General features: G+C 41.4%; 2 protein-coding genes and 1 long non-coding RNA gene across 3 annotated transcripts; 1 reads left to right on the top strand and 2 right to left on the bottom strand.

Moving 5' to 3' along the window:
- Positions 1 to 11,422: 11,422 nt before the first annotated feature.
- On the top strand, positions 11,423 to 53,335 carry LOC124270287 (sodium-dependent dopamine transporter-like). Its single transcript, XM_046705328.1, has 16 exons — positions 11,423 to 11,698; positions 26,753 to 26,869; positions 30,368 to 30,499; positions 32,838 to 33,129; positions 36,380 to 36,512; positions 37,347 to 37,481; positions 38,376 to 38,479; positions 39,221 to 39,345; positions 46,587 to 46,699; positions 47,185 to 47,313; positions 48,156 to 48,255; positions 49,374 to 49,474; positions 49,808 to 49,978; positions 50,519 to 51,388; positions 51,797 to 52,923; positions 53,005 to 53,335. The coding sequence occupies exons 2-14, from the start codon at positions 26,755 to 26,757 to the stop codon at positions 50,621 to 50,623; spliced, it is 1,755 nt and encodes a 584-aa protein (XP_046561284.1). The 5' UTR covers positions 11,423 to 11,698; positions 26,753 to 26,754; the 3' UTR covers positions 50,624 to 51,388; positions 51,797 to 52,923; positions 53,005 to 53,335.
- Positions 53,336 to 54,980: 1,645 nt separating this feature from the next.
- On the bottom strand, positions 54,981 to 61,516 carry LOC124270284. Its single transcript, XR_006896715.1, has 3 exons — positions 61,487 to 61,516; positions 61,115 to 61,155; positions 54,981 to 55,409 (listed from the first exon to the last, which is right to left on the bottom strand). It is a non-coding gene; the product is annotated as an uncharacterized LOC124270284 (long non-coding RNA).
- Positions 61,517 to 62,543: 1,027 nt separating this feature from the next.
- LOC124270285 (solute carrier family 49 member 4-like) lies at positions 62,544 to 73,186 on the bottom strand. The gene is made up of 4 exons (XM_046705326.1): positions 73,104 to 73,186; positions 70,913 to 71,031; positions 68,694 to 68,876; positions 62,544 to 62,683 (listed from the first exon to the last, which is right to left on the bottom strand). Exons 1-4 carry the CDS (start codon positions 73,184 to 73,186, stop codon positions 62,544 to 62,546), a joined length of 525 nt encoding a protein of 174 aa, XP_046561282.1.
- Between the last annotated feature and the right edge of the window lie 42,984 nt (positions 73,187 to 116,170).

Here is a 116,170-nt window from a genome sequence, read left to right as displayed (position 1 = left end):
CCCGCGCGCCGTTAATATATATACGTCATACCGCCGTCATTACGCCCGCCGTTAAATAATGCGCGGGACCCGTAATACTTCGACATTGCCGCTGCGAACCCGTCGCATTGGTGCCAAGGCGACCCGGTATTTGAATCGTTGCTACGGAATTCGTAGCCATAGCTGGAATCGTTTCAATGGACAGCCATATCGAATGCGTATTGCTGTTTGACAGCCATACTGTGTCATAATGGATCAGTGAATACATGGATGCTTCGTACCGTACGGGCATGACTGTTACATGGAATTGCAGGCCATATGGTCGTTACGGACTTGTACATATGGAATTGTTACGACTCAGGCCACGGAATCGCTACGGGACTCGTACGGCGGACGGTTGCGATGGACTTCACGTTTACTTCGACGGTACAACGTGCCGCTGCATTGCGGCTGAAAGTGGGAACGCCATATGGACTCGTAGCCGATCGCGCCGCTATACCCGTACCGTTGTATCCCGTTAATTCAGGTTGGCATGACCGGTCATACGACTTTCGTCATACAAACGTCATACGACCGGCGACTCGGCATGGACTTCCAGTCGGCAATGGACCCAAACATACTCTTCTTGTATTACATTTAACTGAAGTATTTAATTCGAAATCATATTTTTAATCGCCGCATGACCGTACGCATACTTAATCGCCACGGACCTCGGTATTACATGGACTGTTACAGGGACTGTTAAATTGACATTGTATTTCATGACAGTTCACACATATACTTGTATTACGTGGACTTGTTTTACATTGACTGTTACATGGACTTGTATTACATGACTCTTACATTGACGTGCATTGCATGGACTGTTACATGGACTTGTATTACATGGACAGTTGCATGGACTTGCATTACAAGGACAGTTACATGAACTTGACAGTTACATGGACTTGTATTACATGGACAGTTACATGGACTTGTTTACATGGACTCGACAGTTACATGGACTTGTATTACATGGACAGTTACATATACTTGCATTACATGGACAGTTATATGGACTGTTACATTTACGTGTATTGCATGGACTGGTTATATGGACCTTTGTTACATGGACAGTTACATTCGCGTATATTACTTGGACTGTTACATGGACTTGTATTACATCAGAGACCATATAATAGATTATATCTAGTATATGGTCTCTGATTACATGGACTGTTACATGGACTGTTACATTGACGTGTATTGCATGGTCAGTTACATGGTCGTAGATTACGTGAATATAGGATGTATTAAAAATACTAATATATGTAAAATATATTTCATAGCAATGTCCATTTTAACATGACACAAAAATCTACAAGAATCTGACTCTTTGGACACTGCTCTGAACACTGTGGTTACACACAAGGTACGTGTATACTGTTAAGAATATTCAAATTTATCATACAATGGATAGTGTTCTCGGAAGGATAAAAGCCAACGGATATTTTGGTGGTATCCGTTGGGGTCATGTACGGATATCGATAGAAATTGGAGAGGTCATATGCAAATTTCAGTGACTACTTTCACAGTGGGGAAACAAACATGGCGTCAAGGGTCGGCGGTCGTGTCCGGATTGACGGCAGTGGTTACGGTACTGTCAGTGCTTTGATCCCAGAAAATTCATGCCTGGTTTTGATGGATGGAATAGATTACAAAGCGAAGATACCAATATCAGTTGCCCGACCGACTGTCAGTGTTAGCGAGAGCAGTTGCACAGTGTCACGCTAACATTAAAGCGTATTTGGTTGTTCAAAAGGTTATTTGAAGGTTTCTGAAGTTCCACGTGAGTTTGTTTTTTATTTTTCAAACGTAAGCTAAGATTTGTTGACAACAAAACGTGCTTTAGCATAAAAGCTTACTTCGGGGAACTAGATGAGCGCTGAGTGATCGGGAGAAACTTATGTCACCGGGCTTGTGACGTAACGTATTACTCCGCAATATATTTGTGACGTCATAGACATTCCACGAAGTTTAGTTTCATGATTTGTGGCATTTGAAATCGCATTTTTAAATTATAAAGCAAACATGACATTGTATGATAAATAGGTTATCACACTCGTTGTGATTTGATGGTTAATATCCTGCGTTAGGAATAAACACTATGTATTTAGATCGCCAAGCCCTCGCTAAATACAATGCTTATTCATAAAGCAGGATATTAACCATCCCAAAACACAAGAGTGGTGATAACCTATACGTGTACGAAAACATAAATATTATAGATTTTTCCTGGAGTTCCATCGCGGCACTGACTGGGCGCTGTGTTTACCACGTTATATACCGCCGTGCTACAGTCTATAGGCTAATCACCACGAATGGCGATGTATCACGGCACTGACTAGACGCTGTGTTTACCAAGTGTTATATACCGCCGTGCTACAGTCAAAACGCAATCACCACGAGTGACCATGTATCGCGGCACTCGATTCAGACGCTGTGGGTTTACTACGTGTTATATACCGCCGTGCTACAGTCTATACGCAATCACCACTGATTGACCATGTATCACGGCACCGACTAGACGCTGTGTTTACCACGTGTAATATACCGCCGTGCTACAGTCTATACGCAATCACCACGAGTGACCATGTATCAAGGCACTGACTAGACGCTGTGTTTTTACCACGTGTTATATACTGCCGTGCTACAGTCTATACGCAATCACCACGAAGTTGACCATGTATCACGGCACTGGCTAGACGCTGTCTTTACCACGTAAAGTTATATACTGCGCCGTGCTACAGTCTATAGGCAATCACCACGATAGATATCACGGCACTGACTAGACGCTTACCACGTGTTATATACTCGCCGTGCCATAGCAGTCTATAGGTAATCACCACGAATGGCGATGCATCACGGCACTGACTAGACGCTGTGTTTACCACGTGTTATATACCGCCGTGCTACAATCTATAGGTAATCACCACGAGTGACCATGTATCACGGCACTGATCAGACGCCGTGTTTACTTACGTAAGTTATATACCGACGTGCTACAGTCTATAGGCAATCACCACGATAGACCATGTATCACGGCACCGACTAGACGCTGTGTTTACCACGTTATATATCGTCGCGCTTACAGTCTTATAGGTAATCACCACGAGTGACCATGCATCAAGGCACTGACTAGACGCTGTGGGTTTACCACGTGTTATATACCGCCGTGCTATAGTCTATAGGCAATCACCACGAATGGCGATGTATCACTCACGGCACTGACTAGACGCTGTGGTTTACCAATGTGTTATATACTGCAGTGCTACAGTCTGGTGGTAATCACCACGAGTGACCGCGTATCAAGGCACCTGGACTAGACGCTGTGCTTTACTACGTGCTATAGCATACCGCCGTGGTATGTTCATAGGCAATCACCAATTGAATGGCGATGTATCATTCACGGCACTGACTCAGGACGCTGTGTTTACCACGTTTATATACTCGCCGTGCTACAGTCTATAGGTAATCACCACGAGTGACCATGTATCAAGGCACTGACTAGACGCTGTGTTTACCACGTGCTATATACCGCCGTGCTATATAGTTCATAGGCAATCACCACGAATGGCGATGTATCACCCACGGCACTGCGACTAGACGCTGTGTTTACCACGTATTATATGCTGCCGTGCTACAGCCTATAGGCAAATCACCATCGAATGGCGATGTATCACGGCACTTGACTAGACGCCGTACTACCACGTTAGTATAATCGCCGTGCTACAATCTATAGGTAATCAACACGAATGGCGATGTATCACCACGGCAATTGACTAGACGCTGTGTTTACCACGTATTATATGCTGCCGTGCTACAGTCTATAGGCAATCACCACGAATCGCGAAGCGATGTATCACGGCACCTGACTAGACGCTGTGTTTTTACTACTGCATTATATACTGCCGTGCTATAGCCTATAGGTAATCACCCTGAATGGCGATGTATCACTCACGGCACCGACTAGACGCTGTGTTTACCACGTACTCATATACCGCCGTGCTACAGTCCATAGGCAATCACCACGAATGGCGATGTATCACGGCACTGACTAGACGCTGTGTTTACCACGTGTTATATCCCGCCGTGCTACAATCTATAGGTAATCACCTACGAATGGCTATGTATCACCCACGGCACCGACTAGACGCTGTGTTTACTTAATGTATTATGTACTGCCGTGGCTACAGTCTATTGGTAATCACCCCGAATGGCGATGTATCACGGCACCGACTAGACGCTGTGGTTTACCTATGTGTTATATACTGCCGTGCTACAGTCTATACAGCAATCACCACGAGTGACCATGTATCACGGCACTGACTAGACGCGGTGTTTACCATGTGTTATATACCGCCGTGCTACAGCTCTATTGCAATCACCACGAATGGCGCGATGTATGATGTTAATCCCGCTACGTTGCAGCTCTAACGGTAGATATCGCTTCTGTATTTGAAACAAACGGTTCTCCAAAAGAGTTCATCATAACACATATATTTCTAACTGCAGCTGATTACGGCTGCCGTAGGCGACAGCTGATTGGCATAAGGGCGAGGTTAGGAGCCAGGAAAATATGACACACCAACAAACCGTGTGCCGCCTGTCAAACTGTTCAGGGCAAAGTGTACTCCGGGCGTACGTTTACTGGATATTTTGAATACGCAGGTGGGAACTTAAAGTCCCTACCAAATTCCCCAACATATGCCTCGCATTTGAAATAAATAAAACGTTTATGTCAATAACATTAACCGTGCCAGGTATCCAGATGAACTACATCATGTATACAGCGCACTGAGATAGCCCTCCTTGTTACAGATAGCAAAACAACAGCATGGAAGCAGTAACGCTTTACAGAAGGATGGGGTGGCACAGTGGTCGCTATTGCTGATCCGCTGATCATGGGGCTCGAATCTCCATGATGATATCAGGGTCCACAATTGTTTCGCATCTGTCGAGAAATTGGTAAACCTTTTGTCCATCCACTAACTGAACGTTCCTGACACTTCACAGCTTCCTCTTGAAATTTATGTACCAGTAAAACGTCATGTAATAACTGACTGAACAAAATTAATGCATGCTAATTACGCGTTGGTAGTTCAAAAATTCGGAAGGTGAATGTAATATGCAAATAGTATTTTAGGCTTCAATCGTGACCGTGGTTTCGTTACTGTTCTCTGGAGTCTCAACTCGTGTACACGCTGTTGAAGACTAACATGTGTATAACCCATTCCCTGCTCAAACATAACAATATTTCCATAAATAGTATACACGTGTACTTCCCATTAACGACCATTGTCAAACGTGCTGGGGTCTCCTTTGTAGGTCCCTTGCAGTATTTGTTGGCCATCAGAGGATGTCTGATTACATGGAGTATCTTCATGACTCCGCTTGATTTCATCCGGTCTAGACGGTGTGGATCCTTACATCAGCAATCAATCTGTCTGCTGCACACCTGATTATATACAACCCGCCTTCACACAGCTGGGGTTGTCCGAGTGGATAAGTTTTTCAAGGGCACAAATAAACTTCGATATCAAAATACTCCTCTTCATGTCCTTTTCTGCTCACGTACATGGTTGGTAAACGTAACACTGGTTACACTATGCATAAAACCGTATAGCTTTATGCGAAATTGAAGTTTTGAAATGCATTTAGAAGTTTGATGAACATGAATCCATGACACGTTTTATGGATAGCAACTTTTTTTATTCTTTACACGACGTTTCAGAGCCAATTTTTGCTCCAATCTAACCTACAGTACCACACATGTCGAGACGGGTGTTTGATGAGGCAACTGTTGCCCCGATACAATCTAACTCACAGTACCACACATGTCGAGACGGGTGTTTGATGAGGCAAGTGTTGCCCGATACAATCTTAACTCACAGTACCACACATGTCGAGACGGGTGTTTGATGAGGCAACTGTTGCCCGATACAATCTAACTCTACAGTACCACACATGTCGAGACGGGTGTTTGATGAGGCAACTGTTGCCCGATACAATCTAACCTACAGTACCACACATGTCGAGACGGGTGTTTGATGAGGCAAGTGTTGCCCGATACAATCTAACCTCACAGTACCACACATGTCGAGATTTGGTGTTTGATGAGGCAACTGTTGCCCGATACAATCTAACCTACAGTACCACACATGTCGAGGACGGGTGTTTGATGCAGCAAGTGTTGCCCGATACAATCTAACTCACAGTACCACACATGACGAGGACGGGTGTTTGATGAGGGCAACTGTTGCCCGATACAATCTAACCTACAGTACCACACATGTCGAGACGGGTGCTCTTGATGAGTTGAGTGTTGCCCGGATACAATCTAACCCCACAGTACCACACATTGACGAGACGCAGGTTTGATGAGGAGCAACTGTTGCCCGATATACAATCTTAACTCACAGTACCACACATGTCGAGACGGTGTTTCCGTTGATGAGGCAAGTGCTGCCGATACAATCTAACTCTACAGTACCACACACATGTCGAGATTTGGGTGTTTGATGAGGCAACTGCTGCCCGATACAATCTATTAACTCTACAGTACCAATACATGTATGAGACGGGTGTTTGATGAGGCAAGCGTTGCCCGATAATCTAACTCACAGTACCACACATGTCGAGACGGGTGTTTGATGAGGCAAAGTGTTGCCTGATACAATCTAACCACCCAGTACCAATAATACGACGAGACGGGTAGTTTGGATGAGGCAACTGCTGCCCGATACAATCTTAACTCACAGTACCACATGTCGAGACGGGTGTTTGATGAGGCAAGTGTTGCCCGATACAATCTAACCTACAGTACCACATGTCGAGACGGGTGTTTGATGAGGCAACTGTTGCCCGATACAATCTAACTCACAGTACCATTACATGTCGAGACGGGTGTTTGATGAGGCAAAGCGTTGCCCGATACAATCTAACTCACAGTACCGCCACATGACGAGACGGGTGTTTGATGAGGCAACTGTTGCCCGATACATACTTAACCTTACAGTACCACACAAGGCGACCTTCTACACACAGCTGGTCTTGGTGGATGTGAGATGGCCCCAGCAAGTGTGTGCCCCTTCGTAATAGTTAGAATATATGTACACTGTACAAATCTTAGTGACCATTACGATTTCTCTACTTAGATTCTAACTGACTTAGAACTCCGCCTACTTTTGATCGACAGTTCTCATAATGACGTCACAAGCACGGTCATTTCTGGTACGTCATTTCTGTACGTCACAAATTCACAATGTGCGCGCCGAAGTGGAGAGCCATGGACAAGCAGTCGGACCGCGTAATATCGTATTTGTTGTTCGGACGAACTTTTCAGCAATATTGACTTTTAAATCTGTTGAATGTATACCAGCTCCACGTCTCAACCCTAGAAGCTGTCTAATCTCAAGATTTTGTAAAATATGAGGAAAGTGACGGTCGTTTCGCCCCACTTCTTTCTGTCATCCTATGATATCAAACAAGAACAAAGGGAAGCGATACTGAGGAAAACAAAGGAGGAACCAGTGGTCACTAAAGGTTTTAACAGTCTGGGTATTGGAACGGTATACTTAAACATGGGATTTATCCGTTAATCTAGATAAAACTAATATTGTTATATTTAGAAAAGGTGGCCGGATATCTTCTAAAGAAAGGTGGTCCTTTAATGACCAACCTGTAATTGTCTCTGAACAATAAAATTATCTTGGTATTAAGTTTACGTCTGCTATGAACTGTAAAGCATCTGTTACTGAATTTTCATTGAAAGCTAAGAAAGCATTGATAAGTCTTTTATCTGCCTTGTGTAAAATTCGCGTGTTGACGCCTGCATTTACTTTAAACTATTTGATTGTCAAATTCAGCCTATTCTTTGTATGGATCCGAGATTTAGGGATTCCAGTGAGAGATATGAATATAGAAAAAAAAATACATCTGATGGCCTGTAAGAAATTTTAAATGGAGGACCCCTACACCTGAATTGTATGGCGTACGGTGAATGTGGAGGTATCCCCTTTATATATATATGCTCATATTCGATGTATAAAATTCTGGTTTAAGATATTGTGTATGCAAGAACATAGATTACCCAGAAAAGGCTTATAACATGCTTGTTCATTTGGACAACATTGGTAAAGTGGCGTGGGCATCTTATGTAAGAAATCTTCTGTTTTCACATGGTTGTGGTTTTGTATGGTTAAGTCAGTCAGTTGGTGCATGCAAGTTTGTTTTTAACTCAGTTTCGAGAAAGACGTCTTAATATGTTTTAATCAAGAATATAATGGTATTCAGTAATACATAATAATTCACGGTACGACTCTTATAGAATATACAAATCACTACTCCAGCCGGAGAAATATCTGTCGTTTTGAACATCAAAGAAATTAAGATATCCATTTATACGTTTTAGGTTAGGTTTGATCAACATAATGGTAAACGAAGGAAGACGTTTTGATATTGAACGATGCAAAATGAATGTGCCCACTGTGTAATATAGATGTGGAAAATGTAATCCATTTTTACTTGTGTATGTCCTTTGTATAAGATTTGCGTACGAAATATATAGTTGAATATTATCTATGTAAGCCACCTACATTAGCATTTAAACTACTTCTTTCATCAACTGACCAGCATGTAATAATAAAGCTGTCGTACTATATCAATTATGCTCTTATTAAACGTAAATAATCTGGATAACAAGTTTTGTAGGTCCATCATATTTCACTACTTGTACATAATTTGCTGCCTGTATCATGATTTGCTGTTTGATCACTAATTACTACTTCATTGTATCATATGTATAATGTATATGTATAACTCCAATGTATATGGGCCTGAGGCCTTTGGTACAATAATCATCTTTGACTTTGACATGGGTGCAGTTACCGAAATCAGCAAGCTTCAACTCTCTTTAAAATTTGGTGTAAGCCCGGAGGATGTTTCCGCGCTGAATAACCACGCAGCCTTGATTGCTGCGACTGACAAATCGCCGTATCCAACAGATTTCCAGTGCAAAGTGTTGTCCCGTCATCATTCGTTCATAATTACATTTCGTCATTATCCATTGTTTCCTTATTACATCGTGTCATTATCTATTGTTTCATCATAACATTGTGTCGTTGGCCATTTTTATTCTATATTGCATTTTGTTATTATCCATTGTTTCATAAACAAATTGCGCCATTCACCATCGTTTCATCATTACATTGTTCCACTATTACATTGAGCCATTAGTCATTGGGTCATACACTGTGTCATTATTACATAGCTATACTACATTTTCTAACATAACCAGTTTAACAAACACCGGTCGCCCCACATAACCACGGATCATGAACCTGAACTGGAGCAGCAGTGAGATGAAGTCAGTCAATACATCTGTACTGACCAGCGTTCGCAGATATTGTGCTGATATTGATTGAATACCTTTGTGCGTCTCTGGAACAAGTAACATCAATGTGCCATAGGTCATGGTAAGTCAGGAATCAAACGAAGTCGACATGGAAATATTTCTTTATTCTGTTGTATGTTCTTGCCTATGTCAACATGCCTGCATACATACTATACTGCTTTGTAATCACAAATGGGTTCCAGACAGTCAGTGAGTCATTCAAAACCTCAGTTGTATTTAATGCCCTTTGAGTGGTATTCCAGTTGCTTGGTTGGTGTTGGCCTTCCTTACCCCAGTTATGTGTACAGCTAGACACGTACATGGTTTGTTAAGAAAACAAACAGTTGACGTGTACAGCTAGACACGTACATGGTTTGTTAAGAAACAAAACAGTTGGAAGTGTACAGGGCTTGTTACGGAATAAAAAGTTGAACGGTCTAAGCACATGGGTCTTCGTTAAGGAATAAACAGTTGAACACTCCGCTATGGTTTGTAAAAAATAAACAGTTGGCACGTATTATGGCTTGTTAAGAAACAAACAGTTGGAAGTGTACAGCTAGACACGTACATGGCTTGTTAAGAAACAAACAGTTGGACGTGTACAGCTAGACACGTACATGATTTGTTAAGAAACAAACAGTTGGAAGTGTACAGCTAGACACGTACATGGCTTTGTTAAGAAACAAACAGTTGGAAGTGTACAGCTAGACACGTACATGGCTTGTTAAGAAACAACAAACAGTTACAGCTAGAATGGTTTGTTAAGAAACAAACAGTTGACGTAACAGCTAGATACTACATGGCTTGTTAAACAAACAGTTGGAAGTGTACAGGGGCTTGGGAATAAAAGTTGAATCGTACATGGCCTGTTAGGGAATAAACAGTTGGACACGCACATGGTTTGTAAAAATAAACAGTTGGACACGTACATGGCTTTGTTAAGGAATAAACAGTTGGACACGTACATGGCTTTGTTAGGGAATAACAAGTTGGACACGTAAAGGGCTTGTTGGGGAATAAAACAGCTGGACATGTACATGGCTTGTTAGGAAAACAGTTGGATGTGTACAGGGTTTATGTAAGAGATGGCTGCGATTGAACTTGTTCCTAATCCGATGTTTGTATATTCTTAGTTCGTTTCTGAATATAGGCCGGGTTGCGTTAGTACAGGCACACCCATAACTGGGTAATATCGGTACAATACGTTGGTTGATTCATACCTTGCAAATTCAAGATGAAAGTGAAAGTAAAAGGCATCTCGTATCTACCAGAAGACAGGCGGATGACAGGTTTAGAACTGTTACCCTCCACCGTCGATGTCACTATATCCGGGCTCTCCGTCATCCGTTTGTGTTTTCGAAAACAACGTGTCTTTGCTTATTGAACAGGCAACTTTCCGCGGGCATCACGTGTAATTATGTCTCATTTTGCAGTAATATATGATAAAACATTGGATGCAATCACTGTTGCTTTCGTCATGGTGATATGGTCATTCGTACGCAGATGTGAGTGCACGTGCGTTTGTGTGTGCGTACCTGCGTCCGTGTGGGTATACGTGTTTGTGTTTGCTTGTACTTCCAGTCCGGATTGATGGTGCCGATTGTTTAGTGCTAGCCCACTGCGCCACCTTTCCCAGTTTAATACGGACGGTCATTTCATCCATCAAATGCCGAAGTCCAGGGGAACAACAAGACACAATTTGTAACGACCTGGAAATCGAACCATCGACCTGGGGATCTTTGGGGAAATGTTCTGCCTACTGGACCAGCAGTGATGAGTGAGTGCGCAAACGAGATCGATATGTGTATGTCACATTCCCTCCCTATACTTATGCTGTGTTACACTGCCGCCACCACCACCCACAGACACTTCATCGAAATCCAGTAAATACTGAAGAAATATGACACGGCCTTTATCAGAGAAACACAGTAACGCGTTGTGAACGGAAATATATTCGGCTTCTAGTTTCAGAGAAAACCCGTATTCGCCGACATTGATGATGTCACTGAAAACCTCGTGCCTAAAAATATCCAATTCCGTCCGTCAACAGAATGGTTGGTCCCTGTCACATAGAGGTGAATGGCGCTAGCACGCCTCAACATGCCGGCATCAGGGCTTCAGGTGGAGTGAATCCACGTGGGTTGTGTAGACACGGTATTGAGGCCGAGGCTGAAAACTCCACACAGCCTCGTCTCGCAGGACTGAACAGGCAGTTCGTTTAGCTGCTGTTCACCACCAGGCCGCTTCTGACCAGACTGGAGTTACACCGTGTGTAAACAGCTAGAGGTAGGTGTGCGTGTGTTGCTCGGTGACTGTGTGGAAGGGGTACTCATTGTTCCAGGACGTCCATAGTTGCTGTTCCACGGAGCCACGCTTGTGTTGCTGGTGGAATGTTCACATTCCCCGAGACGTCGACACTGGGTGTCGGTGTGCTGGACTGGTTCACGGTACACTGTCATTAGTGCCATCAAACCATTGACTTGCATCATGGCCAGGAGTAAAGCTCAAGTCGCCATTGTCTAGCAAGTGAAACTGTAATGCACCACGTAGTGTTTCCAAAAATACTTTTATGTTAATAATACGTGACACATTGTAAACATACATTGATGTTGATGACGAACATGATTATCGCCAGCTATACCTGGCCTGAAGAGATGATGGGAATGTTTGGCAGTGGGCAGTGAGGCTGGTTATTTCCATCTGTTCGTTATATACTGACTACCGCTCCCAGTGGTAGGGGTTTCGTTATTGATCTGTGGTTCCCCGTGGGGCTGCACTATCTTGCTGATCTGTGACAGGAATAACACAAGGAATACCGTTATGGTTTCAAGTCTGTATCACGTCGTAGTCACATCTTGAAACCAGCAACTGACAACACCGTGGGCCAAGCTGGATATGTCAGGAGATGTTTGATCCGTACATCCACATGCAGCCACTTTTTCTTGTGTTTTGTATTCAGTAGCATACTGACTATTGTTTAATTATCATATCCCCATTGATTGCTTATCGCCATATTCCACGTCAATAAAACTGGTGAATCACGTGACCTATTTGCTCAGTGAACCCTACACAATGTACAGCACGCTGTCACGTGACATATCTGGGCACAGACAGGCCTAAAGAAAACCCCGGGATCCCAGCAATTAGTCATACATGATGTATTAGGACATCCGCTGTGTTTAAACACTCAAGTTACACTCATGGGGACGTCAGTGAAACCATCCATCCATTCTGGTCTTGCTGCCATAACCACGTGCACCCTCGGTTGATTCCCATGAACAATATCAAGTACATTGTTCCATGTTATTGAAATTGTTTAAGTTTTACACAAGCATGGCACACATACGCACGCGCGCACGCACGCACACACACACCATGCAGACATTAACCACAGAACTGAATGGGATTTGTTCTTAAACCGTACATACCTTCTAAAATGCAAATTGATATCTCTACAAGGTACATTCTAATGTGATTGTATTGGAAATAGAAATGAGTGTCAAATGTATATCCATATATAGCCTCCCTGTTATCAGTGTAACACCTTCCCATCAATACATCACATTCCTATCATCTATATAATACCTTCCTATTATCGATATATCATCTTACCATCATCTATATATCACCGCCCCACCATCTATATATCACCTTCCCATCATCTATATATCACCGCCCCACCATCTATATATCACCTTAACATCATCTATATATCACCGCCCCACCATCTATATATCACCTTCCCATCAACTATATATCACCCTCCCACCACCTGTATATCACATCCCATCATATATATGTCAACTTCCCATCATCTATATATCACCCTCCCATCATCTGTATATCACCTTCCCATCATCTATATATCACCTTCCCATCATCTATATATCACCTTCCCATCATCTATATATCACCTTCCCATCATCTATATATCACCTTCCTATCATCTATACATTACCTTCCCATCATCAATATACCACCTTCCCATCATCTATATATTACCTTCCCATCATCTATATATCACCTTCCCATCATCTATATATCACCTTCCCATCATCAATATACCACCTTCCCATCATATATATGTCACCTTCCCATCATCTACATATCACCTTCCCATCATTTATATATCACCTTCCCATCATCTATATATCACCTTCCCATCATCTACATATCACCTTCCTATCATGTATATATCACCTTCCCATCAACTATATATCACCTTCCCATCATCTATATATCACCTTCCCATCATCTATATATCACCTTCCCATCATCTATATATTACCTTCCCATCATCTATATATCTCCTTCCCATCATTTATATGTCACCTTCCCATCATCTACATATCACCTTCCCATCATCTATATATCACCTTCCCATCATCTATATATTACCTTCCCATCATCTATATATCACCTTCCCATCATCTATATATCACCTTCCCATCATCTATATATCACCTTCCTATCATCTATCATATCACCGTCCCATATCATCTATATATGACCTTCCCATCATCTATATATTACCTTCCCATCATCTATATATTACCTTCCCATCATCTATATATTACCTTCCCATCATCTATATATCACATTCTATCATCTATATATCACCTTCCTATCATCTATATATCACCTTCCCATCATCTATATATCACCTTCCTATCATCTATATATCACCTTCCCATCATCTATATATCACCTTATATTACCCCATTCCCCATTATCATCTATATATATACACCTTCCCATCATCTATATATTATACCACCTTCCCATCCTATCCCATCATCTATATATATCACCTTCCCATCATATATCACCTTCCCATATATCACCTTCCCATCATCTATATATATCACCTTCCCATCATCTATATATCACCTTCACTTCCTATCATCTATATATCACCTTCTGCATCATCTATATATCACCTTCCCATCATCTTATATTATCTTCCCATTATCTTACATCCACTTTCCCATCATCTATATCACCTTCCCATCATCTATACATTACCTTCCTATCATTTATATACCACCTTCCCATCATTTATATGTCATCACCTTCCCATCATCTATATACCACCTTCCCATCATCTATATATCACCTTCCTATCATCTATACATTACCTTCCCATCATCTATATATCACCTTCCCATCATCTATATATCATATCACCTTCCCTTCCCATCATCTATATATCACCTTCCCATCATCTACATATCACCTTCCCATCATCTATATATCACCTTCCCATCATCTATATATCACCTTCCCATCATCTATATATCACCTTCCCATCATCAATATATATATCACCTTCCCATCATATATGTCACACTTCCCATCATCTACATATCACCTCTTCCCATCATCTTCTATATCACCTTCCCATCATCTATATATCACCTTCCCATCATCTACATATCACCTTCCCATCATCTACATATCACCTTCCCATCATCTATATATCACCTTCCCTTCATCTACATATCACCTTCCCATCATCTACATATCACCTTCCCATCATCTATATATCACCTTCCCATCATCTACATATCACCTTCCCATCACCTATATATCACCTTCCCATCATCTATATATCACCTTCCCATCATCTATATATCACCTTCCCATCATCTATATATTACCTTCCCATCATATATATATCGTTTATGTGTTCGTTCGTTATGGTTTAGCGGAATAGTATGATAGATATGAATCATAACAGGTACTAATAAGTTAGCTTTAACTTAACGAGACGGCTTTCGGCGGAAGAATATGAGTGTTCCATTAGAAATACCTCTTATTGCGATTATGAAAACACGTGAACTCCTTAGTTCTATGCTTGCCACTGGCATAGCTATCTGACCGGGGTGAAATGTCAGGGGCAACCCGGCCTGGACCAGGTCAACACAAAGATAGGTTGTCCAGGTGGCGAGGAGCTGTCGGGAGAGCTGGTCGTCCACCATACGGCATATTCAATGCGAGGGCATGTGTAGGAATATATTAATAAGTTGATCATATAATCCAACATTACATTCCAAGTGGAACTTCCTTTCATTTGATCAAGTGCTCATGCTCTACTGAATGTGGAACATATCAATTACTTCTCCACTGTTTCGTTAGTGCCCTGGGTTTAATTAGGATGTTGTTTATTATTGATGAGGATAGCCAGATGGTCCCTGATCAATCTGCCGAGAAAGGGCATCGGCACTGACGAGTAACGTGTTCTGTTTGATTGTATACTCTTCGGAAAAAGTAGGGGATAGCCGGAAACAGTAATTGATATATACTACCCAGTTTCCATTCCTGTATGATATCAATACACGAATTAGGAGCACCTTACAGCCTGCAAGAGTTGTGGTGGGCTGTGATAGGTTTACATGGGCACTTTTAGGGAATGAAGTAGTAGCACCGCCGGGACTGGTCAAACATGCACTCACTCGGCAAGACATACTGGGTAGGAGTCCATTTGAAACAAGAGCAAAACATTATATATATTTAACAAGTGCATTGTAGTTAGCTAGTGGGTTTAGTTTTAAAGTCGCTTTTAGCAATATTCCAGCAATATCACGGCGGGGACACCAGAAATGGGCTTCACACAGTGTACCCATGTAGGGAATCGAACCCGGGTCTTCGGCGTGACGAGCGAACGCTTTAACCACTAGGCTACCCCACCGCCCCCTAGTGAATTGTAAAATTAACTAAGCTTACAAAATGATTACAAATCACATAAAGGAATTACAATGGAAGTACACAATTAAGAGTATAAAATTCAATGTCAATATAAAATACAGCGGTAATGGAACTAAAGGAATGGAGAAAGCCACCAAGCAGCAACACGGTTCAAGCATCCTGTTACTAGGCTGAGTATCCAGGGTGTACATGCAATCTTGGGACAACCGCTCATGTGTGAGAAGAAAGAGGCATGCGCCTTCCCACTGATATACTGGAATACCTTCCAGAAAGTTATATACCTCGCTTATTGGTCGACAGGTGTTCTTGAAGATTCGAGATTACACTAGACTACGAAAGTATCAGAATACAGCAGGTTCAATGCTACTGCATGGTATCCGCAGTTGTCAATACCAGTAGTATGTCAGTACTGTTGCAAGGTAACATAACGTCGTTTGTCTGGCCCTTGTTCCAGCTGCCTCGGTGATATAGTGACGAGACTGATGAATGGGCTTACATTTCTCGCGCATGTGACGTTAGATTTCACAGTAACGCCTAAATACAGCGATGTAACTCAGTGCGTCACTATGAATAAAACTTTCAGGTATATTAATAAATAAGTGGATGGATCAGTTAATCAACGGACTCCCCAGTGATGTCACAATGCTGAACACCTTCGAAGTGTTAGGACATAGGCGTATCACAATAGTTTCTAGTAGTTGTACACTTCCACTTAGCATAACAACAGAGCGGACAATGATGTTGTGACTATTTACTATTTTGGGACAGGCCACACTCAACACCTGATACCGTCACTATTTACTATTTTGGGACAGGCCACACTCAACACCTGATACCGTCACTATTTACTATTTTGGGACAGGCCACACTCAACACCTGATACCGTCACTATTTACTATTTTGGGACAGGCCACACTCAACACCTGATACCGTCACTATTTAATATTTTGGGACAGGCCACACTCAACACCTGATACCGTCACTATTTACTATTTTGGGACAGGCCACACTCAACACCTGATACCGTCACTATTTAATATTTTGGGACAGGCCACACTCAACACCTGATACCGTCACTATTTACTATTTTGGGACAGGCCACACTCAACACCTGATACCGTCACTATTTAATAGTATTCCATAAACACGTGCTCTTGGTATACTTTGAATGACATCGTCAAACCTTCTTTTGGCAGAGTTTTCTTATGACTATGAAAAAGTTTTGTTGCGTTTATTAACTGATGACAATGAAATGTTTCGGGATCTGGTGGTCCAATACACGTTTGTTTGTTTCTTGTTTAACGTAGCACGTAGCAGTATCTGACATATATGACAGTGGAGACCACAGGTAATGGAGTCGAGACCAGACAACCTTGCAGTGTATCACGTATTTGCCACAGCCATGGTACCCGTGTTCAGTGGTGTTCACAAACACCCGGTGTCGTAACTTTATGACTGTGATACGTTAAGATCGTATATAGTGCACTGCTTTCAAGATATATTTCATGCTATTGCGGAAAATGTTTTCCAGTGTATAATCTCAACAAGGTTACAAGAGACTTGACCCCACTAAAAGAAAGACCACCGCAATATAGCTGATACATGTACTATATGTTACAGTTACGACATCTACCGTAATACGATAGAGCTGATGCACTGCTGATGCACCCATCACTGTCTCATCAGTAGACACGTGAGACAGATCTAGTGACATTGACTTGAAAGAGACACCCATCACTGTCTCATCAGTAGACACGTGAGATAGATCTGATGCACTGCTGATGCACCCATCACTGTCTCATCAGTAGACACGTGAGACAGATCTAGTGACATTGACTTGAAAGAGACACCCATCACTGTCTCATCAGTAGACACGTGAGACAGATCTAGTGACATTGACTTGAAGGAAACACCCATTACTGTCTCATCAGTAGACACGTGAGATAGATCTAGTGACGTTGACTTGCAGGATCACTGTCTCATCAGTAGACGTGAGACTTGACATTGACTTGAGGAGACACCCATCACTGTCTCATCAGTAGACACGTGAGATAGATCTAGTGGCATTGACTTGAAGGAGACACCCATCACTGTCTCATCAGTAGACACGTGAGATAGATCTAGTGGCATTGACTTGAAGGAGACACCCATCACTGTCTCATCAGTAGACACCTGAGTTAGATCTAGTGACATTGACTTGAAGGAGACACCCATCACTGTCTCATCAGCAGTAGAGAGGGACTTATCTTACTCACGCTTGCTACATCAGACAGACCTTTCGGTGACTATAGAATACGCTAACCTCCAGGATACAGGTATATAGGTGCAACCGATTGAACATACCCGCAGTCAATGGTAAAGTCGCCCAATATGTAGACTTTGTATTCCCCACACACAGTGATCAAAGGCTTCCAGAACCCAATTCATCGCATGCCTAGGCAACGATTAAATCGGACGCCACCGTCAAACCGAGCTAGATAACGATCATTTCCAGCCATATACTTTCAGAAATGTCTGGGGCCGACATGTGTGAATTTATAGGCGCGGCAGAAAGAAATATATAGTCTTGGATATATTGCTGTCAACTTGCGACCTTGTGTTGTGGCACTTGTCATTGCAGTTGCTACTGTGGTGCTCTTCAGTTCAGGACTTTAGTTTTAGTTATCCAATACTGCCATATTTGTTCTTTCTTTCTCAACACGAACCTCATTTTCTCAAAGGTGAAATCAGTGAAAGCTGTTATATGCAGTCAGTTACATTACATCACACGACTACATTAAAGAAGTCACATAACAACTATACCTGCATGTCATTGCGCTTTATACTGTGCTACAGTATGACCAGAAATTATTGAGAATTTTAGGAACATGTTTAATTGGATTTCTAGTATAAACAACCTTGACCAGCTATCAAGTGCTTGGTTTCATTCAAGAGAGACAACTCCGTTAATCCTTTTTTCATTAGTTTGTGAAGAGTTACCCCCCTTTGTTTACTTGCTAGCAGACGACATTTTCTGTGATCCTCAGTATGGATGATTTAGAGAAGAGGAAGTTGATTTTAGAGTATTATAACAAGGACATCAGATCAGGTAAAATGATTTCAAGTAGAACAGGCATCCCTTTGTCAACTGTTTATCGTGTTTTGAAAAATATTGGTAATGGATATGGCATTGAGCACCAGGGAGGCGCAGGTAGGCCTAGAATATTGACTTTCGATGACAGGAGGCGGCTTGGTATTCTTGTTTCTAAAAACAAACGAAGGAGTTTAGAAAACGTAAGGCTGGATATGATTGATAGAGGAACTGTGGCTGTCTGTAAGGAGACAATTAGAACTGAGCTGCATGCAATGGGTTGGCAGAAAAGTCGAGGAATTCCATCACCGATCATGAAACCTGAACAAAAGGAGCGAAGGTTGAACTCGTGCTTACAGCATAGAAATTTTAACTGGGACAATGTGATTTTCTCAGATGAAAGTTCTGTGTGGCTGTTTCCTAATGCACTGAAATTCTGGACCAAACAAGCTGAAAAACCTTTGTATCAGCGCCCAAAGTACAGTCCGAAATTTAACGTGTGGGGTGGCATATATGTGTTAGTGGCAACGCCCCTCTGTGTATTTGAAGGGAATATGAACAGTGAGCGGTACATAGATATTCTCGAGGGACATTTACTTCCATCTGCTCACGTGTTCTTACGAAATTTTTGGATTTTCCAGCAGGACAACGCCCCAAAACATCGTTCAAAGCATTCACAGACCTGGTTTCGGACCCAAAATATGACATTATTAGATTGGCCAAGCTATAGCCCTGACCTAAATCCAATAGAAAATGTTTGGGGACTTCTGAAGGAAAGTGTCATTAAGAACAATCTGACAAATATTGCTGAAATGAAAGAAGAGGTGGTCCGATATTGGGACAGCATGGGCCACGACTTTCTAACTTCTTTGATCAGTAGTATGCCCCGCCGCATTGAAGCCTGCATTGCTGCCCATGGTGACTTGACAAAATACTAACTGTTCACCTGTCTTTGAATCTGGAGTTATGTTCTGCTAATATTCACATTTAATACGTGAGTAATGAGTGAAAATTTAAAAAAACATTATAGTCTTATATTCTCAATAATTTCTGGTTGTACTGTATATTACCCCTATGTCAAGGCTGTGCAAACTGTGTAATATCACTGCTATATCAAGGCGGTTTATCCTGAGCAACATTACTGCAATATCAGAGCTGTTTATAACGAGCACTACTGTTGTGTGACAACCGTACTGATAAATACTACTGATATGTCACGGCGGTGTGCAATCAGTTTTCACCGCGGTGTGCAATCAATAATACTACTGCTATGTCACGGTGGTGTGCAATCAGTTTTCACGGCGGTGTGCAATCAGTAATACTACTGCTATGTCACGGTGGTGTACAATAAGTAAAATTGCAGCTATTTCACTGCGGTGTGCAATCAGTAATATTACTGCTATGTCACGGCAGTGTGCAATCAGTAATATTACTGCTATGTCACGGCGGTGTGCAATCAGTAATATTACTGCTATGTCACGGTGGTGTACAATCAGTAAAATTACTGCTATTTCACGGCGGTGTGCAATCAGTAATATTACTGCTATGTCACGGTGGTGTACAATCAGTAAAATTGCTGCTATTTCACGGCGGTGTGCAATCAGTAATATTACTGCTATGTCACGGTGGTGTACAATCAGTAAAATTGCTGCTATATCACGGTGGTGTACAATCAGTAATATTACTGCTATGTCACGGTGGTGTACAATCAGTAAAGTTACTGCTATGTCACGGTGCTGTACAATCAGTAATATCACTGCTATGTCACGGCGGTGTGCAATCAGTAATATTACTGCTATGTCACGGTGGTGTGCAATCAGTAATATTGCTGCTATTTCACGGCGGTGTGCAATCAGTAATATTACTGCTATGTCACGGTGCTGTACAATCAGTAATATTACTGCTATGTCACGGTGGTGTACAATCAGTAATATTACTGCTATGTCACGGTGGTGTACAATCAGTAAAATTGCTGCTATTTCACCATGGTGTGCAATCAGTAATATTACTGCTATGTCACGGTGGTGTACAATCAGTAAAATTGCTGCTATTTCACGGCGGTGTGCAATCAGTAATATTACTGCTATGTCACGGTGGTGTACAATCAGTAAAATTGCTGCTATGTCACGGTGGTGTACAATCAGTAAAATTGCTGCTATTTCACGGCGGTGTGCAATCAGTAATATTACTGCTATGTCACGGTGGTGTACAATCAGTAATATTACTCTGCTATGTCACGGTGGTGTACAATCAGTAAAATTGCTGCTATTTCACCGCGGTGTGCAATCAGTAATATTACTGCTATGTCACGGTGGTGTACAATCAGTAAAATTGCTGCTATTTCACCGCGGTGTGCAATCAGTAATATTACTGCTATGTCACGGTGGTGTACAATCAGTAAAATTGCTGCTATTTCACCGCGGTGTGCAATCTGTAATATTGCTGCTATGTCAGGGTGGTGTACAATCAGTAAAAATGATAACATCTGTGTGTATGTACCATGACCAGGGTACATGATAACATCTGTGTGTATGTACCATGACCCGGGGTACATGATAACATGTGTGTGTATATGTACCATGACCTGGGGTACATGATAACATCTGTGTGTATGTACCATGACCCGGGGTACATGATAACATATATGTGTATGTACCATGACCCGGGGTACATGATAACATTTGTGTGTATGTATGTACCATGACCCGGGGTACATGATAACATATATGTGTATGTACCATGACCTGGGGTACATGATAACATATGTGTGTATGTACCATGACCTGGGGTACATGATAATATCTGTGTGTATGTACCATGACCTGGGGTACATGATAACATCTGTGTGTATGTACCATGACCTAGGGTACATGATAACATCTGTGTGTATGTACCATGACCCGGGGTACATGATAACATATATGTGTATGTACCATGACCAGGGGTACATGATAACATCTGTGTGTATGTACCATGACCAGTGGTATATGATAACATCTGTATGTACCATGATCCGAGGTACATGATAACATCTGTGTTTATGTACCATGACCTGGGGTACATGATAACATGTGTGTGTATGTACCATGACCTGGGTACATGATAACATCTGTGTATGTACCATGACCTACCATGACCTGGGGTACATGATAACATATGTGTGTGTATGTACCATGACCCGGGTTACATGATAACATATGTGTGTATGTGACCATGACCCATATATGTACATGATAACATATGTGTGTATGTACCATGACCTGGGGTACATGATAACATATGTGTGTATGTACCATGACCCGGGTACATGATAACATATGTGTGTATGTACCATGACCCAGGGTACATGATAACATATATGTGTATGTACCATGACCCGGGGTACATGATAACATCTGTGTGTATGTACCATGACCCGGGGTACATGATAACATCTGTGTGTATGTACCATGACCTGGGGTACATGATAACATCTGTGTGTATGTACCATGACCTGGGGTACATGATAACATATGTGTGTATGTACCATGACCTGGGGTACATGATAACATGTGTGTGTATGTACCATGACCTGGGGTACATGATAACATCTGTGTGTATGTACCATGACCCGCATTACATGATAATATCTGTTACATGATAACATATGTGTGTATGTACCATGACCCGGGGTACATGATAACATATGTGTGTATGTACCATGACCAGGGGTACATGATAACATCTGTGTGTATGTACCATGACCCAGGGTACATGATAACATCTGTGTGTATGTACCATGACCTGGGGTACATGATAACATCTGTGTGTATGTACCATGACCCGGGGTACATGATAACATATGTGTGTATGTACCATGACCCGGGGTACATGATAACATCATGTGTATGTACCATGTGTGTATGTACCATGACCTGGGGGTACATGATAACATATGTGTGTATGTACCATGACCCGGGGTACATGATAACATATGTGTGTATGTACCATGACCTGGGGTACATGATAACATATATGTGTGTAACATGTACCATGACCCGGGGTAGGTGTACATGATAATATCTGTGTGTATGTACCATGACCCGGGTACATGATAACATCTGTGTGTATGTACCATGACCTGGGGTACATGATAACATCTGTGTGTATGTACCATGACCCAGGGTACATGATAACATCTGTGTGTATGTACCATGACCCGGGGTACATGATAACATCTATGTGTGTATGTACCATGACCAGGGGTACATGATAACATCTGTGTGTATGTACCATGACCCGGGGTACATGATAACATATGTGTGTATGTACCATGACCTGGGGTACATGATAACATCTGTGTGTATGTACCATGACCTGGGGTACATGATAACATCTGTGTGTATGTACCATGACCTGGGGTACATGATAACATATGTGTGTATGTGTACCATGACCCGGAGTACATGATAACATATATGTGTATGTACCATGACCCGGGGTACATGATAACATTTGTGTGTATGTACCATGACCTGGGGTACATGATAACATATATGTGTATGTACCATGACCCGGGGTACATGATAACATCTGTGTGTATGTACCATGACCCGGGGTACATGATAACATATATGTGTGTATGTACCATGATGTACCCCGGGGTACATGATAACATCTGTGTGTATGTACCATGACCTGGGGTACATGATAACATGTGTGTGTATGTACCATGACCTGGGGTACATGATAACATCTGTGTGTATGTACCATGACCTGGGGTACATGATAACATCTGTGTGTATGTACCATGACCTGGGGTACATGATAACATGTGTGTGTATGTACCATGACCTGGGGTACATGATAACATGTGTGTGTATGTACCATGACCTGGGGTACATGATAACATATGTGTATATCATGTACCATGACCATGACCTGGGACATGATAACATCTGTGTGTATGTACCATGACCCGGGGTACATGATAACATCTGTGTGTATGTACCATGACCCGGGGTACATGATAACATGATACCATGACCCGGGTAGGGATAACATGATGTGTGTATGTACCATGACCCGGGGTACATGATAACATCTGGTGTATGTATGATAACATGATAACATCTGTGTGTATGTACCATGACCCGGGGTACATGATAACATGTGTGTGTATGTACCATGACCTGGGGTACATGATAACATCTGTGTGTATGTACCATGACCCGGGGTACATGATAACATGTGTGTGTATGTACCATGACCTGGGGTACATGATAACATATGTGTGTATGTACCATGACCCATGGTACGTGATAACATATGTGTGTATGTACCATGACCCAGAGTACATGATAACATCTGTGTGTATGTACCATGACCCAGACTACATGATAACATCTGTGTGTATGTACCATGACCCGGGGTACATGATAACATCTGTGTGTATGTACCATGACCCAGGGTACATGATAACATCTGTGTGTATGTATCATCACCCCGGGGTAAATGATAACATGTGTTTGTATTTACTGTGACCCAGGTTACGTGATAACATCTGTGTGTATGTACCATGACCCAGACTACATGATAACATCTGTGTGTATGTACCATGACCCGGGGTACGTAATACCATATGTGTGTATGCACCATAACCGGGGGTTCATGATAACATGTGTTTGTATGTACCATGACCCGGGGTACGTAATACCATCTGTGTGTATATACCATGACCTGAGGCGACATGTGGTACGAGCGGGATTCGGACTCGGAATCTGATAAAAAAATGCTCCAGATCTCCTGTCATCCGTGCTATCACATGGGATGTCGGATGCTTAATGAGGCCAATCACTCTTTGCTTACTATTTCTTCCCGCATTAAGTGCTAGCATTATTTTCTCACAACATAAGACATTAGCAAACCTTTTGTTGGATGATTTGCTGGAGTTGACAATATATTGTTCCCCTTTTGCTGACAACATTATCTCCTTCAGGAAAACCTTGACCTATCAGAAGATATGGGTAATTTGCCTGATAGCTAGCAATTTAGGTATTTTACCCCACAGGCCCTCGTGTCTTTGAGAGGACACCACAGCCTGCACCACAGTACACGACTAACCCACACAACAACATGATGTGAGACTAACTCCAGTCTGTATTTAGAAACATTCGGGCTAATTCGGATAATCCTATTAACTGGTTAGAATGACAATAAGGTTGTTATTGTGTGAAGGTATTGGTGATAACGGTGTTTATATGTGTGAAGGTCTGAACGAATTACATTAGCCGCTCAGCTTGCATGGCACCGTCTGTACACGTGATACATGTGACGTCATAAGAGTGGATAATAAGCATATGTGCAGATAGGTGTATTGCGCCGTCTACCTGTTAGTGTAAGTCTATCTGACCTGCACAATAAGAAATACTGGTGTATGTCCACGCTATGTGAGTCGTGGCAGGTTTAAGATAATGGAACGTAGTCCAGCTGCGTGTAAGGTGATAAATAAATAGTGGTGAAACTCAGGCATTTTCCCCATGTTGATAAAGGCAAGCTACTTTATGGATGACAACTTCAATATTCCATTACTTCGATATTCCATTACTTCGATATTCCATTATTCCATTACTTCGATATTCCATTACTTCGATATTCCATTACTTCGATATTCCATTACTTCGATATTCCACTTCGATATTCCATTTCTTCAATATTCCATTACTTCAATATTCCATTACTTCGATATTCCATTACTTCGATATTCGATATTCCATTACTTCGATATTCCATTACTTCGATATTCCATTACTTCGATATTCCAATATTCCATTACTTCGATATTTAATTACTTCTATATTCCATTACTTCGATATTCCATTACTTCAATATTCCATTACTTTGATATTCCATTACTTCGATATTCCATTACTTCGATATTCCATTACTTCGATACTCCAATATTCCATTACTTCGATATTCTATTACTTCGATATTCCATTACTTCGATATTCCATTACTTTGATATTCCATTACTTTGATATTCCAATATTCCATTACTTCGATATTCAATTACTTCTTTATTCCATTACTTCGATATTCCATTACTTCAATATTCCATTACTTCGATATTCCATTACTTCAATATTCCATTACTTCGATATTCCATTACTTCTTTATTCCATTACTTCGATATTCCAATATTCCATTACTTCGATATTCCATTACTTCGATATTCCATTACTTCGATATTCCATTACTTCGATATTCCATTAAGTTGTCATTCATAAACTATCTTACATGTATTGTTACTTAGCAGTTACTTTAACAGGAATCAAACAAATGAATGTCATCCAGTGTGCAAAACTCTTATTTTCTTAATATTTTGAAAATTAGAATCTATTTGAAAATATCTCATTTGAGTATATGAAATATGGTATAAATGGTAGGCCTCTAAGCTATTATTTATGGGAAGGAATAACATTATTACCGGCTATTGGACGCGAGAGGGATGCTGACATGTATTGTTCCCGGCGGTATATACTATATTCACATGTTCACATGAGTGTCTTCTGTATCTTCAGAGATGGTACACGAACGCTGGACCCACCACTTTGACTACCTGACTACACTCCTGGGCTACAGCATCGGCGCTGGCACCTTCCTCAAGTTCCCATACCTATCAATGCGAAATGGGGGAGGTAAATGTTTCATGAACACCTTAAACGCTTGTGACACATTCGTTGGAATATTTGTAGAAGTGGGTGAGTGAACAGAGCTGTGCCTGGTGTATCCAAGGTTATGGCTTGAATATTGCTTAAAGGCGATGCACCAGTCACCCAGCCACTAGCTGAAGATGAAAGGTGTTAGATATCAGACAAATAATGTTACGAAAACCAGCAAGTAAACAGCAGGCTGACAATGCTTCATGACACCCCTTGTGTGCAGTAGACGGTGACTCACTACTACATGGCACAGGCGCCCTCATCAACCTCAACAGGCAATTTACTTTGCGGAGTTGTGTCCCTTGGGCGTGCAAGAAACCAAGGCGCTATTCATTCGGCCTGATTATATTGTGTGTAAACATCACCTCAGTGGTTGTAGTGGGGTCCGACAGACCTGTCAGTTCCTCCCTGCCGCCGTCATATAACTGGAATAGAGTTCAGCACGGCGCTACTCACTCATACATATCAGTACATTATCTGCAATTCTATTACTTGATTTGTGTAAGTCTGTATACATACTGACATGTGTTGTGTGTTTGATTCATGGGGAAATGTGTTCTCCAGGTGCGTCCCAGATGTACCGTACGATTAACACATGCTTTCATTTCAGTGTTTGACTGTAAGATGATAAGGTTTGTAATTACATATACTGCTCGGACTGGCAGAGTCAAAACAAGGTAATTTGGCCAAGACATTAACTATATATTCAGGTATATCAATACGTACAATAACCATCAGATAGCCTGTTTCCTTCTTTTGATTTATCCATTTAAAATATAAAGGAGACCAGTGACACCACTTTGTCTATTTCATGTTTAGCATATACATACAGATTGTCAGTGTGACTTTGGGGATGACTTCAAAGTTCCAAAAGTCATGTATGTCTCGAGGTGGAGCTACAGCTCCTGCTTGATGTAACAACATGTGAGGTACATTCGAACATGAGTGCAAGGTGTTTTACTAAGATGTCAGCGAGCGTCATGATACTCTTACCCAGCAGTTGTTTGTTTGCTGCAACATTCAAGGCCCCAGTGAACGTTTTGAGGCTATGGTGAACATGTGAAGGACAGTACCCAGTTGCCACATCAGTGACAAGATGACCCTGGCATGTGAGGAATGATGCAGGGTACATTCCCCTTTCCGCATCATCACCTGGGTTTATGGTAATTCATAAACACCTGGTCATGGTGTAGTCGGGCATAACCTCTCTTAGAGAATATTTCCACCGGATATAGAAACGACAGTAATGCTCTTATAGAGTACAGACCATACTCCTTGCCTCGCCGTCATTAACCATGTTTATCCTGTAACCGATTGTCATCCACCAGTCTGGTAATTCTCCTGATCCCATTAACGTGCGCCATACATTGATGTCGTCTTGACATGTCTCCCTGCATTGTCCATGTATCTGTCGGCCAACATAGCTACAAGACATTTCTCTCTGGCTACGAAATAGGACAGATCGACGTTAGACAGAATATAATCGTTGTTTTAATACGTTGCTTCCATTAATACGTTGCTAAGATCGCTTTGTGCAAGTGGGCCCAGGTTTCACGACATCTGCTCATTGGAGAAAGAAAAGAGAAAGCAAAACTATGAACATCGCATGCCTGGGTATTATTTGGCACGGTAGTATATAGATGCATAGGACTCAATAGAATGTACACTAACCTCCCTAAGCTGGTGTTATTGTGCAGGTGAAACATGCAGGAAATGTTAAATACTCTGAATTCAGACCAGCGTTCAGCGTGACAAGTGACATAACAACATTTTATTTTACGTATGTGAACTGTACGACATGCAAACCCACTCTGCTAATGATTTGTGTATCGCTGAACATGTGTGTGAATTAGATGAACTGCATAGCCAGATGTAACCCTACCCGACCCGACGCTCTTATAAGCGTCTCCAGCTGCATGTGGTCCCATACAGCTCCATGTGGTCTTAAAGTGCTTCATGTGGTCTCTTCATGCTCCATATGGTCTCCTCGTGCATGCTGTGGTCTCCTCATGCACCATGTGGTCTTCTCTTGCTTCATGTGGTCTACACATCCTTCATGCAGTCTTCTCATGCTTCATGCAGTCTCCTCATGCTTCATGCAGTCTCCTCATGCTTCATGCAGTCTCCTCATGCATGCTGCGGTCTCCTCGTGCTCTGTGTGTTCTACTCATACTTAATGTGATCTCCTCGTGCTCTATGTGATCTCATTATCCTCCATGTAGTCTCCTCATGTGCCATGTGGTCTCCTCATGCTCCATGTGGTCTCCTCATGCTATCCTCCATGTAGTCTCCTACATGTCTCCTCATGCCATGTGGTCTCCCTCATGCTCCATGTGGTCTACACATGCTCCATGTGGTCTCCTCATGCTCCATGTGGTCTCCATGTGCTTCATACGGTCTCCCTCCTCATGCTCCATGCTCCATGCGGTCTCCCTCATGCTCCATGTGGTCTACACATGCTCAGGTGGCTCCTCATGCTCCATGTGGTCTACACATGCTCCATGTGGTCTCCTCCATGTGGTCTACATGTGGTCTCCGTGTGCTTCATGTGCTTCACGGTCACCGTGTGCTTCATACGGTCTCCTCATGCTCCATGTGGTCTACACATGCTCCAGGTGGCTCCTCATGCTCCATGTGGTCTACACATGCTCCAGGTGGCTCCTCATGCTCCATGTGGTCTACACAAGCTCCATGTGGCTCCTCATGCTCCATGTGGTCTCCGTGTGCTTCATGGTTCATGCTGCTGGTCTACGGTCTCCTCATGCTCCATGTGGTCTACACATGCATCATGTGGTCTTCACATGCTCCAGGTGGCTCCTCATGCTCCATGTGCTCTCCTCATGCTCCATGTGGTCTACACATGCTACACAGTTCTATAGTATGACATATGTCTCTTGCCATAAAATGCAATTCTTTGTGACATCAAATTGCGTAAAATGTGACCATCTACAGTAATACTTGACCTTTTATTGTTCGTGTTACCTATGCCCTTCTCTGTCATCCCCATCATAATGGGTGGACGGACCGTCCGATGTTCTTGAGGGACCGTGGTTTTTTGGTTGTTTAGTAATCTGTTTCCGGAAAAGAGCGAAAATGCCTTATTTCCCACCTGTTTACTATTCACAATCATTCCATATCGTTCACCAGATGTTAAATGGTGATAAAAAATTGACTTCTCAAGAAAACGTGGTTTTGGGCCCCTGAAAGGACAATATTATTTCTGGAAACAAACTGCCGCCCCTCAGGATATTAGATGGTCGGTCCTAAAGGAGAAACATATATATTAGCATATATGGATAGCGTGTGCATTGTCGTATCGTTCAGCGTTATTAAATTCAGCTTCTCACCTGATATATGGTGTATTTCTTAGTTCACAAAAATATGTTATCGGGACTCCTCAGGATGTTCTTCTATTCCGATTTGTCCAACAGGTATAATGCATGGAAAGCTAACATTATTTTTATTCTCAAATAGGAGCTTTCCTGATCCCATTTCTTCTATTCACCATCATCGGGGCCATCCCATGTGTATTCCTGGAGATGGTCATCGGCCAGTTCTCTCAGAGTGGCCCAGTACAAGTCTGGAATGTGTGTCCTCCTTTTAAAGGTAGGATACTGCATCCCCACCAGGTGATAAATATCTGTGGAGTGTACACCCTTTAAAGGTAGGATACTGCAGCCCCACCAGGTGATAAATATCTGTGGAGTGTACACCCTTTAAAGGTAGGATACTGCATCCCCACCAGGTGATAAATATCTGTGGAGTGTACACCCTTTAAAGGTAGGATACTGCATCCCCACCATGTGATAAATATCTGTGGAGTGTACACCCTTTAAAGGTGGGATACTGCATCCCCACCATGTGATAAATATCTGTGGAGTGTACACCCTTTAAAGGTAGGATACTGCATCCCCACCATGTAATACATATCTGTGGAATGTATGCCCTTTAAAGGTAGGATACTGCAGCCCCACCATGTAATGCATATCTGTGAAGTGTACACCCTTTAAAGGTAGGATACTGCATACCCACCAGGTGATAAATATCTGTGGAGCGTACACCCTTTAAAGGTAGGATACTGCATCCCCACTATGTTATACATATCTGTGGAGTGTACACCCTTTAAAGGTAGGATACTGCATCCCCACCATGTAATACATATCTGTGGAGTGTACACCCTTTAAAGGTAGGATACTGCATCCCCACCATGTTATACATATCTATGGGGTGTATGCCCTTTTAAGGTAGGATACTGCAGCCCCACCATGTTATACATATCTTTGGAGTGTACACCCTTTAAAGGTAGGATACTGCAGCCCCACCATGTAATACATATCTGTGGAGTGTACACCCTTTAAAGGTAGGATACTGCATCCCCACCATGTAATACATATCTGTGGGGTGTACACCCTTTAAAGGTAGGATACTGCATCCCCACCATGTAATACATATCTGTGGAGTGTACACCCTTTAAAGGTAGGATACTGCAGCCCCACCAGGAGATACATATCTGTGGAGCGTACACCCTTTAAAGGTAGGATACTGCATCTCCCATATCACCCCTTTAATACATGTAATACATATCTGTGGGGTGTATGCCCTTTAAAGGTAGGATACTGCAGCCCCCACCATGTAATACATATCTGTGGAGTGTATGCCCTTTAAAGGTAGGATACTGCATCCCCACCATGTAATACATATCTGTGGTTCACCCTTTAAGGTAGGATACTGTACACCCTTTAAAGGTAGGATACTGCATCCCCACCATGTAATACATATCTGTGGAGGTACACCTGTAAAGGTGGATACTGCAGCCCCACCATTAATACATATCTGTGGTGTAGGATTTAAAGGTAGGATACTGCATCCCCACCATGTAATACATATCTGTGGGGTGTATGCCCTTTAAAGGTAGGATACTGCATCCCCACCATGTAATACATATCTGTGGAGTGTACACCCTTTAAAGGTAGGATACTGCATCCCCACCATGTAATACATATCTGTGGAGTGTACACCCTTTAAAGGTAGGATACTGCATCCCCACCATGTAATACATATCTGTGGAGTGTACACCCTTTAAAGGTAGGATACTGCATCCCCACCATGTTATACATATCTATGGGGTGTATGCCCTTTTAAGGTAGGATACTGCAGCCCCACCATGTTATACATATCTGTGGAGTGTACACCCTTTAAAGGTAGGACACCCTTTAAAGGTAGGATACTGCAGCCCCACCATGTAATACATATCTGTGGAGTGTACACCCTTTAAAGGTAGGATACTGCATCCCCACCATGTAATACATATCTGTGGAGTGTACACCCTTTAAAGGTAGGATACTGCATCCCCACCATGTAATACATATCTGTGGGGTGTACACCCTTTAAAGGTAGGATACTGCATCCCCACCATGTAATACATATCTGTGGGTGTACACCCTTTAAAGGTAGGATACTGCATCCCCACCATGTAATACATATCTGTGGAGTGTACATCCTTTAAAGGTAGGATACTGCTGCCCCACCAGGTAATACATATCTGTGGGGTGTACACCCTTTAAAGGTAGGATGCTGCATCCCCACCATGTAATACATATCTGTGGAGTGTACATCCTTTAAAGGTAGGATACTGCATCCCCACCATGTGATAAATCTCTGTGGAGTGTACACCCTTTAAGAAGAAAGGGTATAATGTTCTAATATGATTACTGTTCACATTCAATATTTACTAATCTTGTATTTTTCTGATGCACACTAGCATGTATAATTTTATTTAAGCAACCAAACATCACTTTAAAGCTTAATTATTAACTATGGCGTTACTTTGTTACTTCATCTTGAAATAAAGGTTGTAATAGTCACTGTTTTATGATCAATGACTATCTTCGTCAGTTGTAAATGTTAGTTTGCTCAGCCATTCCTGTAATTTACGTCCCCCTAGGTATTGGTCTGGGGACGGTGTTCATTTCCTGGACGTATGCAACGTACAACGCTTCCATATTTGCGTGGTACCTGTACTACCTGGTGCACTCCTTCGCCGCTAACTTACCGTGGGCCCACTGCAACAACGACTGGAACACCGCCAGATGCATATCACCGGGCGACTTCGCCAATACAACGTCCAGCAACGACACTTGGTACGCCGAAAACGCCACTTCGGCTGTCTCGGCTGTAACTCTTCATTCTTTAAATGGCTCGGAGCCCGGAGTAACTGCTGCAGAGGAATTCTGGAGGTAGGATATTGATTTCTGTATTCAGCTACATCAAATTGATAACACAATGAAATATTTATGGCATTGACCTCCTTACGCGGCGGGTCGAACAACTGTTCATGCGTGCCAAGATCAAAAGTGAACAGTTCGAATATTTGTGGGTTCCTTTATTCAACAAATGTATTTTTTTTCATTTGTCCTTGGAGTCATGACACCAGGTGTTCAACACGAAGCAGGTGGCCATGACCTGAATTTGCTTCGGACCATGTGGTGTATTGCGTGCTGAGTGTATTCAGTAACTATATACCTGACATATACCTGAAGTTACACGCACCTTGCACCTAACCCGGTTGATACATGATGTTTGTCGGACCAAAATGTCGACTTATGTGTTCTATAAATTAATGATACGACCTCGGGTCAGTGACTGCTGAGCTGATGTTTAGTAATTAATGCTGTTAATTCTTCACACGTTGCGATCAAGGGGATCAAACATACCAATGAGTGCGTGAGTCGATTACCCATATTCCGTGTACATTCTCGCCTGAAGGTCACCAGCTGGTTCAAGCATGTATCAACAATGTTTTTGTTTTTTTCATATCTACGGGAAATATGCTGACGTGCTGAAGAAACCTTACCATTTTGAAATTAAAATTACCAAAAATTGAAAATCAGCTGCAATCACCATCCCATGAAAATACATCGCCCAACCGCAAAAATGAGTTTTCCACTTTGAAATCAGGCATGCAATACATGCTTTGTCACCATTTTGTCCAAATATGGTCTGTTTTTCACGCAAAGCGAAAAGATTTAATGCCAAACGGATATAAAACCAATGCAAACGGGTTGTCAGACATTCATTCTATTTAAGTACAACCAACGGAATGGATCGATTAACTTTGAAGTGAAGTGGTGGCAAATCACTATGTTTTCATTTCATGTTACCCAGGTGATTGTCTTAGGTTCAATATTGCTCACATGGCTGTATCAGGCCCCGAACGTCCACCCTCCGTTGAGGCTTGAATACACAGCGGCGAAAAACAACACCAGCACATTTGTTGTGATGTATTCCCCTTGTGTGTTGGTTTGACCGTGGTATTAATATGTTAGTTCCTACCTACTTGATACCAGAAGTATGCGGGTTTGTCTCTGGTATATGCGATCCACCACTACATCGATTTTTTTCGATCTGTCAAAGACGTATTAATATTTCTCTGAAATGGCAAAATATTGTTTCACCTTGATGGTGGTTAACAGTGTGAATATTCAATTGCACGAGTACGTCTAACTCTGTACGAATGTATAGACGCTGGTTGTGTTCCTCTGTTCCTGCTTCACCTAACATGACTGGCACTACACATCCTCGATGGGGGAGGGGAGCTAACATGACTGGCACTACACATCCTCGACGTGGGAGGGAGCTAACATGACTGGCACTACACATCCTCGACGGGGGAGGGAGCTAACATGACTGGCACTACACATCCTCGATGGGGGAGGGAAGCTAACATGACTGGCACTACACATCCTCGATGGGGAGGGAGCTAACATGACTGGCACTACACATCCTCGATGGGGAGGGAACTAACATGACTGGCACTACACATCCTCGATGGGGAGGGGAAGCTAACATGACTGGCACCACACATCCTCGATGGGGAGGGAAGCTAACATGACTGGCACCACACATCCTCGATGGGGAGGGAAGCTAACATGACTGGCACTACATCCTCGATGGGGAGGGAAGCTAACATGACTGGCACCACACATCCTCGATGGGGAGGGAAGCTAACATGACTGGCACTACACATCCTCGATGGGGAGGGAAGCTAACATGACTGGCACCACACATCCTCGATGGGGAGGGAAGCTAACATGACTGGCACCACACATCCTCGATGGGGGAGGGAGCTAACATGACTGGCACTACACATCCTCGATGGGGGAGGGGAGCTAACATGACTGACACTACACATCCTCGATGGGGAGGGAGCTAACATGACTGGCACTACACATCCTCGATGGGGAGGGAGCTAACATGACTGGCACCACACATCTTCGAGGGGGAGCTAACATGACTGGCACTACACATCCTCGACGTGGGAGGAGCTAACATGACTGGCACCACACATCTTCGAGGTGGGGGAGCTAACATGACTGGCACCTACATCCTCGATGGGGAGGAGCTAACATGACTGGCACTACACATCCTCGATGGGGAGGGGAGCTAACATGACTGGCACTACACATCCTCGATGGGGGAGGGAAGCTAACATAACTGGCACTACACATCCTCGATGGGGAGGGAGCTAACATGACTGGCACCACACATCCTCGATGGGGAGGGAGCTAACATGACTGGCACTACACATCCTCGATGGGGAGGGAAGCTAACATGACTGGCACTACACATCCTCGATGGGGAGGGAGCTAACATGACTGGCACTACCCATCCTCGATGGGGAGGGAGCTAACATGACTGGCACTACACATCCTCGATGGGGAGGGAGCTAACATGACTGGCACCACACATCCTCGATGGGGAGGGAAGCTAACATGACTGGCACCACACATCCTCGATGGGGAGGGAAGCTAACATGACTGGCACTACACATCCTCGATGGGGAGGGAAGCTAACATGACTGGCACCACACATCCTCGATGGGGAGGGAAGCTAACATGACTGGCACTACACATCCTCGATGGGGGAGGGAAGCTAACATGACTGGCACCACACATCCTCGATGGGGAGGGAAGCTAACATGACTGGCACCACACATCCTCGATGGGGAGGGAGCTAACATGACTGGCACTACACATCCTCGATGGGGAGGGGAGCTAACATGACTGACACTACACATCCTCGATGGGGGAGGAGCTAACATGACTGGCACTACACATCCTCGATGGGGGGAGGGGAGCTAACATGACTGGCACTACACATCCTCGATCTTCGAGGGGGAGCTAACATGACTGACTGGCACTACACACACATCCTCCTCGACATCCTCGACGTGGATGAGGGAGCTAACATGACTGGCACCACACATCTTCGAGGGGAGCTAACGACTGACTGGCACTACATCCTCGATGGGGAGGGAGCTAACATGACTGGCACTACACATCTTCGAGGGGGGGGGCAGCTAACATGACTGGCACTACACATCCTCGATGGGGGAGGGGCGATGGGTGATTGTTGACAGATCAGACAGCTAACGTTGAATGGTTACAATGCCTATTCCACCCTATTGGTTTGTTGTATGCTACACAGGTACAAGGTGCTTGAGATTACGAGCGGTTTGGACCAGATAGGCGGCATCAGATGGCCATTAGCAGGTTTCCTCGCAGTCGCCATCCTGGCAGCATTCCTCAGCGTCCTGTGGGGGATCAAAGTATCGGGGAAGGTGAGCGTCGTATTCACGTACCCTGTAGTTCCAGGGATGTGTCCACAACATTTCATCTCTATTCTCAACAGGCAGCTAGATTGGGAGCCAGCTGGGAATCTGTAGTCTTTAGGTTGTTCCTTGATTACAGTGGTTTATCTAGCTGAGGATTTAGACAACGGTAGACAATAGCGGATGATAAAAATGCTCAGTGGACGATCATCCAACATGTGCAAGTGTCGGTTCAGACCAGTACATACAGTCGTTGAGACTCTGACCGGTTCATGACAAAGGATCTAAGTGGGTCCTATTTGAAGCCAGGCCACGACACGGAGGTTTCAACCACACCTCGGCGTCCACGTAGCGTGGCAAATGAAGAAGCTGGTGTGCTATCAAAATAGGTTTAGGTTGAATCCTGATAGATGTGAGTGAAGACGTTTCATTGAATAGAACTTAGTGTCAGTGTCAGTGTCATTGCCACGTGTAGCATACCTATACCTGTGTCATCAATATATATAGTATACCTGTGTCATCAATATATATATAGTATACCTGTATCATCAGTATATATAGTATACCTGTGTCATCAATATATATAGTATACCTGTATCATCAATATATATAGTATACCGGTATCATCAGTATATATAGTATACCTGTGTCATCAATATTTATAGTATACCTGTATCATCAATATATATAGTATACCTGTATCATCACTACATGTGGTATACCTGTATCATCACTACGTATGGTATAAATTTATCATCACTGCGTGCAGTATACCTGTATATTTCGTACGTATAGGATACCTCTGACATCACTACATGTTGGATATCATCTCTTTTTCTGTAGATTGTGTACATCACCGTCAGCGTCCCGTACATCCTCAACACCGTCTTCCTCATCCGGGGCTGCCTACTTCCAGGATCCGCTGACGGGATCTATTATTATATATATCCCAACTTCGAGAAGCTGTTGTACCCAAGAGTAAAACTAGAATCCACATTTTGTATCGACTATCATAAGCTAAGAAAACAATACTAGTAAATAGCGGTTTGTGGCGGGGATGGCCGTTTGAGAAAACATCTTCAGGAATGTCTCATCTTCCATATAAATCAACATGTAAACAAATTCTAGGTGTAAAAAATGCGCTTAACAATGCGTTTTTAATTCTATCCTGCGAGAATTCGTGGTAGGACTAAAGGCTCCACTCAGGCTCAATCACCCGACTGCCCACATACAGCTGGCATATTGCGGTGTTCGGAGACAAAAAAATCAAATATCGATTGAGAGATAATCAAAACACAGTTGGGAACACACCAGGATATGGAGTCTATGTAATGTTATATACTCTTACAAAACTAGGGGATACTCAGAAATAGTTGAAGATTTCCAAAACCGTAAGAGTTTCTAATAAATGTTGTATGACAATAATGAACGAATTAGATACACACCGGTAGACAGAATGAGTACAACCGGTTTGAAGGGTCCTGGGAGTATGATGGGAAAGGATATCCGGGTGTTGTCCACTTGCACAATCTGGAACGGGATTCGCTCAGTCACGGTGATGACACCACACCCGACCCCCGCTAAGTCTGCCATGAGGTCTCAGGTTGACATCGACTTGGCATACTTCTCGACGTTGCAAGACACCACACCTTACGCACGCTATTACGTGCTGCACGTGTAAACTGTTCAGTTATAAATAGCTGCCACAGACATAAACATTCTCGAATAGGATGTTTACAGTTATTTGCTGTCATTCTTCTTTCTTCTGACCAGTGGTATTAGCATGTATTTGTCATGATCCCCTACTTTGTAAGAGTATGTGTTGTGCAGTATAATGTAATCACTGTTAATGTGTCTTTGTTGTTCCTATAGGTATGGTTGGAGGCCTGTGCCTATTCCCTGTTTTCAATGGGTATTGGCATGGGCTGTATCATAACGATGTCAGGCCACAACAAATTTAACAATAACTGCCTCAGGTACGGAAACACTTCACATATGTTGACACTTGTTTAAGCCGGACGATTCTTTGTCAGACAATGTGGCAATGGGAGATGCATGCACAATGTACATGATGACGTGTTGTGAGTGTGGAGTTGCTATGATACTTCATCACTGACAGACAGGCAACAGGTCAGCTGGTACTTAAACATGTGATTTCTAAAGATCTTGCTGACAACTCAGGGAGGGGATCGGTTGTGTTTCAATCTGACAATGTCCTTGGTGATGTGGCTGGAATATGGCTGAACGCAGCAGTGTAATCTTACCGAAGTATACATATCGTCAAAAGTATCGCAACACGAAATTTGAAGCGTAATTGAGTTCACTTTCAATATGGTGACCTGAATCCAATCGAACACCTAAGAGCCAGGGAAATCCAGTACATCTCAATCGTCTGATCCTGACATTGCATGGGGAGCAACAACACATCCTTCTGTTAGGGGTCGTCGGTGTGTGAGCAGATGTGAGTCGTGTACGGGGTGGTCTCGCCAGACATTGTCATGTCATTTAACTGTGTCATGGGTACAGCGTTACTAAGTCACGCACGTGGGCACCTGTTCATGTCATTCCGCACAGTTCACATGCTTACACTTCCTCCACCTGTCCTTGAAGTCGCCGGTGAATGAAGTTGCTGTGTATGCATGCATCTTGATCAGAACCTGTATAGAACCTGTATCGAACTTGTATCGAACTTTACAGAACTTTACCATGTGTTCTAGGGACTCAATAGTCATGTGCCTGGTGGACGCCATAAGCTGCATCTACGTCGGTTTCTCCGTGTTTGCTATTATCGGCCATGTGGCCCACCAGCGAGGCTTGACCGTGGAGGACTTCCAGTCATCAGGTACGCTATACCATGTGCTTTCTATGTGAATAAAAGAAAATAATGTGCTGTGCACACGCTCTCAAAGCATAAAGGTTATTATATAAGTAATTTCAGAATAAGGGTGAATAAAGAGTTGTAAGGACATCCAGGGGAAGGCAGGATGATCCGTGTGTCCAGCCAATATCCTCACTCCCTGTAGCCGTTGAACGTCCACACCGAGGGTAAAGGTAGGTACATCTAGCAAGGTAACATTACGTCAATACGCATCCCTAGTGTACATGTATACCCCGTGTCATAGTCATACTACATGTCGCATGCACATTTCCTACACACTAGTGTCTAGAGTCAATCTTTAAAGTATATCAATATTTACTGTGAAACCCCGTTAAACTGGACGGTGACGTACAAGATTAAATCAAAGTAAACTGCAGATTGCTGATTGCTATGAATCAGGTCTATGTGTTCATGTAAGCGTTGCCTGCACGGTCTGGATTAACGAGGGTTCAGTGTGTAACCAGAAGCATGACCACGTGTAGAAATACTGCCCATGTCACATGTGTTTCTCTTGACAGTCCTCCAGTGATTGTCGTAAAGGGTGATGACATATAGAGGATCCTCTGGCCAACATGGCTGCCAGAATGATTAGTATATTATGGTCGGTCTGAAAGTAACATCTACTCACCGCTGCCACCTCGATGAGTGTGTGTCGTTGCCCCCGTTATGACCGAGGTGTACAAGGGTTGGCTTAAAGGTAATGGGCCTAACTGTGTAGTGTATAGTACGTAATTAACAGTTTCCATGCGTCAAGTACAATTCTTCCCACGCTTGAGGTATGCGTTTAAAACATACACAATCAATCAGCACATTTCTGTAGGCATGAAAGTGCCTGGGAATGCTCTAGTGATATTTGGTGGCGTGGGTGGAGATGCGAGAACCACGTGACGTGGATGACAGGTCACATGGTAAGTACACATTTCTCATGAGAGAGGGACAAAACTTTACATTAAAACTTCATCAGATCTCGTGAGAAACAAACACAGCATATTTTGTTGCTAGATTTGTAACCATGGAGCACAGTGGTTCTCCACTATCCACCAGTGGTTCTCCACTATCAATCAGTGGTCCTCCACTATCAATCAGTGGTTCTCCACTATCCACCAGTGGTCCTCCACTATCCATCGGTGGTTCTCCACTATCCATCAGTGGTTCTCCACTATCCATCAGTGGTCTCAGTGGTTCTCCACTATCCACCAGTGGTTCTCCACTATCCCATCAGTGGTTCTCCACTATCCATCAGTGGTTCTCCACTATCCACCAGTGGTCCTCCACTATCCATCGGTGGTTCTCCACTATCCATCAGTGGTTCTCCACTATCCATCAGTGGTCCTCCACTATCCATCAGTGGTTCTCCACTATCCATCAGTGGTTCTCCACTATCCACCAGTGGTCCTCCACTATCCATCAGTGGTTCTCCACTATCCATCAGAGGTTCTCCACTATCCACCAGTGGTCCTCAACTATCCATCAGTGGTTCTCCACTATCCATCAGAGGTTCTCCACTATCCACCAGTGGTCCTCAACTATCCATCAGTGGTTTCCCGCTATCCACCAGTGGTGTTCTACTATCCACCAGTTGTTCTCAATTATCATCCACTAATATCCACCAATAATATCCACCAATGGTTCACTACTATCCATCAGAGGTTTTCCACTATCCACCAGTGGTTCTCCACTGTCCACCTGTGGTTCACCACTATCCATCAGTGGTTCTCCACTATTCACCAGTGGTTCACTACTATCCACCAGTGGTTCTCCACTGTCCACCAGTGGTTTTCCACTATCCGCCAGTGGTTCTCCACTATCCACCAGTGGTCCTCAACTTGATCCATCAGTGGTTCTCCACTATCAATCAGTGGTTCTCCACTATCCACCAGTGGTTTATGTGGACAAACCATTGATAGCCAAGATTATGCTGGCCTCCTACTATCCAGCTGTGTGACAGAAGTCCACCTGTGGTTCTCCACTGTCCACCAGTAAGTAACGACATGTGACAGAAGTTAGTGAGGACACGTGACAGCAGTAAGTGACGACAAGTGACAGCAGTAAGTGACGACATTTCACGGCAGTGAGTGATGACATGTGACAGAAGTTAGTGAGGACATGTGACAGCAGTAAGTGACGACAAGTGACAGCAGTAAGTGACGACATGTCACGGCAGTGAGTGACAGGAATAATGATGACAGTGTTAGTAAGTGAGGACATGTGACAGCAGTAAGTGACGACATGTCACGGCAGTGAGTGAGGACATGTGACAGCAGTAAGTGACGACATGTGACAGCAGTGAGTGACATGTGACAGCAGTGAGTGATGACATGTGACAGCAGTAAGTGATGACATGTGACAGCAGTAAGTGATGATATGGGACATCAGTGAGTGATGACATGTGACAGCAGTAAGTGACATGTGACAGCAGTGAGTGACGACATGGGACAGCAGTGAGTGATGACATGTGACAGCAGTAAGTGACGACATGTGACGGCAGAAAGTGACTACATGTGACAGCAGTGAGTGATGACATGTAACAGCAGTAAGTGACGACATGTGACGGCAGTGAGTTACGACATGTGACAGCAGTGAGTGATGACATGTGACAGCAGTGGGTGACATGTGACATCAGAGAGTGATGACATGTGACATCAGTGAGTGATGACAAGTGACAGCAGTGAGTGATGACATGTGATAGGAGTGAGTGATGACATGTGACAGCAGTGAATGACGACATGTGACGGCAGTGAGTGATGACATGTGAGAGCATGTGACAACATTAAGACTAATCTGTTGTCAGTCGCAATGCATAACTGTGGCGTTGAGGTCCGTATTTACATTCCCCGATTTTGGCTACGTTTGAAACGTAAAGAAATTTCTCAAAATTCATATCACCAGAAGGGAATTCTCGACCATTGTGTTTAGGTACACGAGTACCGATGGCAGAAGTGGGTGGACCTCGGTGGAACTGAGCTGAAATTTAATGAGCAACCAACTAACAACATAACGTGGTACACCATGGTTAGGTTCAGAGCTTTTCAGCCACCCTTCGTATGGCGTCATGCCGCAGTGTAACGTACACCGCGAGATGTCATGCCACAGTGATGTCATGCCGCAGTGTAACGCACCGCGAGATTCATGCCACAGTGATGTCATGCCACAGTGTAACGTGCGAGATGTCATGCCACAGTGATGTCATGTAACGTACACCGCGAGATGTCATGCCACAGTGATGTCATGCCACAGTGTAACGTACACCGCGAGATGTCATGCCACAGTGATGTCATGCCGCAGTGTAACGTACACCGCGAGATGTCATGCCACAGTGGCGTCATGCCCCGGGATGACGTAGCCAGATGTTTTAAGTGTAGCACTTATTAAGCAGTAAAATCTCATAGATTCTCACCAGCTCCTGCTCTTGTCAGTCCGTTCTTCATCATGTAAATGAGGCTGTTGGTGACGACAACAGCGGGTGATGACGGTAGTGGGTAGGTAATGAGAGCGTTGGGTGATGACAATAAATAGTGACGACAGCAGCAGGTGATGACAGTAGTTGGTGATGACAACAATAGGTGTTGACAGCAGTGGGTGATGACCGTAGTGGGTGGTGACAGCAGTAGGTGGTGACAGCAGTGGGTGGTGACAGCAGTAAGTGATGACATCAGTAGGTGATGACAGCAGTAGGTGATGACCGTAGTGGGTGGTGACAGCAGTGGGTGATGACAGCAGTAGGTGATGACAGCAGTAGGTGATGACAGCAGTAGGTGGTGACAGCAGTGAGTGATGACAGCAGTAAGTGATGACAGCAGTAGGTGATGACAGCAGTAGGTGACGACAGCAGTGGGTGATGACAGCAGTGGGTGACGACAGCAGTAGGTGATGACAGCAGTAGGTGACGACAGCAGTGGGTGTTGACAGCAGTGGATGGTGACAGCAGTGGGTGACGACAGCAGTAAGTGATGACAGCAGTAGGTGGTGACAGCAGTGGGTGATGACAGCATTAGGTGATGACAGCAGTGGGTGATGAGAGCAGTAGGTGACGACAACAGTGGGTGATGACAGCAGTAGGTGATGACAGCAGTAGGTGATGACAGCAGTTGGTGACGACAGCAGTGGGTGATGACAGCAGTGGGTGACGACAGCAGTAGGTGACGACAGCAGTAAGTGACGACAACAATGGGTGACGACAGCAGTGGGTGATGACAGCAGTGGGTGATGACAGCAGTGGGTGATGAGAGCAGTAGGGCCACAACAGGGGACGACAGCAGTGGGTGATGACAGCAGTAGGTGATGACAGCAGTAATGACAGCAGTGACGAAGTGACGGCAACAGTGGGTGACGACGGCAGTGGGTGATGACAGCAGTGGTTGATGACAGCAGTGGGTGATGAGAGCAGTAGGTTACGACAACAATGGGTGATTTCAGCATTAGACAGCAGTTGGTGATGACAGCAGTAGGTGACGACAAAAGTGGGTGATGACAGCAGTAGGTGATGACAGCAGTAAATGACGACAACAGTGGGTAACGACAGCAGTGGGTGATGACAGCAGTGGTTGATGACAGCAGTGGGTGATGAGAGCAGTAGGTGACGACAACAGTGTGTGACGACAGCAGTGACGACAGCAGTAAGTGACGACAGCAGTGGGTGATGAGAGCAGTAGGTGACGACAGTAGTGTGTGATGACAGCAGTGGGTGATGACAGCAGTGGGTGATGACAGCAGTTGGTGGTGACAGCAGTAAGTGACGACAGGTGTGGAGGGTGACAGTTATAAGTGACGACAGCAGTGGGTGATGACAGCAGTAAGTGATGTAACGTACACCGCGAGATGTCATGCCACAGTGATGTCGAGTCATGCCCCGGGATTACGTAGCCAGATGTTTGAAGTGTAACACATATTAAGCAGTAAAACCTCATGCATTAACCAGCTCCTGCTCTTGTCAGTCCATTCTTCATCATATAAATGAGGCTGTGGGTGACGACAACAGCGGGTAATGACGGTAGTGGGTAGGTAATGAGAGCGTTGGGTGATGACAATAAAAAATGACGACAGCAGCAGGTGATGACACTAGTTGGTGATGACAACAGTAGGTGGTGATAGCAGTGGGTGATGGCAGCAGTAAGTGATGACAGCAGTTGGTGATGACAGCAGTAAGTGATAACAGCAATAGGTGATGACAGCAGTGGGTGATGACAGTAGTGGGTGATGACAGTAGTGGGTGATGACAGCAGTGGGTGATGAGTGAGTGAGACAGCAGTGGTTGGTGGGTGATGACAGCAGTGGGTGATGACAGCAGTGGGTGATGACAGCAGTAAGTGATGACAGCAGTGGGTGATGACAGCAGTAGGTGATGACAGCAATGGGTGATGACAGCAGTGGGTGATGACAGTAGTGGGTGATGACAGTAGTGGGTGATGACAGCAGTGGGTGATGACAGCAGTAAGTGACAAAAACTGACAGAAGGTGATGACAGTTATAAGTGACGACTGCAGTGGGTGAGGACAGCAGTAAGTGATGACAGCAGTTGGGATGATGACAGTAGTGGGTGATGACAGTAGTGGGTGATGACAGCAGTGGGTGATGAGAGCAGTAAGTGACGACAGCAGTGAGTGATGACAGCAGTGGGTGATGACAGTAGTGGGTGATGACAGCAGTGGGTGGTTTGAGCAGTAAGTGACGACAGCAGTGAGTGATGACAGCAGTGGGTGATGACAGTAGTGGGTGATGACAGCAGTGGGTGATGACAGTAGTGGGTGATGACAGCAGTGAGTGATGACAGCAGTGAGTGATGACAGCAGTGGGTGATGACAGCAGTGGGTGACGACAGCAGTGAGTGATGACAGCAGTGGGTGATGACAGTAGTGGGTGATGACAGCAGTGGGTGGTTTGAGCAGTAAGTGACGACAGCAGTGAGTGATGACAGCAGTGGGTGGTTTGAGCAGTAAGTGACGACAGCAGTGAGTGATGACAGCAGTGGGTGATGACAGTAGTGGGTGATGACAGCAGTGGGTGGTTTGAGCAGTAATGGACGACAGCAGTGAGTGATGACAGCACTAAGTGACGACAGCAGTGAGTGATGACAGCAGTGGGTGATGACAGTAGTGAGTGATGACAGCAGTGAGTGATGGCAGCAGTGGGTGATGACAGCAGTGGGTGGTTTGAGCAGTAAGTGACGACAGCAGTGAGTGATGACAGCACTAAGTGACGACAACAGTGAGTGATGACAGCAGTGGGTGATGACAGCAGTGGTGATGACAGCAGTGAGTGATGACAGCAGTGAGTGATGACAGCAGTGTGTGTTGACAGTAGTGAGTGATGACAGCAGTGAGTGATGGCAGCAGTGGGTGATGACAGCAGTGAGTGATGACAGCAGTGGGTGATGACAGTAGTGGGTGGTGACAGCAGTGGATGTTTTGAGCAGTAAGTGCTTGCTTCGACCACACCTCCGTTATGTGGGGATATATCGTCAGCCATTTGTGTCAAGATCGTTTAGTTGAGAGTCAAAATCGGGTTTCAATAGACTTGCAGAAATAACAATTAAGAATTGGTAGGTGACATCAGTGGTGCTCGATAGGCCAATCATCCATGATTATGTTTCCATTAAGTTTTAATTGATTGCATGCGATTGTAGCGTAGCGATCGGCAAAGCAGTCGGGTGGGGTGCACTGAAGTGTCTGGCCTTGTCATAATGTATTATGCTGTGAAGCATTTCGAGTCGGGGATCATCTCAAACTTTTGTATATATTTTATAAAATCTTTAATCCTCGCAAAGACACGAGGGCCTGTGATATAGATATAATAGTTTTAACGTAGTTGCCCGCGGTGATGTAGCTGGGATAGTGCCGAAAGTATCGCAAAACCATCTCAGTCGGTCCCTGTTGTTGTCTATTGATGTAATCATGAGTACATTCAATATGTTTGCTCTAAATAGAGGCACACGTCAACTGAATAATTCACTTTCTAATTGAGTAGGACTGTAAAACACTCTCCTATATGTGATCTATCAGTGTAGTGATTTCCTCACAAATTAACGAGAAATCAAGTTATATAAATGCCAACAGTCAACACAATCTATATCCTTCCACTAACATGCACAGCAGGTTCTGCTGTTTTGCACCTCCGTAAAAACGTGACAACTATTACAGAATGTTCCGACTTTACACAGCACATTACTGCACAACAATGAGTCTAACTGGTGTTTTTCTTCTTTCCAGGGTTCAACCTGGCCTTCATAGTGTTCCCGGAGGTCGTGTCTGCTCTTCCCCTGCCACAGCTGTGGTCGGCCTTCACCTTCATCATGCTGGTTCTACTGCTGATCGATACCCTGGTAAAACATGCCCACTGCCATTGTCAGATTAGCGTCAGTTACATGGAACCTAGTCCAGTTGTGTTAGGCCGAGAGGTGTAAAACATGCCCACTGCCATTGTCAGATTAGCGTCAGTTACATGGAACCTAGTCAAGTTTTTTTGGGCCGAGAGGTGTAAAACATACCCACTGCCATTGTCAGATTAGCGTCTGTTACATGGAACCTAGTCCAGTTTTGTTAGGCCGAGAGGTGTAAAACATGCCCACTGCCATTGTCAGATTAGCGTCAGTTACATGGAACCTAGTCCAGTTTTGTTAGGCCGAGAGGTGTAAAACATGCCCACTGCCATTGTCAGATTAGCGTCAGTTACATGGAACCTAGTCCAGTTTTGTTGGGCCGAGAGGTGTAAAACTATGCCCATTATTCTATATTCACATGACTGGTACGAGAATACCATCAAGACATGTTTGACCGGTGTATATTATGCAATACTGTCTACTTCCAGATACCTACGTATGAGATGGTGGTGACCGCCCTGACAGACCAAGTACCCAGCCTTGCACGGAGACGTTGGCTGGCAACCGTGCTGGTTCTGTCAGCTTCCGGCCTCGTGTCTCTGGTGTATGTGTCCCAGGTACGAAGTTCCACTGTGTTGTGCCTGGTGTGTCGTATCTTGCTCCAAATACTTGATTCAGACATGCATATACATTTTCATCACGTGAGTGAAATGGACTTTTACGACTAAGAAACCCTCCCCACATACAATGCAAGAAATTATTAAGTCTATCCTTAGACATGTACACAATGTAAGGAATGATTAACCTAGACATGTAGATGCAAGAGTAAGTCTATCCTTAGACATGTACACAATGTAAGGACTGATTAAGCCTACACTTAGACATGTACACAATGTAAGGACGGATTAAGCCTACACTTAGACATTTACACAATGTAAGGAATAATTAAGCCTACCCTTAGACATGTACACAATGTGAGGAATAATTAAGGCTACCCTTAGACATGTACACAATGTAAGGACTGATTAAGCCTAAACTTAGACATGTACACAATGTGAGGAATAATTAAGCCTAAACTTAGACATGTACACAATGCAAGGAATTATTAAGCCTACAGACATATTATTAATAAAGAAGTTTTATATCCATAGAACTCTCCCCGTAGAGGAATCCAGCTGTTCATGAGGCGGAACCAAATATACACACAAGGGAATCTCTTTCAACCTGATACTTGAATCCACAAATCATTGGCTTCCATCACGTCTAAGGGGCCCAACTCTTAACATCTTAACTATTTAACGTCTATGGTCCTTATTTGGAGGGAGGAATCAGTAAACCACGCCAGAAATGGGCTTCACACATTGTACCCATGTGGGGACTCGAACCCGGGTCTATGGCGTGACGAGCGAAGTGGACCTTCACACAGCATGAACTTAACATGTCTTTTCCTTTCTTGTAGGGAGGGATCTATGTGATCACATTGGTGGACTGGTATGCAACATTCCCATCTTTAGCCCTGTTTGCCACAATGGAGTGCATAGCCATTAGCTGGTGTTACGGTATGTCTCGACCATAATCCACTCCGAATATTGCCATTATTATCCATTCTGGATATCACCGCCATAATCCTCTCCATACTCCAAGTATTACCGCCATAATCCTCTCCATACTCCAAGTATCACTGCCCTCTCCATACACCAGGTATTACCGCCATAATCCTCTCCAAGCAGTGTTTGCCCAAACTCTGAAAAGCTGCAGGCCCTAAGGACCCAGAACCATAAAACGTTGTGGGTCCTGATCAGAATGTGTAGGCCGTATATTTTACCTACAATATAAGTAATTCCCAGCAAACACAAAAGATGTGACAACTAACAAACTGAGTTAATGAGTTTTATTTAACTTTAGTGACTGGCTAGTCTTTACAATGCATTCGGATACCTTGTTCGAGGTTAAAAGATCATATCTCAGTAACCTAATTGCTTCCTCGAAAATGATAGTCGTTTCACTTACAGACAACAGCTGCTGATCGAGATAAAAGCTAGAAATTACTAAATGATTTTTTTTGAAAAATCTTTTTGGGGATGAAAAAGCTGTCGGCCATAAGGACCTGCAGAAAACAAAGCTTGTGGGTCCGAGTGGTTTTCAGTCGGTTTCGGGCCTAAGGACCGACGTTATTACCACCATAATCCAGTATTACCACCATAATCCATTCCGGATATTACCAACATAATCCTCTCCCAATATTGCCACCATAATCCATTCCGGGTATTTACCACCATGATTCACTCAGGATATTAACACCATGATCAATTCCGGATTTTACCACCATAATCCACAATAATGTTGGATATTACCTACATATTTATGAGATAAATATACTACGCGTTCGGTTTTATATCAAATTTAGAGCTATTATAATTTCGTGATATATACCTCTGATTTTCCAACACAGTATGTTTATATCCATTCTATCATACGATTAAAAAAATACATACTGAGTTGGAAAATCAGAGGTTTATAATGTGATTACATGTATACACATCTGAATGACTTTAATTAACCAATCACAATCCAGTATTTTCACTGAAGTCATGGTGGAATGTGTGTTGTCTGAGTGTACGGTACACATGTACTCTGGTGTGTACTGGATGGATGTACGAGACTGACTATATTGCAGGCACAAAGCGGCTGGAAGACGACATAGCCAATATGTGGGGTCGCGCCATTCCTCGACACATCAGCTTCTGCTTACGATACATTTCACCAACTCTCCTTCTGGTAAATATAGCTACACGAAATGGTTCTCGGTGTACATGGCACCTTCAACCTCACCAGTGAGGATGTCAATATGCTTATGTTTGTCTCTAGAGTCGACTCACACGGTGAACGGAGAGTTGCAGTGTCTCACAGAGAGGCAGATGCTTGTCATGGTAATATTTGTCACTAAAGGTCGAAACCTTCTCATATATTATTGTTCCCGTGAGCTTACCTTTAACTGAAATGTTTGAGTAGGTATGGATTCAATGGATTTTTACAGATAGTAGAAGAAAATATGTATACGGTTGTTTCTGAGAACCAGACTTACTGATGGATTATATGCTGTGTTTGCAGACTGTGTTTGGCTTCTCGCTGTATTCATATCGCCCCCCACGGTACGGTGACTACACATTCCCTGACTGGGCGACACTTGTGGGCTGGATGATCTCGGGGGCCTCCATACTGCCCTTCCCGGTCTTCTTCATATGGACGGTGTACCGAACACACGGCGACACGATAAAGGAGGTAATGTGTAGTAGGTGCTGCACAGGGCGGTGTACCGAACACACGGCGACACGATACAGGAGGTAATGTGTAGTAGGTGCTGCACAGGGCGGTGTACCGAACACACGGCGACACGATAAAGGAGGTAATGTGTAGTAGGTGCTGCACAGGGCGGTGTACCGAACACACGGCGACACGATACAGGAGGTAATGTGTAGTAGGTGCTGCACAGGGCGGTGTACCGAACACACGGCGACACGATACAGGAGGTAATGTGTAGTAGGTGCTGCACAGGGCGGTGTACCGAACACACGGCGACACGATACAGCAGGTAATGTTTAGTAGGTGCTGCGCAGGGCGGTGTACCGAACACACGACGACACGATACAAGAGGTACATGCTGTCGAGTTGAGGAGTCAGAGGACACGTACTATGCCAAGCATTATTTTCAAGTACAGTCAGCCTACTTATGCCTAATTTATGTATTTTAAGGATATGAAATGTTGTGACATATAGGTATAACGATGTAGTCTTCTAAGGAGAAATATTAACTTTTTCCAGAAATTCCAAAAGGCACTGAAACCGAGTCAGAAGTGGGGTTGTCAAGACGAGCTGGCCACTGATGGCCCGGAAGTCCTCCAAACTATGATGAACACCAAGATCTGATATGATGAACACCAAGATCTGATGGGGACTCCTCATTGTATCACACACCGTCGTATGCTGCTGGATAACTACCGTCAATTACAGTCTATGCACTTTCTCCTATCGGCGAACGATGTTTCAAGATCAAATCCTATGCCAACTTTATGTCTGTGTTCATAGTTGTGCATTTACATTTACATGCTTAGATGGGACATTACGTAACCAAAATTCAATCATTTAGCGTATGGATGGTTAAAGTTTCATGCTATTGATAGCGAAGGAGAACCCAGGACTATTTATATTTGACTGTCACTCGGCCAAGCTTTTAACGTTTTGAGATGAGATTGAAACTGTTATATACTAACCGTCATATAAGCACTGGTATGATCGATCTATGTGTTAGCACTACTACACTGCTTTAATGCATTCATTCTTCACGTCCAAGTTCTGGATTCGAGTACCTCGCACAGTTATATAAAGCCAATGTTTCGTGCTCCCGTCGTGATGTTGCTGGAATATTGTAAAGGCGACGTAAAGCCGTGCCCTCCCTGTATTGTCCTGTCTCCGTCTCTGTGCAGATCACTGGGTGAACCCAGGTTTCATCGAGGATATACATTTCTGTATAACAGAAACGCGCATAATAAGGTTGGAAGTTCTTTCATGATCTCACGTGGTTTGAGCTTTCTATGCAACTTAGTCTTGAGAATTGCACCACTCCCAGTCAACCGAGCGTTCGACTCTGACCGACATATTGTTGATTATTTAAGTAGATGTGAGCTATCCATAGTAATAATAATAATAATAATAATAATAATAATAATAGTTCATTTATAAAGCGCATATTTCCATGCACAATGCATGCTCAAAGCGCTGATGTCAGGACGAAAAGGCTTTTTGGAAAAGGTGGGTCTTTAGCGATGTTCGAAAGGTTGAAAGTTCTGTCATTTCTCTCAAATGTTGTGGGAGATGATTCCATTCTGAGGCTGCAGCATAAGAGAAAGTTCTTTGACCAAATTTAACTGTTCTGACTTTAGAAATACACAGAAGATTATGTTTCTCGGAGCGGAGGGATCTTGTTGGTTTGTATGGAGAAAGGAGGTCGGACAGATATTGAGGTGCACTTCCAGAGAGACATCTGAAGGCGAGAATGCAGAGTTTAAAAGTGATGCGCTGTGGAATGGGCAACCAGTGGAGGTCCTGTTTTGGTCACGTAGTTTCCTAACGAATCGAGCAACACCTCTCCTCCGTCAATCTTCCTCAAATTATAAAAACAATGCTTTCCATTGTCAGACATCTAACTCCGCTACGTTACCTCGTTGTATAAAGATGTGACGACAGTCTACAGAATATTCTGGATGGCATCGAATTACATGGATATGAAAGCGAAGCACGTACAGTGCCTTGTGCTCCCTAAATAGTGTGTACATAAGTTGGAACTGTATTGATTTAGGGTATGAGCATCGTGGACTTCCTGTGCCGTCGGAAGACCTTCGCTGTCAGACTGTGGGGAACCTGTTGTGGGGTTTGTATTTTTATATGGGTTGACCTGGGGAGAGAGGCGTCTATCTTAACAGCCATTGTTACTAACTGCCATGAAATAGGCAGCCATTGTTGATACGTCAGGTAACTGAGAAGTTGTCCTTCAATGGGATCATCTGTCATATATACACTGAAATGAAATTATCCGAAACCTCGTCAACACTTTTCTTGTCATTCTAGATTTCTTCAGTGTTAGCTTCGGTAAATAAAGAAGTACTCCAGGCTCTGTGACTGCGATATCACCCTCGATATATGGAAACATTCATGTGAAATACCACTCGCTAATTAATGTACGTGATCATGCTCAAATGGTGTGCTTCATTTTCCCCTACATGAGTTCCCTGACTCTAGCAGTGAGTCATACACATCGGCCTAGGACATATGCTACTCTATCGCTAAGGATCGCCGGGTAATCTTCCAGCATCTGTTGTAATAACCAGAGGCAATATTGTGTAAAGACATGTTTAATGAAGTCCGTTGTCAATGAAAATATACAACATCTAACCAATAATCGGATCATCCGTCAAAATTGTTTGATAATGATCCTTTGCAAACCTTGAGTGGTATGGGCGGAAACGTACCGTGCAGTCCTTATCGCTCCCCAGTCCTTATCTTATCGACAAGCATGTCAATAGAAACAATTGATAGTAAACCAATGCAGTTGCTCGCTGTTGAACCTAACGTTGGACACGTTCTGAGAACATCCGCTTTTCGTGTTTTTCGGGAAGTAATTGCTGAAACCAAATGTAACACTGCTTGGATCCATTCTACAACGTTACAAGGTGGACATGGCTTTCTCACGTTACAAGGTGGACATGGCTTTCTCACGTTACAAGGTGGACATGTCTTTCTCACGTTACAAGGTGGACATGGCTTTCTCACGGTTCTATTGTACACGAGTTTGACTCTTCTGCATATTGACCATTTTACAAGTGTGTGACCTTCAACTTATACTCGTGTGAGCCTTCTTTGATAAGACGTTTCGAGGTCAACTGAGCCCAACGGATCATTCTTTTTTCGTCCTCTTGTTTCAAAGCAGTTAACGTATTCTATATCTTGTATATCTGTACTGAGCTGACAAACACTGTAGGATTAACACGCAAGTCATTAACCGAGCAGCGTACAAGCTGCTTTACCTTGGATATGGTAACTTGGCACTTCCTGACATGAACAGCAATAAAGTCTGCGAATACATGCACCAACTTTGTTTTTATTACGCCCGAGTACAAGGTTTACATGGTGATGATGATGATAATAACGATGATCTTGAAGCTATAGGAGATACCGTTATATAACATGGCTTCCACGTATTGTGTGTTAACTTGTGTAATAACCTTGCAACGTCAATTTATTGTATCCTCGTAAACCGTACTAAACTTCTACAGTGAGGTGATGATGGTCATTATTATTATTGAGGAGATTTTACCTGCTATTTCCGACATAATGCGTATTTCGCACACGGGACAGTAAGATCCAGTGGGCGACTTTGATGGCCTACGGTTGCTGGCGTCATGAAGATGTGGGTTGTTTTTATCCGGAATTAAGTATTCTTCCACACTACAAAACCCTGTCCATGACGTTGTGTATCGTAATTAATCTTTTGAAGAAGATGAATTCAGTAAAACTTGTAGAAATTCTAGAAGTTCAATAGTGTAGTCACATGTAGATAAAGTGCTGTGCAACAGGAAACAATTGGATGTTCAGATATCCATTCCTGTGGTTGTCACAGTTGTTCCTTCCTGTACAGAACTTGTTTGTGAAGATAGTCAAGTCTGAGATTTCTTTGGCAATGACGTTCTATATCAATCCAAATTTTTAAAAAAAACGTCTGAAAGACAGTCTGAAAATTCAAAAGCTTGGATGGCAATGACGTTCTATATCAAACATTTGTTGTGTGTTTCCTTGTTCGTGACCATCAAAAATGGGAGCTCCCTTTGTGTTCATCTAACATGGGAGTTACCCCTTGTCACAACGGTCATACGAGTCACCTCTCTCCCTGGGTACCCCCCCCCTCCACCCACCTGGGTACGCTACGGTCACACGAGTTACCTCCTTCCCCCCTTTGGGTACGCTACGGTCACACGAGTTACCTCTTTCCCCCTCTGGGTACACCACGGTCAAATGAATGACCTCCCTCATCCCACTGGGTACACTACGGTCATACGAGTGACCTCCCTCCCCCCTCTGGGTACACTACGGTCATACGAGTTACCTCCCCCTCCAGCCCTGGGTACACTATGGTCATACGAGTTACCTCCCTCATCCCTCTGGGTACACTACGGTCATACGAGTTACCTCCCTCATCCCACTGGGTACACTACGGTCATACGAGTTACCTCCCTCCCCCTCAGTACACTACGGTCATACGAGTTACCTCCCTACCCAATCTCTGGGACATACTATGGTCATACGAGTTACCTCCCCTCCAGCCCTTCTGGGTACACTATGGTCATACAGTTACCTCCCCTCCAGCCCTGGGTACACTATGGTCATTAGTTACCTCCCTCCCCCATCTGGGTACACTACGGTCATACGAGTTACCTCCCTCCCCCTCTGGGTACTATGGGTACACTACGGTCATACGAGTTACCTCCCTCATCCCTCTGGGTACACTACGGTCATACGAGTTACCTCCCCCCCAATCTGGGTACACTATGGTCATACGAGTTACCTCCCCCACTCCCACTCTCATACGGTCATATGGTCATACGAGTTACCTCCCTCCCCACACTCTATGGTCATACGTACCTCCTCCCACTACGGTCATACGAGTTACCTCCCTCATCCCTCTGGGTACACTACGGTCATACGAGTTACCTCCCTCCCCACTCTGGGTACACTACGGTCATACGAGTTACCTCCCTCATCCCTCTGGGTACACTACGGTCATACGAGTTACCTCCCTCCCCACTCTGGGTACACTATGGTCATACGAGTTACCTCCCTCCCCACTCTCAGTACACTATGGTCATACGAGTTTCCTCCCTCCCCAATCTGGGTACACTACGGTCATACGAGTTACCTCCCTACCCAATCTGGGTACACTACGGTCATACGAGTTACCTCCCTCCCCACTCTCGGTACACCATGGTCATACGAGTTACCTCCCTCCCAACTCTCAGTACACTACAGTCATACCAGTTACCTCCCTACCCAATCTGGGTAGACTACGGTCATCCGAGTAACCTCCCTCATCCCACTGGGTACACTACGGTCATACGAGTTACCTCCCTACCCACTCTGGGTACACTACGGTCATACGAGTTACCTCCCTATCCAATCTGGGTACACTACGGTCATACGAGTTACCTCCCTCATCCCACTCTGGGTACACTACGGTCATACGAGATACCTCCCTACCCAATCTGGGTACACTACGGTCATACGAGTTACCTCACTCCCCACTCTGGGTACACTACGGTCATACGAGTTACCTCCCTCCCCACTCTGGGTACACTACGGTCATACGAGTTAACTCCCTCATCCCACTGGGTACACTACGGTCATACGAGTTACCTCTCTCCCCACTCTGGGTACACTACGGTCATACGAGTTACCTCCCTCCCCACTCTCAGTACACTACGGTCATACGAGTTACCTCCCTCCCCACTCTCAGTACACTATGGTCATACGAGTTACCTCCCTCCCCACTCTCAGTACACTACGGTCATACGAGTTACCTCCCTCCCCACTCTCAGTACACTATGGTCATACGAGTTTCCTCCCTCCCCAATCTGGGTACACTACGGTCATACGAGTTACCTCCCTACCCAATCTGGGTACACTACGGTCATACGAGTTACCTCCCTCCCCACTCTCGGTACACCATGGTCATACGAGTTACCTCCCTCCCAACTCTCAGTACACTACAGTCATACCAGTTACCTCCCTACCCAATCTGGGTAGACTACGGTCATCCGAGTAACCTCCCTCAATCCTCTGGGTACACTACGGTCATACGAGTTACCTCCCTCCCCACTCTGGGAACACTACGGTCATCCGAGTTACCTCCCTCATCCCACTGGGTACACTACGGTCATACGAGTTACCTCCCTCCCCACTCTGGGTACACTACGGTCATACGAGTTACCTCCCTCCCCACTCTCAGTACACTACGGTCATCCCCAGTTACACTCCGGTCATCCCACTGGGTACACTACTGGTCATACGAGTACCTCCTCATCTCCCACTCTGGGTACACTACTACGAGTACCTCCCTCCCCCACTGGGTACACTACGGTCATACGAGTTACCTCCCTCCCAATCAGCCCTGGGTACACTACGGTCATACGAGTTACCTCCCTCATCCCACTCTGGTACACTACGGTCATACGAGTTACCTCCCTCATCCCACTGGGTACACTATGGTCATACGAGTTACCTCCCCCCCCACCCTGGGTACACTACGGTCATACGAGTTACCTCCCTCCCCAATCTGGGTACACTACGGTCATACGAGTTACCTCCCTCATCCCACTGGGTACACTACGGTCATACGAGTTACCTCCCTCCCCACCCTGGGTACACTATGGTCATACGAGTTACCTCCCTCCCCACTCTGGGTACACTACGGTCATACGAGTTACCTCCCTCCCACTCTGGGTACACTACGGTCATACGAGTTACCTCCCTCATCCCACTGGGTACACTACGGTCATACGAGTTACCTCCCTCCCCACTCTGGGTACACTACGGTCATACGAGTTACCTCCCTCCCCACTCTGGGTACACTACGGTCATACGAGTTACCTCCCTCCCCACTCTGGGTACACTATGGTCATACGAGTTACCTCCCTCATCCCACTGGGTACACTATGGTCATACGAGTTACCTCCCTCCCCACTATGGTCATACGACTCTCTCCCATACACTACGGTCATACGAGCACCTCTCCTCCCCACCCTGGGTACACTACGGTCATACGAGTTACCTCCCTCCCCACTCTGGGTACACTACGGTCATACGAGTTACCTCCTTACCCAACTCTGGTCATACACTACGGTCATACGAGTTACCTCACCTCCCTCCCAAGCTTGTACACTACGGTCATACGAGTACACTACGGTCACTACGAGTTACCTTACCTCCTCCCACTCTCGGTACACTACGGTCATACGAGTTACCTCCCTCCCCACCTGGGTACACTACGGTCATACGAGTTACCTCCCTCCCCACTCTGGGTACACTACGGTCATACGAGTTACCTCCCTCCCCTGGGTACACTCCCCTACATATGGTCACGAGTTACCTCCCTCCCACTCTCAGTACACTACGGTCATACGAGTTACCTCTCCCTCCCCTCTGGTACACTACGGTCATACGAGTTACCTCCCTACCCACCTGGGTACACTATGGTCATACGAGTTACCTCCCTCATCCAACTGTGTACACTACGGTCATATGAGTTACTTCCCTCCCCACTCTCGGTACACTACGGTCGTACGAGTTACCTCCCTCATCCCTCTGGGTACACGACGGTCATACGAGTTACCTCCCTCCACACTCTCGGTACACTACGGTCATACGAGTTACCTCCTTACCCAAGCTGGGTACACTACGGTCATACGAGTTACCTCCCTCATCCCACTGGGTACACTACGGTCATACGAGTTACCTCCCTTCCCACTCTGGGTACACTATGATCATACGAGTTACCTCCCTCATCCCATTGGGTACACTATGGTCATACGAGTTACCTCCCCCTCCAGCCCTGGATACACTACGGTCATACGAGTTACCTTCCTCATCCCACTGGGTACACTACGGTCATACGAGTTACCTCACTCCCCACTCTGGGTACACTACGATCATACGAGTTACCTCCCCCACCAGCCCTGGATATACTATGGTCATACGAGTTACCTCCCTCCCCACTCTCGGTACACTACGGTCATACGAGTCACCTCCTTACCCAAGCTTGGTACACTACGGTCATACGAGTTACCTCCCTCATCCCACTGGGCACACTACGGTCATACGAGTTACCTCCCTCCCCACTCTGGGTACACTACGGTCATACAAGTTACCTCCCCCTCCAGCCCTGGATACACTATGGTCATACGAGTTACCTCCCTCCCCACTCTCGGTACACTACGGTCATACGAGTTACCTCCCTCCCCACTGTCGGTACACTACGGTCATACGAGTTACCTCCCTCCCCACTCTCAGTACACTACGGTCATACGAGTTACTCTCCCCCCCCCTGGGTACACTACGGTCATACGAGTTACCTCCCTCCCCACCTGGGTACACTACGGTCATACGAGTTACCTCCTCATCCCACTGGGTACACTCACGGTCATACGAGTTACCTCCCTCCCCATCCTCTGGGTACACTACGGTCATACGAGTTACCTCCCTCCCACTCTGGGTACACTACGGTCATACGAGTTACCTCCCTCATCCCACTGGGTACACTACGGTCATACGAGTTACCTCCCTCCCCACCCTGGGTACACTACGGTCATACGAGTTACCTCCCTCCCCACTCTGGGTACACTATGGTCATACGAGTTACCTCCCTCATCCCACTGGGTACACTACGGTCATACGAGTTACCTCCCTCATCCCACTGGGTACACTCACGGTCATACGAGTTACCTCCGCCCCACTCCCCTACTCTGGGTACACTACGGTCATACGAGTTACCTCCTCTCCCCACTGGTACACTACATCATACGAGTTACCTCCCCCAAGCTCTGGGTACACTATGGTCATACGAGCTACCTCCTTCCCCGCTCTGGGTACACTACGGTCATACGAGTTACCTCCCTCATCCCACTGGGTACACTACGGTCATACGAGCTACCTCCCTCATCCCACTGGGTACACTACGGTCATACGAGTTACCTCCCTCCCCACTCTTGGTACACTACGGTCATACGAGTTACCTCCTTCCCCACTCTGGGTACACTACGGTCATACGAGTTACCTCCATCCCCACCCACTGAGCATACCTCCTCCCCCCACTCTGGGTACACACTACGGTCATACGAGCTACCTCCCTCATACGACCCAATCTGGGTACACTATGGTCATACGAGTTACCTCCCTCATCCCACTGGGTACACTACGGTCATACGAGTTACCTCCTCTTCCTCTGGGTACACTACGGTCATACGAGTTACCTCCCTCCCCACTCTGGGTACACTACGGTCATACGAGTTACCTCCCTCCCCAATCTGGGTACACTACGGTCATACGAGTTACCTCCCTCCCCCTTGCTCTCTACGGTCATAATGTACACTATGGTCATATGAGTTACCTCCTCCCCCACTCTCGGTACACTACGGTCATACGAGAAGTTACCTCCTACCCAATCTGGGTACACTATGGTCATACGAGTTACCTCCCTCATCCCACTGGGTACACTACGGTCATACGAGTTACTTCCCTCCTCCCTCTGGGTACACTACGGTCATACGAGTTACCTCCCTCCCCACTCTGGATACACTACGGTCATACGAGTTACCTCCCTCCCCAATCTGGGTACACTACGGTCATACGAGTTACCTCCCTCCCCACTCTTGGTACACTACGGTCATACGAGTTACCTCCTCCCCCACTGGGTACACTACGGTCATACGAGTTACCTCCTCCCCACTCTGGGTACACTACGGTCATACGAGTTACCTCCTCCCCACCTGGGTACACTACGGTCATACGAGTTACCTCCTCCCCACTCTCGGTACACTACGGTCATACGAGTTACCTCCCTCTCCACCTCGGTACACCACGGTCATACGAGTTACCTCCTCCCCCGTCTGGGTACACTACGGTCATACGAGTTACCTCCCTCCCACCCACTGGGTACACTACGGTCATACGAGTTACCTCCTCCCCACTCTGGGTACACTATGTCATACGAGTTACCTACCCTCTGGGTACACGACTGTCATACCTACCTCCCCACTCTCGGTACACTACGGTCATACGAGTTACCTCCCTCCCTATCTTACCATACGAGCACACTACGGTCATACGAGCTACCTCCCTCATCCCACTGGGTACACTACGGTCATACGAGTTACCTCCCCACTCTCCACACTGGGTACACTACGGTCATATCGAGCTACCTCCTCACCCACCTGGGTACACTACGGTCATACGAGTTACCTCCTCCCCAAGTTGGTACACATGGGTACGACTTACCTCGCTCATACGAGCACTTCGAGTTACTCCCCTCATCTGGGTACACTATGGTCATACGAGTTACCTCCCTCCCCACTCTGGATACACTACGGTCATACGAGTTACCTCCCTCCCCAATCTGGGTACACTACGGTCATACGAGTAACCTCCCTCCCCACTCTTGGTACACTACGGTCATACGAGCTACCTCCCCCCCCTCTGGGTACACACTACGGTCATACGAAAGCTACCTCCTTACCCAATCTGGGTACACTATGGTCATACGAGTTACCTCCCTCATCCCACTGGGTACACTCACGGTCATACGAGTTACCTCCCTACTCCTCATCCCTCTGGGTACACTACGGTCATACGAGTTACCTCCTCCCACTCCACTGGGTACACTACGGTCATATTTAGCTACCCTCATCCAACTGGGTACACTATGGTCATACGAGTTACCTCCCTCCCTCCCACCTGGGTACACTATGGTCATACGAGTTACCTCCCAATTGGCACCCCACTCATACGTACACTCACGGTCATACGAGTTACCTCCCTCATCCCACTGGGTACACTACGGTCATACGAGTTACCTCCCTCCCCACTCTTGGTACACTACGGTCATACGAGTTACCTCCCCCCCCACTCTGGGAATACACTATGGTCATACGAGTTACCTCCCTCCCCCACTGGGTACACTACGGTCATACGAGTTACCTCCCTCCCCACTCTCGGTACACTACGGTCATACGAGTTACCTCCCTCCCCACTCTCGGTACACTACGGTCATACGAGTTACCTCCTTACCCAATCTGGGTACACTATGGTCATACGAGTTACCTCCCTCATCCCACTGGGTACACTACGGTCATACGAGTTACCTCCCTCCCCACTCTCGGTACACTACGGTCGTACGAGTTACCTCCCTCATCCCTCTGGGTACACGACGGTCATACGAGTTACCTCCCTCCCCACTCTCAGTACACTATGGTCATACGAGTTACCTCCTTACCCAAGCTGGGTACACTACGGTCATACGAGTTACCTCCCTCATCCCACTGGGTACACTACGGTCATACGAGTTACCTCCCTCCCCACCTCTCTGGGTACACTACGGGCATACGAGTTACCTCCCTTCCCACTCTGGGTACACTATGGTCATACGAGTTACCTCCCTCATCCCACTGAGTACACTATGGTCATACGAGTTACCTCCCCCTCCAGCCCTGGATACATTACGGGCATACGAGTTACCTCCCTCCCCACTCTGGGTACACTACGGTCATACGAGTTACCACCCTCATCCCACTGGGTACACTACGGTCATACGAGTTACCTCCCTCCCCAGCCCTGGATACACTACGGTCATACGAGTTACCTCCCTCCCCACTCTCGGTACACTACGGTCATACGAGTTACCTCCTTACCCATGCTGGGTACACTACGGTCATACGAGTTACCTCCCTCATCCCACTGGGTACACTACGGTCATACCAGTTACCTCCCTCCCAACTCTGGGTACACTACCTCTCCCCCTCCACACACACACACACACACACACACACACACACCTGATAGGCTACGGTCATACGACTTATGTTTAACTATTCCTCGAAACAGTATGATTGCACATGATTGTCAACACTCGGTGTGAGCACACTACTGCACAAGTGAAACTACTGCAGACCACAGTCCACTGCTAACAAGACCACAGATGTTAAAGAGACTGCAGGCTGTGGTAGCACATCTGATGTCACTCACGTCTCGCATCAGCACCGAGGAAGTTTGTTTGTTGTTTAACGCCGAATTCAGCAATATTCCAGCTACATGTCGATAAAATATGTACTATCTATAAATAATGGACCAGACAAACCTGTGATGAGCATGAGCATCGATCCACTCATCTGGGATACGATGACATGTGTCAACGCGACTGACCATATGATGCCCTTAATATAGTGAAGTAGACAGCCGTGTGCAGTGACTGACGTGCATTATGACTGACGGTGCATTATGACTGACGATGCATTATGACTGACGGTGCATGATGACTGACGGTACATTATGACTGACCGTATAACCATAGGCATATTTCTCTTCATGGCCTCGACCCTAGAACTGGACCGATCATATTGGTGTGAGGACGTATATACTACACCGGCGTCACTTGAAGAGATCATCTAACACAAAGGTGACATCAATTCACATGGGTGAAACACTGTTCGTTCATTCATCAACATCAGTTCTGTGTTTGGACATTCCATGGAAGTCAACACTTGTCCATGTCCTGCGTGTTGCTCTCTTCCTGTTGGTCAGTGTCCAGGCGGTTGTGTCCCTCGGGCAGGAACACCAGTAGGAATATGGACAGACAGAAGGTTGACACCAGGAACCAGTTCATCCAGGCAGTGCCTGAACAGAAAGTTGCCAGTTACTTCAGATTCAACATACTCTGCATGTGAGTTAAGATACACAATACCTACGCGCAAACATGCATCTAACACAACGTAACCATTTAAGGTAAACGCTTGAACATTTCACAATGTCTGCACTTTTCTCTACTGCAAGTTTAGCCACTCTGACATGAATGATACCGCGACATCGACTGACGGGTGTTATAAATACGGGGCGATGGGTCTGCTGACTACAAGACTGGATTCTAATCACTCTGTATCATTCTTATCAAGCTTTATATCATTCCACTTCATTCCATGATTCTACCTCTTTCTGTATCATTCAATCATTTGTCTATGCAATTCTATACACCATGCTCTGCCCTCTGCCTCATGATGTATAATTCTATTTCATTCTAGAAAATATGGGTTTATGCCATTCTATGCCTAGAATTTTCCCGACTCACTTCATTCTGTATCGAATATCGCCCATCCTTATTGATTTCATTCCATCCACTTACTGTTACACTTCTTCTACCTCCTACTTCAGCCTACAAACTGCTTTATGATTCTACCTGTCACATGTATGATTCAATGACATCCCATATAATCCCACTCGACCATACTCTGCCTCATTCTACCTCATTCTATATTATTCTACCTCATTCTGTATTATTCTACCTCCTTCTATATTATTCTACCTCATTTTATATTATTCTACCCCATTCTGTCTTATTCTACATCCTTCTATATTATTCTACCCCATACTGTATTATTCTACCTCATTCTGTATTATTCTACCCTATTCTATTTATTCTACCTCATTCTATATTATTCTACCTCATTATTCTATATTATTCTACCTCCTTCTATATTATTCTACCCCATTCTGTATTATTCTACCTCATTCTGTATTATTCTACCCCATTCTATTTATTCTACCTCAGTCTATACTATTCTACCTTCATTCTATATTATTGTACCTCATTCTATATTATTGTACCCTCATTCTGTATTATTCTACATCCTTCTATATTATTCTACCTCATTCTATATTATTCTACCCCATTCTGTATTATTCTACATCCTTCTATATTATTCTACCCCATACTGTATTATTCTACCTCATTCTGTATTATTCTACCCTATTCTATTTATTCTACCTCAGTCTATACTATTCTACCTTCATTCTATATTATTGTACCTCATTCTATATTATTGTATATTTCATTTTATTTTGACGGAGCCATTTTATTTCCGAAACGATTTTTATTTTTCGAGGAGCGGGAGCCGACGGAGAGCGGCTTTATTTCGAGTCGGAGCCGGGATTTATTTCGAGAGACGCGAGAGCCGAGACGCGAGATTTTGAGCCGAGCGGAGCCGCATTTTTGCCTGGAGATGAAGACGCGAGATTACCGAGATTTATTTACTTTATTTTGAGAGCCATTTTATTTTGAGTGAGCCACTTTTGTCGAGCATTTATTTCCGAGGAGATGAACTTTTATTTATGAGCCAGAGCCGGAGAGAGCCGAGACGAGAGCGCGTATTTTATATTAAGACGGGATGAGCCGAGAGCTTTACTTCCGGAGCCGGAGGAGCCATTTTGCCGAGATGATTATTTTAGGAGAATTTTATTTAGGAGAGGGCTTTGTTGAGAGCCGGATTTTTTACGAGCCGGGATGGAGGGAAGTGAGACGCGGAGGAGATGATTTAGAGCCGAGAGTATTATTCTACATGCTTCTGTATTATTCTACCTCATTCTATATTATTCTACCTCATTCTGTATTATTCTACATCCTTCTATATTATTCTACATCCTTCTTTATTATTCTACCTCATTCTATATTATTCTACCTCATTCTATATTATTCTACCTCATTCTGTATTATTCTACCTCATTCTGTATTTTTCCACCTGATTCTATATTATTTTACCTCCTTCTCTTTCAGTATGCATAACACTATATCACCCTACGCATGCTATTTTATTCTATATCTGTCATATATCTGTAGATATATGTATCATTTCATCTCAATCTTCAGCATTGTATATTATTTTCATCATTCTATAGTTGGTTGGATCCCATAGATAGATAGATAGATCGTCTTTATTTCCTCCAAAATTGAAGATACATATGCATGATTTAGCGGATATTACATTTTACAAGGTAAAAGTGTATGAAAGTTATACAATACAAAAACATTTAAAGATATGTATATATCGGGGGGATGTAAATCTAGTAACATGTGATGAAAAACCGTTTCCATTCATGAACAGCTTTACTCGTGATTTTCATACATTGAATCCATAGATCAGTATCAAGATCTCTAATGTTGTCATTTGGCACTCCTCCAAGTAGAAAACTAATCAGTGCATCATCATCATCATTCCAAACACTTACAAAGGTTGTAACATCCAATAGATCAATGAGGGAGCTAAGTAGTCGCTCTCTGTTACATTCCGTTTGTGGACAAAAGAGAAATACATGTTTTACAATGTCATAAGCATATGTGCCACATAAGCATTCTTTAGATTGTATAGCGAAAGTGCCGACACGGATAAGGTAGGATATGTCATAGAAATAATCTGAATCATTAAGAGCTATTAACCAAAGTTTGTTACTAGCAGCTGGATTGCGTAGGAGAGCATATCTGTGGAGATTGACTCTGTAGTTAAGCTCAGAGGTAACGACATTTGCTTCAAATTTTGAGACTTTATCTCTTACAAGATTTGACCATTGATTTTTGGTAACAAATACAGATGAGTTACGATAAATGTAAGATCATATTTACAGGTAAGATATAACATATGGTGTAAAGGAGAGGATATACACTTCAGCATGTTTTGCATACTATCCTTACAATCATGTTGAGCTAATCTATAGTGAAGAATTCGTTTGAAAATGAAACTAATATCAGTGTTAAGCAGTCTTCCCAGGAACAATAATGCTCTCTGATTAATATACGCACGTAGTGATACAAGTCCAAGACAGTCTCTGGCAATGACCGAGCACGTGCGTTTAGAGAACCCTTGTACTTTTTTACAGAAGTACTTTTGCACACATTCAAGCATATCGTATTCTTTAGTTGATAAGTTACACGACATATTACAGGCAAATAGACCACAGGGTAGTACAATACGTTCCCATATGCGTACAGCATGCATAGGGTGAAGACCACCAAAATACAATCCATGACTGTGGTTAACATTGACTAGCTTTCTAAGCTTTTCACATATTAAAACAGTACGATTAAGGGTAGATTTAGCGGTGTTTATGTACAGGCCCGCATATACGACATCGGTTTTGCGGTTAATAACATGATCACCCAAAAATAGCTCTGGGCATTCGTGTTTATGATAATCACCAAACAGAAGGAAGGCACTTTTACCAGCATTAAACCTAAGGTGCCATGTTTTTGCATAATCAGATATAACATTCAATAAACATTGAAGACCATCGGGTGTACAACTTAATAGGGTTGTATCATCTGCAAGTAGGATACCAGGGGTAGTGGCCCAGGGCAGGTTTAAGCCTCTTCCTGAATTATCAGCAGCATTTAACAGATCGTTAATGTACAGTGTAAACAACCAAGCCGATAGGACCCGTCCTTGCCCAACACCCTGACGTATTTCAAAGGTATCCGAAATATGTCCGCCAATGCTAATACGTGATTTCATTGATGAAGAAAGTATGTATAAAAGTCTCCACATTTTACCTTTAATTCCAAAGTTGTGCAGTTTTAGGAAAAGACCATTAAGCCAAACCCGGTCGAATGCTTTTCATTATCGACAAATGTACAGTATACTGGCGTTTCTCTTTCATTGTAGTAAGCAATAGTTTCTTGGAGCGTAAAAATGCGGTCTCTGCTCCAGCACCTTTTCTAAAACCAAACTGAAAAGGGTGAGGAAAATTCTTTACTTCTGTTGCCCAGCTTTCGATTCTATTCAAAAGCAATCTTTCAAAAAGTTTACCTAAAACTGGAGTAAGTGTGATGCCTCTGTAATTAGAAGGGTTATCCTTACTTTTACCATGGCCTTTGTGGATTGGAAGTATATTCCCCACACTAAACAACTTAGGAACATATTCATAAGAAACAATATCATTATAAAACGTAAGAAGGTGGTTGATGAGTGATCTTCCACTAAATTTAACATGCTCATTTACAATATGATCCGGGCCTGGTGATTTACCCGTCTTCAATGATTTTAGAGTTTTCAATAGTTCATCACCAGTAAATGGACATAAAAGATTCATACTGGTGTCATTACAGTCATCAACGTCTTGTCTTGTGACAAGATCTTCAATAAAACTATTAACAAAACAGGTAAAATCTTGATCAAAATTGATATCTTCATACGGCTGGGGGAGATCCCTAAAGTACTTAGCAAATAGGTTACAGATACTTTCTGGAGTGTCACAGGTCTCGTTCTCGTACACAAGGGTTTTAACTCGTTCTTTATTGCGTTTGTACTTTTTGTAACCCTGGTATATTCCTGAATATCAGCTTCGGCTGCTTCATAGATGTCCCTGAACTTTTCATCTTGAAGTTTACGTTTTGATCGGCGATGTTTTTTCGAAAGATTCTCTTAGCCTGGTTATATTTTACGTAGTGAACATCGTCCTTATTTCGTGGCTTACCCATATGGACCCATTCTTTACGTGCGTGTCGCATATCGTTATGACATGGCTTTAAATTATCCCTCTTCCAGTAGGGTTTTAAATGGGATTGAAATTTTGAAGCAGGAATACTGATATTGGCTGAAGCATGTAATGAATCAAGGATGAAATTATGGTAGGCTTCAATATATTCCTCTGGTGTGTTGTAATCAGCTATATCTAAACTGACATTTCTGAAATAATTTTCAGTCTCATAGCGATAAAGCATCAGATCAATGCTGTTTGCCTTTCGCCAGTTTAACTTTTCACCCCCATAGTGATATTGACGTACATCATCAGTTACATGCATACAAATAAGTATAGGGTAGTGATCTGAGACAGAGTACGGGATGGAATAGTCAATATCATAGCCAACAATGCTACTTCTACAATCAGTGTTAACAAAAACATAATCGATCATAGTTTTGTATAGATCATGTATATTATTTTCATCATTCTATAGTTGGTTGGATCCCATACACTGATTATTACCTGGTCTGGCGGTTTACATCTACACCCACAAGGACCACGGGATTGGGAACCAGAGCAACAACTACTCCCGCCGTTCTCTGAATACAGTTACACGTGATATCACACACAGGAAATGAACGGTGTAGTTCAAATATTCAATGTGTAATAGCAGAGCACAGCATTTCCAGGACCCCTACAAAGGGGTAGGTACAATGTGCTGGACAGTAACAACAGTGGACATCCCATACAATACCAATCAGTTTAATGTTAAAGTAGAGTTTTGGTAATACTGAGTATTGCAATAATTCAAATTTGGCAACTGATACTGGATCTGTTCTTTGTGCTACATGAATTTCTGTACATACAAGAACGTATTTGTATTGATCAAGTCAATTAGCAACAATTTTGTTATTGCAATTCCTGATAATAAACCCACCCATAACCTCCTATACAATTCTTCTTCACTTTGCTTTATTTTATATTCATCACGTGAAATTAACGATTAAGATATACGATTATCAACTTCTTTCTTAACATATGTCATATGAATTGAAACTTTTAATTGCCCGTAACGATTTTCATCTCCGGTCTGTACTATGTTCCAAAACACACACACACACACACACACACACACACACACACACACACACACACACACACACACACACACACACACACACACACACACACACACACACACACACACACACACACACACACACACACACACAACACACACACACACAACAACACAACACAACACCCACACACACACACAACACACACAACACACACACCCATAACACACACACCCATAACACACACACACGCCCATAACACACACACGCACGCGTGTGTTCTGCTGTATTTGATGTGGTGGCTTCAGCAGCCAGAAACATACCTATCCCAGGCACTGACATGACTCCCAGGAACACCAGACCGGCAAGATTGTTCATGGAGGTGAGACTGACGTTAGTGATGCCCTCTGCTACTGGGTACGTCGTCTCGCAAACAAGTTCATAAAACAACGGACTGAGGGACCCGCTGCTCACACAGGTGAGGATGTAAGATGCATACATAGAACCTGCAGAGGAAGCACCTGTGTCATATCATACATAGAACCTGCAAAGAATACACCTGTGTTATATCACATATAGAACCTGCAGAGAATACATCTGTGTCATATCATACATAGAACCTGCAAAGAATACACCTGCGTTATATCATATATAGAACCTGCAGAGATAACACCTGTGTCATGTCATATAGAACCTGCAGAGATAACACCTGTGTCATATCGTATAAAGAACCCGCAGAGAATACACCTGTGTCATATCATATATAGAACCTGCAAAGAATACACCTGTGTCATATCATACATAGGACCTGCAAAGAATACACCTGCGTTATATCATATATAGAACCTGCAGATATAACACCTGTGTCATATCGTACATAGAACCTGCAGAGAATACACCTGTGTCATATCATATATAGAACCTGCAAAGAATACACCTGTGTCATATCATACATAGAACCTGCAAAGAATACACCTGCGTTATATCATATATAGAACCTGCAGAGAATACACACCTGATATCATATATAGATGCAGAGATACACCTGTGTCATATCGTACATAGAACCTGCAGAGAAAACACCTGTGTCATGTCATATAGAACCTGCAGAGAAAACACCTGTGTCATATCATATATAGAACCTGCAGAGAATACACCTGTGTCATATCATACATAGAACCTGCAAAGAATACACCTGCGTTATATCATATATAGAACCTGCAGAGATAACACCTGTGTCATATCGTACATAGAACCTGCAGAGAATACACCTGTGTCATATCATACATAGAACCTGCAAAGAATACACCTGCGTTATATCATATATAGAACCTGCAGACATAACGCCTGTGTCATGTCATATAGAACCTGCAGAGAATACACCTGTGTCATATCATATATAGAACCTGCAGAGATAACACCTGTGTCATGTCATATAGAACCTGCAGAGAATACACCTGTGTCGTATCGTACATAGAACCTGCAGTGAAAACACCTGTGTCATATCATACATAGAACCTGCAGAGAAAACACCTGTGTCATATCGTACATAGAACCTGCAGAGAAAACACCTGTGTCGTATCGTACATAGAACCTGCAGAGAAAACACCTGTGTCGTATCGTACATAGAACCTGCAGAGAAAACACCTGTGTCGTGTCATACTGACTGATATGTAATACATTCAACGCTGTATAATTACGTTCCAGACAAATGATATCTTTCCATATTCGTCAACCATTTGGTTCAGTATTTGTTGAAGTGATGACTAGATGACACTTAAAATCAACCTCGCTCTGACATTGTCGTACACTGTGGGTGGGCGGGCAAACCGTTTTTCACGCCTTTGACCGCGATGGGTTTTATTAGAAAAAGGAACAATATGGTAAACCTATGGGAATACATTATACGTTGTACAGTTATTAAGAAGATATTGTATAATTGTATTTTCTAAAATTATTGGGAATAAATTGTGTTTTGTACAGTAACTGAGAATCAACTGCATTTTGTACAAGTATTGGGAATAAATGGTATTTTGTACAATTCTGTAAACCTTACAGGGCCAGCTATTCCTACTTTCCCTGGTAGGGTGCTTTACGCTTTCATCTAGCGGAACACCGTAGGGGTTCAAAGATAAAAATGGTTGGCAGGAAGCTAGATGAAGGACCGGCAGGTGACTTGGTTATCAGCGTCACATTGGACTATAACACAGGGGATCTTTACTCATACTATCAGTCACTGGATTATCTGGTCCAAATTAGGATTAATCACAGGCCACCGAGACATACGGAGTGTAGATGAGTGCGGTGTTAATTAACAAACTCGTATCATTTGAATAGTTAACCACAAGATGTAGTTCTGGTAGGGCAGTTAATAATGTTTATATATGAGGGAACTGTCATGGCACCCTTGCTACAGAGGGTGTGATATGTCCCTGCAAACACAGTCAGGTATATTTTCATCAATCACAGCCTACAGGGAACGCAGTTTATCACTTGGATTTGATTACTATTTCTGTTAACATTTATCTTCAACTTTTCCTACCCTTTGACTCTGGTAAAATCTCCAGTATGAGCAACACCAACCACAGATATGACGCTGTGGTGAGGATCATCAGCAAAAAGATAAATGTCTTCAAACGTCTCTGGAAGTGATCGGCAAATCTGTGAAACATGATAATGTATGTAGCAATTATTTAGTGTCAACATCTAACACACATATATATAACAAGTTAAAACATTGATTACACAACAGCCTCGTTTCCTGCTGACTGGGTTCTGTCCTATTGCGCAACTTAGTACAATAACCGGTCCAGAATTTTTAGACCAATTCATTCAACTGGATACATAAAATATGAATCAGTATTATTTGATACATCTAAGCACTTGTTTATTGCAACACTACGCTCCTTCTAATCCTTGCATACACGTCGTGCAGCGTGCTCTGGGAGAAATATTCCCCCTGCCAATCAGAATGAGCGTATGTAGAGAAGAAATTGGGTCCAAATAGTTAGTTGAAATATTTTTCATTTCGGCTTGCATAATTTTTCCCCAGACACTTCAAGCATATTTTAATTATTGCATAGTCCTCCTGGGTTTCCTGAATTTGCATAACCAGGACATATTAACATTATGGCGTAGGAAAGTATTTAAGCATGTTAAACATACCGTTGAGGTAATTTACTTGGCGTGGATGCTGTGTGTGTTTTCCATGTAAACTAGAGTTACATGCCCTTGAAAATAGCTCGGCGACTCGACTGTTTCTTTCTCTCGGTGCTTTTGCGCTCAGACAGAGTCAAGTTCAGGAAATTGGCTACGAGAGGGGTACGAGTCTTCTTTCAGGGTTCGGAAAGGGGCGAGTAGTTACAAATGACAGCGTGCTCTGACAAACGGTAATCTGGAAATCGTGATAATCTCAAAACGAGGCTCGGCCGCTAGAAACGTTTGGCAGTCTAGTACGGACTTGATATTATATCATTCACATTGTGCGTTACAAAACTACACTAAATAAGCGCAAAGAACACATAACAGGTGCAACCAGTGAGCCAGATGAATTTTGAATCAATTTAGGACCTCATCAAACAGGGGCAGTCTGTGACGTCTTAGTTATGGTCATGCTGCCTAAACCTCTCCATGAAATATAGAAATACGATTTAATTAAAGACTGAAACTAAACTGCATGTGTAAATACCATTTTCTTATGAAACAAGGAATTGGAATTTGGTGTAACCATAGTTGTTTGTAGTGTCTCTTTTCACTTTCACACGAGAAAATTCGTATCGGCTGAAAAGTAGGTCGTCGTCTGAATTGGTTAATGAGACTCATAGTTCAGTTTGCCGGAACAAAGCATTGCAACACCTTATTTTTAGATAAGCATCGATATTTCCGTAATACACATTCCATTTGGGATGACACTTTCCCAGTAAAGTACAGTTTACGCGGTGGGCGAACTGGCTAAAGCGGTGGGCGAACTGGCGCGGTGGGCGAACTGGCTAAAGCGCCAGGCTTGTCATCCAGCGAGCATGAGGTGACGGGATCGAGCCCACCTGTGACCGAGTGTAAAAACCTTGGAGTCAACTTTGTGTGCAGACTCTTTCAGTGTTGTCACAACCCCTAGTGTACAGTACACAACCCTGTGCACTTAAAAGAACCCACGAATCCGTTGGTATATGACCAGATGGTGGCCACATGGATACGTGCAAACACCTAGTTGCGGGTACAGCAACGTGCAGTCAACTTGGACAAAGTACTGTGACTATGGGTCCCAGTCAACCCAGCTGTGAATGGGTACCTCGTAAGGATGGGAATGCCACAATAACTCGGTGCGCCTAGTGGCTGCAAGAGTTGTATGATCCCCAGGGAGTTGAGATTGACATTACGAGATGCCGTTGAGATTGACATCCAGTGAACGAGGGAAAAACTAAGCGCCTTTGAGCAGCTGAGCTGGATATCGGCGCTATACGTATGTTAGTATGTAATGTTAGTATGTTATACTACTTTTGTTGGGTTGAGTCTCTTCGGAAACCAAATCCACACACTCAGAGGCGCCCAAAGGGCCTGCACACAAGGTCAGCCGTCTAAACCACTCTTCCACAACCATGTTAGTTGTTGTTCACTTAAAGGCTTTAGTGTGGTGAAAGGACGCTGCACGATCGTCCATTGTGGGTAGTTGTGCTTGCAGTTGAATCTGGAGATGACATACTTTAATGTATTTTCCTGAACAACTAGTGCCTTACCTTGCTGTAGTGATGACTGTTATTGCCCCAGCTATAGTTCCATAAAACCCAAGCCATCCTGCCTGCTTCTGTGGAGCAAACATTAGTTCTATTATTGTATTCACATAGGGTTTCATGGTGCTATAACACTGTATAGTGTTTCATGATGCTACACCACTGTATAATGTTTCATGATGCTATACCACTGTATAATGTTTCATGATGCTATACCGCTGTATAATGTTTCACGATGCTATACCACTGTATAATGTTTCATGATGCTATACAGCTGTATAGTGTTTCATGATGCTATACCACTATATAGTGTTTCATGATGCTATACCACTATATAGTGTTTCATGATGCTATACCACTGTATAGTGTTTCATGATGCTACACCACTGTATAGTGTTTCATGATGCTATACCACTGTATAGTGTTTCATGATGCTATACCACTGTATAATGTTTCATGATGCTATACCACTGTATAATGTTTCATGATGCTATACCGCTGTACAGTGTTTCATGATGCTATACCACTGTATAGTGTTTCATGATGCTACACCACTGTATAATGTTTCATGATGCTATACCACTGTATAGTGTTTCATGATGCTATACCACTGTATAATGTTTCATGATGCTATAACACTGTATAATGTTTCATGAGGCTATAACGCTGTATAATGTTTCATGATGCTATACCACTGTATAGTGTTTCTTGATGATATATCAATATATAGTGTTTCATGATGGTATACCACTATATAGTGTTTCATGATGCTACACCACTGTATCATGTTTCATGATGCTATACCGCTGTATAATGTTTCATGAGGCTATACCGCTGTATAATGTTTCATGGTGCTATACCACTGTATAATGTTTCATGATGCTATACCACTGTATAGTGTTCATGATGCTATAACACTGTATAATGTTTCATGATGCTATACCACTGTATAATGTTTCACGATGCTATACCACTGTATAGTGTTTCATGATGGTATACCACTGTATAATGTTTCATGATGCTATACCACTGTATAATGTTTCATGATGCTATACCACTGTATAGTGTTTCATGATGGTATACCACTGTATAGTGTTTCATGATGCTATACCACTGTATAGTGTTTCATAATGCTATACCACTGTATAGTGTTTCATGAGGCTATACCGCTGTATAGTGTTTCATGATGCTATACCACTGTATAATGTTTCATGATGCTATACCACTGTATAATGTTTCATGATGCTATACCACTGTATAATGTTTCATGATGCTATACCGCTGTATAATGTTTCATGATGCTATACCACTGTATAGTGTTTCATGATGCTATACCACTGTATAGTGTTTCATGATGCTATACCACTGTATAATGTTTCATGATGCTATACCACTGTATAATGTTTCATGATGCTATACCGCTGTATAGTGTTTCATGATGCTATACCACTGTATAGTGTTTCATGATGCTATACCGCTGTATAATGTTTCATGATGCTATACCGCTGTATAATGTTTCATGATGCTATACCACTGTATAATGTTTCATGATGCTATACCACTGTATAGTGTTTCATGATGCTATACCACTGTATAATGTTTCATGATGCTATACCACTATATAGTGTTTCATGATGGTATACCACTATATAGTGTTTCATGATGCTATAGCACTGTAAAGTGTTTCGTAATGCTGTACCACTGTATAGTGTTTCACGATGCTATAACACTGTATAGTGTTTCATGATGCTATACCACTGTATAATGTTTCATGATGCTATACCACTGTATAATGTTTCATGATGCTATACCACTGTATAATGTTTCATGATGCTATACCGCTGTACAGTGTTTCATGATGCTATACCACTGTATAGTGTTTCATGATGCTATACCACTGTATAGTGTTTCATGATGCTATACCACTGTATAATGTTTCATGATGCTATACCACTGTATAATGTTTCATGATGCTATACCACTGTATAGTGTTTCATGATGCTATACCACTGTATAATGTTTCATGATGCTATACCACTGTATAGTGTTTCATGATGCTATACCGCTGTATAATGTTTCATGATGCTATACCATGGTTTATACCACTATATACCACTGTATAGTGTTTCATGATGCTATACCACTGTATAATGTTTCATGATGCTATACCGCTGTATAGTGTTTCATGATGCTATACCACTGTATAAGTGTTTCATGATGCTATACCACTGTATAGTGTTTCATGATGGTATACCACTGTATAATGTTTCATGATGCTATACCACTGTATACTGTATCATAATGCTATACCACTGTATAATGTTTCATGAGGCTATACCGCTGTATAGTGTTTCATGATGCTATACCACTATATAGTGTTTCATGATGCTATACCACTATATAGTGTTTCATGATGGTATACCACTATATAGTGTTTCATGATGCTACACCACTGTATAATGTTTCATGATGCTATACCACTGTATAATGTTTCATGATGCTATAACGCTGTATAATGTTTCATGATGCTATACCACTGTATAGTGTTTCTTGATGATATATCAATATATAGTGTTTCATGATGCTATACCACTATATAGTGTTTCATGATGCTATACCACTGTATCATGTTTCATGATGCTATACCGCTGTATAATGTTTCATGAGGCTATACCGCTGTATAATGTTTCATGGTGCTATACCACTGTATAATGTTTCATGATGCTATACCACTGTATAGTGTCATGATGCTATAACACTGTATAATGTTTCATGATGCTATACCACTGTATAATGTTTCACGATGCTATACCACTGTATAGTGTTTCATGATGGTATACCACTGTATAATGTTTCATGATGCTATACCACTATATAGTGTTTCATGATGGTATACCACTATATAGTGTTTCATGATGCTATACCACTGTATAATGTTTCATGATGCTATACCACTGTATAGTGTTTCACGATGCTATAACACTGTATAGTGTTTCATGATGCTATACCACTGTATAATGTTTCATGATGCTATACCACTGTATAATGTTTCATGATGCTATACCACTGTATAATGTTTCATGATGCTATACCACTGTATAGTGTTTCATGATGCTATACCACTATATAGTGTTTCATGATGCTATACCACTGTATAATGTTTCATGATGCTATACCACTGTATAATGTTTCATGATGCTATAACACTGTATAATGTTTCATGATGCTATAACGCTGTATAATGTTTCATGATGCTATACCACTGTATAGTGTTTCATGATGGTATACCACTATATAGTGTTTCATGATGGTATACCACTATATAGTGTTTCATGATGCTATACCACTGTATAATGTTTCATGATGCTATACCACTGTATAATGTTTCATGATGCTATACCACTGTATAATGTTTCATGATGCTATACCACTGTATAATGTTTCATGATGCTATACCACTGTATAGTGTTTCATGATGGTATACCACTGTATAATGTTTCATGATGCTATACCACTGTATACTGTTTCATGATGGTATACCATGTTTCTATACCACTGTATAATGTTCATGATGCTATATACCGCTGTATAATGTTTCATGATGCTATACCACTGTATAGTGTTTCATGATGCTATACCACTATATAGTGTTTCATGATGGTATACCACTATATAGTGTTTCATGATGCTACACCACTGTATAATGTTTCATGATGCTATACCACTGTATAATGTTTCATGAGGCTATAACGCTGTATAATGTTTCATGATGCTATACCACTGTATAGTGTTTCTTGATGATATATCAATATATAGTGTTTCATGATGGTATACCACTATATAGTGTTTCATGATGCTACACCACTGTATCATGTTTCATGATGCTATACCGCTGTATATGATGTTTCATGATGCTATACCGCTGTATAATGTTTCATGATGCTATACCACTGTATAATGTTTCATGATGCTATACCACTGTATAGTGTTTCATGATGCTATACCACTGTATAATGTTTCATGATGCTATACCACTGTATAATGTTTCATGATGCTATACCACTGTATAGTGTTTCATGATGCTATACCACTGTATAGTGTTTCATGATGCTATACCACTGTATAGTGTTTCATGATGCTATACCACTGTATAGTGTTTCATGATGCTATACCACTGTATAGTGTTTCATGATGCTATACCACTGTATAGTGTTTCATGATGCTATACCACTGTATAGTGTTTCATGATGCTATACCACTGTATAATGTTTCATGATGCTATACCACTGTATAATGTTTCATGATGCTATACCACTGTATAATGTTTCATGATGCTATACCGCTGTACAGTGTTTCATGATGCTACACCACTGTATAGTGTTTCATGATGCTATACCACTGTATAGTGTTTCATGATGCTATACCACTGTATAATGTTTCATGATGCTATACCACTGTATAATGTTTCATGATGCTATACCACTGTATAGTGTTTCATGATGCTATGCTACCCACTGTATAATGTTTCATGATGCTATACCACTGTATAATGTTTCATGAGGCTATACCACTGTATAATGTTTCATGATGCTATACCACTGTATAGTGTTTCATGATGCTATACCACTGTATAGTGTTTCATGATGCTATACCACTGTATAATGTTTCATGATGCTATACCACTGTATAGTGTTTCATGATGCTATACCACTGTATAGTGTTTCATGATGCTATACCACTGTATAGTGTTTCATGATGCTATACCACTGTATAGTGTTTCATGATGCTATACCACTGTATAGTGTTTCATGATGCTATACCACTGTATAATGTTTCATGATGCTATACCACTGTATAATGTTTCATGATGCTATACCGCTGTATAGTGTTTCATGATGCTATACCACTGTATAGTGTTTCATGATGCTATACCACTGTATAGTGTTTCATGATGCTATACCACTGTATAATGTTTCATGATGCTATACCACTGTATAATGTTTCATGATGCTATACCACTGTATAGTGTTTCATGATGCTATACCACTGTATAATGTTTCATGATGCTATACCACTGTATAATGTTTCATGATGCTATACCACTGTATAATGTTTCATGATGCTATACCACTGTATAGTGTTTCATGATGCTATACCACTGTATAATGTTTCATGATGCTATAACGCTGTATAATGTTTCATGATGCTATACCACTGTATAGTGTTTCATGATGCTATACCACTGTATAGTGTTTCATGATGGTATACCACTATATAGTGTTTCATGATGCTATGACCACCACTATAGTGTTTCATGATGCTACACCACTGTATCATGTTTCATGATGCTATACCACTGTATAGTGTTTCATGATGCTATACCACTGTATAATGTTTCATGGTGCTATACCACTGTATAATGTTTCATGATGCTATACCACTGTATATTGTTTCATGATGCTATACCACTGTATAATGTTTCATGATGCTATACCACTGTATAATGTTTCATGATGCTATACCACTGTATAGTGTTTCATGATGCTATACCACTGTATAATGTTTCATGATGCTATACCACTGTATAGTGTTTCATGATGCTATACCACTGTATAGTGTTTCATGATGCTATACCACTGTATAGTGTTTCATGATGCTATACCACTGTATAGTGTTTCATGATGCTATACCACTGTATAGTGTTTCATGATGCTATACCACTGTATAATGTTTCATGATGCTATACCACTGTATAATGTTTCATGATGCTATACCACTGTATAATGTTTCATGATGCTATACCGCTGTATAGTGTTTCATGATGCTATACCACTGTATAGTGTTTCATGATGCTATACCACTGTATAGTGTTTCATGATGCTATACCACTGTATAATGTTTCATGATGCTATACCACTGTATAATGTTTCATGATGCTATACCACTGTATAATGTTTCATGATGCTATACCACTGTATAGTGTTTCATGATGCTATACCACTGTATAGTGTTTCATGATGCTATACCACTGTATAATGTTTCATGATGCTATACCACTGTATAGTGTTTCATGATGCTATACCACTGTATAATGTTTCATGATGCTATACCACTGTATAATGTTTCATGATGCTATACCACTGTATAGTGTTTCATGATGCTATACCGCTATATAATGTTTCATGACTACCGTGTATAATGTTTCATGATGCTATACCACTGTATATGATGCTATACCACTGTATAGTGTTTCATGATGCTATACCACTGTATAATGTTTCATGATGCTATACCACTGTATAGTGTTTCATGATGCTATACCACTGTATAATGTTTCATGATGCTATACCACTGTATAGTGTTTCATGATGCTATACCGCTGTATAATGTTTCATGATGCTATACCACTGTATAGTGTTTCATGATGCTATACCACTATATAGTGTTTCATGATGCTATACCACTGTATAGTGTTTCATGATGCTATACCACTGTATAGTGTTTCATGATGCTATACCACTGTATAGTGTTTCATGATGCTATACCACTGTATAATGTTTCATGATGCTATACCACTGTATAATGTTTCATGATGCTATACCACTGTATAATGTTTCATGATGCTATACCGCTGTATAGTGTTTCATGATGCTATACCACTGTATAGTGTTTCATGATGCTATACCACTGTATAATGTTTCATGATGCTATACCACTGTATAATGTTTCATGATGCTATACCACTGTATAATGTTTCATGATGCTATACCGCTGTATAGTGTTTCATGATGCTATACCACTGTATAATGTTTCATGATGCTATACCGCTGTATAATGTTTCATGAGGCTATACCGCTGTATAATGTTTCATGATGCTATACCACTGTATAATGTTTCATGATGCTATACCACTGTATAGTGTTTCATGATGCTATACCACTGTATAATGTTTCATGATGCTATACCACTGTATAATGTTTCACGATGCTATACCACTGTATAGTGTTTCATGATGCTATACCACTGTATAATGTTTCATGATGCTATACCACTGTATAGTGTTTCATGATGCTATACCACTATATAGTGTTTCATGATGCTATACCACTGTATAGTGTTTCATGATGCTATACCACTGTATAGTGTTTCATGATGCTATACCACTGTATAGTGTTTCATGATGCTATACCACTGTATAATGTTTCATGATGCTATACCACTGTATAATGTTTCATGATGCTATATGCTATACCACTATAATGTTTCATGATGCTATACCGCTGTACAGTGTTTCATGATGCTACACCACTGTATAGTGTTTCATGATGCTATACCGATGTATAATGTTTCATGAGGCTATACCGCTGTATAATGTTTCATGGTGCTATACCACTGTATAATGTTTCATGATGCTATAACACTGTATAATGTTTCATGATGCTATACCACTGTATAGTGTTTCTTGATGCTATACCACTGTATATAGTGTTTCATGATGCTATACCACTATATAGTGTTTCATGATGCTTACCACCACTGTATCATGTTTCATGATGCTATACCACTGTATAGTGTTTCATGATGCTATACCGCTGTATAATGTTTCATGATGCTATACCGCTGTATAATGTTTCATGATGCTATACCACTGTATAATGTTTCATGATGCTATACCACTGTATAGTGTTTCATGATGCTATACCACTGTATAATGTTTCATGATGCTATACCACTGTATAATGTTTCATGATGCTATACCACTGTATAATGTTTCATGATGCTATACCACTGTATAATGTTTCATGATGCTATACCGCTGTACAGTGTTTCATGATGCTACACCACTGTATAGTGTTTCATGATGCTATACCACTGTATAGTGTTTCATGATGCTATACCACTGTATAATGTTTCATGATGCTATACCACTGTATAATGTTTCATGATGCTATACCACTGTATAATGTTTCATGATGCTATACCACTGTATAGTGTCATGATGCTATAACACTGTATAATGTTTCATGATGCTATAACGCTGTATAATGTTTCATGATGCTATACCACTGTATAGTGTTTCATGATGCTATACCAATATATAGTGTTTCATGATGCTATACCACTGTATAGTGTTTCATGATGCTATACCACTGTATAGTGTTTCATGATGCTATACCACTGTATAATGTTTCATGATGCTATACCGCTGTATAGTGTTTCATGATGCTATACCACTATATAGTGTTTCATGATGCTATACCACTATATAGTGTTTCATGATGGTATACCACTATATAGTGTTTCATGATGCTACACCACTGTATAATGTTTCATGATGCTATAACACTGTATAATGTTTCATGAGGCTATAACGCTGTATAATGTTTCATGATGCTATACCACTGTATAGTGTTTCTTGATGATATATCAATATATAGTGTTTCATGATGGTATACCACTATATAGTGTTTCATGATGCTACACCACTGTATAATGTTTCATGATGCTATACCACTGTATAATGTTTCATGATGCTATACCACTGTATAATGTTTCATGATGCTATACCACTGTATAATGTTTCATGATGCTATACCACTGTATAGTGTTTCATGATGCTATACCACTGTATAGTGTTTCATGATGCTATACCACTGTATAGTGTTTCATGATGCTATACCACTGTATAGTGTTTCATGATGCTATACCACTGTATAGTGTTTCATGATGCTATACCACTGTATAATGTTTCATGATGCTATACCACTGTATAATGTTTCATGATGCTATACCACTGTATAATGTTTCATGATGCTATACCGCTGTATAGTGTTTCATGATGCTACACCACTGTATAATGTTTCATGATGCTATACCACTGTATAGTGTTTCATGATGCTATACCACTGTATAATGTTTCATGATGCTATACCACTGTATAATGTTTCATGATGCTATACCGCTGTATAGTGTTTCATGATGCTATACCACTGTATAGTGTTTCATGATGCTATACCACTGTATAATGTTTCATGATGCTATACCGCTGTATAATGTTTCATGATGCTATACCACTGTATAATGTTTCATGATGCTATACCACTGTATAGTGTTTCATGATGCTATACCACTGTATAGTGTTTCATGATGCTATACCACTGTATAATGTTTCATGATGCTATACCACTGTATAATGTTTCATGATGCTATACCGCTGTATAGTGTTTCATGATGCTATACCACTATATAGTGTTTCATGATGCTACACCACTATATAGTGTTTCATGATGCTATACCACTGTATAGTGTTTCATGATGCTACACCACTGTATAATGTTTCATGATGCTATAACACTGTATAATGTTTCATGAGGCTATAACGCTGTATAATGTTTCATGATGCTATACCACTGTATAGTGTTTCTTGATGATATATCAATATATAGTGTTTCATGATGGTATACCACTATATAGTGTTTCATGATGCTACACCACTGTATCATGTTTCATGATGCTATACCACTGTATAATGTTTCATGATGCTATACCGCTGTATAATGTTTCATGATGCTATACCACTGTATAATGTTTCATGATGCTATACCACTGTATAGTGTTTCATGATGCTATACCACTGTATAATGTTTCATGATGCTATACCACTGTATAATGTTTCATGATGCTATACCACTGTATAGTGTTTCATGATGCTATACCACTGTATAGTGTTTCATGATGCTATACCACTGTATAATGTTTCATGATGCTATACCACTGTATAATGTTTCATGATGCTATACCGCTGTATAGTGTTTCATGATGCTATACCACTGTATAGTGTTTCATGATGCTATACCACTGTATAGTGTTTCATGATGCTATACCACTGTATAGTGTTTCATGATGCTACACCACTGTATAATGTTTCATGATGCTATACCACTGTATAATGTTTCATTTCATGATGCTATACCGCTGTATAATGTTTCATGATGCTATACCACTGTATAGTGTTTCATGATGCTATACCACTGTATAGTGTTTCATGATGCTATACCACTATATAGTGTTTCATGATGCTATACCACTGTATAATGTTTCATGATGCTATACCACTGTATAATGTTTCATGATGCTATACCACTGTATAATGTTTCATGATGCTATACCACTGTATAATGTTTCATGATGCTATACCACTGTATAGTGTTTCATGATGCTATACCACTGTATAGTGTTTCATGATGCTATACCACTGTATAGTGTTTCATGATGCTATACCACTGTATAGTGTTTCATGATACTATACCACTGTATAGTGTTTCATGATGCTATACCACTGTATAATGTTTCATGATGCTATACCACTGTATAATGTTTCATGATGCTATAACACTGTATATTGTTTGGTAATGCTATACCACTGTATAATGTTTCATGATGCTATACCACTGTATAATGTTTCATGATGCTATACCACTGTATAGTGTTTCATGATGCTATACCACTATATAGTGTTTCATGATGCTATACCACTGTATAGTGTTTCATGATGCTATACCACTGTATAGTGTTTCATGATGCTATACCACTGTATAATGTTTCCATGATGCTTAACACTGTATAATGTTTCTGATGCTATACCACTGTATATAGTGTTTCACTGATGCTATACCACTGTATAGTGTTTCATGATGCTATACCACTGTATAGTGTTTCATGATGCTATAACACTGTATAATGTTTCATGATGCTATACCACTGTATAGTGTTTCATGATGCTATACCACTGTATAATGTTTCATGATGCTATACCGCTGTATAGTGTTTCATGATGCTATACCACTGTATAGTGTTTCATGATGCTATAACACTGTATAATGTATACCACTGTATAGTGTTTCATGATGCTATACCACTGTATAATGTTTCATGATGCTATACCACTGTATAGTGTTTCATGATGCTATACCACTGTATAGTGTTTCATGATGCTATACCACTGTATAGTGTTTCATGATGCTATACCACTGTATAATGTTTCATGATGCTATACCACTGTATAATGTTTCATGATGCTATACCACTGTATAATGTTTCATGATGCTATACCACTGTATAGTGTTTCATGATGGTATACCACTATATAGTGTTTCATGATGCTACACCACTGTATAATGTTTCATGATGCTATACCACTGTATAATGTTTCATGATGCTATAACACTGTATAATGTTTCATGATGCTATACCACTGTATAATGTTTCATGATGCTATACCACTGTATAATGTTTCATGATGCTATACCACTGTATAGTGTTTCATGATGCTATACCACTGTATAGTGTTTCATGATGCTATACCGCTGTATAGTGTTTCATGATGCTATACCACTGTATAGTGTTTCATGATGCTATACCACTGTATAGTGTTTCATGATGCTATACCACTGTATAATGTTTCATGATGCTATACCACTGTATAGTGTTTCATTTCATGATGCTATACCACTGTATAGTGTTTCATGATGCTATACCACTGTATAGTGTTTCATGATGCTATACCACTGTATAATGTTTCATGATGCTATACCACTGTATAATGTTTCATGATGCTATACCACACTGTATAATGTTTCATGATGCTATACCACTGTATAGTGTTTCATGATGCTATACCACTGTATAGTGTTTCATGATGCTATACCACTGTATAATGTTTCATGATGCTATACCACTGTATAGTGTTTCATGATGCTATACCACTGTATAGTGTTTCATGATGCTATACCACTGTATAGTGTTTCATGATGCTATACCACTGTATAATGTTTCATGATGCTATACCACTGTATAATGTTTCATGATGCTATACCGCTGTATAGTGTTTCATGATGCTATACCACTGTATAATGTTTCATGATGCTATACCACTGTATAGTGTTTCATGATGCTATACCACTGTATAATGTTTCATGATGCTATACCACTGTATAGTGTTTCATGATGCTATACCACTGTATAGTGTTTCATGATGCTATACCACTGTATAGTGTTTCATGATGCTATACCACTGTATAGTGTTTCATGATGCTATACCACTGTATAGTGTTTCATGATGCTATACCACTGTATAATGTTTCATGATGCTATACCGCTGTATAATGTTTCATGATGCTATACCACTGTATAGTGTTTCATGATGCTATACCACTATATAGTGTTTCATGATGGTATACCACTATATAGTGTTTCATGATGCTACACCACTGTATAATGTTTCATGATGCTATAACACTGTATAATGTTTCATGAGGCTATAACGCTGTATAATGTTTCATGATGCTATACCACTGTATAGTGTTTCTTGATGGTATATCACTGTATAGTGTTTCATGATGGTATACCACTATATAGTGTTTCATGATGCTACACCACTGTATAATGTTTCATGATGCTATACCACTGTATAATGTTTCATGATGCTATACCGCTGTATAATGTTTCATGATGCTATACCACTGTATAATGTTTCATGATGCTATACCACTGTATAGTGTTTCATGATGCTATACCACTGTATAGTGTTTCATGATGCTATACCACTGTATAGTGTTTCATGATGCTATACCGCTGTATATAATGTTTCATGATGCTATACCGCTGTATAATGTTTCATGATGCTATACCACTGTATAATGTTTCATGATGCTATACCACTGTATAGTGTTTCATGATGCTATACCACTGTATAATGTTTCATGATGCTATACCACTGTATAATGTCATGATGCTATACCACTGTATAGTGTTTCATGATGCTATACCACTGTATAATGTTTCATGATGCTATACCACTGTATAGTGTTTCATGATGCTATACCACTGTATAATGTTTCATGATGCTATACCACTGTATAGTGTTTCATGATGCTATATAGTGTTTCACTGCTATACCACTGTATCATGATGATGCTATACCACTGTATAATGTTTCATGATGCTATACCACTGTATAATGTTTCATGATGCTATACCACTGTATAGTGTTTCATGATGCTATACCACTGTATAGTGTTTCATGATGCTATACCACTGTATAGTGTTTCATGATGCTATACCACTGTATAGTGTTTCATGATGCTATACCACTGTATAATGTTTCATGATGCTATACCACTGTATAGTGTTTCATGATGCTATACCACTGTATAGTGTTTCATGATGCTATACCACTGTATATAGTGTTTCATGATGCTATACCACTGTATAGTGTTTCATGATGCTATACCACTGTATAATGTTTCATGATGCTATACCGCTGTATAATGTTTCATGATGCTATACCGCTGTATAGTGTTTCATGATGCTATACCACTGTATAGTGTTTCATGATGCTATACCACTGTATAGTGTTTCATGATGCTATACCACTGTATAGTGTTTCATGATGCTATACCACTGTATAATGTTTCATGATGCTATACCACTGTATAATGTTTCATGATGCTATACCACTGTATAATGTTTCATGATGCTATACCACTGTATAGTGTTTCATGATGCTATACCACTGTATAATGTTTCATGATGCTATACCACTGTATAATGTTTCATGATGCTATACCACTGTATAATGTTTCATGATGCTATACCACTGTATAGTGTTTCATGATGATGCTATACCACTGTATAATGTTTCATGATGCTATACCACTGTATAGTGTTTCATGATGCTATACCGCTGTATAATGTTTCATGATGCTATACCGCTGTATAGTGTTTCATGATGCTATACCACTGTATAGTGTTTCATGATGCTATACCACTGTATAATAGTGTTTCATGATGCTATACCACTGTATAATGTGTTTCATGATGCTATACCACTGTATAGTGTTTCATGATGCTATACCACTGTATAGTGTTTCATGATGCTATACCACTGTATAGTGTTTCATGATGCTATACCACTGTATAATGTTTCATGATGCTATACCACTGTATAATGTTTCATGATGCTATACCGCTGTATAATGTTTCATGATGCTATACCACTGTATAGTGTTTCATGATGCTATACCACTGTATAGTGTTTCATGATGCTATACCACTGTATAATGTTTCATGATGCTATACCACTGTATAATGTTTCATGATGCTATACCACTGTATAGTGTTTCATGATTTCATGATGCTATACCACTGTATAATGTTTCATGATGCTATACCACTGTATAGTGTTTCATGATGCTATACCACTGTATAGTGTTTCATGATGCTTACCACTGTATAGTGTTTCATGATGCTATACCACTGTATAATGTTTCATGATGCTATACCACTGTATAGTGTTTCATGATGCTATACCACTGTATAGTGTTTCATGATGCTATACCACTGTATAGTGTTTCATGATGCTATACCACTGTATAGTGTTTCATGATGCTACCACCACTGTATAATGTTTCATGATGCTATACCACTGTATAATGTTTCATGATGCTATACCACTGTATAGTGTTTCATGATGCTATACCACTGTATAGTGTTTCATGATGCTATACCACTGTATAGTGTTTCATGATGCTATACCACTGTATAGTGTTTCATGATGCTATACCACTGTATAGTGTTTCATGATGCTATACCACTGTATAATGTTTCATGATGCTATACCACTGTATAATGTTTCATGATGCTATACCACTGTATAATGTTTCATGATGCTATACCACTGTATAGTGTTTCATGATGCTATACCACTGTATAGTGTTTCATGATGCTATACCACTGTATAGTGTTTCATGATGCTATACCACTGTATAATGTTTCATGATGCTATACCACTGTATAATGTTTCATGATGCTATACCGCTGTATAATGTTTCATGATGCTATACCACTGTATAGTGTTTCATGATGCTATACCACTGTATAGTGTTTCATGATGCTATACCACTATAGTATAGTGTTTCATGATGCTATACCACTGTATAATGTTTCATGATGCTATACCACTGTATAATGTTTCATGATGCTATACCACTGTATAATGTTTCATGATGCTATACCACTGTATAGTGTTTCATGATGCTATACCACTGTATAGTGTTTCATGATGCTATACCACTGTATAGTGTTTCATGATGCTATACCACTGTATAGTGTTTCATGATGCTATACCACTGTATAATGTTTCATGATGCTATACCACTGTATAATGTTTCATGATGCTATACCACTGTATAATGTTTCATGATGCTATACCACTGTATAGTGTTTCATGCTATACCACTGTATAATGTTTCATGATGCTATACCACTGTATAATGTTTCATGATGCTATACCACTGTATAGTGTTTCATGATGCTATACCACTGTATAATGTTTCATGATGCTATACCACTGTATAATGTGTTATCATGATGCTATACCACTGTATAGTGTTTCATGATGCTATACCACTGTATAGTGTTTCATGATGCTATACCACTGTATAGTGTTTCATGATGCTATACCACTGTATAGTGTTTCATGATGCTATACCACTGTATAGTGTTTCATGATGCTATACCACTGTATAATGTTTCATGATGCTATACCACTGTATAATGTTTCATGATGCTATACCACTGTATAATGTTTCATGATGCTATACCACTGTATAGTGTTTCATGATGCTATACCACTGTATAGTGTTTTCATGATGCTATACCACTGTATAGTGTTTCATGATGCTATACCACTGTATAATGTTTCATGATGCTATACCACTGTATAATGTTTCATGATGCTATACCACTGTATAATGTTTCATGATGCTATACCACTGTATAGCTGTATAGTGTTTCATGATGCTATACCACTGTATAATGTTTCATGATGCTATACCACTGTATAATGTTTCATGATGCTATACCACTGTATAGTGTTTCATGATGCTATACCACTGTATAGTGTTTCATGATGCTATACCACTGTATAGTGTTTCATGATGCTATACCACTGTATAATGTTTCATGATGCTATACCACTGTATAATGTTTCATGATGCTATACCACTGTATAATGTTTCATGATGCTATACCACTGTATAATGTTTCATGATGCTATACCACTGTATAGTGTTTCATGATGCTATACCACTGTATAGTGTTTCATGATGCTATACCACTGTATAATGTTTCATGATGCTATACCACTGTATAGTGTTTCATGATGCTATACCACTGTATAATGTTTCATGATGCTATACCACTGTATAATGTTTCATGATGCTATACCACTGTATAATGTTTCATGATGCTATACCGCTGTATAGTGTTTCATGATGCTATACCACTGTATAGTGTTTCATGATGCTATACCACTGTATAGTGTTTCATGATGCTATACCACTGTATAGTGTTTCATGATGCTATACCACTGTATAATGTTTCATGATGCTATACCACTGTATAATGTTTCATGATGCTATACCACTGTATAATGTTTCATGATGCTATACCACTGTATAGTGTTTCATGATGCTATACCACTGTATAGTGTTTCATGATGCTATACCACTGTATATGATGTTTCATGATGCTATGACTATACCGCTGTATAATGTTTCATGATGCTATACCACTGTATAATGTTTCATGATGCTATACCACTGTATAATGTTTCATGATGCTATACCACTGTATAGTGTTTCATGATGCTATACCACTGTATAATGTTTCATGATGCTATACCACTGTATAATGTTTCATGATGCTATACCACTGTATAATGTTTCATGATGCTATACCACTGTATAATGTTTCATGATGCTATACCACTGTATAGTGTTTCATGATGCTATACCACTGTATAGTGTTTCATGATGCTATACCACTGTATAGTGTTTCATGATGCTATACCACTGTATAATGTTTCATGATGCTATACCACTGTATAGTGTTTCATGATGCTATACCACTGTATAGTGTTTCATGATGCTATACCACTGTATAGTGTTTCATGATGCTATACCACTGTATAATGTTTCATGATGCTATACCACTGTATAATGTTTCATGATGCTATACCACTGTATAATGTTTCATGATGCTATACCACTGTATAGTGTTTCATGATGCTATACCACTGTATAGTGTTTCATGATGCTATACCACTGCTATACCACTGTATAGTGTTTCATGATGCTATACCACTGTATAATGTTTCATGATGCTATACCACTGTATAATGTTTCATGATGCTATACCACTGTATAGTGTTTCATGATGCTATACCACTGTATAATGTTTCATGATGCTATACCACTGTATAGTGTTTCATGATGCTATACCACTGTATAATGTTTCATGATGCTATACCACTGTATAATGTTTCATGATGCTATACCACTGTATAGTGTTTCATGATGCTATACCACTGTATAATGTTTCATGATGCTATACCACTGTATAGTGTTTCATGATGCTATACCACTGTATAGTGTTTCATGATGCTATACCACTGTATAGTGTTTCATGATGCTATACCACTGTATAATGTTTCATGATGCTATACCACTGTATAGTGTTTCATGATGCTATACCACTGTATAGTGTTTCATGATGCTATACCACTGTATAGTGTTTCATGATGCTATACCACTGTATAATGTTTCATGATGCTATACCACTGTATAGTGTTTCATGATGCTATACCACTGTATAGTGTTTCATGATGCTATACCACTGTATAGTGTTTCATGATGCTATACCGCTGTATAATGTTTCATGATGCTATACCGCTGTATAATGTTTCATGATGCTATACCGCTGTATAGTGTTTCATGATGCTATACCACTATATAGTGTTTCATGATGCTATACACTGTACTGTATAGTGTTTCATGATGCTATACCACTGTATAATGTTTCATGATGCTATACCACTGTATAATGTTTCATGATGCTATACCACTGTATAATGTTTCATGATGCTATACCACTGTATAGTGTTTCATGATGCTATACCACTGTATAGTGTTTCATGATGCTATACCACTGTATAGTGTTTCATGATGCTATACCACTGTATAGTGTTTCATGATGCTATACCACTGTATAATGTTTCATGATGCTATACCACTGTATAATGTTTCATGATGCTATACCACTGTATAATGTTTCATGATGCTATACCACTGTATAGTGTTTCATGATGCTATACCACTGTATAGTGTTTCATGATGCTATACCACTGTATAGTGTTTCATGATGCTATACCACTGTATAATGTTTCATGATGCTATACCACTGTATAGTGTTTCATGATGCTATACCACTGTATAATGTTTCATGATGCTATACCACTGTATAAGTGTTTCATGATGCTATACCACTGTATAGTGTTTCATGATGCTATACCACTGTATAGTGTTTCATGATGCTATACCACTGTATAATGTTTCATGATGCTATACCACTGTATAATGTTTCATGATGCTATACCGCTGTATAATGTTTCATGCTATACCACTGCTATACTATACCACTGTATAGTGTTTCATGATGCTATACCACTGTATAGTGTTTCATGATGCTATACCACTGTATAATGTTTCATGATGCTATACCACTGTATAATGTTTCATGATGCTATACCACTGTATAATGTTTCATGATGCTATACCACTGTATAATGTTTCATGATGCTATACCACTGTATAGTGTTTCATGATGCTATACCACTGTATAATGTTTCATGATGCTATACCACTGTATAGTGTTTCATGATGCTATACCACTGTATAGTGTTTCATGATGCTATACCACTGTATAGTGTTTCATGATGCTATACCACTGTATAGTGTTTCATGATGCTATACCACTGTATAATGTTTCATGATGCTATACCACTGTATAATGTTTCATGATGCTATACCGCTGTATAATGTTTCATGATGCTATACCACTGTTAGTGTTTCATGATGCTATACCACTGTATAGTGTTTCATGATGCTATACCACTGTATGTTTCATGATGTTTCCATGATAATGCTATGACCACCACTGTATAATGTTTCATGATGCTATACCACTGTATAATGTTTCATGATGCTATACCACTGTATAATGTTTCATGATGCTATACCACACTGTATATTGTTTCATGATGCTATACCACTGTATAGTGTTTCATGATGCTATACCACTGTATAATGTTTCATGTGTTTCATGATGCTATACCACTGTATAGTGTTTCATGATTATACATGATGCTATACCACTGTATAGTGTTTCATGATGCTATACCACTGTATAATGTTTCATGATGCTATACCACTGTATAGTGTTTCATGATGCTATACCACTGTATAATGTTTCATGATGCTATACCACTGTATAATGTTTCATGATGCTATACCACTGTATATTGTTTCATGATGCTATACCACTGTATAATGTTTCATGATGCTATACCACTGTATAATGTTTCATGATGCTATACCACTGTATAGTGATGCTATACCACTGTATAGTGTTATGATATACCACTGTATAGTGTTTCATGATGCTATACCACTGTATAGTGTTTCATGATGCTATACCACTGTATAGTGTTTCATGATGCTATACCACTGTATAGTGTTTCATGATGCTATACCACTGTATAATGTTTCATGATGCTATACCACTGTATAATGTTTCATGATGCTATACCGCTGTATAATGTTTCATACCACTATACCACTGTATAGTGTTTCATGATGCTATACCACTGTATAGTGTTTCATGATGCTATACCACTGTATAGTGTTTCATGATGCTATACCACTGTATAATGTTTCATGATGCTATACCACTGTATAATGTTTCATGATGCTATACCACTGTATAATGTTTCATGATGCTATACCACTGTATAATGTTTCATGATGCTATACCACTGTATAGTGTTTCATGATTCATGATGCTATACCACTGTATAATGTTTCATGATGCTATACCACTGTATAATGTTTCATGATGCTATACCACTGTATAGTGTTTCATGATGCTATACCACTGTATAATGTTTCATGATGCTATACCACTGTATAGTGTTTCATGATGCTATACCACTGTATAGTGTTTCATGATGCTATACCACTGTATAGTGTTTCATTGCTATGCTATACCACTGTATATAGTGTTTCATGATGCTATACCACTGTATAATGTTTCATGATGCTATACCACTGTATAGTGTTTCATGATGCTATACCACTGTATAGTGTTTCATGATGCTATACCACTGTATAGTGTTTCATGATGCTATACCACTGTATATGTTTCATGATGCTATACCACTGTATATAGTGTTTCATGATGCTATACCACTGTATAGTGTTTCATGATGCTATACCACTGTATAGTGTTTCATGATGCTATACCACTGTATAATGTTTCATGATGCTATACCACTGTATAATGTTTCATGATGCTATACCACTGTATAGTGTTTCATGATGCTATACCACTGTATAGTGTTTCATGATGCTATACCACTGTATAGTGTTTCATGATGCTATACCACTGTATAATGTTTCATGATGCTATACCACTGTATAATGTTTCATGATGCTATACCACTGTATAATGTTTCATGATGCTATACCATGATGTATAGTGTGTTTCATGATGCTATACCACTGTATAGTGTTTCATGATGCTATACCACTGTATAGTGTTTCATGATGCTATACCACTGTATAGTGTTTCATGATGCTATACCACTGTATAATGTTTCATGATGCTATACCACTGTATAATGTTTCATGATGCTATACCACTGTATAATGTTTCATGATGCTATACCACTGTATAATGTTTCATGATGCTATACCACTGTATAGTGTTTCATGATGCTATACCACTGTATAGTGTTTCATGATGCTATACCACTGTATAGTGTTTCATGATGCTATACCACTGTATAATGTTTCATGATGCTATACCATGATGATGCTATACCACTGTATAGTGTTTCATGATGCTATACCACTGTATAATGTTTCATGATGCTATACCACTGTATAGTGTTTCATGATGCTATACCACTGTATAGTGTTTCATGATGCTATACCACTGTATAGTGTTTCATGATGCTATACCACTGTATAGTGTTTCATGATGCTATACCACTGTATAGTGTTTCATGATGCTATACCACTGTATAGTGTTTCATGATGCTATACCACTGTATAATGTTTCATGATGCTATACCACTGTATAGTGTTTCATGATGCTATACCACTGTATAGTGTTTCATGATGCTATACCACTGTATAGTGTTTCATGATGCTATACCACTGTATAATGTTTCATGATGCTATACCACTGTATAGTGTTTCATGATGCTATACCACTGTATAATGTTTCATGATGCTATACCACTGTATAATGTTTCATGATGCTATACCGCTGTATAGTGTTTCATGATGCTATACCACTGTATAGTGTTTCATGATGCTATACCACTGTATAGTGTTTCATGATGCTATACCACTGTATAGTGTTTCATGATGCTATACCACTGTATAATGTTTCATGATGCTATACCACTGTATAATGTTTCATGATGCTATACCGCTGTATAATGTTTCATGATGCTATACCACTGTATAGTGTTTCATGATGCTATACCACTGTATAGTGTTTCATGATGCTATACCACTGTATAGTGTTTCATGATGCTATACCACTGTATAATGTTTCATGATGCTATACCACTGTATAATGTTTCATGTTTCATGATGCTATACCACTGTATAATGTTTCATGATGCTATACCACTGTATAGTGTTTCATGATGCTATACCACTGTATAATGTTTCATGATGCTATACCACTGTATAGTGTTTCCACTGTATGTTTCATGATGCTATACCACTGTATAGTGTTTCATGATGCTATATACCACTGTATAGTGTTTCATGATGCTATACCACTGTATAATGTTTCATGATGCTATACCACTGTATAGTGTTTCATGATGCTATACCACTGTATAATGTTTCATGATGCTATACCACTGTATAATGTTTCATGATGCTATACCACTGTATAGTGTTTCATGATGCTATACCACTGTATAATGTTTCATGATGCTATACCACTGTATAGTGTTTCATGATGCTATACCACTGTATAGTGTTTCATGATGCTATACCACTGTATAGTGTTTCATGATGCTATACCACTGTATAGTGTTTCATGATGCTATACCACTGTATAGTGTTTCATGATGCTATACCACTGTATAGTGTTTCATGATGCTATACCACTGTATAATGTTTCATGATGCTATACCACTGTATAATGTTTCATGATGCTATACCACTGTATAATGTTTCATGATGCTATACCACTGTATAGTGTTTCATGATGCTATACCACTGTATATATGTTTCATGATGCTATACCACTGTATAGTGTTTCATGATGCTATACCACTGTATAATGTTTCATGATGCTATACCACTGTTTCATGATGCTATACCACTGTATAATGTTTCATGATGCTATACCACTGTATAATGTTTCATGATGCTATACCACTGTATAGTGTTTCATGATGCTATACCACTGTATAATGTTTCATGATGCTATACCACTGTATAGTGTTTCATGATGCTATACCACTGTATAATGTTTCATGATGCTATACCACTGTATAATGTTTCATGATGCTATACCACTGTATAATGTTTCATGATGCTATACCACTGTATAGTGTTTCATGATGCTATACCACTGTATAGTGTTTCATGATGCTATACCACTGTATAATGTTTCATGATGCTATACCACTGTATAGTGTTTCATGATGCTATACCACTGTATAGTGTTTCATGATGCTATACCACTGTATAGTGTTTCATGATGCTATATACCACTGTATAATGTTTCATGATGCTATACCACTGTATATAATGTTTCATGATGCTATACCACTGTATAGTGTTTCATGATGCTATACCACTGTATAGTGTTTCATGATGCTATACCACTGTATAATGTTTCATGATGCTATACCACTGTATAATGTTTCATGATGCTATACCACTGTATACTGTATAGTGTTTCATGATGCTATACCACTGCTATACCACTGTTTCATGATGCTATACCACTGTATAGTGTTTCATGATGCTATACCACTGTATAGTGTTTCATGATGCTATACCACTGTATAGTGTTTCATGATGCTATACCACTGTATAATGTTTCATGATGCTATACCACTGTATAATGTTTCATGATGCTATACCACTGTATAATGTTTCATGATGCTATACCACTGTATAATGTTTCATGATGCTATACCACTGTATAGTGTTTCATGATGCTATACCACTGTATAGTGTTTCATGATGCTATACCACTGTATAGTGTTTCATGATGCTATACCACTGTATAGTGTTTCATGATGCTATACCACTGTATAGTGTTTCATGATGCTATACCACTGTATAATGTTTCATGATGCTATACCACTGTATAATGTTTCATGATGCTATACCACTGTATAGTGTTTCATGATGCTATACCACTGTATAATGTTTCATGATGCTATACCACTGTATAATGTTTCATGATGCTATACCACTGTATAGTGTTTCATGATGCTATACCACTGTATAATGTTTCATGATGCTATACCACTGTATAGTGTTTCATGATGCTATACCACTGTATACCACTGTTTCATGATGCTATACCACTGTATAATGTTTCATGATGCTATACCACTGTATAATGTTTCATGATGCTATACCACTGTATAATGTTTCATGATGCTATACCACTGTATAGTGTTTCATGATGCTATACCACTGTATAGTGTTTCATGATGCTATACCACTGTATAGTGTTTCATGATGCTATACCACTGTATAATGTTTCATGATGCTATACCACTGTATAATGTTTCATGATGCTATACCGCTGTATAGTGTTTCATAATGTGTATAATGTTTCATGATGCTATACCACTGTATAGTGTTTCATGATGCTATACCACTGTATAGTGTTTCATGATGCTATACCACTGTATAGTGTTTCATGATGCTATACCACTGTATAGTGTTTCATGATGCTATACCACTGTATAGTGTTTCATGATGCTATACCACTGTATAGTGTTTCATGATGCTATACCACTGTATAGTGTTTCATGATGCTATACCACTGTATAATGTTTCATGATGCTATACCACTGTATAATGTTTCATGATGCTATACCACTGTATAATGTTTCATGATGCTATACCACTGTATAATGTTTCATGATGCTATACCACTGTATAATGTTTCATGATGCTATACCACTGTATAATGTTTCATGATGCTATACCACTGTATAATGTTTCATGATGCTATACCACTGTATAGTGTTTCATGATGCTATACCACTGTATAGTGTTTCATGATGCTATACCACTGTATAATGTTTCATGATGCTATACCACTGTATATATGTTTCATGATGCTATACCACTGTATAGTGTTTCATGATGCTATACCACTGTATAATGTTTCATGATGCTATACCACTGTATAATGTTTCATGATGCTATACCACTGTATAGTGTTTCATGATGCTATACCACTGTATAGTGTTTCATGATGCTATACCACTGTATAGTGTTTCATGATGCTATACCACTATACCACTATAGTGTTTCATGATGCTATACCACTGTATAGTGTTTCATGATGCTATACCACTGTATATGATGTTTCATGATGCTATATGCCACTGTATAATGTTTCATGATGCTATACCACTGTATAATGTTTCATGATGCTATACCACTGTATATATGTTTCATGATGCTATACCACTGTATAGTGTTTCATGATGCTATACCACTGTGTTTCATGATGTATACCACTGTATAATGTTTCATGATGCTATACCACTGTATAATGTTTCATGATGCTATACCACTGTATAGTGTTTCATGATGCTATACCACTGTATAATGTTTCATGATGCTATACCACTGTATAATGTTTCATGATGCTATACCACTGTATAGTGTTTCATGATGCTATACCACTGTATAGTGTTTCATGATGCTATACCACTGTATAATGTTTCATGATGCTATACCACTGTATAATGTTTCATGATGCTATACCACTGTATAGTGTTTCATGATGCTATACCACTGTATAATGTTTCATGATGCTATACCACTGTATAGTGTTTCATGATGCTATACCACTGTATAGTGTTTCATGATGCTATACCACTGTATAGTGTTTCATGATGCTATACCACTGTATAATGTTTCATGATGCTATACCACTGTATAATGTTTCATGATGCTATACCACTGTATAGTGTTTCATGATGCTATACCACTGTATAGTGTTTCATGATGCTATACCACTGTATAATGTTTCATGATGTACTATACCACTGTATAGTGTTTCATGATGCTATACCACTGTATAGTGTTTCATGATGCTATACCACTGTATACCACTGTTTCATGATGCTATACCACTGTATAGTGTTTCATGATGCTATACCACTGTATAATGTTTCATGATGCTATACCACTGTATAGTGTTTCATGATGCTATACCACTGTATAATGTTTCATGATGCTATACCACTGTATAATGTTTCATGATGCTATACCACTGTATAATGTTTCATGATGCTATACCACTGTATAGTGTTTCATGATGCTATACCACTGTATAGTGTTTCATGATGCTATACCACTGTATAATGTTTCATGATGCTATACCACTGTATAATGTTTCATGATGCTATACCACTGTATAATGTTTCATGATGCTATACCACTGTATAGTGTTTCATGATGCTATACCACTGTATAATGTTTCATGATGCTATACCACTGTATAATGTTTCATGATGCTATACCACTGTATAATGTTTCATGATGCTATACCACTGTATAGTGTTTCATGATGCTATACCACTGTATAATGTTTCATGATGCTATACCACTGTATAATGTTTCATGATGCTATACCACTGTATAGTGTTTCATGATGCTATACCACTGTGTTTCATGATGCTATACCACTGTATAGTGTTTCATGATGCTATACCACTGTATAATGTTTCATGATGCTATACCACTGTATAGTGTTTCATGATGCTATACCACTGTGTATATGTACCACTGTTTCATGATGCTATACCACTGTATAGTGTTTCATGATGCTATACCACTGTATAATGTTTCATGATGCTATACCACTGTATAATGTTTCATGATGCTATACCACTGTATAATGTTTCATGATGCTATACCACTGTATAATGTTTCATGATGCTATACCACTGTATAATGTTTCATGATGCTATACCACTGTATAATGTTTCATGATGCTATACCACTGTATAGTGTTTCATGATGCTATACCACTGTATAGTGTTTCATGATGCTATACCTGTGTATATGATGTTTCATGATGATGCTATACCACTGTATAGTGTTTCATGATGCTATACCACTGTATAGTGTTTCATGATGATGCTATACCACTGTATAGTGTTTCATGATGCTATACCACTGTATAGTGTTTCATGATGCTATACCACTGTATAGTGTTTCATGATGCTACCACTGTATAGTGTTTCTGTATACCACTGTATGTTTCATGATGCTATACCACTGTATAGTGTTTCATGATGTATAGTGTTTCATGATGCTATATACCGCTTATAATGTTTCATGATGCTATACCACTGTATAGTGTTTCATGATGCTATACCACTGTATAGTGTTTCATGATGCTATACCACTGTATAGTGTTTCATGATGCTATATACCACTGTATAATGTTTCATGATGCTATACCACTGTATAGTGTTTTCATGATGCTATACCACTGTATAATGTTTCATGATGCTATACCACTGTATAATGTTTCATGATGCTATACCACTGTATAGTGTTTCATGATGCTATACCACTGTATAGTGTTTCATGATGCTATACCACTGTATAGTGTTTCATGATGATGCTATACCACTGTATAGTGTTTCATGATGCTATACCACTGTATAATGTTTCATGATGCTATACCACTGTATAGTGTTTCATGATGCTATATGATGCTATACCACTGTATAATGTTTCATGATGCTATACCACTGTATAGTGTTTCATGATGCTATACCACTGTATAGTGTTTCATGATGCTATACCACTGTATAATGTTTCATGATGCTATACCACTGTATAGTGTTTCATGATGCTATACCACTGTATAATGTTTCATGATGCTATACCACTGTATAATGTTTCATGATGCTATACCACTGTATAATGTTTCATGATGATATACCACTGTATAATGTTTCATGATGCTATACCACTGTATAGTGTTTCATGATGATATACCACTGTATAGTGTTTCATGATGCTATACCACTGTATAGTGTTTCATGATGATATACCACTGTATGAGTACCATTTCATGTGTTTCACGATGCTATACCACTGTATAATGTTTCATGATGACATACCACTGTATAGTGTATAATGATGGTATACCACTGTATAGTGTATAATGATGGTATACCGCTGTATAGTGTTTCATGATGCTATACCACTGTATAGTGTTTAATGATGGTATACCACTGTATAGTGTTTCATGATGCTATACCACTGTATAGTGTTTCATGATGATATACCACTGTATAGTGTTTCATGATGCTATACCACTGTATGGTGTTTCATGATGCTATACCACTGTATAGTGTATAATGATGCTATACCACTGTATAGTGCACAATGATGGTATAGAGTCATGTTTGGTTTCTTTTAGCATATTAGGCTACAAACATTCCACGATATGAAAACAACTAAAAATATTCCCAAACATAGGCATAACAAGAAATACCTCTATTATCTCCATTAATTGTCCATAGCACACCATCAAAATTATTTTTTATGTAGAATTAAATAACTTTACATAAACTTTAGTGCCTTCGGATTGTCAAAAGTGGAAGCAAACATATTTTTTTAGAAAACAGTGTATGAGTTTCTATGGTATTCCACACAGGCCACGTGTGTAAGACATTGGAGGAAAGGCAAGACATCCCGTGGCCATCTGTGGTACTCCCGGTCATGGTGATCGTGGGTGCCTGTACTGCACACAGTTTACGTACAACCGACAATGTTCTTGGTGATGTGGGTGCCTGTACTGCACACAGTTTACGTACAACCGACAATGTTCTTGGTGATGTGGGTGCCTGTACTGCGCACGGTTTTGCCTGTACTGGGTGACAATGTTCTTGGTGATGTGGGTGCCTGTACTGCACACAGTTTACGTACAACCGACAATGTTCTTGGTGATGTGGGTGCCTGTACTGCACACAGTTTACGTACAACCGACAATGTTCTTGGTGATGTGGGTGCCTGTACTGCACACGGTTTACGTACAACCGACAATGTTCTTGGTGATGTGGGTGCCTGTACTGCACACGGTTTACGTACAACCGACAATGTTCTTGGTGATCGTGGGTGCCTGTACTGCACACAGTTTACGTACAACCGACAATGTTCTTGGTGATGTGGGTGCCTGTACTGCACACAGGTTTACGTACAACCGACAATGTTCTTGGTGATGTGGGTGCCTGTACTGCACTTTACGTACAACCGACAATGTTCTTGGTGATGTGGGTGCCGACAATGTTCTTAATTGATGTACGTACGTACAACCGACAATGTTCTTGGTGATGTGGGTGCCTGTACTGCACACAGTTTACGTACAACCGACAATGTTCTTGGTGATGTGGGTGCCTGTACTGCACACAGTTTACGTACAACCGACAATGTTCTTGACGATTTCTAAGAGCTAACGCGTTCGGTTTTGAATTACATTCAGCGGTCTTAAATCAACGATAAAGGACCGCAGAATTGAAAACTCAAAAATTTAGTAGCTTTATCTTCTAAATAAAGGATTGTTATCTTATTAGGTATGGGACATAGTAGTACAGTAGCTGAAGTACTTGCGGTATCCCGTGTGCCTTTAGATTGACGTCAAGCATAGAGGACCAGGCGTCCCGTGTCCCCATGGATACGCCATAGGCCAGTCCTATCTGCCAGAATCGTCCCTTCCTGCGGGTTCCGTAACATAGTATATGATCAGAAAAACACAGAGTAGTTTTTGTGAGATAATATTTACCACGTCACCACCACCTTTCTATAAAGTGCTGAAGCTGTAAGTACTACCAGCTTGTTACTTCCATGATTCTGTTTTACTGAGGACATGCTATGAACAACCAGGCTGTTCCTGCCAAGGTTCATGTCAAGTTTTCAAGAGCTTTAAGATATTTATGTCGCGTTGTTACATTGCTGATTACGAAGTAGAATATCAGTTAGCAGGGTATTTCTCTCACCTAAAGAGCTGTTTGATGCCGTTCAGGTAATCCAGCCTGGTGGTTGCAGCTGATGGGGAGGGGGGTTTGGGGGGTTGACTTGGGAAGTAGATCAGCATAGTGAGAAGAACCACAGCACACACGCCAAATGCTGCAATTCTCAAAATTTCAAATTTCCAAAATGCTTACAAAATACCTTAAAAATGGAAATCCTGTTATTGCCTCGAGGACAAGGTCATAGCGAATGTCAGAGCACTAAATTACCTCGTAACATTACCATGGCGTCCAAAACGGTGGTATCGCAAGTGATACAAGTATTTCACTATTTGTCTTTCACTTGATATAACATAGTTTTCATATTTTGTTTCTTCTGTGTCGTGGATATAAACCAAACTGGTCCTTGACACTTCCATTTTTCATACAGTCTTGCACGCATTTTAGTTAAGAGATCCGTTCTTGTATCGACTGACCGGGTAACCTTCCCCACATGTAATTCGTCTTCGAAATAAGATTCAGTTGTCATGTTTGATTGTCTTGTATCCTCATCACAAAATGAAGATACGCTTTCAGACGGTAAATACAATTACTTCCCTTATGGTTGGTTGGTTGTAGTTTTACGCCGCACTCAACAATATTCCAGCTATATAGCGGTGATCTGTAAATAATCGAGTCTTGACCAGACAATCCAACGATCAACAGCATGAGCATCAATCTAAGCCATTGGGATACGATGACATGTGTCAACCAAGTCAGCGAGCCTCACCACCCGATGCCGTTAGTCGCCTATTACGACCATGAAGTTACTGAAGATAAGTTCTAACCCGGATCTTCACGGCTCTTCCCTTTTGTTTAATATGGATCTGCTGTGATATTGCTGAAAGACCACTGTGCATTACTTACTTGCATACTGGTAATTCATGATTTGCTCTCTCTGCTGACTGACAACATCGGCTGAAAATGAAAAGAACCCTCACATACATATCATCATGACCTTGCTTTAGTCAAGTAGTTTCGGATGTGATCAATGCAAATGTGGAGTCCGATTCATCGATCAGCGGATCCTGATGCAACTAAGGGATGTCACTGGGCAAAGATGGTAACTACACCCGAGACAACAGCAGCCCATTCTTGAGATAATGAAGACATCTGTGACATGGAAGCATTTGAAAAGATATCTCACAATGAGTGCATCACCTTGGAACATTTGAGAAGATAGTTCACGGTGCATGCATCACTCTGAAGCATTTAGGGACATATTCACAGTGAATGTATCACTCTGAAGTATTTAGGGACATATTCACAGTGAATGTATCACCCTAAAGCATTTAGGGACATATTCACAGTGAATGTATCACTCTGAAGTATTTAGGGACATATTCACGGTGAATGTTTCACTCTGAAGTATTTAGGGACATATTCACAGTAAATGTATCACCCTAAAGCATTTAGGGACATATTCACGGTGAATGTATCACTCTGAAGTATTTAGGGACATATTCACAGTGAATGTATCACCCTAAAGTATTTAGGGACATATTCACGGTGAATGTATCACTCTGAAGTATTTAGGGACATATTCACAGTAAATGTATCACCCTTGAGCATTTAGGGACATATTCACAGTAAATGTATCACTCTGAAGCATTTAGGGACATATTCACAGTGAATGTATCACTCTGAAGTATTTAGGGACATATTCACGGTGAATGTATCACTCTGAAGTATTTAGGGACATATTCACAGTAAATGTATCACCCTAAAGCATTTAGGGACATATTCACGGTGAATGTATCACTCTGAAGCATTTAGGGACATATTCACAGTAAATGTATCACCCTAAAGCATTTAGGGACATATTCACAGTGAATGTATCACTCTGAAGTATTTAGGGACATATTCACAGTAAATGTATCACTCTGAAGTATTTAGGGACATATTCACAGTGAATGTATCACCCTAAAGCATTTAGGGACATATTCACGGTGAATGTATCACTCTGAAGTATTTAGGGACATATTCACGGTGAATGTATCACCCTAAAGCATTTAGGGACATATTCACGGTGAATGTATCACTCTGAAGTATTTAGGGACATATTCACGGTGAATGTATCACCCTAAAGCATTTAGGGACATATTCACAGTGAATGTATCACTCTGAAGTATTTAGGGACATATTCACAGTGAATGTATCACCCTAAAGCATTTAGGGACATATTCACAGTGAATGTATCACCCTCTAAAGCATTTAGGGACATATTCACAGTGAATGTGTCACCCTAAAGCATTTAGGGACATATTCACAGTGAATGTATCACCCTAAAGCATTTAGGGACATATTCACAGTGAATGTATCACCCTAAAGCATTTAGGGACATATTCACAGTGAATGTATCACTCTGAAGTATTTAGGGACATATTCACAGTAAATGTATCACCCTAAAGCATTTAGGGACATATTCACAGTGAATGTATCACCCTAAAGCATTTAGGGACATATTCACAGTGAATGTATCACTCTGAAGTATTTAGGGACATATTCACAGTGAATGTATCACCCTAAAGCATTTAGGGACATATTCACAGTGAATGTATCACTCTGAAGTATTTCACAGTGAATGTATCACTCTGAAGTATTTAGGGACACACAGTGAATGTATCACCCTAAAGCATTTAGGGACATATTCACGGTGAATGTATCACTCTGAAGCATTTAGGGACATATTCACAGTGAATGTATCACTGTGAAGTATTTAGGGACATATTCACAGTGAATGTATCACCCTAAAGCATTTAGGGACATAATCACGGTGAATGTATCACTCTGAAGTATTTAGGGACATATTCACAGTGAATGTATCACTCTGAAGCATTTAGGGACACATTCACAGTAAATGTATCACCCTAGAGCATTTAGGGACATATTCACAGTGAATGTATCACTCTGAAGCATTTAGGGACATATTCACAGTAAATGTATCACCCTAGAGCATTTAGGGACATATTCACGGTGAATGTATCACTCTGAAGTATTTAGGGACATATTCACAGTAAATGTATCACTCTGAAGCATTTAGGGACATATTCACAGTAAATGTATCACCCTAGAGCATTTAGGGACATATTCACAGTAAATGTATCACTCTGAAGCATTTAGGGACATATTCACAGTAAATGTATCACCCTAGAGCATTTAGGGACATATTCACGGTGAATGCATCATGTCACTCTGAAGTATTTAGGGGCATATTCACGGGACGTGCATCACTCTGAGGCATTTTGGAAGATGTTTCACGATGGACAGAGTGATGTTGTCTTACCTTCCCATATGTTGTCTCTAGCGCTCATGGAAGACCTACAACACAAGGCAACAGGATGTCATGTCAGTCATGGAAGACCTACAACACAAGGCAACAGGTTGTGATAACATCTCCGGGTAGATCTGCTGCTGAATCACAGCAGCGAAACATTCAGGCCAGCAGTTGGGAATCAGTGCATCTCTACCTTTCTGTATGCCTGCCCTTATCTATGGAAGATTTTAACAGTGCTTCAGCGAGTTACGTTTGAGATATTTCCGCATAATGTCGGATTGCCTTATGATTCAAGCACATGCACACCATCTTCATTGGCTGACCTTATCATTACCAAGAGTGCTCGAAGTGCAGAACCTAAGGAATTTGTGACTGCGTTCAGACATAAGAAGAACAACATAACTCTTATCAATATTCAAACGTGAACCTGTGGAAATTAGGAATTTAAATATACCCTGAAAGTAGGTAGAGAATCATGAAACATATAGGCCAATTGTTAGAACAAACACACTGGGTAAGATCGTTTATGTATGTAAAACTTAACACCAACAGACATGCAGAAGTGACCGAGAACAGCATTCAGTGGAACCACACCCGTGACAAGTGTGTGATTCCCTATCTCATACTTTCCTAGAAGGAGGAATATTCCCTGTATATTTCTGTCAATCGTATAGATTCTGTTTATCCTGCAGTTGTTATATACTTGATTTTATTCAGTGTTTGCAGAACGTTTAAGGTCTGATTGAATGGTGGAAAGTGGCAGGAGGCAGTACCTTCAGTGTCAGTGCCTAAACGCCCCATTAAGGAGATCTCAGGTCAACAAGAGTACATGGTCCCAGGTCATTTGGAGTACAGATTACAGGGTCCCAGGCCAACAAGAGTACAGATTACAGGGTCCCATGTCAACAAGAGTACAGATTACATGGGCTCAGGTCAACAAGAGTACAGATTACAGGGTCCCAGGTCAACAAGAGTACAGGTTACAGGGTCCCAGGTCAACAAGAGTACAGATTACAGGGTCCCATGTCAACAAGAGTACAGATTACAGGGTCCCAGGCCAACAAGAGTTCAGATTACATGGCCTCAGGTACAGATTCAGATTACATGGGTCCCAGGTACAACAAGAAAGAGTACAGATTACAGGGTCCCAGGCCAACAAGAGTACAGATTACAGGGTCCCAGGTCGACAAGAGTACAGATTACAGGGTACCATGTCAACAAGAGTACAGATTACAGGGTCTCATGTCAACAAGAGTACAGATTACAGGGTCCCAGGTGAACAAGAGTACAGATTACAGGGTCCCATGTCAACAAGAGTACAGATTACAGGGTCCCATGTCAGGGTACAGATTACAGGGTCCCAGGCCAACAAGAGTACAGAGTACAGGGTCCCAGGTCAACAAGAGTACAGATTACGGGGTCCCAGGCCAACAAGAGTACAGATTACAGGGTCCCAGGTCGACAAGAGTACAGATTACAGGGTCCCATGTCAACAAGAGTACAGATTACAGGGTCCCAGGCCGACAAGAGTACAGATTACAGGGTTCCATGTCAACAGGAGTATAGATTACAGGGTCCCAGGTCAACAAGAGTACATATTACAGGGTCCCAGGCCATTTGGAGTACAGATTACAGGGTCCCAGGTCAACAAGAGTACAGATTACATTGTCCCAGGCCAACAAGAGTACAGATTACAGGGTCCCAGGTCAACAAGAGTACAGATTACAGGGTCCCATGTCAACAAGAGTACAGATTACAGGTCCCAGGCCAACAAGAGTACAGATTACAGGGTCCCAGGCCAACAAGGGTACAGATTACAGGGTCCCAGGTCAACAAGAGTACAGATTACAGGGTCCCAGGTCAACAAGAGTACAGATTACAGGGTCCCATGTCAACAAGAGTACAGATTACAGGTCCCATGTCAACAAGAGTACAAGATCCCAGGTCAACAAGAGTACAGATTACAGGGTCCCATGTCAACAAAAGTACAGATTACAGGGTCCCAGGCCAACAAGAGTACAGATTACAGGGTCCCAGGTCAACAAGAGTACAGATTACAGGGTACCATGTCAACAAGAGTACAGATTACAGGGTTTCATGTCAACAAGAGTACAGATTACAGGGTCAGATTACAGGGTCCCATGTCAACAAATGTACAGATTACAGGGTCCCATGTCAGGGTTGCACAGATTACAGGGTCCCAGGCAACAAGAGTACAGAGTACAGGGTCCCATGGCAACAACAGATTACGAGTCCCACAGATTACAGGGTCCCAGGTCAACAAGATGTACAGAGTACAGATTACAGGGTCCCAGGCCAACAAGGTACAGATTACATGGTCCCAGGTCAACAAGAGTACAGATTACAGGGTCCCAGGTCAACAAGAGTACAGATTACAGGGTCCCATGTCAACAAGAGTACAGATTACAGGGTCCCAGGTCAACAAGAGTACAGATTACAGGGTCCCAGGCTAACAAGGCCAAAAGAGTACAGATTACAAGAGTTACAGATTACATGGGTCCCAGGTCAACAAGAGTACAGATTACAGGGTCCCAGGTCAACAAGATTACATGGATTACATGGGCTCAGGTCAACAAGCAAGAGTTCAGTACAAGGTCCCATGTCAACAAAAGTACAGATTACAGGGCCCCAGGCCAACAAGAGTTCAGATTACATGGGCTCAGGTCAACAAGAGTTTGTTATTTTTCTCTCAAGATCAAGATCAAGATCAAGATGGTTTATTGTACATAAGGCCTCTGGCCCGTATACATAGTATTGTAATGACAGACAAGGTATGGACATTGCAAACAGTGGAAAGCATCATAACATTGTTAGATTAGTTGACAGGAGAAATTAGACTCTTCCTTAAAGACAGTGAATGTGTTAAAAACAGGGCTAATTTTACATGGACAGATTCGTCTTTTGAAGATAAAATTCTTATAAGTGTTTCCCTTGTAGGGTGACCCAGATATTTTTGTGGAATGTACTCCTTTCTTAAATTGGCATAAGCGTCACATATAAATAACAGATGATACTCGTCTTCGATATCCGCCATACAGACAGGGCAAATTCTGAGATGTTTGGCGAGTGACTTGTTGCGGCCAGTATTGATCATTATATCTGTCAAGCAAAGTCTAAATCTAATAACTGTATTTCTAAGTTTCTTGCTTGTAATGTTTGATAGATATGTCTCAGGTTCGATCAATGTTTTAAAGGATCTATATACATCAAATCTTGAACTTAGATTAAGGGTATTCATCCAATTCTGGCGAAACATATCCACGGCTCTTTGGCGAAATTCATTCATAAACAGCCACTCGTTACCGACACCTTGGTAAATCCACACATATCCAAATCCATACGAAAATAACAGATATTTTATATTTGATGCCCATGTTACATAACCAATATTATCTAAATTAAGTAGCATGTTATATGACTTTCTTGGTAGACGCTGTTCATGCATTTTCAGTATTTTGAACCAGTATTTTATGCAGCGAAGGTGAGAGTTTATATAAAGTGGGTATCTTCCACATTCTCCATATACCATATAGTTTGGTGTTGTAATGTTAACATTAAGGAACTTCTTACATGCCAATAGATGTATCTTTCCAATCGGTTCAAAAGTCTGGAAACCCCATATCTCCGCCCCATACAAAAGCATTGGTTGTATCTGTGCATCGAAGAGTTTAAAAAACATCTTTGGTGTTATTGGCGCTAATGGATATAGTGATGAAAGCAGATACACCAGAGCCTTTTTTGCTTTTGCTGATAAGGCAATAGCAGTTTTACCCATATTCAATGTATAATTAAAAAGTATTCCAAGATATTTGTATTCAGAAACTATTTGCATTGGAATGCCGCTATAAGACCATTTTTCGCCATTAGAGATTGGTCCACCCCTTCTAAATACAACAATATTTGACGTATCAAGATTAACATCTAATTTCCATTCTTTCGAGTAGTTCTCCAGAATGTCTAATTGGTTCTGTAAACCTACCACTGAGTCCGATACTAATATCACGTCGACAGCAAACAGTGGCATTAAAATCTCCAAAATATCAGGATATAGTTGTACACCATGTTTGCCTTTATGAATTATTTCATTTTCCAATTCGCTAATGAAGAAGGAAAAGAGAATAGGGCTTAACAAACATCCATGCTTCACACCGAACAAGAGTTCAGATTACATGGGCTCAGGTCAACAAGAGTACAAGATCCCAGGTCAACAAGAGTACAGATTACAGGGTCCCAGGCCAACAAGAGTTCAGATAACATGGTCCCATGTCAACAAGAGTATAGATTACAGGGTCCCATGTCAAGAAGAGTACAGATTACAGGGTCCAAGACCAACAAGGGTTCAGATCACATGGCTCAGGTCAACAAGAGTACAGGGTCCCAGGTAAACACGAATACAGAGTCTTAGGTCAATTGGAGTATAGTGTCCCAGGTCAACAATAATACAGGGTCCCAGGTCAAAAAGAGTATAGAGTCCCGTGATCCCCTTCCCTCATAAATTTTCCCCTGGGCAATACAAATTATAACAAGTAGATTAGATCTGATTGTATTGCCTAAATCATTTACTGAAGAATAAAATACCTTCTGTTTTTTTCTTTTTATTTCTTTTACTTTCATCTGAATCTGAGGACCAGTGAATGTTATGTTTAGTGCCGTGTGTTCCAAACTGTTTGCCTCCAGCTGAAGATCATTCACGCCCTGCACACCTTGCTACAGACTAGTGGTGCTCCGATTAATTGAAATAATCGAAGATTGGTCGCAGTGACTAAACGATCAAGCAATCGATCATGTTTTCTCATAATCAAACACAAACAACTTTGGAGCACTTATTTGCATAAACAATATTTATCAAAAGGTTGGGTTTGCCTGTAACATTTCATAAGCACTACACGCTCGTTCCAAATCATGAATGAATTTATCTTAAGGACTCCAGTAAATTTATGTTCCTAACATAGTAGTAATCCTTTAAAGATGTTAAATCTGGAAATGCATTTTGAACCACCACCCCACCCCCACCCCCACCCCCAAAGAAATACATTTTTCCTTATTATTTTGTGGATTAACAAGGATAACCAGGAAAAAATTATAAATGACGCTAACCAATTATTTTCGATGATTGATCGGTTGCAATGAACCAATTATTAGTTATGAGTTTTTACCCAATTCCCAACACTACTACAGACACACGTGTCCACCACATACGTACGTGTTGACCGCAGTACAGTTGCTGTTGATGTCTTCTTGCACCACCTGAGGCCCTGGAAAGAAAGATTTGTTGGTCTATCAACATATTTACTCAATATCTGTACACGCCTCCACGCCAAAATAAAAAGGAAACGCATAACATATTAATTATGGAAGAACACACTGCATTTCAACTAGTTACCTTAAGGATGGAAGCGAGACTGGGATTCTGATATACGTTTAAGAACTGAAGTGTACATACCGATCACAAACGTTAGTCCTATGCCCAAGCCTTGAACTACATAGCCAATGGATGTCGCTGTGGTCCTCTCGTCAGGTGGGAACCAAACGGATGACAATTTCGCAATGCCGCCCATAGCAATGGGTCCAGCTGCCCCGTTTAACAGTTGCCCTGCGTTAGCAACCCTGGAGGGAGGCAATTAGTGGTGAAATCGCGTGTTGTCAGAAGGTACAGAAGGATCGAATACAGAAAGTGGCATACAGGATAGTTTACAGGATGGTTCTATACAGATGCCTGTGTATTGGAGGGTGGTGTATGGAAATACGGTGGTAGACATAAGCTAAGTATGTAGGAGCGGGATAGACAGAAGGAGAGTATTCAGAAAGGTAATATAAAGAAACCTGGTGCATCAGGGTGGAATAATAAGAAGTTATTACATGACATTTTCCCTTTCTCCAGTCATATCACCCTCGACTACCATATCAGCCTTCGGCTCTCGGGCTGATATGGTAGTCGAGGGCTGATATGGCTGGCTTTTATTCATTCCATACCAGCTGATACACATTTTTGGTCTCACTGGTCAATATGGACACACACCGGCAGCCAGTATTGCATGTGCAAAACGGTCTATATTATTCATACGTATATGATAAGAAGGTTACCATACAGAAGGTAAGTACACCGAAGGTAAGTATACAGGAGGTAAGTATACAGAAAGTAAGTATACAGGAGATATGTGTACACTAAGGTAGTACACATTCATGTACTATACGGAAGGATGGTGTATACAGGGCTTGGTTGAATGACGAGGTATAACAGCAAAGACGTAAACACAAAGGGTTTAAAGTATTGACGTCATGAGTGGTGTGTAGGCCGGCATAAATACACTCTGTATTGACGTCATGAGTGGTGTGTAGGCCGGCATAGATACACTCTGTATTGACGTCATGAGTGGTGTGTAGGCCGGCATAGATACACTCTGTATTGACGTCATGAGTGGCGTGTAGGCCGGCATAGATACACTCTGTATTGACGTCATGAGTGGCGTGTAGGCCGGCATAGATACACTCTGTATTGAGGTCATGAGTGGTGTGTAGGCCGGCATAGATACACTCTGTATTGACGTCATGAGTGGCGTGTAGGCCGGCATAGATACGCTCTGTATTGACGTTATGAGCGGTGTGAGTGTACATTAGTTGTGTGGTAGATATACTGACCAGCTATGAAAACGCATAACTGATTTGATGTGGAATATAAGTGACAAACAACCAAGGTTTAGATGCAAAATCATTTGCAGTTTATGACGTGGGTAATACGCAATGATTATGGTTTTGAAAAAGTTGGATATCAGCAGTGGTACGAGTCAAACAAGGTCACCCCTTTAAACACTGTCGCAATCATTGTGACGATGGGGCAATGAGTCACAGAGGCGAGCAACGAAGGCCATGGGAATGTTCCTCCATTCTTTCTGCAAGGCCAGTGTGAGATCTGCTACGTTGGCTGGCGGTGGCTGACGTCGATAAACACGTCTCCCCAGTTCATCCCACAAATGCTCAATAGGACTGAGATCTGGTGAATAAGCTGGCCAGTCCATCACATCAATTCCAGTTTGCTGAATGAATGCTTGTATCACCCTGGCGGTATGAGGACGGGCGTTGTCATGTTGGAATGTTAGTGGGCGTCGAGGGCGTTGGTGACGGCGCAGCAAAGGAACCACTACGGGCCTCAGGACTTCATCCACAAAACGCTGTGCAGTCAGATTACCTTGGATGACAAGCAGATCACTCCTGAAACGTGCGTTGATGTCCCCCCAAACCATTACACTATCACCACCAAATCGATTTCACTGTCTGACACATGGGCCTGCATAACGTTCCCCATGACGTCTGTAAACTCGCTGTCTTCCATCCGCAAATGACACACAATACCGTGACTCGTCTGAAAAAGACAAGCCTCGGAAGAAAAGTGGTTGTTGTTGCACATACTGCTGTGCGAATTGACGTCGGGCTTGGCTGTGACAGGGCTGAAGCACAGGGCCACGGTATGGACGTCGACAGTTCAGTCTGGCCTGTCTCAGGCGTCGAAAAACTGTCGATGGGTTGATCCTTCTTCCATGGCTACCAATCGTTGCTGCTGCTGTTGGTGTTGCAGTTCTGAAGCGATCTCGAAGGTGCGCCAGTCGCATCTGTCGATTTTGTCTGGCCGCCGTAACCGGATGTCGTTCTGGTCGAGGGCGGTCTGCAAAGCTCCCTGTCAGCTGATGACGACTGACAAGACGGCTAATGGTGGACTGGTTGACATTAAGGCGCCTAGCAACAACATTTTGTGAAATACCGGCTTCAAGGAGTCCCAGAGCGTGTGCACGTTGCTGGAGATTCAGTCGCGGCATGTTTAAGACTGGCTGCTGAGCTTTCTATACACGTGCATTATATGGGAAAGACCTCACGAAGTGCACGTGCATTTGCATTGTCGGGATTGCCTTGCTGTGCTTCAACGAATGATAAAAAATGCGTTTTCACGACTGTTTTTGTTTCCGGAAGCATGAAGTGGATTTGAACCCGAACAACTGTTCCTAATCAAGTGTTGAACATTCATTTCAAATATTCAGTGCATCATTAGTACTTCTCATTTATGTTTCTAAAAATGATCTGGAAAAAACCCTTATGCGTTTTCATTGCGGGTCAGTATATATTGAAAGGCTATGGGCGTGAGAGGAGAGTATGTCAAGGTGTGAAGTATCTTGGTACAGATACACTCACGTGAATAGAGAACCTCTTACGTGGTAAGGCCATGACCGTTGTAAATATGTGTTCCAGGTACTGCTGTGAAACCTTGTGTATGAGACAGGAAAGAATGATGGCCGGTGTAAATATGTGTTCCAGGTAATGGTGTGAAAGCTTGTGTATGAGAGAGGGAAGAAAGATGGCCGGTGTAAATATGTGTTCCAGGTAATGGTGTGAAACATTGTGTATGAGAGAGGGAAGAATGATGACCGGTGTAAATATGTGTTCCAGGTAATGGTGTGAAAGCTTGTGTATGAGAGAGGGAAGAATGATGGCCGGTGTAAATATGTGTTCCAGGTAATGGTGTGAAAGCTTGTGTATGAGAGAGGGAAGAATGATGGCCGGTGTAAATATGTGTTCCAGGTAATGGTGTGAAACATTGTGTATAAGACAGGGAAGAATGATGGCCGGTGTAAATATGTGTTCCAGGTAACGGTGTCAAACATTGTGTATGAGAGAGGGAAGAATGATGACCGGTGTAAATATGTGTTCCAGGTAATGGTGTGAAAGCTTGTGTATGAGAGAGGGAAGAATGATGGCCGGTGTAAATATGTGTTCCAGGTAATGGTGTGAAAGCTTGTGTATGAGACAGGGAAGAAAGATGGCCGGTGTAAATATGTGTTCCAGGTAATGGTGTGAAAGCTTGTGTATGAGACAGGGAAGAATGATGACCGGTGTAAATATGTGTTCCAGGAAATGGTGTGAAACATTGTGTATGAGACAGGGAAGAATGATGACCGGTGTAAATATGTGTTCCAGGTAATGGTGTGAAAGCTTGTGTATGAGAGAGGGAAGAATGATGGCCGGTGTAAATATGTGTTCCAGGTAATGGTGTGAAACCTTGTGTATGAGAGAGGGAAGAATGATGGCCGGTGTAAATATGTGTTCCAGGTAATGGTGTGAAAGCTTGTGTATGAGAGAGGGAAGAATGATGGCCGGTGTAAATATGTGTTCCAGGTAATGGTGTGAAACCTTGTGTATGAGAGAGGGAAGAATGATGGCCGGTGTAAATATGTGTTCCAGGTAATGGTGTGAAAGCTTGTGTATGAGAGGGAAGAATGATGGCCGGTGTAAATATGTGTTCCAGGTAATGGTGTGAAAGCTTGTGTATGAGACAGGGAAGAATGATGACCGGGGTAAATATGTGTTCCGGATAGCGGTGTGAAGCTTGTGTATGAGAGAGGGAAGAATGATGGCCGGTGTAAATATGTGTTCCAGGTAATGGTGAAAGCTTGTGTATGAGAGAGGGAAGAATGATGGCCGGTGTAAATATGTGTTCCAGGTAATGGTGTGAAAGCTTGTGTATGAGAGAGGGAAGAATGATGGCCGGTGTAAATATGTGTTCCAGGTAATGGTGTGAAAGCTTGTGTATGAGAGAGGGAAGAATGATGGCCGGTGTAAATATGTGTTCCAGGTAATGGTGTGAAAGCATTGTGTATGAGACAGGGAAGAATGATGACCGGTGTAAATATGTGTTCCAGGTAATGGTGTGAAAGCTTGTGTATGAGACAGGGAAGAATGATGACCGGTGTAAATATGTGTTCCAGGTAATGGTGTGAAAGCTTGTGTATGAGAGAGGGAAGAATGATGGCCGGTGTAAATATGTGTTCCAGGTAATGGTGTGAAACATTGTGTATGAGACAGGGAAGAATGATGACCGGTGTAAATATGTGTTCCAGGTAATGGTGTGAAACATTGTGTATGAGAGGGAAGAATGATGACCGGTGTAAATATGTGTGTCCAGGTAACGGTGTCAAACATTGTGTATGAGAGAGGGAAGAATGATGGCCGGTGTAAATATGTGTTCCAGGTAATGGTGTGAAACCTTGTGTATGAGAGGGAAGAATGATGGCCGGTGTAAATATGTGTTCCAGGTAATGGTGTGAAAGCTTGTGTATGAGAGAGGAAGAATGATGGCCGGTGTAAATATGTGTTCCAGGTAATGGTGTGAAAGCTTGTGTATGAGAGAGGGAAGAATGATGGCCGGTGTAAATATGTGTTCCAGGTAATGGTGTGAAAGCTTGTGTATGAGAGAGGGAAGAATGATGGCCGGTGTAAATATGTGTTCCAGGTAATGGTGTGAAAGCTTGTGTATGAGAGAGGGAAGAATGATGGCCGGTGTAAATA

The sequence above is a fragment of the Haliotis rubra genome, unplaced genomic scaffold (genome assembly GCF_003918875.1).
Source record: "Haliotis rubra isolate DU_JTF1 unplaced genomic scaffold, ASM391887v1 Scf1501, whole genome shotgun sequence".
Taxonomy (NCBI): Eukaryota; Metazoa; Mollusca; class Gastropoda; order Lepetellida; family Haliotidae; genus Haliotis; species Haliotis rubra.
The sequence above is the reverse complement of the archived record's forward strand: the minus strand, read 5'-3'. Positions and strand labels throughout refer to the sequence as shown.

Coding starts and splice junctions, on each gene's coding strand:
- LOC124270287 (XM_046705328.1), top strand. CDS start 26,755: ATGGTACACGAACGCTGGACCCACCACTTTGACTACCTGACTACACTC. Junction 26,870..30,367: donor ATCAATGCGAAATGGGGGAG/GTAAATGTTTCA, acceptor ATTCTCAAATAG/GAGCTTTCCTGATCCCATTT. Junction 38,480..39,220: donor TTTAACAATAACTGCCTCAG/GTACGGAAACAC, acceptor CATGTGTTCTAG/GGACTCAATAGTCATGTGCC.
- LOC124270285 (XM_046705326.1), bottom strand. CDS start 73,186: ATGTTTGCTCCACAGAAGCAGGCAGGATGGCTTGGGTTTTATGGAACT. Junction 71,032..73,103: donor ACAGTCATCACTACAGCAAG/GTAAGGCACTAG, acceptor CATGTTTCACAG/ATTTGCCGATCACTTCCAGA. Junction 68,877..70,912: donor GATTTTACCAGAGTCAAAGG/GTAGGAAAAGTT, acceptor CTTCCTCTGCAG/GTTCTATGTATGCATCTTAC.